The sequence below is a fragment of the Trachypithecus francoisi genome, unplaced genomic scaffold (assembly GCF_009764315.1).
Source record: "Trachypithecus francoisi isolate TF-2019V2 unplaced genomic scaffold, Tfra_2.0 Lachesis_group5, whole genome shotgun sequence".
Taxonomy (NCBI): domain Eukaryota; kingdom Metazoa; phylum Chordata; class Mammalia; order Primates; family Cercopithecidae; genus Trachypithecus; species Trachypithecus francoisi.
The window spans coordinates 99,559,967-99,702,070 of record NW_022681470.1 but is presented as its reverse complement, the minus strand read 5'-3'; the positions used below and the strand labels follow the sequence as shown (position 1 = coordinate 99,702,070).

At 44.9% G+C, this 142,104-nt stretch overlaps 1 protein-coding gene, 5 long non-coding RNA genes and 10 other non-coding genes across 24 annotated transcripts; 11 read left to right on the top strand and 5 right to left on the bottom strand.

Moving 5' to 3' along the window:
• Positions 1–3,318: 3,318 nt before the first annotated feature.
• On the top strand, positions 3,319–4,151 carry LOC117075529. The gene is made up of 2 exons (XR_004434026.1): positions 3,319–3,442; positions 4,015–4,151. It is a non-coding gene; the product is annotated as an uncharacterized LOC117075529 (long non-coding RNA).
• A 431-nt stretch (positions 4,152–4,582) lies between these two features.
• LOC117075534 lies at positions 4,583–5,936 on the bottom strand. The gene is made up of 3 exons (XR_004434036.1): positions 5,873–5,936; positions 5,496–5,609; positions 4,583–4,797 (listed from the first exon to the last, which is right to left on the bottom strand). It is a non-coding gene; the product is annotated as an uncharacterized LOC117075534 (long non-coding RNA).
• Positions 4,855–5,018, top strand: LOC117076888. The gene has a single exon (XR_004434518.1). It is a non-coding gene; the product is annotated as a U1 spliceosomal RNA (small nuclear RNA).
• A 10,565-nt stretch (positions 5,937–16,501) lies between the features above and the next one.
• TRNAQ-CUG lies at positions 16,502–16,573 on the bottom strand. The gene has a single exon. It is a non-coding gene; the product is annotated as a tRNA-Gln (tRNA).
• A 23,955-nt stretch (positions 16,574–40,528) lies between these two features.
• Positions 40,529–40,600, top strand: TRNAE-UUC. Its single transcript has one exon. It is a non-coding gene; the product is annotated as a tRNA-Glu (tRNA).
• Positions 40,601–46,406: 5,806 nt separating this feature from the next.
• On the top strand, positions 46,407–46,478 carry TRNAH-GUG. The gene has a single exon. It is a non-coding gene; the product is annotated as a tRNA-His (tRNA).
• A 13,360-nt stretch (positions 46,479–59,838) lies between these two features.
• On the bottom strand, positions 59,839–61,249 carry LOC117075527. 2 transcript variants are annotated; one of them, XR_004434023.1, is made up of 2 exons: positions 60,858–61,249; positions 59,839–60,081 (listed from the first exon to the last, which is right to left on the bottom strand). It is a non-coding gene; the product is annotated as an uncharacterized LOC117075527 (long non-coding RNA). The 2 variants fall into 2 exon arrangements; XR_004434024.1 differs by having other exon boundaries at positions 59,839–60,078; positions 60,858–61,096.
• TRNAN-GUU lies at positions 60,987–61,060 on the top strand. Its single transcript has one exon. It is a non-coding gene; the product is annotated as a tRNA-Asn (tRNA).
• Positions 61,250–65,733: 4,484 nt separating the features above from the next.
• Positions 65,734–80,934, bottom strand: LOC117075531. Of its 5 annotated transcripts, none has more exons than XR_004434032.1 (4): positions 80,753–80,934; positions 67,842–67,955; positions 67,028–67,148; positions 65,734–66,923 (listed from the first exon to the last, which is right to left on the bottom strand). It is a non-coding gene; the product is annotated as an uncharacterized LOC117075531 (long non-coding RNA). The 5 variants fall into 5 exon arrangements; XR_004434031.1 differs by lacking the exon at positions 80,753–80,934 and adding an exon at positions 69,498–69,578; XR_004434028.1 differs by lacking the exon at positions 80,753–80,934 and adding an exon at positions 68,375–68,474.
• LOC117076887 lies at positions 67,205–67,368 on the top strand. The gene has a single exon (XR_004434517.1). It is a non-coding gene; the product is annotated as a U1 spliceosomal RNA (small nuclear RNA).
• On the top strand, positions 68,758–81,231 carry LOC117075477. 3 transcript variants are annotated; one of them, XM_033197901.1, is made up of 4 exons: positions 68,758–68,891; positions 71,323–71,431; positions 74,549–74,593; positions 77,849–78,237. In XM_033197901.1, exons 1-4 carry the CDS (start codon positions 68,834–68,836, stop codon positions 77,859–77,861), a joined length of 225 nt encoding a protein of 74 aa, XP_033053792.1. In that variant the 5' UTR covers positions 68,758–68,833; the 3' UTR covers positions 77,862–78,237. The 3 variants fall into 3 exon arrangements, 2 of the variants coding, with proteins under 2 accessions (XP_033053792.1, XP_033053791.1); XM_033197900.1 differs by lacking the exons at positions 74,549–74,593; positions 77,849–78,237 and adding an exon at positions 80,536–81,231; XR_004434014.1 differs by lacking the exons at positions 68,758–68,891; positions 74,549–74,593; positions 77,849–78,237 and adding an exon at positions 80,536–81,231 and having other exon boundaries at positions 69,093–71,431.
• An 11,552-nt stretch (positions 81,232–92,783) lies between these two features.
• LOC117076891 lies at positions 92,784–92,949 on the top strand. Its single transcript, XR_004434522.1, has one exon. It is a non-coding gene; the product is annotated as a U1 spliceosomal RNA (small nuclear RNA).
• Positions 92,950–99,969: 7,020 nt separating this feature from the next.
• On the bottom strand, positions 99,970–100,041 carry TRNAQ-CUG. Its single transcript has one exon. It is a non-coding gene; the product is annotated as a tRNA-Gln (tRNA).
• A 22,288-nt stretch (positions 100,042–122,329) lies between these two features.
• TRNAE-UUC lies at positions 122,330–122,401 on the top strand. Its single transcript has one exon. It is a non-coding gene; the product is annotated as a tRNA-Glu (tRNA).
• Positions 122,402–126,217: 3,816 nt separating this feature from the next.
• On the top strand, positions 126,218–136,324 carry LOC117075532. Of its 2 annotated transcripts, XR_004434034.1 has the most exons (3): positions 126,218–126,468; positions 132,339–133,351; positions 133,442–136,324. It is a non-coding gene; the product is annotated as an uncharacterized LOC117075532 (long non-coding RNA). The 2 variants fall into 2 exon arrangements; XR_004434033.1 differs by having other exon boundaries at positions 132,339–136,324.
• Positions 128,001–128,072, top strand: TRNAH-GUG. Its single transcript has one exon. It is a non-coding gene; the product is annotated as a tRNA-His (tRNA).
• Positions 136,325–142,104: the final 5,780 nt, after the last annotated feature.

Below are 142,104 nucleotides of genomic sequence, written 5' to 3'. Positions count from 1 at the left end.
AAGTCTTTCCAAAGAGTTGGTTTGTTAACCCTTAGGGAAAAAAATCCTAATTCTTACCAGATGGTGCCGTGCAGTTCCAGGCTCTTGGTGTCCCAAACGAAGAACTGTACATGACACACACAAAGCAGCAAAGCAAAGCAAAAGTTTATTAAGTAAGCACAGTAACACTCTCAGAGTGGGGAGTGTGGGCTGACCTCTGGGAGATGAGATCAATATTAGTTTGATGTACTTTGGGTCTTTTTATGTGTGATTTTTTTTTCTTCTCTTCACAAGGATGCCTAATCTTTAGCCATTGTTTGCCTTTAGATTGATAGGTGGATTGCTTAGTTACTTTGGCTCTTGTGTGCTTGTACGTTGCCTCCATCCCATAATTTTAAGTACATGCATGTTATGCAGTCCATAAGTACATGCATGTTATGCAGTCCATATGCCTGAGTTTTAATGAGCTGATTATCATAAAGAGTCATGTTAAGGATACCTTTTTCTCGAATGCACATGTCTATCTCTGAGGAGCTGCCCCTTTACTGGTTTGGATCTTGCCAGCAATGGGGGTCCTTGCTTGCTTTTTTTGTTTGTTTGTTTGTTTTCTTTTGTTTTGTTTTGTTTTTATTTTAGACAGAGTCGCCTCTGTTGCCCAGTCTGGAGTGTAGTGGCGCAATCTCAGCTCACTGCAACCTCTGCCTCCCAGGTTCTAGCGATGCTCCTGTCTCAGCCTCCTGAGTAGCCTGGGTACAGGAGTGCACCACCACGCCCAGCTAACTTTTTGTATTTTTAGTGGAGACGGCCTTTCACCTTGTTGGCCAGGCTGATTTCAAACTCTTGACCTCAGGTGATCTACCTGCCTTGGCCTCCCAAAATTTTGGGATTACAGGCGTGAGCCACTGCGCCTGGCTTTGCTTGCATTTTTTAATCTTAATTTTGTTTTGGCTGCTCACCTTCTGCCTTTTATCTTGCTTCTTGCTCTCCTGCCCCATCACCTTTCTTCTGTTTCTGCCTTTACTCATTCTGCCTTTTATCCAACTTCCAATTCCCTCTGCTGCTCTCCTGCCTCATAATGGCAGTTAGTGAGGGAGGGGTTTTAAGTGGGCATGTCCGACCACCTATCCTGTCACAGCCAAAAACAGCTTTCAAGGTTTCTCTGCAGTCCTGTCAGCCAAGAGGAGGTTGGTTCGGTTGGTTGTAGGGCCTATGGCTTATTTTTACTTCTCAATCCTGACAAGGGAGGGCTGGATTAATGCAGATTCTCTCCAGGTGAAAATTTCCCCTACAAAAGACAGTTTTGCAGAGTTACTTCTGTTTGCTGGCTCTCTGACAGCCATCTTAAAATATGCCAAAGAAATATATTCTGGGGTAAAATATTTTGATTTTCTCCATCTATCTACAGCTTCACCATGCTGACAGCCTCCAGTCCAAGCATACCTGAAGCCTTTCTTTTTAAAAAGCTTTCCCACCCTTCTGACTGCCTTCAAGTCTCTGCTAAAACGCAAGTAACAGTGGCTGACTCCCTGCTATAGCAAGCTCAGAATAAATAGCCTTTGCTTTTTTCATTTGATTGGTCTTTATTTGCAGAAACTTCCATGTAGAGTTGACAAGGACTCCATCTTTGACCAAACCTTAGTAGATTCCTCTGAGCCCTTTTCTCTATTAGTTCTTGGCCTGCCAAGTCCAGTTTTAGGAAAGAGTACTGCTGAGTCTAGTTTAGCAAGAGTCCTCCCAACCACCTTTGATAGCTAATCAAGTTCCTCTTAGTAATTTTCCATCCACTAACTTTCTTATCTTGCCAATTGGCTATAATCTTCAACTCTTCCTGTTGTATTTGAGGTTGAGCTCAGTTCTCTGCTGGTCTTTCTTGCCTACTGTAGTACATACAATAAAATCTGTCTGATGTTTTTAACAAGTGTCCAGTGTAGTCCCTCAGAAACTGCCTTTGCAAAATTATGACAATAAGAGAAAGCTGACACGGCTGACTCCATCTTGGTTCTAGCCTCACAGACTAGCTGTCTTTGCTCATTCCTGTGCAATTTCTCCCAAGCTATCTTTGGGAAAAATTGCGTTTATGGTTTAAATCAGGGGTCTGCAACCCCCGGGGCCACAAGACAGGTACTGGTCATGACCTGTTAGGAACTCAGCCGAAGAGCAGGAAGTGAGCTGCAGGCTTTGAAGCATTACCCCCTGAGCTCCGCCTCTTGTCAGATCAGCATGGGCATTAGATTCTCATGGGAGCTTGGACCCTATTGGGAACTGCGCATGTGAGGGATTCCAGATTGCACACTCCTTATGAGACTGTAACTAATGCCTGATGACCTGAGGTGCCAACAGTTTCATCGGGAAACCATCCACCATCCCCTTCCATGAAAAAATTGTCTTCCATGAAACCAGTCCCTGGTGCCAAAAAGGTTGGGGACAGCCAAAAAGGTTGGTTTAAATGAGAACCTTCCCCAAAACTAAATTACCCCTGTAAAACTAATGAAAGGCCACCAAGTTAGAAGGATGAAAGGGGCCTGAATTCTACTAAGATGTATGCCTTGTTAAATAATTACCAGCCATTATTCCAGAGGTCACAAGATTTGCAGCTTCCCCAATTACTGCTGTGAAGAACATTACTACTGTAGAACCTAAGATTGGTCTCTTGAGATATCTTTTCAGACATTTGCATTTCTGACTACTGGATAGCACCATTTGGCTCGAAAATCAACCAGTCCCTTAGCCCCCACCCAGAAGCTGACTCAATGCGGGAGGGCCATTTTCCACACCCCTGTGATTTCATCCCTAACAATCTGCACCGCCCAAGCCCTAGCCCCATCCCCACCAAACTATCTTTGAAAAACCCCTTACCTCCAAGCCTTCAGTGAGATCGATTTGAGTAATAACTCTGTCTCCCACATGTCGTGGCTGGCCTGTGTCAGTGAAACTCTTTACTGCAATGCCATGGTCTCCGTGAATTGATTTTGTGTGTACAGTGGTCAGGAAGAACCCGTCAGGCAGTTACATCTGCAGGATGGTGCCAGTTCTTTCCACAAAGTCTGGTCAGATACCCAGAAAGTATTTCTCCACTGCTACCTGGACAATGTGTCTCCCTGTCAGTATCCAGGGAATGGGGCCTGGATCAAGTATTTTTTATTCAGCAGTTACTATACTGTCACCTAATCCCTCATTTTCAATATTTTTCCATGCCTTCCAGTGGCCTAACTGGCTGCCATGCTACAGAATCTTTACTTTATGGTCTCCAAGGAGAACTCTCCACTCGATGTTTTATGATTTGAGCAATGGAATAGAATGTGATACTGGTGGGCTGGGGAAGGTCCCCGGACACTGGTGGGATCTTGACTGCAGCCGTGGTGTCCAGGCTCTTGACACCATCTCAAGAATGAAGTCAAGGATGAGTCAGCAAACAGTGAAAGAAGAGATTTATTGCAAAGCATAAAGTACACACTCAAGAAGGGTGAGTTCGGGCATACCCGAGAGAGAACAATGGGTTCTGGGGTTTCGTGTTGATGGATTACTTTAACCAAGGAGTGGAATATTCATGACAATTCCTGGGTAAAGGTGGAGATGTCTCGGAACTGTGGTGACATCCATTTTTACATCAAACATTGGTCTCAGAACTGTCATGGCACTGGTGGGTGTGTGATTTAGTATGTTAATGAGCATATAGTGAGGGCCTAGGTAAAACCTACGTCAAATCCAGCACCAAATTGGGTCCAGTCAGTCTTACTTAGCTTGGTCCACACTGGTTTTTCAGCATCTTATGAGCCCATAGCCTTAAGTCAGATAAATCTGCTGCCTAGAATTTGTTATCCTGTGATCACCCTGTATTATTCCTGTCTCAAATCTACTTGGAAATATTCAAATGGTCTTTGACTTGGGCATTCCAACTTTGCTTACTTCACAGTGTTTCTTGCGTTGTAATCCAATATAAGAAAAGATGATCCAGACATTTGTTAACCATGTAAAATAAGATGTATCCCAGGTATTTCTGTCAAATTTGGATTATTTTAGTTTTTGTCTTTGCAGAATATAAAATACTAACATGAAGTAAGCACTAAGGTCTGGAGATGGCTGTACAAGAGATGACAAAGTCCAACACCACGTTTGAGAGTGTCCAATCATCTCTTCTGGGGCAGCATATTTTTCTACAATACTGACTTTGGGGAAAAAAAAATACAAAAAACCCTACAAGATTCATGAAACTGGACAACTGTCTTTATAACATTACCAGTGATAAAATCAGTAAGGAAGGCTGGTTTGCAGTCATCTGAGCAGTCTCTTTACTTTCATAAATATGGTTTCTCTCTGATATTAAACTGCTTCCAATTTCAAGCCGAATGCTACATCCCAAGGATAAGGATGTGAAGAGAACCGGTTTCTTTTGTAATCCGAAACATTCTAGTCTGCGAATTAAAAGCCATTATTTGAAGAAGTGTTCCCACGCTCCATCTGGTCGCCGAAAGATTGCTACTCAACACAGGCTAACGACCAGCTTCTTTGGGAGAAAACAAATGCGGTGGCGGGAGGGAAAAAGGAAAGGCAGACGTCACTTCCTTTTGCTGGCTCCGCAGCGGGTTGTTAGACTCAATGGCAGAAAGGCAGGGACTGGGAAAGGCACTGTCGGTGACATCACGGATAGGGCGACTTCTATGTAGATGAGGCAGCGCAGGGGCTGCTGCTTCCCTACCTGCTGCTTCCCACGAAGGAGTTCCCGTGCCGTGGGAGCGGGTTCAGGACCGCTGGTCGGGCCTGAGAGTCCCAGCTGTGTGCCAGGGCTAGAAGGGCTCGGGAGTGCGCGGGGCAAGTGATCTTGTGTGTAAAGGGTGAGACATATGAGGCTGTGGCTGGGCGGAGGTGCAGGAACTCATACTTACCTGGCAGGGGAGATACCATGATCACGAAGGTGGTTTTCCCAGGGCGAGGCTTATCCATTGCACTCCGGATGTGCTGACCCCTGCGATTTCCCCAAATGTGGGAAACTCGACTGCATAATTTGTGGTAGTGGGGGACTGCGTTCGCGCTCTCCCCTGAATTTTTGTGTTTAAAAGAACAGATTGTGTACTAAGGTTTGTGTCTTGTGTGGCGTGTAAATGTTTTTCTTACCGTGGAAGGCTGAAAAATGGTAAAGTAACATGCCAATTCTCTGCCAGAGAAAAAAAAAAGAAGCGTCAGCCCTTGTAACATAAGGTAACTACTGTGAAGGTCGCACAGCTCTTCCCTTTCCATGCGGGGCTGCCTTCTGCAGAGATTGGTCCATAGTGTCTTGGGTTCTCACGATCTGTAAAAATCTTCGTGTTTTTCCCTAGCCCCCAGTCACCTTTTATACAGCTTCTGCTTCTAACTGCAGCCGCCACAGTAGTTTGTAGGATTTCTGTGCTAGGGGGGAATGCGTTCTCACTTCATAGAGCCAGGTACAAACTACGCAGACGGGCGCTGTTCTTTGGGAAGAAAGCAAGACCTTTGGGGCTCTTAGTGTCCCCGCTGGGTTGTATACATAACACACTTACTTTGTGTAGGGGAACTGCTCTCCCAGCGCCGAGGTCCCTAGTGCATAGTCATTGAGGCCCGCAGGTCAGAACCGCAGTCTCACATGTCTTGGCCGAAATGCCCTGCGATCCTCCCTGAAATGTAAGGCAGGAAGTTTTATGAGGAGCCGGGTCCAGTCTCCCTACTATTTCCTGCTGTTTCCATGTCTAGTCTTTCTTCAGACTTTATTCAAGCGACAGCTTCTCGTTTGATGTCTCGCTTCCGCATCCTACATCCATTGCCAGGCAGCTTTCTAGATAGCACCCCCACCCATCCTTCCTGCCCCCAGGCAGCCCTTTCCTATTTCTGGCGCCAGCGTCCTCCCCCGTCCCTCTTTCTTCAGGCCTTCGCTGTTCACCTTCACGGACAGAAAATACTTAGCTCTCTCTCAACCTGAGGTTTACACCTGACACGCGTCAGTACCCTGGCAAATTCCTTAATACCCCTTCTCAAACGGCACTGTAAATTCATCTCTTTTTAACTCCCAGAAGTATCTAATTGGTTTTGTCCCTGCACTACGTGAATACTAGTATCCACTACAGAAGAAAACCCCAGGCCTAGCAACGGCGGTTCTGGGCATTGTGCAGCCTCTCCTAGGGTATGTTTGCTGACCTCACCTACTTCTGATCAACTGAGGTCAGGAGTTCCAGACCAGACTGACCAACATGGCTAAAGTCCGTCTCTACTAAAAAAACAAGCAAACAAACAAAAAGCCGGCCGTGGTGGTGTGTGTGAACCCGGGTGGCGGAGGTTGCAATGAGCTGAGATCGCGCCATTACACCCCAGCCTGGGCGACAGAGCGAGACTCTGTCTCAAAAAAAAAAAAAACTAGTCCATCTGAGACATATTATTGGAGATAGTAGAATCCTTCATCCAACAGGCACTTGGTGCAGATCTGAACCCACTGAGCTATTGGCTCATGTTCCCTATGTTCTATTAAGTATCATGAGCAGAAATTGAACTCTTTGGCTTTTACCCACTAAGTATGGCTATAGGACAGGTCTCTCTCTGTCTCTCTCATTTGTGCATCTTTTTTTTTTTTTTTTGGCCATCAGTGTGGGTTTTTGGTTTTGATGTTATGAAGTGAATTTCTGGGGACAATCTCTGTTGCGTCGTGTTGACAAGGATCCAGTCCCTGTTTGGACAGCTAATCTGCTCTGTGAGTCTCTTTTATTGTCTATTTATTGTCCTGAGAATAATGGTATCTCCTGATATTTGAGACTGCAGCAATGGTAAGTTGTTCATATCTTGTCTTTCGAATGTTTGGTAAAAATTTTATGGGCCCAGTAATTGGCAATATCTGCAAGAGTGGCATCTCTATTACAGGAGTGATCTTACTACTCAATGTCCCCCCTCCCACCAAACTTCGTTCCATGGAGCTCTTGGCTTTAACAAATTTACTGTATCTAAAAGACATCTTAGTCCAGGAAGAAAACTAAATCTGTAGCATGTAAGGAGCAGTTTTCTTTGATTGGTATATTCAGGTTTCTAACCAGCTGAAAAATCCAAATACATGTCCTTTAAGGATTAAGTTTGAACCACATTACAGAAAGGAGAGAAAAGATTTATATGATCACATATAAGCAATAGAATCAGCAATTTGAGCACTTTTCACAATGATACAAATCAAATTTAATAATCTCCAGAACATTAAGGAAGTTCATCCCTTAATGAAAATGAATGAAAAGAAGTTATTCACCCACTGTTATATGCGCTGGAAAGAGAATGTCCTGCCCAACTCAAAAGGGTATCACAATATTACTCAGATTTTCAGCAATGAAGGTCCTCCAAGGATCTAATGATGTTAATATTTTCAGTTTATTTCCTTCACTGATAAACATTGTTAATAGATATCATTGCCTCTGTTTTCACCTTAAGTGATGTTACTTAGCGCAATTTGTTTCTTTAGAATGCCCCCTAGTTTGGTGGAAGGAATTTTCCTTCTTTATAAATATAGGATATTTTCTCATGAAACAAATTGTCATATTCTTTCAGTGAAGTGAATAGACAAATTAGGTCTCTAAAATTTTAAAGGAGTCTCTGCCCCAATTATCTTAGGAACAATAATAATCACTTATATAAAATTAAAATAAGAAAATTAAGCCAGGTATGGTGACTCATATCTGCAATCCCAGTACTTTAGGAGGCTGAGGAGGGAGGATCAGTTGAGGTTAGGAGTTGGAGACCAGCCTGGGCAACCTAGTGAAACCCCTGTCTCTACAAATTTTTAAGTATTAGCTAATTTTTAAAAGTTGGCCAGGCATGATAATACATGACTGTAATCTCAGCTACTAGGGAGACTGAGGCAGGCTGCAGTGAACTATGATTGCCCCACTGCCCTCCAGCCTGGGTGACAGAGTAAGACTCCCAACTCAAAAAAAAAAAAAAAAAGAAAAAGAAAAAGAAAGAAAATTAAGAACTTGTTGAAAACTGTTTTACTACAATGCTAGGCTGCATGTCTTGTGCCTGTGCCTGTACTCCCAGAAACTCAACAGGCTGAGGTGGAAGGATTGCTTTAGGCCAGAAGTTGGAGACCAGCCTGGGCAACAGGGCAAGACCTCATCTCTAAAAAAATACAAGGCAAGCTGAGTCAGGAGGATTGCCTGAGCACAGAAGTTCCAAGTTGGTCTCCTATGATTGCCCTGCTGCATTCTGGCATGGATAACAGAGGAAGACACTGTGCCTTATTTTTTATTTTATTTTGTTTTTTTACTACTTATGCTTATTTATTTATTTATTTATTTTTTTTTTGAGGCGGAGTCTCGCTCTGTCGCCTGGACTGGAGTGCAGTGGCCGGATCTCAGCTCACTGCAAGCTCCGCCTCCTGGGTTTAGGCCATTCTCCTGCCTCAGCCTCCCCAGTAGCTGGGACTACAGGCGCCCGCCACCTCGCCCGGCTAGTTTTTGTATTTTTAGTAGAGACGGGGTTTCACCGTGTTAGCCAGGATGGTCTCGATCTCCTGACCTCGTGATCCGCCCGTCTCAGCCTCCTAAAGTGCTGGGATTACAGGCTTGAGCCACCGCGCCCAGCTATTTATTTATTTTTGAGACAGAGTCTTGCTCTGTGGCCCAGGCTGGAGTGCAGTGGTGAGATCTCAGATCACTGCAAGCTCTGCCTCCCATGTTGAAGCTATTTCCCTGCCTCAGGCTCCAGAGTAACTGGGATTACAGGCGCACGCCACCACACCCAGCTAATTTTTATAGTTTTAGTAGAGATGAGGTTTCACCATGTTTGCTAGGCTGGTCTCAAACTCCTGACCTCAATTTATGCACCTGTCTCGGCATCCCAAAGTGCTGGGATTACAGGTGTGAGCCCCCTCGCCCAGCCTACTTATACTTGAAATATGAGGTTTCATTAGGGAAAAATTTTCTTGTTGAATTTCTTTTTTTTTTTTTTTTTTTTTTGAGACGGAGTCTGGCTCTGCCGCCCAGGCTGGAGTGCAGTGGCCGGATCTCAGCTCACTGCAAGCTCCGCCTCCCGGGTTCACGCCATTCTCCTGCCTCAGCCTCCCGAGTAGCTGGGACTACAGGCGCCCGCCACCTCGCCCGGCTAATTTTTTTTGTATTTTTTAGTAGAGACGGGGTTTCACCGTGTTAGCCAGGATGGTCTCGATCTCCTGACCTCGTGATCCGCCCATCTCGGCCTCCCAAAGTGCTGGGATTACAGGCTTGAGCCACCGCGCCCGGCCTTCTTGTTGAATTTCTAACATGAAAAAATTATAGATTTAGCTGCAGATTAAATTAATGGTCTTGATAGTTTGATACAATAAAATAAATGAAATGAAGTTGATAGCAGAGAGGAATCTTTGATGCTTTTGAACAATTTAAATAACACAAATATTTAACATATAAAGACATGAAAAAGTTCATTATGTTATTTTTTAAATTTATTTTATTTTATTTTATTTTTTGAGTTGGAGTCTTACTCTGTCACCTAGGTTGAAGTGCAGTGGTGCAATCTCAGCTCACTGCAACCTCCGCCTCCTAGGTTCAAGCTATTCCCCTGCCTCACCCTCCTGAGTAGCTGGGACTACAGGCGCACACCACCACACCCGGCTAATTTTTGTATTTTAGTAGAGAGGGAGGTTTCACCTGGTTGGCCAGGATGGTCTCGATCAGCTGACCTTGTGATCCGCCCACCTCGGCCTCCCAAAGTCCTGGATTACAGGTGTGAGCCACCACGCCCAGCCACCTGCTCTAGCTTTTAAAGTGTTCATGCATTATCGATCACTAGATAAATGGGAGACTATATCTTCCCAGAGTCCTAAGCCACTAAGGTTGTGTCTCTGTGGAATAATCAGTTGTCGCATCTGAAAGGCCTAGCTAACTTTTGTATTTTTTGTAGAGAAGGCGTTTCATTATGTTGCCCAGGCTGGTCCCCAGATTCCTGGGCTCAGACACCTCTGAGGTCTCCCAAAGTGCTAGGATTGCAGGCATGAGCCACTGCACGGTGACTTATATAATGCTTCTAATTTCAGCACGTTAGCAAACTTATCTTCTGTGGGAAAGGTACCAAATCATATTCTAATTTATTTCTCAACTCTAATAATGTCCCTTTCTTCATTTACTTGCCAACACAACAAATTTTCTCCCCCACCACCCTTTTTGTTTTGAGACTATGTGTTACCCTGTTACCCAGGATGGAGTGCAGTGGTGTGATCTCAGCTCACTGCAAACTCACTGCCTGCCCCTGCCACCCTGGCTCTAGTGATCCTCCAGAATAGCTGGAACTACTGGAACTACAGATGTGCACCATCAAATCCAACTTTTTTTTTTTCTTTTTTTAGAGAGAGGGTCTTGCAATGTTGCCCAGGTTGGCCCCAGGAGCTCCAACTTCTGGGCTTAGGAGATTCACCTGCCTCAGACTCCCAAAGTGCTGGGATTCCAGGTGTGAATCACCGCACCTGGCCTAACAAACTTTCTATACCTGTGCCCATAATATTCTTTTCTTTTCTTTTCTTTCCTTTTTTTTTTTTGAGACACAGTCTTGCTCTGTCACCCGGGCTGGAGTGCAGTGGAGTGATCTCAGCTTACAAGCCTGCACCACCACACCTGGCTAATTTTTGTATTTTTAGTAGAGACAAGGTTTCATCATGTTGGCCAGGCTGGTCTCAAACTGCTGACCAGCCTCCCAACACGCTGGTATTACAGTCATGAGCCACCCTGCCCACCCTGGGCAACATAGTGAGACCTCATCTCTAAAAAAAATATATATATATAAATATATATAATATATAATCAAATATATACATATTTTATTATACATAATATATAATTATATATATTTATGTTCATATAATTATAATAAAAATATGTATATATTTGATTATATATAAAATATAATAAAAAAGAAACAATTACAGATGTTGGAGGACCTTAAAAATATCTCAGCCAGGTACAGTGGTTCAGGCTGGTAATCCGAGCACTTTGGGAGACTGAGGCATGTCTTGAACCTGGAGGTGGGGGTTGCAGTGAGCCAAGCTCATGCCACTACACTCTGGTCTGGGTGACAGAGTGAGTGATGCCACGCTAAAAATAAAATAAAATAAAAAAAATAAAAAATTAAAAACAACAACAACGAAAAGAAAAAGAAAAAGGCCGGGTGCAGTGGCTCAAACCTGTAATCCCAGCACTTTGGGAGGGCTAGGCGGATGGATAACGAGGTCAAGAGATCAAGACCATCCTGGCCAGCATAGTGAAAGCCCATCTCTACTAAAAATACAAAAATTAGCTGGGTGCGGTGGTGCGCACCTGTAGTCCCAGCTACTTGGGAGGTTGAGGCAGGAGAATTGCTTGAACCTGGGAGGCGGAGGTTGCAGTAAGCCGAGATCATGCCACTGCACTTCAGCCTGGGCGACAGAGCAAGACTCCATCTCAAAACAAAACAAAACAAAACAAAACAAAAACAGAAACAAAAAAACACTGCAAACCATAATGTCTTCTACTTAGTTTCATGTAGGTTTAGCTTTAGAAGATTCCTTTAGAAAAGTGTCTCTCGAAATGTGATTGAGAGTTCAGGAATTCCTTCATTTGTGTTTCTGTCTCTTTGTCTTCAGTTAAATTCATGCACTATTAAATGGAATATTTGTAAAATAAAAGTACAGTCTAAGCTCAATTTTATAAAAGCATATATATATATGTGGAGATATATATATATATATACAATATATAACTCCCATATATATATAGCTTTCTTTATTGTTCTAGTTTTTCTTTTGTGGGTGCGTGGGGCAGGGGGACAGTCTAGCTAAAATATACATTCTTCTCTCTGTAGATATACCAGAAGAACATGACTCAATCAGTGTTGCCCTAATGTTAACAAAAATTATTTTGAACTTAAGGTGATCAGAAATTTTACGTATCTGCACTTTTTCTGTATTGGTGGTATGGTCTATGCTAAGCATGTATAATTTTGTTTTAAAAAAGTGAGAGTAACTTTAAAATTGTTTGGAAGAAAAATATGTACCTATGTAAACAGTACTTAATTCCAGTTGATGGGAATATGGATGACTGGTTATCTTTTTCTTTCTGTATCTTTTATATTTTTAAATGGAAAAACTCAATGACCTGGAAGTGAAAGAACAGATTAGCTATGGAAAGGGTGTGGGGCAGGTGAGAGGAAAATGTAGAGGGAAGGACAAACCCAGTTCTGGCAGGACCGTGTTTAAGTTGAAGGTTTCTGGGGAGCAGTTGTTGGGATAAAAAGGAAATGGGGAGGCTGGAAAATCACGAAAATATTTAGGACAGTGTATTGCCTGTCTCATCATTCCTCCTCCTTTTGTGTTTCTTCAAAAGAAATACACAGACTTACATATCTTTTCAAGCTTGCTTACCATTTGTGTTTCTCTTTTATTAGTGTAACTGCCCTGTAGGTTTATCTTGCTGGTTGCCCAGAAAAGCCAGTGGAGCTGAGAACAGCAGGCTTTCTACAATAGAGAAAGAATTTAATAAATGCAGAGGCAGCTGAGGGACCAGGACAAGGGTTTATTATTACTGAAATCTGCCTCCCCCCAAATTCAGAGACTAGGGTTTTCTTGTTGTTGTTGTTTTGTTTTTTGGATAGTTTGGCAGGCAGGGGGGTAGGGAATGGGCAAAGCTGATTGGTTCGTTTGGGGGATGAAATCACAGTGTTAGAGCTTGTTTACTGCACTGAGTCAGTCCCTGGGTGAGGGTCACAGGACAAGATGAGCCAGTTTACTGGTCTGGGTGTGCCAGCTAGTCCATCATAAGGCAGGGTCTGAAAAATATCTTGAACACCCTGTCAAATCTTAGGTTTGATACTAATAATGTTATATAAAGGCACAGTTGGGGAGCTTAGGAATCATGAGGCTTCTGGCTGTGTGGCTCCTGAGCCATAATTTCCAATTTCGTGCGTGATTTGTTAGCTTTCCTAAGGAGGTCTGATCCCCAAGAAAGGAAGGGATTTGTCTCAGGAAGGGGTAGTCATCTCTGTTTCAGACTTAGACTTGGAATTAAACTCCTCTCATAGTTAGCCTGGCCTATGCCCCAGAATGGACAAGGGCAGCTCAGAGGTTAGAAGCAAGATGCAGTCAGTCAGGTCAGATTTCTTTCACAGTCATAGGTTTCCTATGCCAGGTTTTTCTCACTGTCATAATTTTTGCAAGGGTGATTTCGTTAGGAGCAGTATAAACGCAGTGGTTCTGAGAATGTCTTCTGGAGCCAGGCTGCCTTCACTTCAAATTCCTGCTTTCAAATCCTCCTTTGCTGGCTGAGTGACTCTGGGCAGGTCACTTAATGTCTTTGTGCATCTCAGTTTTCTCATATGGAAGATGAAGGTGATGGTGTGACCTCTGCCTGAGGTAAGGACTAAATGAGTAAACATATGCACATCATCAACTGTGTGTGACATGTGGCACTTTGTGATTCAGGCACAGTTGATGATGTGCATATGTTACTCATGTGCATGTTAGCTCTTGTATTTTGCTTGCAACACTGCGCAAAGAGCAGATGTGATGAAAACCGGTTGCACGGAAGTTATAGCCGTGATACTTTGCTGTGGCCTTGCACCCTCCCAGGGAGCCTGCAGTAATCCTCTCACCAGCAGTAACCTCCTGGGCTGGGAGATCCCAGGAAGGCCCCTCAATCTCCAGCAGGTTTGACCCTCAAGGAGCTTCAGGGAAGGAGCTAGAGAAGTATTTCTATCTGGGAGGAACTGGGAGCTTATTAGCTCATCTGTTCAGCTTATACACAGGGGAATAATGATTCAATTTCTTGCTTCAAATCTGCCCTAATAAAATGTTTATAGTTTTATAATGAAATACATTTGTACATGTAAGGGAGGAAATAGGACTTTTCCTCACCCAGCCTACGTTCACTGCTGAGACCCTTACAGCAAAACATAGACCAACAAGAGAAGAGCATGTGTATTTATTGAATGTAAGATTTACATGACCGGAGCGCCTTCCAAAGAAAATGAAAGCCCATGGAAACAGCTAAACCTCAGGTTTTTTGTTTTGTTTTGTTTTGTCTTGTTTTTGTTTTTTTAACAGTAGTTTTATTGAAGAATGGATAGTCACGGAGAAGTATGATAAGACAATAAAAGTATGATCTAACAGTAACAAACTGGGGAAAACGTAGCCGGGCCTCTGTGTTCAGGCTCTTCTCTGTGTCCCTGTGTCTTCACACTCCAGGATGCACCTTTCCTTTGGGTACAGAGAGGGCACCTCTCACATAAGGGTCTTATAATTGACTTCAGGAAGAAGGGCAGGGGGAGGTGACAGTGACCTTCCTGCTTCTGTTGTTTACTCAAATTTCTTTTTTTTTTTTTTTTTTTTTTGAGGCGGAGTCTCGCTCTGTCGCCCGGACTGGAGTGCAGTGGCCGGATCTCAGCTCACTGCAAGCTCCGCCTCCCGGGTTCACGCCATTCTCCTGCCTCAGCCTCCCGAGTAGCTGGGACTACAGGCGCCCGCCACTTCGCCCGGCTAGTTTTTGTATTTTTAGTAGAGATGGGGTTTCACCGTGTTAGCCAGTATGGTCTCGATCTCCTGACCTCGTGATCCGCCCGTCTCGGCCTCCCAAAGTGCTGGGATTACAGGCTTGAGCCACCGCGCCCGGCCTCAAATTTCTTTAGCATAAAATATTCAATACCCTAAGATGTTATATTTTGGAGTAGCATGTCCTGAACCCCATCATGCTCATGCAACAAAACCCAGTCATTGAAGAGCAATGACTACAAAATATTTAAATTCAAAATACAAATGATGGCCAAGAGGGGTGGCTCATGGCTGTAATCCCAGCAGGGAGGTGCAGGGAGGCCCAGGCAGGTGGATCACTTGAGTTCTGTAGATCCAGACCTGCCTGGCCAAAATGGCGAAACCCGTCTCTACTAAAAATACAAAAATTAGCCCAGCACGTGGTGCACACCTGTTGTCCAGCTACTTTCAGGGGGTGGGGAATGCGTGGGCTGAGGGTCAACTGAAACAATATTTACAAACGATTTTTTTTTTTCCTGTAAGGCTAGTCAAGTGAAACAGTGGAAGTGGAGAAGGAACAAAGAAACCTGTAACTGGTTGTGATCACTTCTTTGTAAACAGGAATGAATTTTTTATGCACTATACTGTGTTATCACATTTCCCTATGCTGCAAAGCTAGTGGTGAACAGCAGAGTCCTGGTCCCTTCCTACACTTATCTCTAGGGATAACAAATTTTAATGCATGCAGCCTACCTCTGCATAACTGTGGTTACTCTTTGACTGTCCAATTTTCCATCCCAGGCCCTGCAGTCCAGCCTGCAAGATGAAACAGAATTTGTGTTTCATTACCTGCCAGTCCACTAAAAGGAGCCAAGAAGGCGTCCTCTCACCCCCCACTCCCGGCTCGTCCTCCAAACTGAGCCCCTCAAAGACTGCGGTGTTTTTCAGTCCTTCGTAATCCCTCTCAGCCCCAAAATATGAAAATGAGAGCGATGGTCCTGAGCGCCTGGAGCGACATCTTAGTTCCCAAGAGCCATCAGGAACCTCATCCCAAGTGCTCTGAAGAGCAGGAGAGAACATTTTTAACTCTGGTAGCTCCTAAGGCATCTTCTTCTTGGGGCAGGGTTCTGACGGGACGAGGGGGAGCCCCACCGTCAGAGACTCGCCCCTCAGAGCTGCTCAGGCTCCTCTTCCCCGTGGTCCCGCGGGAGCTCGGCCGGGGCGGCGGAGGATCAGAACCCGCGCTCCCTGGCTGTGTGCTTGAAGAGGCCGCCGTGCGAATTTCTCTTTCTGGCTGAGATCTTGGGACGAAAGAATTAAATTTCCAGGAGTCAGGTTCCAAAGCTTAGTGAAACAGCGACTTTTAGGGCCCGCAATAGAGACGTAGGAGCTAGAAATTCGTCATAAAAATCTGAATATGAAGAACAGAATAAATTAACATTCAGAATCAGATGGACCATGTGAATAAAGCAGTGCTACTCCCAAGTTAGGTCTGCAACCATCGATCTTAAGCTGAGACACAATCTCCAATGACTGAGCTAACCCCATCAAAATTTCTCACGCCACCGTTTACTTACCAAAATGACAATGGGTGCCATTAGGAGATTTCCCGGGTGAAAGGAATCTCTGGGTCTAGGATTGAGAGGCGGCAGCCTTTTTGGTGGAGGAGACCTCTCACCCCGAGGCCCAGGATCGCCCTGAGAAGGGGTGAGGACTTGCTGGGTCGCTGGATCCCTGGCGGGGCGGTCCGGGCCTCCGATTGCTGGGTGCCAGGAGGTTGGCCCTGGAGGGGGACCCTGCAGGCTCAGTGACCGCGACCGGATGATTCGGCGATTTCCCTGTAGTCCGGGCCAATGTGAGAACCCGGTTTCTGGGACCCCAAACACCGAAGAGGGAGACGAAGAAAGGACAAAGAGTGCGGGGTACATCGCGAGGCTCGGACAGGGGGAGCAGAAGGGACACGGAGGTCCTCCAGCACAGAGCTTCTGAACGTCAGCGGAATCCCCATCCCATTTAGGGAATAAAACACGGCATTACCGTCCTAATTAAACAGAAAGGTTCCACCGAGACTCGAACTCGGATCGCTGGATTCAGAGTCCAGAGTGCTTACCATTACACCATGGAACCTCACAGTGCAAATTTGCTAGAGGTATCTGCATTCCTAATAAGTAGTAATAGTTCCCACCCACCCATGTCACTCCACTTGAGGAAGGTGGAGCAGCAGGAAGGCGCCGTCCTTCTTGCTTTCTCTCCGCTCTCTCCTTTGATCGACTTCTATTATTTCATTTGCACCCCGGAAAATGAGGCAAAAATCTGCTGTGGGTTTAGGGCCAGAGAAGAGCCCCTGAAGCCTTGTTCATAGAGTTTCCTGTGCTGAGGTGAAATTTCTTCCTCTTTCTTTCTTTCTCTCTCTCTCTCTTTCTTTCTCTCTCTCTTCTTTTCCTTCTTTGCTTCCTTCTCTCTCCCTTCCTCCCTTCTTTTCCTTCCTTCCCTGCCTTCCTCCCTTCTTTCTTTCTTTCTTTTTTTTCTTTCTTTCTTTCTCTTTCTCTTTTTTCTTTCTTTCTCTTTTCTTTCTTTTCTTTCTTTCTCTCTCTCTCTTCTTTTCCCCTTCCCTCCTTCCTTCCTTCCTTCCTTCCTCCTTCCTTCCTTCCTTCCTTCTTCTTCCTTCCTTCCTTTCTTGTTACTCAGGCTGGAGTGCAGTGCAGTGGCAGTGGGCCATCTCCCCTCACTGCAACCTCTGTCTGCCGGGTTCAAGTGATTGTAATCACCAGTAGCTGCGATTACAAGCGTAGGCCACCATGCCTGGTTAAAGGTTGTATATTTAGTAGAGATGAGGTTTTGCCATGTTGGCCAGGCTAGTCTTGAATTCTTGACCTCAAGTGATTTGACCACCTTGGCCTCCCAAAGTGCTGGGATTACCGGTGTGAGCCACCACACCCAGACTGGAGATGAAATTTCTGTTACTTTCTTTTTGCTTTCCCTCTTTTCTGTTTGCCCAAGGAGGCCAGATGATTGTCAAAACAGGACATGGGACTTCCTGGGTGCCTTGCCCCCTTCCTCCCTGTAGTATGTAACAGAAGATAGCAACCAAATGAGATTGGGAAGCAGGGAATCCTTCACTGTCTTGTTCATATACTTCTATGTTTGTTTGGTTGGTTGGTTTTAATAAAATTTTCTCACCAGAAATGGAAATTTTTTGGATTAAAAAAAAATGCAGTCAGCCACGTTTTACATTTCTATAAAACACTCAAACCAGGCCATACTCACCTGCTATGACTCAAAATCAACCATATACTGTCAAGGTCAGGGGGCAGGGCCCTGACATTTAAGCACAGTGTGTTTTCTCAGAATTGGCCAAGTTGATGCCATTCCAATTTCTCAAAATCTCATGACCCATTAATTGTGGTCTTTAAAAGTGTACATGTCTTGTTACTGAAAGGCCAGGTGTTTGGTCTAGGCCCTGCTGCTCAGCTCACAGAAAGCCAGTCATTCAGACGTTGAGTATTGCCAAGGAAGAAGGCTTTAATTGGGTGCTGCAGCTGAGGAGATGGGAGATCAGTCTCAAATCAATCTTCCTGATCAACTAAAGTGAGGCGTTTATGTATCAGGGAAGAAACATAACTGTGTGTGGGAAAAGAGGAACTAGGGAGGGGTGAGGAAGCACTCATGATGAGTGAGAGAGAGGGCTGACATCTTATTGTCTGGAGGCTGTGATCTGCTGAGTTTCAGGTCTGTGATGCTTTTTGAGAGGCCTGAGGGTCCTTTCCTGAGGAAGGAACTCAGGTAAAACAAATGTAAGTTTCAAGCTTTAAGACCAGAAGGGTCCATTTCTACGTCTATCCAAAAACACTGTCTGTGGGACTATTGCATCAATTTGAGTCCCTACTTTCTATTTCTCATTTCCTCAATCATGGGGAATCTGGTCATTCATCTTTCTGGCTGCGTCATGTAGAGAAGGGGCATCCTGAGCAGCTTCACACCATGGGTGACCGCATGGCCATCCAGGAATCAAACGTTCACCCAGGAAGGGAAGCAAATACTGTAGTTTCTCCTGAAACAGCATCTTCCTTTCTCCAGTTCCCCACTTCCACTAAAGACAAAACACAGCAGGACCAACCTACCTGCAAAAGAAGCTTCAGTCCCATATACTTGGCCTGATTACCCAAGTGCAGCAAGAATCATTGTTCATATAGGCTCTCCTAAATGGGCTTTGCTGGAACATTTCACAACGCCATTTCAGGCAAAGCCCTGGGAAAATTACCAATTCCTCCACCTGTGTCAGGTTATAAAAGAAAACAGAATCTTATTGAATTATGCAAACAAACACATTGTCATGAGTTAAGAATATTCAGTTTACAAATTCTGGAGAAATTCCGCAGAGAAAAATATGCCTCAAATTCTGTTTAGAAGACTATTCTACTTAATTGTTGCAAGCTATAAATAGCTCAAAAGAAAAAAACTTCTCCAGACTCTGAAGAATAAACAATGTTTCAAACAAACAAACAACAAACAAAGGCCATAAAAACTTATTTCAGTCCTCCATTAGTTTAATCCATGCAATCATCTCCTGCTCTGCTTCATACTGGGCTAGCAATCTCTATGAACACACCAGCCTTTCTATTAGTGCCCCGGAAATTTTCTCTTTAGTTCAATGGCACGATCTCCAAAGTTATCTGAAACCTGCATCCAAGAGTCCTTTTCATGGACTTCTCCAAAAAACCAAGGCCTGGACTGTAACTGATTATAAGTCACTTTTTGAGAAGAAACAAAGCAAACAACAATTGTGGATGACGAAAGCCTTAAGACAGCCATAGTTATAGACAGACTTGACAAGGGAATTCGGTTGCTTCTGTGGCACACAATTTAACATAATAATCATAATTATTACTGACAGCATATCAGGACTCTAGGAATCTCATACAATCCTGGAACACACAATAACACATCTGTGTCAACAGAACCCAAAGGAAGTGAAACACCACTTCAGATTTGACAATGCTTCTTGCATAATTCTAGCATAACAAATAAGCCTAAGAAGCCTAACATACCTATCTCGGACTTCAAGAACCTAATGTCCAAAAAGTTAATTTGAGGTCCAAAAGGCTTAATATGGAAATTTTACTCTTAGAAAGTTTGCCAAATATCCAAGTTTCGAGAGACTTGATGTCACAAAATAGGATCACAGGTCACCTTAAAATAGTCAATCGTTTAGCCAAAAGGTAAGCAAAAATATTTTACCTATTATTAATATCACACAAACATTTTGATCAAAAGAAAAAACTAAATTTTACCTTTGTGTGGTGTATTACAATGTTAAAGATAATTTTAATAAAACCTTATACACAAATTTAATTATAATCAGTTTAACCATAAGGAAAGAGTTTCAAAAATCTTTCATGACCTTTTATACTTTTCTTTGAAAAAGCAGATGAATGCTCTAGAAAACCCTGTTATTCCAATACATGGGCCCAGTTGCTGGCCTTGCATCAGTGTGCTTCTCAGCGTAATGTCTAATTTACAGAAAATCTCTGATTTGAGAGGCCAGAGTGGGTGGGTCACTTGAATTTAGGAGTTTGAGACTAGCCTGGGCAATATGGTGAAACACTGTGTCTACCAAAAATGTAAAAAGGAATTAAAAAAAAAGGAAGAAAGTAAAAAGCAAGGAAGGAAGGAAAGAAAGAAAGAAAAGAGAAAAGAAAAGAGAATGAAAAGAAAGTCTCTGAACTAAACTTATCCCTCAAACTCTGGCCTTACAATTCTCATGTGCCCACCTCTTCTGTCTAGAGGAAGAGGGGGCATGAGGTGGAAAAGGGGGCAGGTGGGATTGTTGGGCCTAGAGGGATTAAATGGTTTCAACTTCTGGTTCCGTTTCTCATGAAAGCAGTTCATTTTGATTGTCATCTTCCCCAGGGTGTGAAGATGAGGCATTGATTGGTGTCAATATCCAAGATTTAGCAAGAGTAGGTGTCTTTTTCAGACCCAGGAGTCAAAGCCCTGTAAGCTAATAGCACAAGGATTAGTTAATAGGACATTTGTACTGCAGAAAGTTCTATTTCTCTCTAACATGTCACCAATAAAAACACTGTGATTTGGTGTCCAGTAGTACTGCCTGCAGCGCTTCAAACCATTGTATTAAAGTGGTTAGGATACTCTTTGCATGTAACTAGTTTCCAGCATTCTAATGACAGAACTGCGTTTGAAAGCATCAAAAATGTGACAGAACCTATGCCAAACTTTTCAAAGTAAGACAATTAAATTTTCTCTCCATCATTTAACAAAACATTAAGTGCAAATATCACTTTTGGAAATTCAGTATGAGGATAAATAATCTTTTATTTAAATACTATACAACAAAACAAGACAAAGTGAGAATAAACACACAGTCATTTCTTTTCTGCTATTTTATGTATTTTTTTATTTTGAGACAGAATCTCCCTCTGTCACCCAGGTTGGGGTACAGTCGCAGGATCTCAACTGACTGCAACTTCACCTTCGAGTCCCATTTTCAAGGGCCGCGCCCGGCTCCCACTTCTTTTCTTTCTTCCCGTTTTGACTGGTCTTGTAATGTTAGGCCCAGGCATCAATATACATACAATTAAAAAAGGCAATATCAGTGCAAAAGACACAATATCGGCCGGGCGCGGTAGCTCACACCTGTAATCCCAGCACTTTGGGAGGCCGAGACAGGCGGATCACGAGGTCAGGAGATGGAGACCATCCTGGCTAACATGGTGAAATCCCATCTCTACTAAAAATACAAAAAAAAAAATTAGCCGGGCGTGGTGGCGGCTGCCAGTAGTCCCAGCTACACGGGAGGCTGAGGCAGCAGAATGCTGTGAACCCGGCGGGGCAGAGCTTGCAGTAAGCCGAGCCAAGATCGCGCCACTGCACTCCAGCCTGGGCGACAGAGCAAGACTCTGTCTCAAAAAAAAAAAAAAAAAAAAAAAAAGGCACAGTATCTATACAATGAAATCAGATGGTGTCTATTGTTAAAGTTACTTTAACTTCACATAATGTAGCCCAATAAGGTGAATGCCGCCCACCTACCAAAGGTGTTAGTCAGCTCAGGCTGCCATAGAAAGATACCAAAGATTGGTTGATTTAACTACAGACTTTTATTTTCTCAATATTCTGGAGGCCAAAAGTCCAAGATCGATGGGCTAGCAGAGTTGGTTTCTGAGGAGGCCTCTCTTCCTGGCTTGCAGAAGGCCACTTTCTTGCTTTGTGCTCCCATAGCCTTTCCTCTGTGCCTATGTGGAGAAAAAGATTCTTTGACGCCCTTCCTCTTCTTATATGGACACCATTCTGACCTATATGGACACCTTTCTGACCAGATTAGGGCCCCACTTTATGGCCTAATTAACCTTAATTACCTCCATATCTCTAAATACAGTCAAGTTGGGGGTTAAGCTTTCAACATATGAATTTAGGGGAAAACAATTCATTTTATAAAACCAAGCAATAGCGAAAATCCTATGATTCTTTTTTTTTTTTTTTTTGACCGAGTTTAGTTCTCGTTGCCCAGGCTGGAGTGCAGTGGCATGATCTAGGCTCACCACAACCTCCGCCTCCCGGATTCAAGCAACACTCCTGCCTCAGCCTCCTAAGAAGCTGGGATTACAGGTGTGTGCCACCACGCCTGTCTAATTTTTTATTTTCAGTAGAGACGGGGTTTCTCCATGTTGGTCAGGCTGGTCTTGAACTCTGACCTCAAGTGATCTGCCCACCTCAGCCTCCCAAAGTGCTGGGATGAGCCACTATGCCCAGCATGAGCCACTATGCCCAGCGATCCTACAATTCTTTACTTATTAAATCCTGTGACATTTATCTGGTGGTGGGGTCAGGAAGAAGTTGTTAATAAGGCTGCTATTATTGCTAATTCTATGATTAGGAAAGCACACTTGAGCTGAAGTGCCTGGCTTATGGGAAAGAATGCAGGTCAAACAGGTAAGAAATAAAAATAGGGGGAAATGGTAGCAAACAGAGGCAGTACTCTTATATGAATCATGTAGCCAGGAAGGATTAAAATTGTGCAATTTCATGGAAATCCTACTGTCTTTTTTCAGGACAATGGCTTTACAAGGTTTATTAACTGGGGGGAAAGGATGGTGTGGATTAAGGACCACACCTGATTGCTCATCTTAATGTGAATTCTTGACTAAACAGCTATAGGGTGTGAAGGAAAGATCAGCAGTCAAAGAAAACTCAAAGATTTTTGGACAGAGCATATGGAAGGATGCAGTTTTCATCCACAGAAGTGAGAAAATAGCATGTGTGGCAGGTTGTAGGAGGAAAAACAGAGATCAGTTCAGGACCCCAAAACCTTGCTTGAAAGAGTTTTCCATTCGCCCTGTCCCCATTTCTACATCCCCTTGAGATTTTTGTGAGGCTGAATGCAGAGTTGCTTGGCTACTTCTCCCTCTGGGCACCAGTCCTCTCATCCTCCCGGCAGCATCTTCCATGGCCCTGGCTCTGATGACCATCTCCCAACAAGATATCATCCTGCAAAGGTGATCTGAGCCATAGCTAGGGCAAGGCCATCCACTCTTTGACTTGTGTAGCTTTGGTGGGCCCCAGGAGTACTTCACTGCTTCTCAGAGTAGTAGGTCTTTTGTATGGAACTCTTATGAGGAAAACAGGAAATAAACAGCCTGAGGGGTGGAAAGGGAAGGCTGTACCAGGGATCCTAGGAAAGCTGAGCCTGGACTCTCAATGCAGAGAACATTCACCACCCGAGAAGTTCTACTCAGTTGCTATTGTTAGTTTAGAATCTCATCAATGAAAATGGTATAGAAATTTGTTTTCTTCCTGGTTATATGTGCACCTACATAATATCCTTAATTTTGCCTCTTGGCTCACAAGCCTACAATACTTCCTATCTCCCTGGCCCTTTACAGAAAAAGTTTGCTGAACTCTACAGAAAACAATGCCCCATGCTTTACAGCAAAAGACACCCAGGAGTCTCTTTTACTATTTTTCATTTGTTGGACATTTTTCCTGGTCACCATAAGTTTCCTTTCTGGACTTGTAATGACTAGTCTCTGGTTGGTTGTCATTTGCAATGACACAATATATACTGGGACCTCAAAGCAGAAAAAACGTAGAAGAAAACCTAGGAAATATCATTCTCAACATCAGCCATGGCAAAGAATTTATGGCCAAGTCCACAAAAACAACTGTAGCAAAAACAAAAATTCACAACTAGAACCTAATTCAAGAAAGAGCTTCTGCACAGCAAAAGAAACCATCAACAGAGTCAAGAGACCAGCTACAGAATGGGAGAAAATATTCACAAACTGTGAATCTGACAAAGGTCTAAGGTCCAAAATCTATAAGAAATTTAAAAAAAATCAATAAGAAAAAAAAATTCCATTAAAAAGTGGGCAGGGGGAGGGGGGAGGGATTGCATTGGGAGTTATACCTGATATAAATGATGAATTGATGGGTGCTGACGAGTTGATGGGTGCAGCACACCAACATGGCACAAGTATACATATGTAACAAACCTGCACGTTATGCACATGTACCCTAGAACTTAAAGTATAATAAAAAAAAAATTAAGAAAAAAAAAAGTGGGCAAAGAGACATGAACAGACACTTCTTAAAAGATGACATAGAAGCAGCCAGCAAACACAGGAATAAATGCTCATCATCACTAATAATCAGAGAAATGCAAATCCAAGCTACAATGAGATACCATCTCACATAATTCAGAACGGTCATTATTAAAAAGTCAAAAACCAACAGATGCTGATAAGGCTGTGGAGAGAAAGCTTATAAACCCTTGGAGTGAGTGTAAATTAGTTCAGTCACTGTGGAAAGCAGTTTGGAGATTTCTCAAAGAACCTACAATAAAGCTGCTATTCAACCAGTAATCTCATTACCGGGTGTATACACAAAGGAATGTAAATCTTTAAAAGAAAAAAACACATGCACTGTTATGATTATCATCAGGCTATTCACAATAGCGAAGACATGGAATTAAACGAGGTGCCCGTCACTGGTGGATTAAATAAAGAAAATGTGGTACATACACAACTTGGAATACTACACACCCATAAAAAAGAATGAAATCATGTCTTTTGCAATAACATGGATAGAGGAGGAGGCCATAATCTGGAGGAAACTAATGCAGAATCAGAAAATGAAATACTGAATGTTCTCACTTAGGAGCGGGACCTAGATATTGAACTCACAAGGACATAAACATGAGAACCGTAGACACTGTGGACTACCATGAGGTAGGGAGGGAGGGAGAGTGGGTTGAAAAACTGGCTATTGGGTACTATGCAAACTACCTGGGTCCAATATACCCATGTAACAATCCTACACATGTACACTTGGTACATAAAATAAAACTGAAATTTAACAAGAACAAAATTCTATTACACTAAAAAAAATTACTGCACAGAAAGTAAAATAATAATGAATTTAAGAAAATTAAATATTACAAATAAAGATCTAAAATCAATAATCCAAACTTACACTTTAGGAAACGCAAAGAAAACAAGAGCAAATCAAGTCCAAAGTGAGTAGAAGACAAGAAACAATAAACACTGGAGCAGAAATCAAGGAAATCGAAAACCAGAAATCAATAGAGAAAAGTCAACAAAACCTGAAGAGTGTTCTTTGAAAGGACCAATATCAATAAAATTGATAAACCTTTAGCTGGTGAACCAAGAAACAATGAGAAAAGATACACATTACTAATATGAAAAAGAAAACAATGACCCTCACTACTGATCGCGTGGACATTAAAAGGATAGTAGAGGACCATTATGCACAATTCTCTGCTCACAAATTTGATAACTTCGATGAATTGGACCAAGTCCTTGAAAGATAAAGTTGACCAAAACTCATACAAGGAGAAATCGATAACCTAAATAGGTCTCTATCTATTAATGAAATTGAAGCAACAATTAACAACTTTCCAGAACAAAGCACTAGGTCTAGATGGTTTCACTACCAAACATTTAAGGAAGACACTGTACCAATTCTCTTTAGAAAATAGAAGCCGAGGGAACACCTCTTAACTCCGGTCTAGGAGGCAAGCTTCACCCTAGTAGCAAAACCAGACAAATGGTTTTGAACCAGGATGTTGAACTCGTCTGGACTGATGACCAGCTCCTGAAACTCAACCCTGGAAGAACTGTAGAAGCGAGAAGAAAACATGGCTTACGGGAACTGTAAAAAACGGTAAACCTCCTGTAGAGACCAAGGCAGTATTGAACTGGTGTGTGTGGAAAGTTGATGTTCACCGATAGCAGAGAGAGAACAAGAGGGAGGAAAGTATTTTCGGTTCTGCTCTTGCGTCTCTTTCCATGGCTCTGGGCCAACTGCGCTTCTTACCCCTTCGCGAAAGAGATTTGTCAGCGGCTCTTAATCCACCAATGCAGCAGCTGTGATGTGACATCGGGACCCATACAAGCTTCGCTGAGGAAAAGAGTAGATGAAAACAGGGTGAAACTGGATAATTGCGGGACTTTCCTCTTCAGAGTGTCCTCCCCAGGCCTCCAGAGCTAACGACTGCCATGGCCTCCCCACCACGCTGCTTCAAGAGAAGCATTAAAAAGAAACTCTTGGACAGAAGATTTGCCTGGTGGAGTGTAAAACAAACAGGGGTGATAGAAATGAGTTTTGGGGACGTGCTGCTCTCCACTCGGGGCCCATCCTTCATTTTGCCGAGACCACCAAAGACTGGGCCTTCCTTGACAGGAAGGTCCGAGACCCCTCTCTGCAGCTCCCCTCATCTGCACGTGGGTTCCTCCCCACACGCCTCCCCTTTCCCTGGGTTCCAGTTCCCCATCACTGTGTGTGTCCGCCCAACCCCACTGCTTCTCTCCTTTCGGGAATGCCATTTCTTGAGCCGCACTCCCTCGCAAGATGTGCTCCAATGGTCTATCCAAGGTCCAGGCAGAGAATCAGTGACCAGCTGACTCATTGTACTGCGGGGATTCAGCAGCAGAGACGATAAAAGTAGTGCCGGTTTTAGAGCCAAATACGTAGAAACGCAGAGACCAACCAGACCCACAGGCTGCTTCAAGGAGAGTCTCTGCAAATCTCTGCTTAAATTCCGCTCTGGGGCCAGGCTCACGCCTGTAATCCCAACACTTTGGGAGGCCAAGGCTGGCGGATCATGTGAGGTCAGTTGTTCAAGATCAGCCTAGCCAACATGGTGAAACCCCGTCTCTATTGAAAATACAAAAATTAGCAGGAAATGGTGGCACGTGCCTCTAATCCCAGCTACTTGGGAGGCTGAGGCCTAAGAATCGCTTCAGCTGGGAAGGTGGAGGTGGCAGTGAGCCAGAATTGTGCAACTGCACTCCAATCTGGGCGACAGACTGAGACTCTGTCTCAAACAGACAAACAAAAATAAATAAATAAAAGAAAAATAAATTCCGCTGCATAAAGAACCCGAGGAGGACTACACAGCACTTCCGCTCCCTCCGCCCCCCCCCCCCCCCGCCCCCACCCCGCCCCGGTCCACCTCTGCCTCCTTTTTTTCCTTTATTAGCGCGGCACAGTAAGCAAATGTAAAAACCACAGTGCACAAAGACAGGACACTGCATTTGCCAGAAATGGAATCCAGGTCTCCCGTGTGGGAGGCGAGAATTCTACCACTGAACTGCCAATGCCTCCTGACCCCGAGCTCTGCAGCCTTGGAAACAGTTAAGACACAGACTTGTGGACAGGAGTCAAGATTTTCGCTGTTCTCTTTGGAAGATGTGACTAACAAAAAAGACACCCAGAGCAAAGGCTTGCAGTGGAGATTTGCATCAGGCAACACCACAAAGTTATGGCTTCACATTAAAAGAGCTGACTTGAAAAAGCCTTATTCTGAGTAGGCTCTGTGCAACTGGGTAACAAGCCTCTGTAGGAAAACATCAGAAATTCATCCAGCTTCTTATCTCTGGTCCTGTATCCAGTGTGAACCCGTGGAAAGTTCTTGCCTCGCTTGTTGATGTCTTCTCTTTGCCTTCCTGTTGCTTGGTGCCTCCCAAACCCTTTCCTCCCAACCTTGACAGGAACATCAGTACTTTCCCCAAAAAGGCCTTCAGGACCCAGGAGTTTGAAAAGCTGAACTCTTGGGACTGTGCCTGGGATACTCCAGGAGACCAGGGTGATAATTGAACTTCCCTTCTCCTACACCTCTTTCGAGTTCTTGGAAAACGCCAGGGACCAGATCTTGCTTTTAACTTCTTATGCCTTACAGAGACCTAAACAAGAGGGAAGAAATGGACATTTCATGCCAAGATTTCTTCCCTTCACCTCTCCCTGGTCGGCCACCCAAGGACGCCAATTTAGGGAAAAACAGCTCCATTTGACTCTAGGTAGATGCTAGGGTATTACTCCTCTAGCTAGCATAAAGTGTTTTTTTGCTGTTTACTTTTGTTGGATATTCATGTTTTCACTCTCATTCTTTTGTTTATAATGAGTGTGGTACAGATTTGCACCACTCTTTTTGCTGTTGTTATTGTTTTCTTGACTTTAAAAATTTTTTTATTTCCATCTTTTACTCAGTTCAGGGGTACATGGGCAGGATGTGCAGGTTTGTCTCAGGTAAACCTGTGCTATGGTGGTTTGCTGCACAGATCATCCTATCACCCAGGTACTAAGCCCAGCATCCATTAGCTGCTCTTCCTGATGCTCTCCCTCCTCCCAACCCCTACCCTCCAACAGGCTCCCGTGTGTGTTGTCCTTGCCCCTCAACCCCACGTATCCATGTGTTCTCATATTCAGCTCCCACTTATAAGTGAGAACACACGGTGTTTGGTTTTCTGTTTCTGCGTTAGCTTGCTAAAGATAATGTGCACTGCTCTTGACCTGGTGTGGTGGTTCACATCTGTAATCTCAGCACTTTGGGAGGTCGAGGTGGGTGGGTCACGAGGTCAGGAGTTCGAGACCAGCCTGGCCAATATGAAACCCTGTATCTACTAAAAATAAAAAAATTAGCTGGGCACGGTGGCACGCAACTTATAGTCCCAGCTACTCGGGAGGTTGAGGCAGAAGAATCCCTTGAACCTGGGAGATAGAGGTTGCAGTGAGCCGAGATTGAGCCACTGCACTCCAGCCTGGCGACAGACCAAGACTCCATCTCAAAATAATAACAATAATAATAATAATAATGTGCACTGCTTTGAATATTTAATCCTTTTCTGCCATTAAAACATTAGAGCCAGGCTGGGCGTGGTGGCTCAAGCCTGTAATCCCAGCACTTTGGGAGGCCTAGACGGGCGGATCACGAGGTCAGGAGATCGAGACCATCCTGGCTAACACGGTGAAACCCCGTCTCTACTAAAAAATACAAAAATCTAGCCGGGCGAGGTGGTGGGTGCCTGTAGTCCCAGCTACTCGGGAAGCTGAGGCAGGAGAATGGCGTAAACCCGGGAGGCGGAGCTTGCAGTGAGCTGAGATCCGGCCACTGCACTCCAGCCCCGGCGACAGAGTGAGACTCTGTCTCAAAAAAAAAAAAAAAAAAATTAGAGCCGGCATTTCCTTTTCTATCCAATATGAGATACTTAAATGCATTATCATGAGCAGTAATTAGTGTTATGTTGGAGATGATGGGCATAGTTAGTCTCATTCCCACCACCTCATTGTATGATTTCTGTGTTTTTGCTTTGTTTATAAAATCTCTTCCTGCCTTTCTTAACTAGACTGTTCTGTTTGGGTAAGTTTTTTGTTTTCCTGTAGTGTTTTTGAAATTCCATATCCCGGATTAGTCAATATATTCTGTTACATCTCAGGTGCACAGGAAGAAGGTAATCATGCACCTTAGCTCAGGGCACATTATGGTGGCTGCTCTCAGCAAGGCCCTTACTGTCTTTCCTTCTTTTCTCTGTTCATCCCACTCCCATTCCCCTGTCCACTTCCAGACACACGTTCTGAGAAGTTTAGTATATGCTCTTTTATCCTGCACTGTCTCTGCATATTTTAATAAAGGGATATCTTTGGAGAATATACATTTTTCTTTGGGGGTTAGGGATGTTAAAACAACTTTAAAGTGAGATTTGGTTTCTGAAAACCCATTCCATCCTCTTTACTCCATTCTGTGTACTATCTTCTCAACTTTTCTATTCTAATACAAAAGTTTGTGTATAGGCCAGGTGCGATGGCTCACGCCTGTAATCCCAGCACTTTGGTAGGCTGAGGCGGGCAGATCATGAGGTCAGGAATTCGAGACCGGCCTGGCCAACATGGTGAAACCCCGTCTCTACAAAAAATACAAAAATTAGCCAGGCATGGTGGCGCACTCCCAAGTACTCAGGAGGCTGAGGCAGGAGAGTTGCTTGAACCCAGGAGGTGGAGGTTGTAGTGAGTGGAGATCCTGCAATTGCACTCCAGCTTGGGTGACAAAGTGAGACTCTGTCTCAAGAAAAGAAAAGAAAAAAAAAGAAAAAGAAAAAGAAAAGAGAGAGAGGGAAAGAATACAATAGTGCCACCATTCTAAAATACTGTCAGATAGTTTCTAATACAGTTAAAAAGACACCTACTTCATGACCCAGCCACTCCATTACTAGGTTTATACTCAACAGAAATGAAGGTACAGGTCCATAAAAAGGCCCATAGTAGAATATTTGTAAACACCTTATTCACAATAGCCAAAACTAGAAATATCCCAGTTGTCTATCAACTGTAGTATATTTACATGTTGGAATAACACTCATCAATAACACCAAAGAGCTGACATACATGCCATAAAATGGAAGCATCTCATACCATTGTTGCATTAAAACAAACAAACAAACAAAAAACAGGTAAAATCAGTATGGTCCTTTATGTGATTTCTACAAGAAGCAAAAGGAAATCACGGAGACAGAAGTCAGAATGGTGGTTGCCTAAATGGGGATTGGGTGAGGATTGACTGGAAGGGACTCTAACGACTTCTTGGTCTGTTGAAAATGTCCCATAACTTGACTTAGGTGATGGTTTCTTTTGTCAAAATGCACTGGGCTGCACACTTAAGATTGATGCACTTTGGTCTCTGCGCATTATACTTCAGTCATTTACTGATAGCAAAAAATAAATAAATAAATAAATTTAAAATTGGGGTTGGAGAACGTCATGAACTTTAGATTTTATTGCATTCTTTAGGTTTTACTTAAAATACCCAGTTGGAGTGCAAACTCTCGTCTTGTCTTGTCCATTTCTGATTTGGCCTGAAAAAGGTCCCACGGATTTTTGAAATATCTGAGCCAGAAAAATGGGGGCGGCCACATGATGTCAACAGTAGAAGATTCCAATAAGGCTGACTGCGAGGGGGCACCTCTCCTTTTGGGTGTTGTACTTGCTTAGAGAGGGGGCAAAACTCTTTCAAGATAACCGGACCCTTAGGTGTGCAGGGTAGGAGTTCCTTCTATTCGCGACACTATAGAGAGTTCCAAAGTCACAGAAAAGTTGTGACCTCTCTAGCCGCAGGTCAAGGCGCAGCCTAGGCTCAGGTTGGAGGCAAAAGGGAAAGAAGAGCGCTATACCCTAGAATGGACGTTGCCATGACTCAGATCGGAGCCCAGGCTGCTGCGGCCACAGCGTAGAGCACTAACCACAATATGATCACCGCGAGCCACAGGAGCTGCTTCCGTTTTGGAGACCTAAGGGTCCGCGTAGATTTCGTTCTTTCTTGGTGTCTCTCCGTTTTTCCTCCCTTTCTTCCCCATTCTGCTACAATAAAAAAACACTTCTCATCTCTCTCTCGTGCAGTCCTTACCGCTGCACAAAGCTACTGCGAAGTTTCGTCTCCCTGGTCCAGGCCTCTACCGACTTCCTTTCCCTCCTCCTCGCCATTCCCTGTTGGATTCACCCCTTGCCCGGCTCCGGCCTCCTGCCCCAGACACGCACCCGAAAACAACTCAGCTCAGCCCCCGCAGCTCACTGGCTCAGAGTGGCAAGAGAGGCCACGGGAGGCATCGCCCCTTGCACGCCCCCACAGAATGCGGAGAAACCAATCGGAATAAATGCTTTTTAGAAAGAACCTACTTCCCCTTCGTGACGAGCTTCGGCAACATGTTGAAATCTTGTCTCTGCAAAAAATACAAAAATTAGCCCGGCGTGGTGGCGCGCGCCTGTCGTCTCAGCTACTTCGGGGCTCAGGCAAGAAGATCACTTGGCTCCAGGAGGTCGAGGCTGCAGTGAGCCTTGTTTGCACCACGGCACTCCAGCCCTGTTTGCACCACGGCACTCCAGCCTGGGCGACCAAGTGAGACCCTGTCACAAACAAACAAACAAACAAACAAACAAAAAACTTCCCCATAGAAAAATAGTTAATGATTTACATTCTCAGGACTCTTCAAAGGACTAAAAGCTAAAGGCGACGATGGATTCATTCGACAAGTCCTAGTCGTGCGCCCTGGTGAGTGGCAGGCCCTGCTCCCCGCGAGGGGACCACGAGAGACTCTCACCACCATCCCTGCCCTGGTGGAGCCTCCTGCGGACACAGGATCCGAAGACGGCAGCGGAAGCTCCGCAGCGGCCCCGAAAGTGACTGGGCAGTGTGGGCACAGGCTCCCTTACTGGGTGAAGGGGGCGCAAAGGACAGAAAGAGCCATCCTGGGAACCCACCGGGCTTTCAGCTTCCCTTGGGCCCCCAGGCAGCTCGGGCCTAGGGCGTTTCCGGGGGCTTCTGAAGCAGGGGAGTGGCAGGGCGGAGGAAGCCCGTTAGGCTGTCCTTCTGGCTCCAGAATCTCCCAACCCGCGGGTGTGCAACGTGATCAGCGCGACTCACAGTTCTAATCTCTCCGGTTTTCCGTCCTGCCGGGCAGGCCCTCAGGACAGAAGGGATGGGGAGAGTTTGGTGAGTGTGCCCTGCATATAGCGCCCAGTAGAATCAGTAGTAGCGGTCTCTGTGGCGCAATCAGCGCGTTTGGCTGTTAACAGAAAGGCTGATGATCTGAGCCCAACCAGGGGACTCCTGGCTTTGTTGTTGTTGTTACTGTTGATATATAATCAACTCCAGCCTAATCCGGAGAAGCACATGTCCTCTTCCCCACCTTCTTAGGTCTGAGGCTTGGCAAGGGCCATGGTGCCTTGTACCTGTCAAACTCAGGAATCCCGGAGACTTCAGACAGGAACTCACTTCTAGTGTGAGAAAAATGTTTTTTGCTCTAATGGAAGGCTTCAGGGGGTAAAATGCCTCGAGTTTTTCATGTTTAATAGAAGGAGATCTATTACAGTAGTATCCTATCCCCAGGATGTGCCTGGGTTTACTGATTGCTCTATCAATAATGTGACCAATGGCATCAGTCATCCTCATGGTGATCCTCGCCATTGTTCGTGAAAATGCATTTCTTCTATTATTTGTGCATGATTTAACCCTTTTCAAGATGTTATTGAAATGAGGTGGGTTTCATGACTTTAGGATTACAAATGATGCTGCAGTCTCCACTGTTCTTGTACAAATATCTTTGGTCACTCGGGCAGATATTTCTATAGTGTAGAGAACAGGATGTGCCAGTTTTACATTACAGCATTTATTTAATGCTTCTAATTTGAGTACATTCTGCAAATTTATCTTCCATAGGAGCAGTAGCAAATCATATTCCAATGTGTTTCCCAATTCTATCAATGTCCCTTTTGTCATTTACTTGCCGGCACAACAAACTTTCTACACCTTGATGTATGATATTCCATTGAGGGGAGGGGCGTCCTCCTGGCTTACTTCAGGGGGTGCACAACCGAAGGACATGGTGGACATTACACACAGATATTCTGTGGCATAGGATGAGCTGCTAAACTTCTAGGATGTTTTAAAGTCCTCCAACATCTGTAATTGCTTCCTGTGACCAAGTAACGTGGGTCTGGAGAAGATGGGCCACAGTGACCTCTTTGACAGCTTTCTATCAAGTCGCTTATCCAAGGGGAGCAAAATCACAAGTTCCCAGATGATTTTTTTCTTCTCCCCTTTCCTCTTTTCTTCATAAATCTTGGTTTTGCTTTTATTTGACCAAACGAATCTAATGCCTGTTCTCCCTCCTATTCGATGGTAAATTAACATGCAAATCGCTATCCCCTTATTTTTCTTTGATAGATTTCTGAAGCGGTTATGTCCATAAAAATTAGCCCATTTGAGATCCATCATTGGAGCCAACAGAACCCTGCACCCAACAGGCACCTTGTGCAGAACTGGACCCTTAGGGCTATTGGCTCATGTTCCTTTAGTTCTTCTATCAAATATCATGAGTAGAAACTGAGGTCTTTGGCTTTTACCCACTATTATGGCTATAGTACATTTTCTCTCATCTCTCTCTTTTTTGTATCATGATTTTTTGCCATCAGTGGCACCAGTGTGGGTTTCTGGTTTTGATGTTGTCGAGTGAACTTCTGGGATCGTTTTATGACTATGTAACAGTTGGTATTAAATTCTTCTATTGGTGAAGATTTGTGTTGTTCCCAGTTTTTCCTTAGTACAAATATGAGGTTAATAAGAACGTTTTTGGTAGAAGCCTTGTTGGATGTATCGTTCATTTAATGGGGGTAATCAATAAAAGTAAGTGTGCTTCCTTTTCAGGTAGGCTTAACACAGTGAGAAACTGCCATTTATTAGAAAAGCTGTTGTGCTAAATTGTAATCCAACTAACATCACACAACAATATCATACACACTCTGTATGAGGAAGTGGGAGAGGCAATATCTGTGCCTCTCTTTGCAGGTGCTGTGTCGCTAAAATCAATTGCTTGCATTTATTTTGTCAAAGATAAAGTCAGACATTAGTCAAAGCTGTGAAAACAGATTTTATTCTGTAACTACTGACCAAAACTCATGCGATGGGCTGAGCTCCATTGCATTTGGGCAGAGGTGATGGCATTCTAATCGGAGTGAGGCAGGGGATAGGGCAGGGGTCAGGGCACAAGTGAAACATTACAAAATATTGGTCATTGTAAGCTTCTGCCTCATCCCGACAGCTGTATCTGCCAGTTGGCAATATTAGACATTAGAATTCTAACCTCCCACAGAGACCGGGGGACAGAGATTCAGTCCTTCCTGAGGATGACACCTCAAAGGAATGGCTTTCAAATCCTGCAGAAAGACACACTGGAGTCCCTAGGAGATACACACATTTCTCAAAGGGATGGAGGAAGGATTCCCTTCTTAGTAAGTGCTATAAGAAATAACCTACCATCTTCAGCAGGTATTGGCCAGAATTAAAGTAAGTTCCCCTGGCAGCCTTGAGCTTTTCTAGGTAGGCATTGTCATGGGAGCCTAGGGTCATCCACGGGACATGGTCTTATGCTATTAGAAGCCATGATAGAGTCTGATCATCTCTTAGCACAGAGGTTTAAACTGAGTCTTTGTTTGCTGAGTTTGGTGGTTCTCACTTTTCATCCCTCCATTCCATGGCCAGGATTTTACTGGACTCTGATAGATGGACAAGGCCACGGGCCATTTTCAGTGACGTTCAAGCAGCCCAGGCATATCTATTGAGATCTGAATGAAAATAAAGAAAACCATGAGATTGAGAGTGGGCCCCACAATAGGTATGCGTTACCAATATTCAGGAGACAAACAAAAATATTTCTAGGGTTTGTCAAGACGAAAAGTGACTTATGCAGCCAGGATGAAATTCAAACCTACATTAGCAAAGTATACAGCTTATTGACATTATGTATAAGGAAGTCATGGCAAAATGACAATCCACAAGTGGCAATGGTAGGTACGGGTAGGGAGAGACTCCGTAGGTCAAAATTATCCTTACGTTAAATGAAACTCCTACGTGTTGCTACAGTAAGGGAATGGAAGCCAATGTTATGCTGGAATATATTAATTGTCATGGGATAAACAAGCAGAACATGATGCTACATTTGTTAGTCACTTCTATTGAGAGTATTTGTGAAAGTTAATTTTTGTGTCAATTTGACTGGGCCAGGGAGTGCCCGGATATTTAGTTAGACATGATTTCTCACTGTGTCTCTGAGGGTGTTTCTGGAGGAGATTGACATTTGAATCAGTAAACTGAGTGAAGCAGATTGCCCTCCTGAGTGTGAGTGGGCCTCATCCAACCCATAGATGGCTTGACTAGGATGAAGGGTTAAGAAAGAAGTTTTTCAGCTCCACTGTCTTTGAGCTGGGACGTCAGTCTTCTGCCTTAAGCCTTGGACTTGGTCTTGAACTATGTTTGACTCTCCTAGGTCTAGAGCTTACTCAAAGTAGAACTTGGGCTTCTCTGCTTCTCTCTCTCTCTTTCTGTGTGTGTGTGTGTGTGTGTGTGCATGTGTGTGTGTGTATCCTACTCATTTTCTTTCTCTGGAGAACTAAGACTAATATAGTATTATAGGCCAGTTCCCAGTTTTTGTCTTTATTCTTTTGAAAGGTGTAAAATAAATAAATAAATAAAATAAAACCCTGGAGGGTCCTCAAAGAAGAACAGTAAGGATTACTAGAAGTTTTAAATTTTTAGGAAAAGTGCTAAGAACAGCTTTTGTTAAAACTGTCTTCAGGAAAATTAAGGGTATTGGGAAAAATATTTTTGCCTTAATGTTTTTAAGCAAAGGCATGATTAGTCAAGGAGAAATATACTTAGGTTTTTTAAGTTAATTTTTATGTTTTAATAATTCACATACAATCTTAGGAACTCAGAGAGAAAAAGAGAGGTCCTTGTACCCTTTACTCAGTTTCCTCGAATGGTAATGTCTTGGTGATATTTCCAAAATGGTAATATTTGCAAATATAGCAGATGTATTGCAAATGCCACAGTACCAGGAGGTTGACATTGATACAAGTAAGGTACAGAACATTTCCATCAACACCAGGATTCATCATGTTGCCTTTTTATAACCACGACCCTGTCTCTTCAGCGCTGTTCCTTCTTCCCTCCTTAACCCCTGGCAACTTGCAATCTATTCCCCATTCGTATAATTTATTCCTTTCAAGAATTTTGCATAAATGGAATCCTACATGTCACCTTTGGGGTTACCTTTTGTCCACTCAACAGAATTCTGTGGAGATTCATCCAGGTTATTGTGGGTGTCAATAGTTTGTTGTTTTTAAAAAAAATATTGCGGACTATTCAATGCTATGGGTATATACCAGTTTGTTCAGCCATTCTCCTCATGAAACTCGTCTATACATTTTTCCCCCAGTTTTGGCTATTAAAAACAAGGCTGCTATAAACTTTAACTACATGGATTTTGTGTGAACATAAGTTTCCATTTCTCTGTGATAAACGCAGGGAATGCAATTCCTAGGTGGTATGGTAGTTGTACATATAGTTTTAAAAGTAAAAACTATACAGACATTCTCCAGAGTGGGCTGTAACCTTTTACATTTCCATCAGCAATGTATGAGTGATCCAGCTTTCTCTGAATCCTTGACAGAACTTGATTTGGTTACGCTTTTCTTTTGGTCATTCTGATAGGTATGGAGCAATTTCTCATTGTGATTTTAATTAGTATATCACTAGTTGCTACGAATGTGCTGATTTCAACATATGAATTTGGGGGGGCTAGGCACAATGCATCCCATAACAATGTGTATTCTGGTGTGGTTGGGTGTTCTAAAATTGTCAATTTAAGCCCCGCTGGTTGATCATGCTCTTGGGTTCTTCTATATTCTTGTTGATTTTCTGTCTGGTTGTTGTGTAAATTGTTAAGAAAGGGGGATGTTGAAGCATACAGCTATATTTGTGGATTTGTCTAGTTCTCTGTTCAGTATTTTCAGTTGTTGCATAGACATTTATGACTTTTGTCAGGGGAGGAGTTGGTGGATTGGTTGTTTCCTCCTTATATAATGTTCCTCTCTGTCTCTGATTAGTGTCTTTGTTCTGAAATATACAATATCTGGCATTAATATAGCCAGCCTTGCTTTCCTTTGTCTAAGGTTTGCATGATAAATCTTTTTCCATCCTTTTGATTTCAAGTTTCCTGTATCATCATATTTGAAGGTAGTCTCTATGTAGCCAGGATGTAGTTGGGTCATGTCCATTAACCTACTCTGCCAATCTGTGTCTTCTAATTGGTGTACTTAGGCTATTGATATTTAATATGATGATTGATATGGTAGGGCTTAAGTCTGCCATTATATTTTTTTCTTTTCTGTTTGTTCTCTCTGGTGTCATTTTCTGGATATGCTTTCTTTTTCTTAGCTTCCTGTGGTGACTTGAACATCTTTGAGAATGGTATTTTACCTTATCCATAGTGTTTTTGAGTATATCTGTTTGCATAGCCCTCTTACCACACAGTATACTGGTGTCATTGTTGTACCAGTTTGAGTGAATGACAGACGAGTTACCTCCCTTTCAGGTCTCTTTACCCTCCCAGTTTATTGTTGTTTCAAACATTTTCTTTACGGAGAGTTAGAACCACATTGAATGATGCCATGATTTTTTTCTGAAGCTGTCAATCATAGTTTAGAAAACTCAAGGAAGAAGGACGGCCTATATTGCTTACTTTTTTTTTTTTTAATTTTCTTTCTGATGTCCCAGTGTTCCTTCTTTAATCATTTCCTTTCTGTCTAGAGAACTCCCTTTAGCCTTTCTTTTAAGGTAGAACTGCTGGTCAGAGATTCCCTTAGCTTTTCTTAATCAGAAACTGTTTTGATCTTCCCCTTAATCCCTGAAAGATGTTTCTGCTGGACAGAGGAGTCTGAGCTGACAATTGTTTTCTTTCACGGCTTGAAAAGCACTGGGCAACTTCTTTCTGCCTCCGTGGTTTCTGATGAGAAATCCATCATCACCAGAATTGTTTTTCCTTTCTAGGTAAGGTGTCACCTTTCTCTATTGCTTTCAAGATATTTTCTTTGTCTTTCATTTCCTACATTTTATTTTTTCACATGTCTTGCCATAGACCTCTTTCAGTTTTTTATCCCATTTCAGGTTCTCACAGCTTCTTGAACCTGTAGGTTAATGTCTCTTGCCAACTCTGGGAAGCTTTCAGCCATTTACTTCTTTATGCTTTCAGCCTTGTCCTCTTCCTCTTCCCCTTCCAGACATAGATAACAACATGAAAGTGAGACCATTCAAGGTAGTTTCACAGGTCCCTGAGGTTCAGTTCACTTTCTCACCCAGTCTATTTTTCCCTTGTTAAAATTGTGTAATTTCTAATTTTTCATCTGCAGTGGATGGATTTCTTTGCTCTGCACCATCCATTCTGCTGTTGAGCCTATGTGCCGGACTTTTTATTTTGGTGGTTGTATTTTCCAATTCTAAAACTTCCATTTGTTCCTCCTTTAAATCTTGTATTTATTTGCTAAGACTTTCTTTTTGTCCATTTGTTTCAAATGTGCTCATAACTACAAAATCATTTTCATCAGGCTTGCTTGCTTTAAAATCTTTGTCAGACAATCCCAACACCTCTCTCATCTTATTGCCAGTGTGTATTTGCTGTCTATTTTCATTCAGAATAAAATTTTCCTGGTTCTTGGTGTAATGAATGATTTTCAACTGAAACTTGGACTTTTGGGTATTATGTTATCAGACTCTCGATTTTATTGAAACCTTCTGTTTTAACTACCTTTTTCTGAGTCTGCTTCTGCAGGGGAAGGGGAGTGGCGCCATCTCATTGTAGCCAGGTGTGTGTAGAAATCCAGGTTTCTCCCCTGACCTACCTCTGTTGACACCCTGAGTGGAGGGCTGGCGAGGAAAGAGCACGAGGATGAGGCCCCTTGGCTTGGATGAAGGGCAGGTAGCGAGGGTCCTATGGCTCCTGGGAGGACCAGAAAAGAAGGGTCGATACCCTGTGAAAGAATGAGCCCTGATGACCGGCGCCAGGGATAAGGCCCCAAGGCGGAGTCCACAGCCCTGGAGGGGTGGCGTCCACACTCCTGCGCGCCCGGGACTCCGACGCTCAAAACCCGCCAGCTGCTGCAGCTTCCAGGAGAAGCAGTCGGGCGAATCCCGCACACCGGCGCTTAGTTTTGGAACTGGATACCCCGCGGAAAGAATCCGAATCCCGTAGCCCGGTTATAGGTCTCCAGGGTCTTCATTTCGGGAGCAGGCGGGGAACCCTCAGCCCGGGCCTATAGCAACCTGCAGTCTTCTTGCCTGAGGGATCCCAGGTGCTTCCCGGGGGCCTTTTGCCACCACTTTCCTGGGGCAGCGGGAATGTCGAGATGCAGTCGAATTTCATCCGTCATAGACAGCATTACGCAGTTGCCCAAGGCGGCGCGTAAGATTTTCGTGGATGTGTCCTCAAGGGGCGGTGCTCGGGTCGTTTAGCTAGAGTGGGGTCAGCAGGTTTGCCTCACACACGAAAGGTGGCTTTCATAATGACCTTTTCCTTTTCTTTTTTGTTTCAAGGGAGGGGAGTGGACCTGAGGGGTGGGATGGGGGAACCTAGCTGCATCTTTGATCCGAAGAAGCACGGGAGGAGTTCCATTACTACCTGAAACCCCGCTGAGCACTAGGAACCAGGCCTGGTTTGCCCGCCGTGAGTTGGATCGGAGATGAGGGCGCCAGAGGAGGTGGACTTCATGTTAGCTTTAGATCCAGAAATGTCCAGTCTTCTCATCTATCGCCGAAATCTTCTTTCTGAACGTTTCAAGCTGACAGCTACAATGTCTCTGAAACCAAGGAGGCCTTTCCTGTGAAGCCCACTTGGCTTCCTCGCACCCCGACCTCAGTTGCGGAACCGGTTGAATTGCGTGGCGGAACAAAAGAAAACGAACCTAAATCTGCACCTGGAGCTCGAGCCAAAGACCCCTCAATTCAGTTTCATGCTCTACGAATTGAGCTAGTTGGGGGCGAAAGGGGACCCCTACACATGTCTTTATCGGTAGAGCCCCTTGAGCCAGTTCAGAGATTAGGAACCAGAAGGACTCGGCTCATAACCCGCTGAGAGCCAAGTCTGCACTCTGGTGGCAAGGAAACTGAGGCTCAGAAAGAGAGCAAGTGTTTGGCTCTGCCTCACACTGTGCTACAGCTAGGCTAGAATGGAACACCGCTCAGTTTCCTTGTGGCCTGGCCTCAATACAGCCCAAAGCAGCGGCCAGGCTGTCAGAGGTGAGAGGTGTTGAGCAGCTGCTTGGAGCCCTGCAGTCCTGCAGCCCGCTTGGGTCACAGAGAGCGACTTTCAGTTGGGCTCTCCTCCTCTTAAAAAGTTAGTATTTACCTCCTCTTTTTTTCTTCATACAAGGAGATTGGTCTTTTTGTCGGTTTCCCTGGTGGTCTAGTGGCTAGGATTCGGCGCTTTCACCGCCGCGGCCCGGGTTCGATTCCCGGTCAGGGAATGTGTTTTGCAACATCCCCAAATGGTATGTGAAGATTTGATAGAGAAACACACAGATGATGATTAAAATGTAGAAATATGTTCCCAGCAGCAATATTTGTAATAATAAATGTTCGTCAGTTTGGATTTGTTATAGGTTGTGATCCCTCCATACCCTAAAAGGATATGCAATTATTTCAAAGATGGATGTAGATAATGATAATAGCTGCGATGAGACCACTGGTGATGATGATAGTGATAATGACTAATGCTCTTGGAGTGTTTACTATGCATCAGGGCGTGGGCTCAATGTTTTATTCCGTGTCTTATTTAAACTTGGAACAACCCATTTTGAAACGCATTCCTATTGGGCCCATTTTACAATGCAGAAATGGAGGCACAGAAAACCTGAGTGACTTCAGAGTCACACCGCCACGGAATGAGGCTATCTGCTCGCGTCTACGGCTTCATGGAGAGAAGAGTCCAAGGTTCTCTTGTTCTTCTGCTAGGGATTGTCATCTTCTCAGAGATGTGTAGCCTGAAGAATCAGCGAAGGCAGGTGCGGCGAGGAGGGAGGGAGAGAAAGGAGGTGTGTATTGGGCTTGGGATAGGTAGATTCTGGAGCTCCAGAACTGAGCTTTTGCCTAAAATGCACCTTTTATAAACAGCATTTATTTTTCTAACAAACCCTTAAGCCTTCAGGCAGGATTTTCATCATCTAACTTGAAGCGGATGGGCAACAAAGACCCCATATATCTGGACGTGGAAGAATGAAGGTCAGAAAAGAATAGTTACCAGGTTAACTACGCCTCTGTGTGGAACAGGACGAGTAGTCTTTCGTTTTTTTGCCGATGACTGCCCTGATTGCTCCACAAAGAGGCATGTGGTGCCTGGAAATTTGAGGACATCTGCCTCAGACACCTGTCTATTATTAAATGCCCCCATCCCCAGGGTGTGCATCCTCACTTCTTTGTGCCATTGCACAGGTTCTAGATGCCTGAGGGCGTGATGACACGGAGGCCAGAAGTCGTGTGGTTGGGCATGTTTCCGAGTTGACACCAGGCCGTGTGAGTTGGGGCAAGATGCAGGAATGCCAGATCCACGACATTCTCCCCGGCCCACACCGCCTCTTGCACTTCCCCTATCAGAAGCGGCCCCACTGCACGTGACCACCATAGCCTCCTGGTCTGAAGTCACCCACTTCCCTATCCTTTGCTATGCTTTATTTGTCGTGCTCACCGCTTGCATTCCCTGTGCCCGAATGGGGAAATGCTTGTGGGGAGGACACCAGCCGGTGTGTTCCCACTGCCCGGTCCCTTCTTGATGCCTCCAGATGTGGGCTCGGTGGGGCAGGACTTGCTCACCATGCAGCTACTCACCTAGAGCAAGGCTTCACACCTCATGAGCACCCAATGCTCGGTGAATGAAGGTGTTCCAATGCAGGCTTCTGAGAGACATCAAGAATTCTACTGGACTTCCCACTTTTAGTCCTTTGAATAATTCGGGTAATGGAAAGATAGAAAAAGCTTTTCAAACCTGGGTGTTCTTTGTAAGGTTTATTCCAAGTCTAGAGGGCACCTTCTGGAATGAGCTCCCCTCTCTGTAAGGGGGCACCCCTTCAGCCTGTGGGACTCTGTAGGTAGAGAGGAAGGTAAACCCTGAACATTGAAGAGAAGGAGAAGAAAGTGGGTAATACTAGGGGCAGCCTGGAGTATGACAGACAGACAGACAGACACAGATGGAGAGGTTGGAAAGGCTGGGCTGGGTCGAGGAGGTGTCAGGAAGCAAAAGGACCTGTATGTCCAAGAGCCAGATTTAGGGTGTAAAAGTCAGGGTTCAGTTTTGCTGAAGAGAGTCAACAAAAGAACCAAGGCAAAGGGAGCCAATAACTCCAAGAATCCAGGTCTGCATAAGAAGCATGGTCAGGTGCAGGATCCTATGGCTCCAGAGATTTGTCTCCAGTGAGATGAGTTTTACAGAAAAACAAAACAAACACCATCAAGGAAGGAATAACACAGAGGTAGTTATTAGCATGCTAATTCACCCTTGTCTAGGAGGGAGAACAGTCCGTAGATCGTTTGCATTCAACAAAAGCAGAATGCAATTCATAAAGAAAAATGTCTAGAAGGAGCCATTCTTTCCTCTCCTGTTTGATTAGCCTCTTGACAGGAAGCAGTTTAGAGTCCCTCCATCCAGTTTTCTCTGGACTCAGTTAGGTAGATCACCAGAGAAAACAATTACAATTATTGGAAGACTTTCTAAACATCTTGGAGGTTTAGCTGTGGAACATGTGCCAGAGAGTATCTCTGGGCAGTCAGTGTCCACCATGTCTTTCTGCTGTGCCTCCTGCTTAGGTAAGTTAGGCAGGACACCACCCCCTCACTGGTACATCAGACTGATATATGGAAACCTTGCTGTGCTGGCAAGAGCATGAAGGAAAAGGCTCTGTCACTGAGTTGGAAAAATACATTGGAAGATAAATTGGCACACCCCCCGTTGAAGTCAAACTAAGAACACATAAAGAGATGCCTTCGGCTCCTGGCAATGTTGGAGTAACAGATGCCCGATTTACTCTCCTACCTGAAATCTGCCCACTGCTCCTCTCTGCAAACAAACAGGTGCCTGTAATCCCAGCAGTTTGGGAGGCCGAGGTGGGCTGATCCCTTGAGTGCAGGAGTTTCAGACCAGATTGGGCAACATGACGAAACCTCATCTCTACCAAAAAAATTCAAACAATTATCCAGGCATGGTGGTGTGTGCCTGTAGTCCCAGCTACTCAGGAGGTTGCAGTGGGAGGATCGTTGGAGCGTGGGAGGCAGAGGTTGCAGTGAGCCAAGATTACACCACTGAAGTCCAGCTTGGGCTACAGAGTGAGACCCTGTCTCATGGAAGGAAGGAAGGAAGGAAGGAAGGAAGGAAGGAAGGAAGGAAGGAAGGAAGGAAGGAAGGAAGGAGCTGGTGTGGTGGCTCATAACTGTAATCCCATCACTTTGGGAGTTTGAGTCCAGTAGATCACAAAGTCAGGAGATGAAGATGATCCTGGCTAACATGGTGATACCCCCATCTCTACTCAAAATACAAAATACAAAAAATTAGCCGGGCGTCGTGGCACATGGCTGTAGTCCCAGCTACTTGGGAGGCTGAAGCAGGAGGACTACTTGAACACGGGAAGCAGAGGTTGCAGTGAGCCAATATCACACCAAAACCACAGTATCAGAGATGATAAATTTGCTGGATGGGATTAACAACAGATTAGACATTGCGGAAGAAATGATCAGGGCACATGGAACCATGAATAATTGAAAATATGCAAAATGAAACTCACAGACAAAAGAGATTTTTTTTTAATGAAATGATTATCAGTGAACTGTAGAGCAGACTTTAGAGGTCTAAATTATGAGTAATGGGAGTCCCTGAGAAGGAGCAGGGAGGAAAGGAAACATTTATTTTCTTTCTTTGTTATTTTTATTAGGAATGGGGTCTCAGTACATTGACCAGGCTGGTCTTGAATTTCAGGCCTCACTCAATACTTCCTGACTTGGCCTCCAGAAGGTGTGAGCCACTGTGCCCGGCCAATGTCTGAAGAAACAATAGCTGAAAACTTCTCAATCACAACAAAAATTACAAATCCAGTGACCCAAGGAGCTGAGGAAACCAAAGCACAAGAAACATGAAGAAAACCACTCCTAGACACATCAAAATAACATTGCTCAAATCAGGCCAGAAGAAAAAGACATTGTACACACACAGGAACAAAGATGAGGATTGCATCAGCTTCCTTTCTGCTCTTGCCGGCCTCTACCAGGAGCAGCAATGCACTTGAGCAGAGAAGCAACATCTTTAAGGTACTGAGGGCAGGGGAAGTTAGCCTAGAATACTATGCCAGAAAAAATAAATTCCCAAAACTGGAAGTGAAATAAGGACATTTAGAGATGTACAAAAGCTGACCAAATTCACTACTAGCTGACCCACACTACAAGAAACGTCAAAGGAGTCCTCCAGGCAGAAGGAATCCAATACCAGATGAAAATCCAGATCTACACGAGGAAATGAAGAACACCAGAAATGGGTAACTATCCTAGGTATTTTTTTTTATTTTGTAAATTTCTTTTGTAAAAAATTGACCATTTAGACAAAAGCACTAACAATGGGCTGTGGGGTTTATAACATGCATAAAAGCAAAGTGCATGTCAGCAACAGCGTCAAGGCCAGAAGGCGAGGTTTAATATCACTTGAAGGTTGACTGTGATCAGTTAAAAAGGTTTGCTCTAAGCCCTAAGGCAATTACTAAAATAACAAAAGAAAGAGTTATAGCTAATAAGCCAACAGAGGAGAGAGAATGAAATTATATAAAAACCGTGTGAACACTATGATAGAGCAATTGCTCTTCCTATAGTAATTGCACCTCTATCTATAGAAATACACTAGTGGCTGAAAATGCCCGTACAAGAATGACTAGAGCATTATATGTAATAGTAAAATCACAGAACCAATTTAACCTCAAAAGCGTATGGAAAGGGCTAAATGGATGATAGTTTAAAAGAGAGAGAGAGAGAGCGAGAGAGCGGGCGCCAGGGGCGGTGGTTCACGCCTGTAATCCCAGCACTTTGGGAGGCTGAGGCGGGCGGATCACGAGGTCAGGAGATAGAGACCACCCTGGCCAACATGGTGAATCCCTGTCTCTACTAAAAATACAAAACTTAGCTGGGCGTGGTGTCGCGTGCCTATAAGACCAGCTACTCCGGAGGCTGAGGCAGGAGAATTGCTTGAAGTAGAGAGTCGGAGGTTGCAGTGAGCCGAGATCGCGCCACTGCGCTCCAGCCTGGCAACGGAGCGAGACTCCGTCGAGAGAGAGAGAGAAGAGAGCAAGCGAGAGAGAGAGAGATCCCAGAATCCTAGCGAACCTTGATTTATGTCCTCATGTACGCGAGACACGGAGGAGAGGAGGGTAAAGTTGGTCTCGCTCTGCCTTTCCATGAGAGCATGTGCTGGACAGAAGAAAGTTGCCAGCGGTTTAAGCATTTTTAAAATGCAAGAAACGTTCCATAGAACGGGCTCGAACCACCCACCTCCAGACTTGGAAGCAAGCACACTAACCGACTGCGACACAGGAACAGTAGACTGGCGCTCTGGTATCACCACGCAGAGCAAGCGCCCATCCAACGTTAGGTGGAGCCATCGCCTTTTGTAGTACAATTGTGCAGGCTTCAAAGCCTAGCAAAACCGGAGAGGCGCATCTTGCCGGCTACGGTTGAAACCCGTGCATTGGGTGATTCTGAAGCTGGAAGGGCAGCGGAATGGCCTTCGCCCCGTCCTGCCCCTCGCAGGCGTCAGACCCAGCATCCCAGCAAACTCCCGGCTCGGCGACTCCCTGGGCCTGAGCAGCGTGGGTCCCAAGGGAAGCAAGCAGAACGCCCCCTGGGCTCTAGTGATGGCTCTTCCCGTTCTTGGCTCCGCCTTCACCTAAATCTGTACGCTGCTTGCGCTCCCCTCTCTCACCTTGGCTTCCGTCGGTGGGGCGGGAGAGACGAAGGGTGGAAAGTAGAAATACGAAGAGGCGGGAGAGAAGCAGAGGAGGTGCGGACGAGGACAGAGAACCTCCCGAGAGAGGCTGGTGCAGGGAGGCCCAGGCTGGAGTGGAGGAGATGAGAATTGTTCTCATCACGTATGAGGACTGGGAGGAAGGGAGGGAAAAGCAGAGCCGGCAAGAAAGAAAGAAAAGCGCGAGCCCCTGTGGCTGTCTGGGAAGAAATCCGCCTAATAATCGAAATCTATTGACATCAAAATTACTGGAGCAAGATCAGACATCGCCGCTTGGCCTGTAGCTCGCCGTGATCGTATAGTGGTTAGTACTCTGCGTTGTGGCCGCAGCAACCTCGGTTCGAATCCGAGTCACGGCAGCGTCCTTTGTCCAGGCCGTTGGCTGTACCGTTTTGCTCCCCGCAACCAGGTGCGTCAGGGGAAGGAAAAGAGACCTCACAGCTCACTAACCTGGCGAGGAATCCAAGGGAAGCCCTGGGCGTGCTCTGTCCTGTTTCTGAGACTCACACAGCAAATAACCCAGTCAGTCCTGTTGGTGGCTTACACGGAGGCAATGGTGTGCTCAGAACCGTTTTTCCGGTCACTAGGGGCAGGTCAGGGGAAGGAAAAGAGACCTCACAGCTCACCAACCTGGGGAGGAGTCCAAGGGAAACCCTGGACATGCACCCTCCTGTCTCTGAGCCTCACAGAGCAAATAAACCAGTCAGCCGTGTTGGTCGTGGCTTACACGAAGGCAATGGTGTGATCAGAACCTGTTTTCCAGTCACTGGGGCTGTTACACATGAAACGACAACAAGCTTTTAATGACTTTAAACTCGAAACTCTTTGTTGTGGCCTACAGTGGCTTGTCTCCGAGCCTGTGGCCAAGTTTGTATGCCAACAGGAAAGTGTGGGGAAAGACAATCTTGTGCCAGGAGTCTTTCCACCTCCACTCTGCCAAGGTGGTGGGTCACCTGAGGTCAGGAGTTCGAGACCAGCCTGGCCAATGTGGTGAAACCCTGCCTCTCTGAAAAATATGAAAATTAGCTGAGTGTGGAGACACATGCCTGTAATCTCTGCTACTCAGGAGGCTGAGGCACCAGAATCACTTGAACCCAGGAGGCGAAGGTTGCAGTGAGCTGAAATCTCACCACTGCATTTCAGCCTGGGCAACAGAGCGAGACTTTGTCCCAAAAAATAGAATAAAACAAAATAAAAAAGCTGGGGGAAAATATGAAATGATGAGGAGTTACATAGAAGACCTTAAAAAAGACATAAATTAAATTTACATGAAAAATACAGTCTGAGATTAAAATACAGTTGATAGGATTAACAGCAGATTAGATGCTGCTAAAGAAAGATTAATCAATTCCAAGACATGGGAATAGAAAGAAACAAAGAGAGAAAAAAAGATACAACAAAAATGAACAGACCATTAGTCAGCTGTGGTAAATTTCAAAGCAGCTAATACAAATATAACTGGAGTCTTTGAAGGAGAGACTAGAGAAAGAATAGAATATACATTATGTATATTTGATATATGTATGCTAAATATAATGTATATGCCATATATAAGATGTATATATGGCAGTATTCAAATTTGATGAGAACTATAAACATGCAGATGCAAGAAAATAAATAAAGTAAAACAATATGTAAAAGATAAAACTATACAAGGTCTTATCTTAAACTGCTTCAAACCAGTGATAAATAGAAAATCTCAAAAGCAGCCAGAGGAAAAACGACACATTATGTACAGAAGAAGAAAAATAAGAATTATGGCAGACTTCTTGTTGGAAACAAAGTAAGCCAGAAGACAGTAGAATATCACTTTTCAAACACTTTTTAAAAACAAAAACTGTCAACTAGAATCCTACAGCCAGTGAAAATATCTTCCAGAAATGAAGGTGAGTTCTTATGCTCATCAAGATGAAGTAATCCACTATACTCTATCCCTCTTACTGATTGAAACTAAGAACTCTCAGGCCAGGCACAGTGGCTCACATCTGTAATCCCAGCACTTTGGGAGGCTAAAGCAGGTGGATCACTTGAGCAGTTCACGACCAGCCTGGGCAGATAATAAATTCATTGCAATAATAAATTCATTGTTTATTATTGCAAATGCATAGAAAACATCAAGGAATACATATTTCCCCAAGTTCTATCGTTGTCTTAAGGACTGTCATGAAGTCATTCTCTTCTTAATGAAAAATTTAACACTTTTTGATAGTCTTGACATTCTTCTTTGGTTCTCCAGTTTTCCACATCATTTATATTATAAGAAAAAAAATTCTGAATATTCTGCTCAGTGTGTGAATAATTGATCTATATGGATTTAGAGGCCAGGTGCAGTGGTTCACACCTGTAATCCCACCACTTCGGGAGACCAAGGTGGTTGGATCCCTTGAGCTCAGGAGTTTGAGACCAACCTGGGCAGCAGGGCGAAACCCTGCCTCTACAAAAAAATTTTAAAAATTAGCCGCGCATAGGGACGGGCATGGTGGCTCATGCCTGTAATCCCAGCACTTTGGGAGGCCGACGCGGGCGGATTATGAGGTCAGGAGATTGAGACCATCCTGCCTGACACGGTGCAACCTCGTCTTTACTAAAAATCCAAAAAAGTAGCCGAGTGTGGTGGTGGGTGCCTGTAGTCCCAGCTACTTGGGAGGCTGAGGCAGGAGAACGGCGTGAACCCGGGAGGCAGAGCTTGCAGTGAGCAGAGATAGTGCTACTGAACTCCATCCTGGGCAACAGAGTGAGACTCCGCCTCAAAAAAAAAAAAAAGCTAGGCATAGTGCTGCATGTCTGTAGTCCCAGCTATTCAGGAGACTGATGTGGGAGGATCGCTTGGGTCCAGGTGTTTTTTGCTGCAGTGAACCAAGATCATGCCACTGCGCTCCATTCTGGATGACAAAGTGAGACCCTGTCTCAAAAAATAAAAGCAAAATAAATAATAAGAGGGTTTTGGTCAATGTCTTAGTATACTTCTTGCTGCAAACCAATGTTATATTGGTATCTTTTCCCCCACTGGGGAAGCATTTTTTTGTTGTTTTTGTTTTTGATTTTAATGGACAGGGTCTAGCTCTGCTGCTCAACCTGGAGTGCAATGGCGTGATCACAGCTCACTGCAACCTCAAACTCCCAGGCTCAAGGGATCCTCCTGCCTCAGCCTCCTGAATAACTGGGACTACAGGCACATATCACCACCCTCAGCTATTTTGTGTGTGTGTGTGTGTGTGTGTGTGTGTGTGTGTGTATGGGGTCTCACTATGTTGCCCAGGCTGGTCTCCAACTCCTGGGCCCAAGTTATTCTCACACCTTGGCCTCCCAAAGTATTGGAATTATGGGCATAAGCCACCACACCTGGCCCATGTTGGCTTTTCACTTAACTTAAGGACAAGTTTGATATTCATAACTCTAACCCCACTCTCCTCTTCTGTGTGTGGGTTGCTTTGTGTTATAATCTCGATATACATATTTTGTGCTTGACACTTATGATTTTCATTCTAACTTCACAAGCTTCCTTTCCAATTTATCACAATCACTGAAATAATTTATGTGCATCTCTTTAAATACATGTAGTGGCCACCTAATTTGGAATGACTTATAAACTGTAACTATATGTTTGAAGCAGTTTTTATGGAACACTAATGGTTTGCATTGAGCCAAAGTCATTGGCCTGAGGATATATTCTCAGACAGATCATGGTAAAAATCAAGGTCATGAGTCTGTGGTGGTTGGTGGTGATCAACAGCATTCCTGTGCAATGGGGTTTAGTGGGACAGAAACTAAGGTTTTAAAGACAGGCATAGACAGAAGAGAAGTGATCCCTGATGTACCTCTTCACTTCCTATGTGTCAATTCCTCCCTGGTTTTGTGAGACTGACATAGGGAGACTCTTATGGAATGAATATCTGTCCTTTCCCTTCAGCTGCCTGACTTTCCTGGGCTCCTGGCCTACACATGTGTAACCATGGTCACCTCCATATTCATGACAAACAGAAGGAAGCAGGACCGACAAACTGCATACCCTACATGCAAACCTGAAACTATAGTGTGTGATAGTATTAATTTATAAGATATATCAGAAGCTATATGATTTCAGTCCTTTTAAATTTATTAAGATTTATGTTAAAGGCTAGCATATGGTCTATTCATTAGAACATCCCACGTGTACTTGAGAGGAAGTGTATTCTGTTTTTGTTGAGTGGAGTATTCTATAGATGTCTGGTAGGTTATGTTGTTTAAATCTTTTATTTACTGATCTTCTGTGTAGTTGCTCTATCCATTATTGAAAGTTGTGGTATTAAAGTTTCCATCTACTATTGTTAAATTGTCTATTTCTCCCTTCAATTCTGTCAGTTTTTGCTTCCTTTGTTTTGAGGCTCTGTTAGATGCATGTGTATTTATAATTGTACTCTCTTCCTGATGGATTAACCCTTTTATCATTACAAAATATTCCTCATTGTCTTTGGTAACTTTTTTGGCTTAAAATCTCTTGTTTATTTTGTCTGGTATTAGGATAGTTGTTACTGAAACACCAGAAGTTTGATTTAAGTCTTGCTGCTCACTACAGAGAAAGCCAATCACTGAGCCAACTAGTATTGCCAGGGAAGAAGGCTTTCATCAGATACTGCAACTTAGGAGATGGGAGGTCAGTCTCAAATCCATCTTCCTGATCAATGAAAATTCAGGGTTTAGATAGCAGGGAAGAAACAGAACTACACGTAGGAAAACAGGAATTACGGAGAGGTAAAAAGAGGAATTCGTTAACAGGAAGCATGTGGTCACTTAGGCAATTATGATGGAATAAGGGGTCTGACATCTCATTGTCCAGATGTGTACTCTGGTAAATTTCAGTTCTTTGATACTATCTGGAAGGCCTGATGGTTGGTTTCCTGAGAAATAACTCAGATAACACAAATGTAACTTTCTCAAATTTCAAGACTGAAAGGGTCAATTTCTATGTTTATTCAAAAGAAACCGTAAACATCAGTTCGATGGGACAATTGGGTTGGTTTAAAACTCATTTCAGCTTTCTTATGGTTGCTAACTACATAATTATGTTACATTGGCAAAGGGATTTTGCAGATACAACTAAATTAACCTTAAAATGGGGAGATTATAAATGTTGACTAATGTAATAACATGGGCTTTTAAGTCTGGGTCTAGAGGTCAGAGGTCAGTGAACTAGGAAGTCAGAGAGATCCAAAACATGTTAGTGATTCAATGAAGAAGAAACCCTTCATTGCTGGCTTTGGAGATGGTGAGAGTCACAAATAAAGTCCTCAGTCCAACAACTTAATAATTAGTGCTACCTGCAAATATGAGCTAAGAATATTTTTAAATGCATTTACAATATGTGGTGAACAGATTCACATTGTCTCTGCCTACTCTTCTCTTTCGCGTTGTCCCTGCATGCTACTATGTCTAGATGGGGGGACACAAACACCAGGCCTTTGTGCAGCCTTCTCTCCTCTCCTGGAATGCTATGGCTCTCTAGAGCCAGATAGCACCGCTGAAGGTGGCTGAGTACAGGCAGCTGATGGTGTTGGAAGCCATAGGTCCTTGATTAATCCAGGCTCTAACCTTCACCCATCTCAAACTCCTAAAAGTTCTCCTTATAGCTTTCTATCAGATTTATACAGATTATTACCCACAAACCTTGCTCTTCCTTGGACCTCTAGGCCAGGGCTTCTAATATCTTCATCACTTTTGAGATATCTAGTAACTCTTCTTTCTGGAGTTTCAGTTACTTCATCCCCACTGCCAAGTGAAAAGTTACCAGATGACCAGCCCAAAGCCTCATATGCAAATCAGGGCTAAACAGTAGCTGGATGATATTTTGTCTAGATCAGCCACGGGTGTTGTCAAATGTGACAAGAATATTATTTCTAAAAGTTCCACACTACAGAAACACACTAGAACTTACTTCCCAAGTTAAAAGACAAGCTGGAGGAGTGGTTGTTACATCACAGGCCAAGCATTAATCTTTCCAGGATTACAACTTGGCTCCCAAAGTTGCCAAGCTATTGCTTAGACAAATTATTTTATCTCTGTTATAACAAAATTATTGCCAGGTCCCTACAATTTGCACCTAGTTGCTATACCTCTATGAAGACTATAATTACCTATGAGTAAGAGTCCAAAATAAGCTTTCTAAATCAATTCAGACCTGTCTCACATAATTTTTGGTTTACAATTGATAACTATGAAGGAATTCTGAGTGGAAGTGCCCTGACCTTTGACAAATCTCCTATCGGTGCTTGGAACCAGCTTGAGCTATCTTTATTGCTCAAACCAATAGGACAATTTGCTGAGGCCTCAGAGATCCACCCCTTCCAGAGAATCCCTGATTTCCCAAAATATGGTTGATATCCAAGGTGCTTTTTGTTGTTGTTGTTGTTTGGGTTTTTCTGTTTTTGTTTTTTTGTTTTGTTGTTTTGCCATACAACTCATTTTCTGGAGTTTTACTTGCTTCCAACAATGAAGACAAGTTGTTCTGCTTCCGTGATGATGGACAGCAGGCAGTTACTTTCTGGAGTTTCAGTTCACTTCTAACAGGGAAGGAGAGTTTCATTTTTTTCCTGCTTCTAGGATGGTGCAGAGCAGTCTTCAACCTGGGCCCCATTCCTAGGTAAGTAACGGAATCTGTTTTGTCTTGGGAATTCTCTTAAATGACTAAAGTTAAGATTACCAAGCAACTGGTCATAATTTCTTCTTACCATTACAGTGCTCAGCAATCATATAAATTGTGTGATCATTACTTTTCTTAACTGTTTTTTTTTATTTGTTTGTTTCTGGTTTTTTGTTGTTTACTTTTTTCCCCATTGGGTTTGACCAGTTCTATCTGACTTGATCAAATCCAAAGGAAACTTCCAAATTATGGGGAAAAGGCCTCTGAATTTGATAAATCCCTAGAGAAAATAAATAAATAAACAAATAAATAAACAAACTTAAAAAGAGGGAGAGCGGGTGGGGAGGGGGAAAGCAGCCATCAAGAAAATAAGTTTTGACTACCTGAGGGGCTTTATTTATCTAACAAGGCCACCTTTGCTGGCCAAACAAACTAAAAGAGCAATGGTTGTCACCTCATACCCCAGGCTACAGTTCAGTAGCTAAGGTTCTGCCCCCTTTTTCACCATGACAACCTGGGTTTGGTTCCTAAATCAATTTCTCTCCTGTTTGATATTTGTGTTACTTTTGAACATTTTTTTCCAGGGAGCTTTCTTAGCAGGATCTTTGTTGGCTTCCTCCCCAACTGTTACAGAACAGCTTGACTGAATTCAAAATCTAGAAGGTCAGAGGGTATCCTAGGAAGATGGTGGAATGAGAAGCACCTGGAATCTAGACAACAACTGCACTGGCAGGATCTGTCTGATGTAAATATTTCAGAACTCTGGAGCCTACTGAAGGCTTGCAACTTCCAGAGGAAGGCCCAGATGATAAACTGTAGGTAATTTCAGCCAATTTCAGCCCTTAGCACAATAGCAGCTACCCAACACTACCCCCAAGGCAGTCAGCTTGTGTTCCTACGGTAAGCTGCACACATCTTTCAGGATCAGAATTGGCAAAAAGGATGCTGTCTCCAAATATTGGGGGTCTGGGCTGGGTGCAATGGCTCATGCCTGTAATCCTAGCCCTTTTGGAGACCGAGGTGGGTGGATTACCTGAGGTCACGAGTTGAAGACCAGCCTGGTGATAAAACTCTGTCTCTACTAAAATTAGCCAGGTATGGTAGAAGGCACCTGTAACCCCAGTTACTCAGGAGGCTGGGGCACAAGAATCACTTGACCTAGGAGGCGAAGTCTGTAGTGAGCTGAGATCATGCCATTGCACTCCAGCCTGGGTGACAGAGCAAGACTTCATCTCAAAACATACACACGCACACACACACACACACACACACACACGCACATATTGGATCTCTGTTCTCTAATGGCTGATTGCAGCACAGGACAAAGCATCTGGCAGCTACTGTTGTACCTCCCCCCAGTGTAGCAAACTCCTTACCCTAAGCTGAAGCAACTTCCAGAAACTTTAAAGGGATGGTACCCTTTTTTCACCCTCCCTCAATGTTTCTCTTTTTCCCCTTTTTGCAGCCAGACGTTAAAGGATAAAATAATCAAGAATAGCTGCATATACAGGTAAAATTAGGGAATGACCACACATCCAGGGAAAGGTTCAGGCTCAGAAAACATCTGTGAAGACCATAATTTTTTTACCTCAGGCTAATCCTTGATATAGAGACAACCTACAATAATAAAAAAACAAAACAATAACAAAATATAGCAAACCCTGAGGAAGAAGAATCTAAGTTCTAGATTAATCACACTAGTAGATTTGAATGTCCAGTTTTCAACAACAACAACAATAAAAATAAATAAAAGTAAAAAAAAAAAAGAAACTCTTACTGAAAAATACCTCATAGTCAAGTTCAGCTTAGGCCATGGGGAAAAATGAAGAGAAAAATAATAAATAATTAAAGAGAAAAAATAAAAATTCAAAAAGAAACCTGCTGGAACTTCTACTTGACAGACTTTAAAACAGCTGTCTTAAAAGTGCCCAAAGAGCTAAAGGAAGATGTAGCAGAAGACAAGAAAATGATGCATGAATAAAAGGAAAATATAAATAAAGGACAGAAAATCAAAAAAGAAAGAAAAAAGAAGTACTGGATCTGAAAAGTAAAATAAGTGAAAAAAAAATTAACTAGAGGGATTCAAAGTCACATTTGAAGAAAGTTGAGCAGGCAGAAGAAACGGTGAACCCAAAGATAAGGCAACGGAAATCATCCAGTTTGAGGAACAGAAATAAAGAAACAACTGAGGAAAAGTGAACAGAGCCTAAGTGACCATCAAGTGGACCAACATATGCATTGTGGAATTTCTTCGTTGTTGTTGTTGTTGTTGGGGGCTCATGGGATGGGGTTTTGCTCTTGCTGCCCAGACTGGAATGCAATGGTGTGATCTCGGCTCACCGCAACCTCTGCCTCCTGGGTTCAATTGATTCTCCCGCTTCCGCCTCCCAAGAAGTTGGGATTGCAGGCATGTACCACCATGCCCGGCTAATTTTGTATTTTTAGTAGAGACATAGTTTCTCCATGTTGGTCAGGCTGGTCTCAAACTCCTGAACTCAGGTGATGCTCCTGCCTTGGCCTCCCAAAGTGCTGGGATTACAGGCATGAGTCACCAGGCCCGGTCTTGCATTGTGGACTTTCTAAAGAGGGAGAGAAGGGCAAGAGAGCATATTTGAAGAAATAATGGCTGAAAACTTCCCAAATTTGATGAAAGACATGAATACAAACACAGTAGCCTAACAAACCCCAAGTAAGAAAAACTTAAAGAGACCTACACCAAAACACATTATAATCAAACTTTCAAAAGTCAAAAACAGAGAATCTTTAAATCGGTAAGACAAAAGCAACTGGTCACATGCAAGAAATCTTTAATAAGATTATCAACAGATTTTTCATCAGAAACTTTGGAAGCTGGAAGGACAGGAAATCAAAAGCTGCCAACGGCCAGGAGCGGTGGCTCACATCCATAATCCTAACACTTTGGGAAGCCGAGGCGAGAGGATCATTTGAGGTCAGGAGGTCAAGACCAACCTGGACAACATGGCAAAACCCTGTTTCTACTAAAAATACAAAAATTAGCCAGGCATGGTGGTGGGTGACTGTAATCCCAGCTACTTGAGAGACTGAAGTGGGAGAATCACTTGAACCTGGGAGGCGCAGGTTGCAGTGAGCTGAGATCGGGCCAGTGCACTCCAGCCTGGGTGATAGAGTGAGACGCCATCTTAATAAACAAACAAACAAACAAACAAACAAAGTTGCCCGTGAAAGGGAAGAGGATCAATAAGTGGGTATTCCAAGAAGTCAAAAGCCACACAAATATCAAGCCAAAATAAACTGGTTCCCTGACTGCAAATTGAACCCAGGCTATGGCAGCAAAAGCACAGAACTTTAAGTACTGAACGGCAAGGTAGAGCAGACTTTAGTGTGAATCCTGGAAGGGATCCAGAGCAAGCAGTTTGAGCTTATGAAGAATTTTACTTTGTTTTGGATCAAATTTTGCTCTTTAATTTATTTAGTCAAGAGAATTTTTCCCCTACACAACACAGATAATATTGTCAAGAGAATTTTTAAGGGTAGCTATGACACTAGTATGTGCCTTTCTTTAAATTTGATCCTCCTATCAACTGTTTAAAATAAGAGATCTCCAAATTTTTTAAAATTCAGGTGTCTAATTTAAGGGATCCATCTTCACTCCACTGGCAACTAGAATTTCCAATGGTATAATTATTCCAATAGCAATTCAACCAAATAGCCTCTTTGTGGAAAGCCCAGGATGTCATTTTCCAGGTTAACTTCCTGGGAAGGTCATAGAAGAGGCAATCCCAAAGATTCCCCTCCGAGAAGAAAGTTCAATGCAAGGAGTAGGCCACAGATGGTTAAGGATGATATTTGCCTCCAGATATCATCTGGACACATTTATGGGGGCTTCCAGTCACAGACGTGTGAGTCTGTGATACCATGTAGGCCCTCTTGGGATTGAGCTTTCCTAGGACTAATCAGGCAACAAGAGTTGAGACGTCAAAAGCCTTGAAGGGATGGGACTTCTTAAGGCAAACCCCAAGAGGTTGACATAGTCAGAACAAAAAGTGTGCTCGGGTTCCCAGTCATTTTCAGACAGGCTACCTAGTATGACCTGAAAATTACCACCTCTTACCAGATAGGTGAAACCAAGAAAAAGTGCTCCCACTTGGTCACATGTCAAGCTCTCGTAGGAGATAAAATAAGATGAGAAGGAACCTCAACCACTACTCCCTTTTATGACAGAATAACACAAAAAGACAAAGGAACAGACAATTTCTGGGAAGAAAGGGATTAAACAATATGAATTGGTACCACAACATACCAAAAAGCACACTAGAGTCACTACACTCAAGACTAGTCACACAAATTCTTTTCTCCCATTAATCAAGATTTTGGAGAGGGAAAAGAAACTGATTTTTACTATTCACTTGATCAGATTCCACACAGAGAAGGAGGCCAGGAACCTGGCTGTTAAAAAATTCTTACCCTTACAACAACTGATCTGATCCTGGGTTCTTCACTGCAGCTTCCAGAAGAGCAGAGCTTTGCTATCCTGCTTATAGCTCCAAAACTGTAGGGGCCAATGGAAACCCTCCCTCTTAACCCTCTGAAGTTTCACTCAAAAATCAAGTCACAAAAGGCAGATTAGTAGGTGAAGAGGCATAAAACGTACTGACATGTACATGGGGAGAGCCACAGAGTGATTACCCTACCCTACCTACAATGGGATGCAGATGCTTATATACCATCTCGAGGTAACAGAATGAATGAGGGCTCAAAGCATGGCCAAAACCAGGCACCATCAGAGTCAGATGTATATCCATTTATTGTGGGCAAGACAGGTTGTGGGAGGGAGAGAAGAGGAGGCTTGGCTAGCAAAGTTGGTCTTAATATGTAAATGAAATCTTACAGGTAGCAGCTCTCAGAGAGAATAAATCCTAAAAGTTTCTTTCAGACCTTTACAGGTGTCAGACTCTCAGTTAATCTTTCCTAGATCTGGGCAAGGAAAGACTTGGCTGCATCAATGCAGATTCTCTACAGATGCAAATCTCCACAACAAAAGACAACTTTGCAGAGCTACTTCTGCAGCTGGCTTTCTAAACAGACATCTCAAAATATGTCAAAGAAATGTATTTTGGGGAAAAATATTTTTAATTCCTTGACGCCTACATCCTGATGCACCTGCCGTTTCAACGCAACATTGTTGGTGGCAACTCCATTCTTTCCTACACTCAAGCCAAAAAAACAGACTCTCCTTGAGGCTAGTCTTTTTCTAACAGCATACACACAATTTGTCAGAAAAATTATGTTTCCTATTTGGGTTAATTACAGACTTTGATCTGCCCAATCTTTCTCTTTCTTGGTCTCTGAATTTTGGCGAAGGAGTCTCCTGATACAGGCGGGATGGATTCTAATGAGGAGGAGGCTCAAAACCGTCAGACTTATTTAAGAGTCTTAATCTCGGGGTCTGGGTTTGGGCCGCCCTTGAACCTTTTCCTTGGGTTCCTACTCGTCAAAATCAGCCTGGCCAGGCCTGTCTTCAAGGCCCAGGGGCAGGGCCAGGTCCTCCCGTTGCTTCTTGAAGCTTCTCCCGCACCCTCCCCTTTCCTGTGACCTGCAGAGAAGCTTCAGGGGCATTTATTCAATTTGCTAGGAGCCCATGAGGCGCAGGTGCGTGTGACTCTGGTTCCCACCACACCCGCCGCCCTCTTTTGTCCTCTCGCTGTCTGAGGCAGGCAGCAAAGTTCCGGGTGAACTTGGGCGCCAAAGACACCCCGCCAGAGAGGGACCGGTAGGGAAGGGCACCCTACTCCTTCGCAGGAGGGATCCAAAAAAGGTCTTGAAGAAACAGAACGGGAGAGTTGGAAGTAGATCAAAGGGAAAAAAAGAAATCCTAGGAGACTTCCTATCTGAAGGCACCACGAAGAGAAAGTCCGCCTCCTCTGGGCTGGATCCTCACCTCACTGGTGAACCGAGTTCCAGTCTCCGTTGGAGACCAAGTCAGTTGACTTTGGCTTGACTCCTAGTGAAGAAGCCACGCTTTGTCCTCCCTTGTTTAGTTTTTGATCCTGAAGGACTTGATTGTCTCTCTCGGGCTTTCCATGGATTCCAGGGATGCAACTGAGAAGTTTGTATTTAATGCACTTACTTGAAGTAAGAATAGTTTAAAGTATTTTTGCAAAGAAAAATATTTCCTTTTGCACTGAAGACATTCAGATGCGAGGAAAATCACTCGGCTGGGGAAAGCAAATGCTGTCCAGAATGTCTCACAAACACAAATTACACGTCAGCAGGTAGGTTTGACCCTCAGGTTGGGCACATTTTAAGTGCACTGTTGGTGGAACTTAAGATGAATCTAGGACATTCATGATTAATATTTTTAGGTTTTTAGTAAAATTTAATATTTTAATTTTAAATACACATTCTGAAAATTATATAACCAGCACGAGAAACTGGCTTTATGCCTTTTTTACAAACACAGGAAAGATGATACTATAATAACAATGCTTCATAAATGGCAACATTTTTTAAGTACCTAGAGAAAACAAGTTAACCTAGAATTCTATGCAAAAATAAAATTTCAAAACTGTGAGTGAAATAAGGATACTGAAAAACTTACAAAAGCTAAAGGAATTCACCAACCCATGCTACAAGAAATCTTAAGAGTCTTCCAAGCAGAAGCAAAAGGATACCAGATAAAAATGTGGGCCTATATGAAGGAACAAATCTTGGAAATGGCATTTAGAAAGTATGTACTATACGTTTTCTTATAATTTAAATATTTAAAAAATTTGACATAATAAAAGTAATAATAATCACAAAGCTTATAATAAATAAAGTAAAATTACGTAACACTAGGATAAAGGCCAGAAAGGGAGGTATGATGACACTTGAAAGCAGACTGTGATAAATTAAAGATGTATCCCAGAAACCCTAATGCAGCCACTGAAATAAGAAAAGCGTTATCGCTAATAAAGCAACAAAGGAAAGAAAATGGAATGAAATAAAAGCTATGTAAACACTATGCTGGAACAACTGCTCTCCAGGCCTCCACCCTATAGAAATATACCAGTGGGCAATGAGAAGTGTACAAGAATGATGCCTGCAGCATTATTTGCAATCATAAAATAACAGAACCAAAGTAATTTTAAAGAGATATGAAAAGGGTTTTATTTATTTATTTAACAGACAATTGAACAAACAAACAATGGAAGCAAGTCCTTTGCAAAAAGAACAGAGGGTCATGATGATGCTACTCCTCCAAGGATTTCAGGGTTCCCAGATGCCTAGGTTTCTGTCTAGTTCTGGAAGATGTCATTCTTTGGGAGCAACAGGTCCTCGAGTTTGGGGGCTCTTTCAGGTTCTCTCTCCATTTCCCCATTCTGCTACAATAAATAAACAAACAAAAACAATTCTCACTTCCAGAAGATCCCGCCTGTGCCTCTGCACGAGCCTTTCAGGAGGTCTGGATGTCTGGTCCGCCGCTCCCTGGCTTCTTTCCCAGCTTTTGCTTTTTCCTTCCCCCGCTCCCGCCCTACGGTCACACGACCCGACCGACCACCGCCCAGCTGAGTCTCCGCGGCTCCACCGCGCAGAAGGTGCACCGGAGGCCCTGCCAGTTGTCCGCCCACGGGGGTGCCGAGAAATCAACGCTTTGTAAACAGAACTTCCCCATGGAAAAAAACCTCTTGATTTCCACTCTTAGGGCTCTTCAAAGGACTAAAAGCTAAAGGCGACGATGGATTCATTCGACAAGTCCTAGTCGGGCGGCCTGGGGAGTGCCAGACCCTGCTTCCTGGGAGGGGACCCACGAGCGACCCTCGCCACCATCCCTGGCCTGGTGGAGCCCACTTGCGGAACACAGGATCGGAAGATGGCAGCGGAAGCTCCGTAGCGGCCCCGAAAGCGACTGGGCGGGGTGGGCACAGGCTCCCTCACTGGGTGAAGGCGGCACAAAGAACGGGAAGAACAATCCCGGGAGCCCACCGGGTGTTCAGCTTCCCTTGGGACCCCAGGCGGCTGGGGCTGGGTCGCCGACCGGGGAGTTTCTGGGGGGCTTCTGAAGCAGGAGAGGGGCAGGGCATGCGAAGGCCATTCGGCTCTCCGTCTGGCTCCAAAATCTCCTAACGCTCAGGTGTCCAACGTGACCAGCGCGACTCACCGCTCTAATCTCTCTGGTTTTCCAAGGCCTTGCTCAGTCGTCCTGCCGGGCGGGCCCTGAGAATAAAAGGACTGAGGAAGTTTAGTGAGTGCGCCCTTCATATATCGCGTAGTAGAATCAGCAGTCCTTGTCTCTGTGGCGCAATCGGTTAGCGCGTTCGGCTGTTAACCGAAAGGTTGGTGGTTCGAGCCCACCCAGGGACGCTGATTGCAACTTTTAAAGCATGCACGCATTGTCAATCACTACATAAATGGGGAAGATTTTATCCTGAAACGGTGTGCTAGGAACCCACTTCTGGCGTGATAAAATTCTAATTCAGTGCGTTATACGCTTAAACGAGTGATTTACATGCCTCCAGTTTTTCATATTTTAGTAATAAGAGTCCAGTAGTATCTCCAGGATGTGCCTGGATTTACTGATTGCTCTATCAATAATGTGACCAGTGGAATCAGCCATCATCATAGTGATCCTCTCCATCATTTTTGAAAACAGTATTTTCCCCCAGTTTGTGCATGATTTATTTAACCCTTTTCAAAACGTTTTTGTTAACCAGGTGTGGTGGCATGCACCTGTAATCCCAGCTACTCGGGAGGCTGAGGCAGGAGAATCATTTGAACTTGGGAGGTGGAGGCTGCAGTGAGCTGGGATGGTTACACTCCAGCCTGGGCAACAGAGTGTGACTCCATCTCAAAAATAAATAAATAAATACATAAATGTTTTTGGGATGCGGTTGGTTTCATGGTTTTAGGATTACAAAGAATGCTGCAGTCAACATTCTTGTACACATATCTTTGGTCATTGTGGAAATGTCTACACCACAGATATTTCTATAGTGTAGAGAACTGGATGCACCATTGCTACATTATAGTGTTTATATAATGCTTCTAATTTGAGTACATTCTGCAAATGTATCTTTCACGGGAGCAGTACCTAATAATATTCCAATATGAATATTTATAAGAGGAAAAATGTGCAGATGTGCAATTGAGCTTTGTGCCTCTCCATGGGGCCCATGTTCATAAAATGGTGGCATTAGCTATCTGAGAGTGGAGTTTGTTGCCCTCTGACGTCAAAAGCTGAAGCAGAGGACATGAAAACCCTCTCTGCACATCCTCTGCAGTCTGGCCAGAATCATTTCCTAGGTGGGTGGTCTCTTATCAGGAGGGAATGCTGCTTGCTTGCTTTGTCAAAACCACAAAAGGGAGGGAAAGTATCAGGCTGCTGGTTGATAACAGTAGTGAAGCAAGTCTTTCCAAAGAGTTGGTTTGTTAATGCTTAGGAAAAAAATCCTAATTCTTACCAAATGGTGCCGTGCAGTTCCAGGCTCTTGGTGTCCCAAACAAAGAACTGTACATGACACACACAAAGCAGCAAAGCAAAGCAAAAGTTTATTAAGCACAGTAACGCTCTCAGAGTGGAGAGAGTGGGCTGACCTCTGGGAGATGAGATCAGTATTAGTTTGGTGTACTTTGGGTCTGTTTCTGCGTGGTTTTTTTCCTTCTCTTCACGAGGATGCATAATCTTTAGCCAGTGTTTGCCTTTAGACTGATAGGTGGGTTGCTTAGTTACTTTGGTCCTTGTGTGCTTGCACATTGCCTCCATCTCATAATTTTAAGTAAATGCATGATATGCAGTCCATATGCCTGAGTTTTAATGAGCTGATTATCATATAGCGTTATGTTAAGGATACTTTTTTTCTCAAATGCACATGTCTATCTCTGAGGAGCTGCCCCTTTACTGGTTTGGATCTTGACAGCAATGGGGTCCTTGTTTGCTTTTTTTTTTTTTGAGAGAGAGAGGCTCTCTCTGTTGCCCAGTCTGGAGTGTAGTGGCACAATCTCAGCTCCTGCAACCTCCCCCTCCCGGGTTCAAGCGATGCTCCTGTCTCAGCCTCCTGAGTAGCCTGGAGTACAGGAGTGCACCACCACGCCCAGCTAATTTTTTGTATTTTTAGTAGAGACAGGGTTTCAACAAGTTGGCCAGACTGATCTCAAACTCTTGACCTCAGGTGATCTGCCTGCCTTGGCCTCCCAAAATACTGGGATTACAGGTGTGAGACACCGCACGCGGCCTTGCTTGCATTTTTTTAATCTTACTTTTTGTTTTGGCTGCTCAACTTCTGCCTTTTTTCTTGCTTCTTGCTCTTCTGCCCCATCACCTTTCTTCTGTTTGTGCCTTTACTCATTGTGTCTTTTATCGAACTTCCAATTCCCTCTGCTGTTCTCCTGCCTCATAATGGCAGTTAGTGAGGGAAGGATTTTAAGGGGGCATGTCCGACCTCCTATTCTGTCACAGCCAGAAACAGCTTTCAAGGTTTCTCTGCGGTCCTGTCAGCCAAGAGGGGGTCGGTTCAGTTGGTTGTACGGCCTAGGGCTTGTTTTTATTTCTCAGTCCTGACAAGGGAAGGCTGGATTAATGCGGATTCTCTGCAGGTGTAAATTTCCCCTACAAAAGACAGTTTTGCAGAGTTACTTCTGTTTGCTGGCTCTCTGAGAGCCATCTTAAAATATGCCAAAGAAATATATTCTGGGGTAAAATATTTTGATTTTCTCCATCTATCTACAGCTTCATCATGCTGACAGCGTCCAGTCCAAGCATACCTGAAGCCTTTCTTTTTAAAAAGCTTTCCCACCCTTCTGACTACCTTCAAGTCTCTGCCAACAAACAAGTAACAGTGGCTGATCCCCTGCTACAGGAAGCTCAGAATAAATAGCTTTTGCTTTTTTTCCCATTTGATTGGTCTTCGTTTATTTGCAGAAGCTTCAATGTAGAGTTGACAAGGACTCCATCTTTGACCAAACCTTAGTAGTTTCCTCTGAGCCCTTTTCTCTATTAGTTCTTTGCTTGCCAAGTCCAGTTTTAGGAAAGAGTACTGTTGAGTCTAGTTTAGCAAGAGTCCTCCCAACCACCTTTGATAGCTAATCAAGTTCCTCTTAGTAATTTTCCATCCACTGACTTTCTTACCTTGCCAATTGGCTATAATCTTCAACTCTTCCTGCTGTATTTGAGGTTGAGCTCAGTTCTCTGTTGGTCTCTCTTGCCTACTGTAGTACATACAATAAAATCTGTCTGATGCTTTTAACAAGTGTCCAGTGTAGTCCCTCAGAAACTACCTTTGCAAAATTGTGACAATAAGAGAAAGCTGACACGGCTGACTCCATCTTGGTTCTAGCCTCACAGACTAGCTGTCTTTGCTCATTCCTGTGCAATTTCTCCCAAGCTCTCTTTGGGAAAAATTGTGTTTATAGTTTAAATCAGGGATCCCCAACCCCCAGGGTCACAAGACAGGTACTGGTCCATGGCCTGTTAGGAACCCAACCGGGCTGGGCGCGGTGGCTCAAGCCTGTAATCCCCAGCACTTTGGGAGGCCGAGACGGGCGGATCACAAGGTCAGGAGATCGAGACCATCCTGGCGAACACAGTGAAACCCCGTCTCTACTAAAAATACAAAAAACTAGCCGGGCGAGGTGGCGGGCGCCTCTAGTCCCAGCTACTCGGGAGGCTGAGGCAGGAGAATGGCGGGAACCCGGGAGGCGGAGCTTGCAGTGAGCTGAGATCCGGCCACTGCACTCCAACCTGGGCGACAGAGCAAGACTCTGCCTCAAAAAAAAAAAAAAAAAAAAAAGGAACCCAACCGAACAGCAGGAGGTGAGCTGCAGGCTTTGGAGCATTACCGCCTGAGCTCTGCCTCCTGTCAGATCAGCATCTGCATTAGATTCTCATCAGAGCTCGGACCCTACTGGGAACTGCGCATGTGAGGGATCCAGATTGCGCACTCCTTATGAGACTGTAACTAATGCCTGATGAACTGAGATGGAACAGTTTCATCCAGAAACCATCCCCTTTTATGGAAAAATTGTCTTCCATGATACCAGTCCCTGGTGCCAAAAATGTTGGGGACAGCCAAAAAGGTTTGTTTAAATGATAACCTTCCCCAAAACTAAATTACCCCTGTAAAACTAATGAAAGGCTACCAAGTTAGAAGGATGAAAGGGGCCTGAATTCTACTAAGATGTATGCCTTGTTAAATAATTATCAGCCATTATTCCAGAGGTTGCAAGATTTGCAGCTTCCCCAATTACTGCTGTGAAGAACATCACTATTGTAGAACCTAAGATTGGCCTCTTGAGATATCTTTTCAGGCTTTTGCATTTCTGACTACTGCATGGCACCATTTGGCCCGAAAATCAACCAGTCCCTTTGCCCCCACCCAGAAGTTGACTCAGTGCAGGAGGGCCATTTTCCACACCCCTGTGATTTCATCCCCAACAATCAGCACTGCCCAAACCCTAGCCCCCTCCCCACCAAAGTATCTTTGAAAAACCCCTTACCTCCAAGCCTTCAGTGAGATTGATTTGAGTAAGAACTCTGTGTCCCACATATTGTGACTGACCTGTGTCAATGAAACTCTTTACTGCAATGCCATGGTCTCCACGAATTGATTTTGTGTGTACAGTGGTCACGAAGAACCCATCAGTCAGTTACATCTGCAGGATGGTGCCAGTTCTTTCCACAAAGTCTGGTCAGATACCCAGAAAGCATTTCTCCACTATTATGTGGACCGTGTGTCTCTCTGTCGCTATCCAGGGAATGGCGCCTGGCTTTAGTATTTAGTATTCAGCAGTTACTATACTGTCACCTAATCCCTCGTTTTCAATATTTTTCCATGACTTCCAGTGGCCTGACTGGCCACCATGCCACAGAATCTTTATGAATCTTTATGGTCTCCAAGGAGAACTCCCCACTTGATATTTTGTGATTTGAGCAGTAGAATAGAATGTGATACTGGTGGGCTGGGGGAGGTCCCCAGACACTGGTGGGATCTCGACCCCAGCCGTGGTGTCCAGGCTCTTGATACCATCTCAAGAACGAAGTCAAGGATGAGTCAGCAAACACTGAAAGAAGAGATTTATTGCAAAGCAAAAAGTACACACTCAAAAAAGGGGAGTTCATGCATACCCGAGAGAGAACAATGGGTTTTGGGGTTTCATCTTGATGGGTTACTTTAACGGTGGAGTGGAATATTAATGAAAATTCCTGGGTAAAGGTGGAGATGTCTTGGAACTGTGGTGACATCCATTTTTACATCAAACATTGGTCTCAGAACTGTCATGGCACTGGTGTGTGTGTGATTTAGTATGTTAATGAGCATATAGTGAGGGCCTAGGTAAAACCTACATCAAATCCAGCACCAAATTGGGTCCAGTCAGTCTTACCCAGCTTGGTCCACACTGGTTTTTCAGCATCTTATGGGCCCATAGCCTTAAGTCAGGTAAATCTGCTGCCTAGTATTTGTTATCCTGTGACCACTCTGTATTATTCCTGTCTCAAATCTACTTGGAAATATTCAGATGGTCTTTGACTTGGGCATTCCAACTTTGCTTACTTCACAGTGTTTCTTGCGCTGTAATCCAATATAAGAAAAGATGATCCAGACATTTGTTAACCATCTCAAATAAGATGTATCCCAGGTATTTGTGTCAAATTTGGATTATTTTAGTTTTTGTCTTTGCAGAATGTAAAATACTAACATGAAGTAAGCACTAAGGTCTGGAGATGGCTGTGCAAGAGATGACAAAGTCCAACACCACGTTTGAGAGTGTCCAATCATCTCTTCTGGGGCAGCATGTTTTTCTACAATACTGAATTTGGAAAAAAAAAAAAAAACTACAAGATTCATGAAACTGGACAAGTGTCTTTATAACATTACCAGTGATAAAATCAGTAAGGAAGGCTGGTTTGCAGTCATCTGAGCAGTCTCTTTACTTTCATAAATATGGTTTCTCTCTGATATTAAACTGCTTCCAATTTCAAGCCGAATGCTACATCCCAAGGATATGGATGTGAAAAGAACCGGTTTCTTTTGTAATCCTAAACGTTCTAGTCTACGAATTAAAAGCCATTATTTGAAGAAGTGTTCCCACGCTCCATCTGGCCGCCGAAAGCTTGCTACTCAACACAGGCTAATGACCAGCTTCTTTGGCAGAGAACAGATGCGGGGGCGCCAGGGAAAAAGGAAAAGCAGACGTCACTTCCTTTTGCTGGCTCCGGCAGCGGGTTGGTAGACTGAGTAGCGGAAAGGCAGGGACTGGGAAAGACACTGTCGGTGACATCACGGATAGGGCGACTTCTATGTAGATGAGGCAGCGCAGGGGCTGCTGCTTCCCTACCTGCTGCTTCCCACGAAGGAGTTCCCGTGCCGTGGGAGCGGGTTCAGGACCGCTGGTCGGGCCTGAGAGTCCAGCTGTGTGCCAGGGCTAGAAGGGCTCGGGAGTGCGCGGGGCAAGTGACCTTGTGTGTAAAGGTGAGACATATGAGGCTGTGGCGGGGCGGAGGTGCAGGAACTCATACTTACCTGGCAGGGGAGATACCATGATCACGAAGGTGGTTTTCCCAGGGCGAGGCTTATCCATTGCACTCCGGATGTGCTGACCCCTGCGATTTCCCCAAATGTGGGAAACTCGACTGCATAATTTGTGGTAGTGGGGGACTGCGTTCGCGCTCTCCCCTGAATTTTTGTGTTTAAAAGAACAGATTGTGTACTAAGGTTGTGTCTTGTGTGGCGTGTAAATGTTTTTCTTACCGTGGAAGGCTGAAAAATGGTAAGTAACATGCCATTCTCTGCCAGAGAAAAAAAAGAAGCGTCAGCCCTTGTAACATAAGGTAACTACTGTGAAGGTCGCACAGCTCTTCCCTTTCCATGCGGGGCTGCCTTCTGCAGAGATTGGTCCATAGTGTTTTGGGTTCTCACGGTCTGTAAAAATTTTCGTGTTTTTCCCTAGCCCCCAGTCACCTTTTATACAGCTTCTGCTTCTAACTTCAGCCGCCACAGTAGTTTGTAGGATTTCTGTGCTAGCGGGGAATGCGTTCTCACTTCATAGAGCCAGGTACAAACTACGCAGACGGGCGCTGTTCTTTGGGAAGAAAGCAAGACCTTTGGGGCTTTTAGTGTCCCCGCTTGGGTTGTATACATAACACACTTACTTTGTGTAGGGGAACTGCTTTCCCAGCGCCCAGGTCCCTAGTGCATATTCATTGAGGCCCGCGGGTCAGAACCGCAGTCTCACATGTCTTGGCCGAAATGCCCTGCGATCCTCCCTGAAATGTAAGGCAGGAAGTTTTATGAGGAGCCGGGTCCAGTCTCCCTACTATTTCCTGCTGTTTCCATGTCTAGTCTTTCTTCAGACTTTATTCAAGCGACAGCTTCTTGTTTGATGTCTCGCTTCCGCATCCTACATCCATTGCCAGGCAGCTTTCTAGATAGCACTCCCACCCATCCTTCCCGCCCCCAGGCAGCCCTTTCCTATTTCTGGCGCCAGCGTCCTCCCCCGTCCCTCTTTCTTCAGGCCTTCGCTGTTCACCTTCACGGACAGAAAATACTTAGCTCTCTCAACCTGAGGTTTACACCTGACACGCGTCAGTACTGTCTGGGTGGAGGGGAAAAGGAGAAGATGGAGGAAGGTGAACAGAAAAGACACAGCCCTTACTACTTCCGGGTTCTTCATCATCCAACTTACCCGCGCGCGGGAAAATGTAGCCCGCGCCCGGGAAAAAAGCAGACCACCTGAGCAGGCGCCACGTGAAGTCAATTTGAGGAAACGGAAACTTACTACGGAGACTCCCCTGGCACGCCCTTATCCCACCCACTGCCCTCCCATTTCCAAGCCCAGGACATAAAAGCCGCCGCCGGCAGGCGCCAGCGCGAACTTCCTTGGCCCTATTGCTTGTGGATCAAGGAACCTCGCCGGAGACCGCCGGCGGGACTTCCCTGGACCCACTTAGAGGACCGGTGAACTTCGCCCAAGAGCCCTGACCAGTTGGTCAATAAAGTTCTTTCTTTCCTACCACTTGCCTCCAGCGCCTAACTCTTTCCTGACTAAAAGAGATTAAATAAATCAGGTGGTGCCCAAACCCGTGAGGAGACCCCTCCTCAGGGTCCCCCAAGGTCCGAGGAGCCTCCTCCTCCCACCCCGCGGATGGACCAGGACCCAAATAACTGCTTTCTACCAATCCATTCCTCCAGAATCTCCTGGGGTAAGTGCCCTTTGTCTTTCTTTCCCACTCCTTGGCCAAGAAGTCCTGCGCAGGCCCGAGGCCACCCTTAAGGTCACCAGGTGACCCATAGGAAGTCTTCTGAGACAGAGACCTCTGCTCAGAAGTCTCTCCATCCACTTACGGCTCCACAAGCCGCAGGTCTCTAGTGATTCCAAAGGACGCTTTGGAGTCAGCCAGAGCCCCGTTTCCATTAGCCAAAGAAAGGCAATGGGTAATCCCCAGTCCAAAATTCCACGAGACACCCCTTTAGGGTGTTTATTAGGCAACCTAAAAACCCTACAATTAGAGCAGGATCTAAAGCGAAAGCGACTAATTTTCCTCTCCACTGTGGCGTGGCCGCAATATAAACTAGACAATCAGTCCCAATGGCCACCTGAAGGCACCCTAGATCGTAATATTTTAATCGACCTCGGCAATTTTTGCCAGCGCCTAGGCAAGTGGTGCGAAATAAATTATATACAAGGATTTTGGGATTTACGCTCTCGACCAGATTTATGTAGCCAATGCTCCTTGGCCCAAGTCATGTTGGCCAGGGCTGGGGTCCCCGTGGGGTCGGACAAAGAGGAGTCATCCTTCCTGTCCTACCTGTCCGAGGATCTCCGAAACTCCCATTTCAGACCTCCAGCAGCCGCCTCCCCTCCCCTTCTACCCTACACTCTGCCCCCTTCCAATTCCGCCTCTACCTTGGCTCCACTTGCCTCCCCTTCCCCCGCCCCCTCAGCACCTCCCTCTTGCCACCTTGATTCACCCATATCCTCTCACACCCGTTCCAAAGATTGTTCAGACCCTGCTCTTACCCCCACTCCTACCCCTCAACCCCCTACAGTTCTGGCCCCCCTACGCGAGGTGGCCGGTGCAGAAGGTATAGTCAGGGTCCATGTCCCTTTCTCACTAGCAGATCTTTCCACGATTGAAAAACGCTTAGGAGACTTCTCTGCCAACCCTACCGTTTATACCAAAGAATTCAGGTACCTGTGCCAGGTCTATGATCTAACCTGGCACGACCTCCATGTCATTCTTATCTCTACTCTAAACCCTGAGGAGCGAGAGCGCATCCTAGCGGCAGCCAGGCAGCATGCAGATCAGTTACACTTAACGGATGCTGCTGTTCCAGTAGGAGAACAAGCAGTCCCATCTATTGACCCAGAATGGGACTACCAAGTAGGCCAGCCGGGTCGCCAAAGGCGAGACATCATGACCCAATGCCTCCTGGCAGGTATGCAGGCGGCCTCAAACGAAATAGTTAATTTTAATAAATTAAAAGAAATTATGCAAGGTCCAGATGAAAATCCGGCCACATTCTTAAATAGGCTAACAGAGGCTTTAACCCAGTATACCCGATTAGACCCAGCCTCTCCAGCCGGGGCCACTATCAAAGTTTTTAAGGTGGCTGGTGCAGAAGGTATAGTCAGGGTCCATGTCCCTTTCTCACTAGCAGATCTTTCCACGATTGAAAAACGCTTAGGAGACTTCTCTGCCAACCCTACCGTTTATACCAAAGAATTCAGGTACCTGTGCCAGGTCTACGATCTAACTGGCACGACCTCCATGTCATTCTTATCTCTACTCTAAACCCTGAGGAGCGAGAGCGCATCCTAGCAGCAGCCAGGCAGCATGCAGATCAGTTACACTTAACAGATGCTGCTGTTCCAGTAGGGGAACAAGCAGTCCCATCTATTGACCCAGAATGGGACTACCAAGTAGGCCAGCCGGGTCGCCAAAGGCGAGACATCATGACCCAATGCCTCCTGGCAGGTATGCAGGCGGCCTCAAACGAAATAGTTAATTTTAATAAATTAAAAGAAATTATGCAAGGTCCAGATGAAAATCCGGCCACATTCTTAAATAGGCTAACAGAGGCTTTAACCCAGTATACCCGATTAGACCCAGCCTCCCCAGCCGGGGCCATTATCTTGGCATCTTATTTTATTTCACAATCGGTCCCAGATATCAGGAAAAAACTCCAAAAAGCCGAAGATGGTCCTCAGACCCCCATCCAAGATTTAGTCAAGCTAGCTTTTAAAGTTTTTAATTCGCGAGAAGAGACAGCTGAGGCCCAGAGACAAAATAGGGCCAAACAGAAGGCAGCCCTCAATGCCCAAGCACTAGTGGCAGCCCTGCAACCTTATCTCCATCCAGGCCAGGAGGTAAGCCTACTAAGGCAGCAAAGGGGGCCTGTTATAAGTGCGGCAACCCAGGCCATTGGGCTGACAAATGCCCACAGGCCCAACCTACAGGTCCAACAAAACCGTGTTTTAAGTGTGGCAAACGCGGACATTGGGCAAGTCATTGTCCCAATCCTCGCCCGCCATCCACACCCTGCCCGGCTTGCCAAGAAGAAGGGCATTGGAAGTCAGATTGCCCCACCCTGAAAACGGGCATAGCGTCTCAACGTGATGTCCCTTCTCAGGACCCTGGGAGCTCCTTCCAGCTCTTACACCTAGACGACGACTGAAGGCGCCTGGACTCGGGGACCCCCATCACCCTCGCCGAGCCTCGGGTAACTCTTCAGGTAGCGGGTAAGCCAGTTTCTTTTCTTGTGGATATGGAGGCTACCTACTCTGTTTTGCCATCATTTAGTGGACCTAGTCACCCATCTCACATTTCAGTTATAGGAGTTGGAGGCACTCTGTCTAGTCTCCTCTTAGAACACCACCTCTTAATTGCTGCCTGGCCAATAACTATTTTGCACACTCGTTCCTCATCATCCCCTCATGCCCCACTCCTCTACTAGGCCGAGATATCCTAAGTCAACTGAAAGCCTGTATCTCCCTTCCTACTAGCTCCCCCCACCCCGCCTGCCATCTACTTCTAGTATTAACTAACTCAAATGACTCCAACAACCCTACTAACCCTTTCCCTAATTTCCCCATTCCTATAGACCCCAAAGTGTGGGACACCTCCACTCCTGTCGTGGCGGACCATCATTCACCAATACTCATAAAACTTAAAAACCCATCTCAGTTTCCAACCCGCCCACAGTTCTCTCTCTCTCCACAACACTTATGAGGACTAAAACCAATCATTACTAGGTTACTCAGCCAACACATCCTCATCCCCACTCATTCCCCCTGTAACACCCCAATCCTACCTGTAAAGAAGGCAGATGGGACTTTTCGGTTAGTGCAAGATCTTCGTCTTATCAATGAGGCTGTTTGCCCCACGCATCCAGTAGTTCCCAATCCCTATACCCTTCTGTCTCTTATCCCATCTAACACAACACACTTTACTGTGCTAGATCTAAAAGATGCATTTTTCTCTATTCCCTTGACACCCAGATTGTCAGTTTCTCTTTGCCTTTACATGGGAATACCCAGACACCCATGCCTCCACCCAATTGACATGGACAGTGCTTCCCCAAGGGTTCCGAGATAGCCCCCATTTCTTTGGGCAAGCCCTTGCAAAAGACTTGGCCTCCTGTCCTCTTACAAATAGTAAAATTCTCCAATATGTAGATGACCTTTTACTCTGTAGTCCCATGAGACAGCACTCTCTTTTGGACCCTGCAATCCTCCTTAATCATCTAGGATCCAAAGGTTACCGAGTATCCAAATACAAAGCTCAACTCTCACAACAATGTGTCATATATTTAGGCATTAAAATCACTCCCACAACGCGCTCGCTCACTACAGACCATTTTAACTCTAATACAAAATCTTTCTCCTCCCCAAGATGCTAAAGAAATCCAATCCTTCCTAGGCCTAGTAGGGTTTTTCAGACACTGGATTCCTAATTTTGGAATCTTGGCTAAACCTCTATATGCAGCTGTCAAGGAGACTCCCCAAGGACCTTTGTCTAACCCAAAGTTAATCTATAAACATTTCACTCACCTAAAAAACTGCCTTCTCTCACATCCTACTCTCTCAATCCCAGACTTCCAACGCCCCTTCCAGCTTTTCACAGATGAAAGACAAAAAGTTGCTATTGGCCTTTTAGCCCAACCTGTAGGCACCACATACCGTCCTGTGGCATATCTATCCAAACAATTAGATCCCACTGTACAAGGGTGGCAGCCCTGCCTTCGGGCCCTAGCAGCAGCAGCCTGTCTAACCCAGGAAGCAAAGAAACTCATCAGAGGCTGCAGCCTGACAGTCTTCTCTACCCACCACCTTCAAGACCTTATTGCCCATAAAAGTATCAGCCACCTAACCCCGTCCAGGCTCCAACTTTTCCACCTCTTGTTCATAGAAGACTCTACCATTGTCCTAGGAGTCTGCTCCTCTCTAAACCCAGCAACCTTACTCCCCAACCCTCTCAAACAACACCATACTGAACACTCCTGTCCAGAACTTTTAGAGGCCCAACCACCTAGTCACGTGCATTTACATGACCAACCCTTGGAGAGCCCACAGTTAACCCTATTTGTGGATGGCAGTTCCTTTATAAATTCTCAAGGAAACAGGCAGGCAGGATACGCGGTAGTTATATCATCCACTGTCCTAGAAGCTAAGCCTTTACCACAATGAACAACATCACAGCAGGCGGAGCTTATCACACTAACTAGGGCTCTCCTCCTATCTAGAGGAAAAACAATAAACATATACACAGATTCTAAGTATGCCTTCTTAATTGCACACACCCATTCTGTCATCTGGAAAGAAAGAGGGTTCCTAACTACCTGTGGTACCCCCATAATCAACAAAAAGCAAATACTTAAACTGCTAGACGCTTTATCAGCACCTTCCAAAGTAGTCATCATACACTGTAAAGGTCATCAGACTCCATCTAACCCGGTGGCAGCTGGCAACAATTTTGCTGACACCACTGCCAAATCGGCTGCCGGATTCTCCACCCCTACACTTCCTTCTGTTTGTTTTCTTTCTCCCCAGTATAACCCTAATTACACCCAGGAAGAAAAAACCAAACTATTACAAGACTCAACAGCCAGACTAGCCACAGACAATTGGATTTACATCAATAATAAATTAGTTATTTCTAAAACACAACTCCACACCATCTTAAGAGACATACATAATTCCTTACACATAGGACCCAGAGCTCTATATAACCTTCTAAGCCCCCTTATCCACTGCCCTACACTCATGAAACACCTAATTATAATCAACCAACAGTGCTCCACATGCCTCAAGTCAAATCCTCAAGGCGCATTACGCAACTCCCACCCAAGTCACCAACTCAGAGGACACCAACCAGGCGAAGATTGGCAAATTGATTTTACCCACATGCCAAAACATAAAAAATTCAAATATCTCTTAACCCTCGTTGATACCTTTTCAGGATAGATAAAGGCCTATCCTACCACAGGAGAAACTTTCTTTCTTTTTTTTTTTTTTTTTTTGAGACGGAGTCTTGCTGTGTCGCCCAGGCTGGAGTGCAGTGGCACGATCTCGGCTCACTGCAAGCTCCACCTCCCGGGTTCCTGCCATTCTCCCGCCTCAGCCTCCGAGTAGCTGGGACTACAGGTGCCCGCCACCGCACCCGGCTAGTTTTTTTTTGTATTTTTAGTAGAGACGGGGTTTCACCATGTTAGCCAGGAGGGTCTCGATCTCCTGACCTCGTGATCCGCCCGCCTCAGCCTCCCAAAGTGCTGGGATTACAGGCTTGAGCCACCGCTCCCGGCCAGGAGAAACTTTCAATATAGTTGCCTCCATACTCACTGAGCACATTATTCCTAGGTTTGGCCTCCCAGTCACCTCCAGTCTGACAATGGCCCAGCCTTCATCTCTGTCCGGAGCCATGAGGCCCGGAATTAGCCGACCTCTGTTGCTTGATCTCCGCAAAGCGGAGACAGGACGGCACATTCCCGGGTTCTTTATTTACAAACCCTTCCCGCGCGCCTAAGTTTTTCCCGCGCCCGCCAAAACTGTTGCCGCGCGCGCCCAAAGCTTTTCCCGCGCGCGCCTAAGTTTTTCCCGGGTGCGCCTAAACTGTTCCGGCGTGCGCCAACCTTTCCCACAGGCGCGCAAACATTTTCCCGCCCAGGAAGATATGCAGCCTAGGGTGCAGGCGCGATCCCGCGCCCGGGAAAAGTACAAACCCACGGCGCATGCGCGATTGTAATTTGAGAAGACCCCGCCCCCGTCACCGCCCTGGCCCAACCTCTTCCTCTGCCAGCCAATATAAGGCATTGCACCACCACCATTAAACGAGACTTGATCAGGCTACTTGTCTTGTCTCCATTTCTTGTGTTTTCTTGTCTCCTCCATTCCCACTCCCCCTTCCAGGGCCCGTTCGACTGTCCTGCGGGTCGGGACACCTGGCGCCCGAACAGGGACCTGGACACGGGGGAAATAGTGAGGAAGAAGGCCCTAAAGTCGGCCAAAAGTGAAAGTGGAAGAAATTCCTCCGGACGTCCTGGGAGCCTGCTGCGTTGGAACCAGAGGTGAGTAATAGTGTCTGATTATGGGACAAGAATTAAGCCAGCATCAAATTTATGTAGGGCAATTAAAAGAGGCTTTAAAAACACGAGGAGTAAAGGTTAAAAGTAATGATTTGTTTAAGTTCTTTGATTTTGTAAAAGAAACCTGCCCTTGGTTTCCACAAGAGGGGACCATTGACGTAAAGAGGTGGCGTAGAGTGGGGGACTGTTTTCAAGATTATTATAGTACTTTTGGACCAGAAAAGGTCCCGGTGACAGCTTTTTCTTATTGGAATCTAATCAGAGATATAATAGATAAAAAGGAAAAAGAAAAAGATCCTGAGGTAATGGCGGTGGTTACTCAGACTGAGGAAATATTAAGAGGCAGTTCCCAAACCGACCTCGAAAAATCCATACCTAATAAAGAAATAGACCTTATATCGCTACAAAGCGATGTGGAAGAGGCTGGGGTCCCCTCTTTTACGAATATAGAAACATCAAATAAGGAAAAGGCTAAAAAATACCCAGTTTTACCTACAACTAATGAAAGCAAAAGTAAAAATAACCTTAACCCTTCAGAAGTAAACTGGGATAATTTAGAGGAAGGGGCAGCAAAATATCATAATTCTGACTGGCCACAAACTCTTACTTATCCCCCTCCCTATAATAAGGCTTCTGCCCCCACAGTTATGGCAGTAATAGACCCAAAAGAGGAGCTTAGAGAAAAGATTGCACAACTTGATACAAAGGTCCCTGTACCCGGAAATTCACTACCACCCCTTGGCCTTGCCCAAAGCCTGAGGGAAAGAGAAAGTTGATGCCCAGACCTTTGCCCTCCTCACGGCTACTCATAACCTGCTTAACAATTCCAACTCTAGTCTGGCTAATGACTGCTGGCTGTGTCTGCAATCAGGAGATCCCGTTCCTCTTGCCATACCCAGTAATAACTTAAATTATACATCCAATACCCCTTGCACCATAATTCCTCCCCTTAAAGTACAGCCTTTAGAATTTCCTAGTTCCTCTTGCATCTACTCCCCTCCCCTTAATAACACTTACGACCTTGATGTAGGATTCAATCAATTCAATAATTGTTCCACCATAGTAAATATTTCCCAATCGCTGTGTGCCCCAAACAGCTCGGTTTTTATATGTGGCAATAATAGGGCTTATACCTATTTACCTACTAACTGGACAGGACGTTGTGTCTTAGCCACACTTTTGCCAGACATAGACATTATCCCTGGAGATGAACCTGTACCTATCCCAGCTATAGATCACTTTTTAGGAAGAAACAAAAGGGCAATACAATTTATCCCCTTACTTGCAGGATTAGGCATAACTACTGCCATAGCAACTGGGGCTACAGGCCTAGGGGTTTCTGTTACTCAATACACCAAATTGTCTCGCCAATTGATCTCAGATATGCAGGCCATTTCAAGTACTATACAAGATTTACAAGATCAGGTAGATTCTCTGGCAGAAGTAGTGCTCCAAAATAGAAGAGGCCTAGATTTACTAACTGCAGAACAGGGAGGCATCTGCTTGGCTTTACAGGAGAAGTGCTGTTTCTATGCCAACAAATCCGGGATCGTCAGGGACAAAATCAGGCGTCTACAAGAAGACCTAGAAAAACAACGAAAAGAAATAACCGATAACCCGTTTTGGACTGGGTTCCATGGACTCCTTCCCTATCTTATGCCATTCCTGGGCCCCCTGCTTTGCCTATTGCTCTTACTCTCTGTAGGACCTTTGGTCTTCAATAAGCTCATGACATTCATTAAGCAACAGGTCGAAGCTCTCCAAGCGAAGCCTATACAGGTCCATTATCATCGCCTAGAACAAGAAGATCGCGGTGGCTCATACTCGCACCCATTATGACCACCTTCCCTATGCGCTGAACTGGACAGCCAATGACGGGTAAGAGAGTATCATCTCTCACTAACCTAAGACAGGAGGGCCGTCATAAGCTACTGCCTAATCCCATGACGGGTACCAGTGAGGAGATGCATTACTCCAACCTAAGACAGGCGCAGTTCCCGAGGGACAATCTTCTAGCCGTAATTATATATAAAAAAGGGGGACCTGTCCGGAGCCATGAGGCCCGAATTAGCCGACCTCTGTTGCTTGATCTCCGCAAAGCGGAGACAGGACGGCATATTCCCAGGTTCTTTATTTACAAACCCTTCCCGCGCGCGCCTAAGTTTTTCCCGCGCCCGCCAAAACTGTTGCCGCGCGCGCCCAAAGCTTTTCCCGCGCGCGCCTAAGTTTTTCCCGGGCGCACCTAAACTGTTCCCGCGCGTGCCAACCTTTCCCGCAGGCGCGCAAACATTTTCCCGCCCAGGAAGATATGCAGCCTAGGGCGCAGGCGCGATCCCGCGCCCGGGAAAAGTACAAACCCACGGCGCATGCGCGATTGTAATTTGAGAAGACCCGGCCCCGTCACCGCCCTGGCCCAACCTCTTCCTCTGCCAGCCAATATAAGGCATTGCACCACCACCATTAAACGAGACTTGATCAGGCTACTTGTCTTGTCTCCATTTCTTGTGTTTTCTTGTCTCCTCCATTCCCACTCCCCCTTCCAGGGCCCGTTCGACTGTCCTGCGGGTCTGGACACATCTCCAAGGTAGTCCAACAGGTGGCAGCCCTCCTACACATCACCTGGAAACTCCACATCCCTTATAGATCCCAGTCCTCAGGTAAAGTAGAAAAAGCCAACGGACTAATCAAACAACAACTCACCAAACTCTCAATCGAGACTCGACAGTCTTGGGTAACCCTCCTGCCTCTAGCGTTAACCCGGCTGCGGGCCGCCCCGCAAAGTCCAACAGGCCTCAGTCCATTCGAACTAGTTTATGGCCGACCCCTCACCTTACAACAGCTGCCTACCCTTTCCTCTCTGCTGGCAAATTACTTTCCATACTTAACTCTTTTGAGACAACTACTAAGATAGCATGCAGAACTAGCACACCCGCCTCCGACAGGCACTTTTTTTTTTTTTTTTTGAGACGGATTCTTGCTCTGTCACCCAGGCTGGAGTGCAGTGGCCAGATCTCAGCTCACTGCAAGCTCTGCCTCTCGGGTTTATGCCATTCTCCTGCCTCAGCCTCCCGAGTATCTGGGACTACAGGCGCCCGCCACCTCGCCCGGCTAGTTTTTGTATTTTTAGTAGAGACGGGGTTTCACTGTGTTAGCCAGGATGGTCTCGATCTCCTGACCTCATGATCCGCCCATCTCGGCCTCCCAAAGTGCTGGGATTACAGGCTTGAGCCACCGCGCCTGGCCTCCGACAGGCACTTATAATCCACACATCTTTCTCAGCACAGGTGATCAAGTATACTTAAAGAACATCTAGGCCAAAGACCTCCAGCCCAGGTGGAAAGGCCCGTATACTGTCCTCCTATTCACACACTGGGTCCACATATCACAACTAAAGAGGGCCCCCGCAGAAGGCGACAAGTGGGAATCAACTAAACTCACCCCCACCCGCCTCAAGCTCACCAGACTTCCCTAATTAACACATGCTTCCAGGCCTTTTATGACTGTCCCGATTCCTCACCATACTGTACACAAATCTGGCAGAGTTTCAACACATCACCCCAGATCTCTATTTGCCCCCAGACCCCAGCCCAACGCAGTGGTTCTCTCGCCTACTCACCTTTGTAGAACACCTCCAGTGGCAAGGCGCGTTCTACGCTTACTCAGAAGATGAAGTTTTCTTACTCATTTTTATTACTATCCTTCTACATTCCAACAGCAATTACTAACCCAACCTTTATATGGAGATTCTCCATAACTGAAACTTGGTCCTCCAACAACAAGCAACATACAGTTCTGCAAGGCACTGCAGACTGCTCACCTCAAAGCTGTCAATCTGCTCTTTCCATAAATTTCTCCCTAACTTCCGTCGCTGATAGATGGGCTCAACCATCCGTTTCCTACATGACCAGACAAAATACAATTGTAAAAACTATTGGCAGCAAACCAATCTGGGTTGCCCATACAAATATTGCAAAATACACCATTCAATGCTAGATAATACACATGACAGAAAGTTAAGCAGCAAATATCTCTTCACTTACGATGGAAGAAGTGACCCCCTTAAATATCATCTAAACATAAAAGACCCCTGGGACTCCCGATGGGCGGACGGAGTAAAAGGAGGACTTTACGGAGACGGCGTTTGGGACTCATATCCCACTGCCACCCTGTTAATAAAAAGGACACTTGTCCAGCAAAAATCCCTCCCCAAAAATATACAAGTCCTACAAAATTTAACCTCAGTCATAAAGTCACAGGAACAAAACCTACAAGAGCAGTTAAATCCCCCTAATAAAAAAGACCCATTCTCATGGTTAAAACTTGTCTGTCAAGGGCTAAACCTAACACAAACAGCTAACATAAATCTTTCCCACTGCTTCCTCTGTGCCGCTCTTGAAAGAGCCCCCTTAGTGGCTGTTCCCTTACCCACTGCTTTCAAGGCTACAACTGACTCTACCGGCACCCCCCAAAAACCGTCCCTACTCCAAGTCCCACTATACCAAAACCCAGAAAATCCAATCCTTCCTTTCTGCTACTCTGCCCCAACTCCTCCTGGTGTAATTACACCCAATCGCCCAATAGGACCCAGACAGCTCCCGTTGGAGGTTACTTTTGGTGTAATCAAACCCTCTCTAAAATTCTTAACCCTACATCCATCAGCCAATTCCTTTGCCTCCCGGTGTCTTTAGTTCCTAGCCTAACCCTATATACCAAAGGAGAAGTATTCGAACTGACTTCACAACTTACCACCTCCAACAATAAAATCCAAAAGCGGGCTATTTTTCTTCCCATGGTCATTGGGGTTTCTTTAGCATCCTCCTTCATAGCCTCTGGACTAGGGACAGGGGCGCTTGCCCACTCAGTCCAGTCCACGTGGACCCTCTCTACCCAGGTCCAGGAAGCCACAGAGGCTTCAGCCTAAAGCCTGGCCTCCTTGCAGCGCCAAATGACATCAATAGCTCAGGTGGCAGCACAAAATAGGTGGGCATTAGATCTTCTTACAGCTGAAAAAGGAGGAACATGCCTCTTCCTAGGGGAGGAGTGTTGCTACTACATAAATGAATCAGGTCTAGTTGACACCAATGTCCAAACATTAAGCAAAATCAAAAAGGAGCTCCAGAAATTTAACGCCCCCTTAACCCCCGGACCACCAGTATGGCTGCTACCTGTAGTACAGCAGATGCTTCCATTCCTAATCCCCATACTAATCCTCTGTCTTATGTTATGTCTTGCTCCTATTCTAATAAAATTTCTCCGAGCCAGGATCCAAGAAATCACCCGAGTCATCTTCAGTCAAATGCTCCTGCATCCCTACACCCAACTGCCAACCTCAGACCCCAACTACGCCCCTTAACAGCAGGAAGCAGCCAGCCAGACAACGGCGCCCCAAATTCTTATAATCAATAAGAGGTTGGACTGTCTGGGTGAAGGGGAAAAGGAGAAGATGGAGGAAGGTGAACAGAAAAGATGCAGCCCTTACTACTTCTGGGTTCTTCAGCATCCAACTTAACCGGGCGCAGGAAAATGCAGCCCGCGCAGGGGAAAAAAGCAGACCAACTGAGCAGGCGCTATGTGACCTCAATTTGAGGAAATGGAAACTTACTACGGAGTGGCCCCTGGCAAGCCGTCATCCCACCCACTGCCCTCCCATTTCCAAGCCTAGGACATAAAAGGCGCCGCTGGCAGGCGCCAGCGCGAACTTCCTCGGCATTGCTTATGGACCCAGGAACCTCGCCTGAGAGCCCTGACCCGTTGGTCAATAAAGTTCTTTCTTTCCTACCACTTGCCTCCAGCGCCTACCTGTTTCCTGACTAAAAGAAATTAAATAAATCAAGTACCCTGGCAAATTCCTTAATACCCCTTCTCAAACGGCACTGTAAATTCATCTCTTTTTAACTCCCAGAAGTATCTAATTGGTTTTGTCCCTGCACTACGTGAATACTAGTATCCACTACAGAAGAAAACCCCAGGCCAGCGATGGCGGTTCTGGGCATTGTGCCAGCCTCTCCCAGGGTATGTTTTCTGACCTCACCTACTTCTGATCAACTGGGGTCAGGAGTTTGAGACCAGACTGACCAACATGGCTAAAGTCCGTCTCTACTAAAAATACAAAAAAAAAAAAAAAAAAAAAGAAAAAAAAAGAAAAAATTAATCCATCTGAGACATATTATTGGAGACAGTAGAATCCTGCATCCAACAGGCACTTGGTGCAGATCTGAACCCATTAAGCTATTGGCTCATGTTCCCTATGTTCTATTAAGTATCATGAGCAGAAATTGAGCTCTTTAGCTTTTACCCACTAAGTATGGCTATACGGCAGGTGTCTCTCTCTCTCTCTGTTTCTCATTTTTGCGTCATTTTTTTGCCATCAGTGTGGGTTTTTGGTTTTGATGTTATGGAGTGAATTTCTGGGGACAATCTCTGTTGGGTCGTGTTGATAAGGATCCAGTCCCTGTTTGGACAGCTAATCTGCTCTGTGAGTCTTTTTTTATTGTCTATTTATTGTCCTGAGAATAATGGTATTTCCTGATATTTGAGACTGCAGCAATGATAAGTTGTTCATATCTTGTCTTTCCAATGTTTGGTAAAAATGTTATGGGCCCAATAGTAGTCAATATTGGCAAGAGTGGCATCACTGTTACAAGAGTGATCTTACTACTCAATGTCCCCCCTCCCACCCAACTTCATTCCATAGGAGTTCTTGGCTTTAACAAATTTACTATATCTAAAAGACATCTTAGTCCAGGAAGAAAACTAAATCTGTAGGATGTAAGGAGAAGTTTTCTGTGATTGGTGTATTCAGGTTTCTAACCAGCTGAAAAATGCAAATACATGTCCTTTAAAGGTTAAGTTTAAACCACACTACAGAAAGGAGAGAAAAGATTTATATGATCACATATAAGCAATGGAATCAGCAATATGAGCACTTTTCACAATGATACAAATCAAATGTAATAATCTCCAGAACATTAAGGAAGCTTAGCCCTTAATGAAAATGAATGAAAAGAAATTATTCACCCACTATTATATTCCCTGGAAAGAGAATGTCCTGCCAGACTTAAAAGGGTATCACAATATTACTCAGATTTTCAGCAATGAAGGCCCTCCAAGGATCTAATGATGTTAATATTTTCAGTTTGTTTCCTTCACTGATAAACATTGTTAACAGATACCATTGCCTCTGTTTTCACCTTAAGTGATGATACTTAGCACAATTCGTTTCTTTAGAATGCCCCTTAGTTTGGTGGAAGGAATTTTCCTTCTATATAAATACAGGATATTTTCTCATGAAACAAACTGGCCTACTCTTTCATGAAGTGAATAGACAAATTAGGTCTCTAAAATTTTAAAGGAGTCACTGCCCCAATTATCTTAGGAACAATGATAATCACTAACATATAATTAAAATATTAAGCCAGGTATGGTGGCTCAGATCTGCAATCCCAGCACTTTAGGAGGCTGAGGGGGGAGGATCAGTTGAGGTTAGGAGCTGGAGACCAGCCTGGGCAACATAGTGAAACCCCTGTCTAGGCTGGGCGCGGTGGCTCAAGCCTGTAATCCCAGCACTTTGGGAGGCTGAGACGGGCGGATCACGAGGTCAGGAGATCGAGACCATCCTGGCTAACCCGGTGAAACCTCGTCTCTACTAAAAAATACAAAAAAAAACTAGCCGGGCGAGGTGGCGGGCGCCTGTAGTCCCAGCTACTGGGGAGGCTGAGGCAGGAGAATGGCGTTAACCCGGGAGATGGAGCTTGCAGTGAGCCAAGATCCGGCCACTGCACTCCAGCCTGGGCAACAGAGCGAGACTCCATCTCAAAAAAAAAAGAAACCCCTGTCTCTACAAATTTTTAAGTATTAGCTAATATTTTAAAGTTGGCCAGGCATGAAAATGCATGACTGTAATCTCAGCTACTAGGGAGACTGAGGCAGGCTGCAGTGAACTATGATTGCACCACTGCCCTCCAGCCTGGGTGACAGAGTAAGACTCCCAACTCAAAAAAAAAGAAAGAAAGAAAAAGAAAGAAAGAAAGAAAATTAAGAATTTGTTGAAAATTGTTTTACTACAATGCTAGACTGCATGTCTTGTGCCTGTACTCCCAGAAACTCAGGCTGGGGCGGAAGCATTGCTTTACGCCAGCAGTTGGAGACCAGCCTGAGCAACAGGGCAAGACCTCGTCTCTAAAAACATACAAGGCAAGCTGAGCCAGGAGGATTGCCTGAGCCCAGAAGTTCCAAGTTGGTCAGCTATGATAGCCCTGCTGCACTCTAGCATGGATAACAGAGCAAGACACTGTGCCTTATTTTTTATTTTATTTTATTTTATTTTTACTACTTAATGCCTATTTATTTATTTACTTATTTATTTGTTTTTGAGACAGAGTCTTGCTCTGTATCCCAGGCTGGAGTGCAGTGGTGGGATCTCAGCTCACTGCAAGCTACACCTCCCAGGTTGAAGCTATTTCCCTGCCTCAGCCTCCAGAGTAGCTGGGATTATGGGCGAACGCCAACACGCCCAGCTAATTTTTATAGTTTTAGTAGAGAGGGTTTCACCATGTTTGCCAGGCTGGTCTCAAACTCCTGACCTCAAGTGATGCACCTGTCTCGGCCTCCCAAAGTGCTGGGATTACAGGTGTGAGCTGCCTCGCCCAGCCTACTTATGCTTGAAATGTGAGGTTTCATTAGGGAAAAATTTTCTTGTTGAATTTCTAACATGAAAAAATAATAGATTTAGCTGCAGATTAAATTAATGGTCTTGATAGTTTGGTACAATGAAATAAATGAAGTTGACAACTGAGAAGAATCTTTGATGCTTTTGAACAATTTAAATAATGTAAATATTTAATATATAAAGACATGAAAAAGTTCATTACGTTATTATTTATTTATTTATTTATTTGAGACACAGTCTCACTCTGTTACCTAGGCTGAAGTGCAGTGGTGCAATCTCAGCTCACTGCAACCTCTGCCTCCTGGGTTCAAGCAATTCTCCTGCCTCAGCCTGCTGAGTAGCTGGGATTACAGGCACACACCACTACACCCGGCTAATTTTTGTATTTTTAGTAGACACAGGGTTTTACACCATGTTGTCTCAAAAAAAAACTATAAAAAATTAAAATTATATGTTCAAGTAAATTAAATATATAATAATGAAAAAGGAGGCCTAGCATGACTAACTGCATTTTATCCTAACCCTTCCTACCCTGTGGTGATATCTTTCAGGCTGCTTTTTCTTATTTCTGCATATAGGCCAAGCTATCTATGGGAGGGATTTAGCTTACAGTTTAACTTTAAAGCACAGATGACAATAATTCCTTCCCCAAACTGACTCCTGAGAAGATAAAGAGGTTGTATGCACAAGTAACAGTGTTATGTTGAAGATTTATACGAGCAGTGTGATCTGACAAAGGACAAAGAATGTCCACCATCCCCTTGGGCTCCCACTGCAGCCCATAAGTCTGTTATTGTCAGACCTCTTCACCTCAGCTACCTCCTTCCTCCCTTCCCTAACGTACAAGGAGCCTGAAAATTGTATTAATTTAAGATGGTTCTTTAGTATATTAGTTCACCATCTTCAGTTTGGTGGCTCTCTGGATTAAAATCACCTTCCCTGCCCCTACACCTTGTCCCTCGACTTACTGGCTGTCATGCAGCAAGCGGTGAGTGCAGTGAGCCAAGATCACACCACTGCACTCCAGTCTGGGTGACACAGTTAGACCCTGTCTTAAAAAAAAAAAAAAAGAGAGACATTTGGTTTTAGAACCAGACAAATTAAATGGGAGACTTACTTCCAATGAGACCTAGAAATTTCTAAATTTCTAAAATTTCTGAAAGAACTGAGAAAATTGCCTCCATTGAGGAAGTAAGCTGAGGGAGGTAAACTGACATGTTTTCTGAATTGAGAAATATTGAGGAGGCTTTGTCTCTTTTGCCTCCAACTGCTCCTTCTCCTCCTGCCCCTGCACTTGCATAATCTTTCTTACCTGAGCCTTCCTGTCCTGCCTTGCTGCCTCTTCCATCACTATCACCTGAGGAAAGTCCCCAGGGCTCTGGCCCCTTCCCTGAAACTTCCGTTCTGACAGCCCCTTTCAAGGTAAAACCCAAACCCACAGGAAGAGGGGAGCCTACCATTGTGTATACCGCTTCCCCGAAATGTGAATTAAGAATATTATAAAGGACTTCCATGGTCTAAATTTAAATACATTTCACTCTTCTGTTTCTAAAGCAGGCTCCAAGATTCTACAGGGTTTGACAGAAAATTTGACTTAACTGTTGAAACCTTTGAGCCCAAATATTCTGACCTTTATCAATTAATTCACATGCTAGTGAAGAAGGCAAGGTCAGTAACTGGTTGCAAAAGGCAAATTGGAAGGATTTTCAAAAAGAGACTGAAGCAGAACATGAAAGGTTCACATTTTAGCCAAATATCTCCATGTTGCCATTCCCCAGGTCCTTCTTAAAAACATAGATTGGAGAATAATTCAGCAATGTACTAAAAAGCCAGACAAATCTGTCTTTGCTTACTTAAAATGGTTTGAGAGCCAGGTGTGGTAGCTCATGCCTGTAATCCCAGCACCTTGGGAGGCCGAGGTGGGTGGATCACTTGAGGTAAGGAGTTCAAGACAAGCCTGCCAACATGGTGAAACCCTGTCTCTACTAAAATACAAAAATTAGCCAGGTGGCTACTCAGGAGGCTGAAGCAAAAGAATCGCTTGAATCCGGGAGGAGGAGGTTGCAGTGAGCTGAGATCCTGCCACTGCAATACAGCCTTGGTGACAGAGCAAGACTCCATCTCCAAAAGAAAAAAAAAAAAGAAAAAGAAAATTAGTAAGATAGTAGAAATATAATGCACACAAGAATGATAATCATGAAGACAATTTCTATTCCAGAATAGTAAGGGAACCTATTCCATTAGGGAGCCAACTGAAAACATCAAATCCCAGTTCACACCCCAGGGTGTGGCATCACCTGCCTGTAGTCCCAGCTACTTGGGAGGATTAGTAAGGAGGTTTGTTTGAATTTGTGAGGCCAAGACAGAAGTAAACCCTGATCATGCCACCGCACTCCAGCCTGGGCGACAGTGAGACCTTGTCTCAAAAACAAACAAACAAACAAAAAACCCCACAAAACCAAACAACAACAACAACAAATTGTCACATCACTCTGAAATGACAGTGGCAAACATAACTTTGTTATTGGAAAATTAAAAGAAAAATACTCCCTCTTGCTATCAACCTGCCCTCTTGCTCTAACATGTCTGACCCATGGTTTAAAATGCCCAGAACTTGATGTACTCAAATTATAGTACACTTACCTGTTCAGCACCAGCATTTATCTTTCTCTGGAGGACATCACCATCCATGGTCCTATAAATGTCTAACAGCATGGAATGATGAAGGGCAGTGTCTTTTAGGATATTTGGACAGACACACACACACACACACACACACACACACACATCTCTCTGAAGAAATCCAGCATTGGGCGAGTTCCCTCAGACTTTTCACTAGGCACGACCACTGCTCTATTTTAGACAGAGATTCTAGGGGGCAAAACCTGAGAATTATCTGCCTGGCTATCAAGAAGATAGCTCCTTTCATTTTTGAGGGGAGAACACTTTTGCTTCAACGGACTGTTTCCTCCCAGGATTATAAATATTTCTGTAACCTCAGGAAACACTGCTGATGAAAACCAGGCATGGTGGCTCTGGCCTGTAATCCCAGTGACTCCACTGGGAGGATCACTTAAGCCCAGGAGTTCCAGGTTGCAGTGAGCTATGATGGCTCCACTGCTCTCCAGCCTGGGCCACAGAGCCAGACACTGTCTCTGAAAGAAAAAGAAAAACAAAGAAAAACATTGCTGATGAAACTGCGGCCTCTTTTGCAGCTCAACAAAAAGCTATTTATTCACTGGCTAAGGTTGTAGTAGATAATCACATCACTTTAGATGATATATTTAGCTGAGCAGGGAGATGTATGTGTGGTGGCAAATACCTTTTGTTGCATATACATAAATATTTCCTATGCCGTAGAAACTTCTCTAGAAGAAATCAGAAAAGAAGCCACTTGGCTACAATAAATCATTAAAGAAGAAATGGGATTTGATGTTTTCCCTGATGTTTTCAGTTGGCTGCCTAATGGAATAGGTTCCCCTACTGTTCCAGGATGCAGATTCTCTTTGTGATTATCATTCTTGTGTGCATTATATTTCTACTACTCAAATCAATGTTATGTATTTCTAATTGTTTTACTTCTTTTGAGAAACTGAATTCATGGTACTCTGAAGACTACAGATGATTCAACAAGTGACAGCAACTATCGGATTGGCCGAGATCGCTCCTTCTCTGTCTCTGTCTCTGTCTCTCTCTCTCTCTGTCTCTCTCCATTCTGTGATGCCACACCAATTCAGCTTTTGGGCACCGTTAAAAATTCCTCAGTAAGAGGGCTCCTTTCCTCCCCTGCCCCCAGTGTGGGACAGGACTATCTGGGAATGAGCCTTTCTGTCAAGGAGGGACACAACTTTTGATCAACAAGGCTTTCAAGAAAGACTTTTTATCTAAAGGGAGAATGAGAAGATAATTTTTTTTTTTTCTTTTTGAGATGGAGTCTCGCTCTGTTGCCCAGGCTGGAGTGCAGTGGCACAATCTCGGCTCACTGCAACCTCTGCCTCCCAGGTTCAAGTGATTCTCCTGCCTCAGCCTCCTAAGTAGCTGGAATTATTGGTGCCCACCACTACACCCGGCTAATTTTTTTGTATTTTTCGTAGAGACGGGGTTTCACCATGTTAGTCAGGCCTTGAAATCCTGACCTCAGGGGATCGAACCGCCTCAGCCTCCCAAAGTGATGGGATTACAGGCGTGAGCCACCGCGCCCAGCGAAGAGGAGAACTTTTATGAGAAGTGTGAGCCTTTTCAAATTCTCAGGCCCAGAGAGGCATTACATTGAGACAGCAACCACATTCCGCTTCCTTTTTGTACAATACTGTAGTTGAAAAACAAAAAACCAAAACGACGAGATTCATGAAATTGGACAACTTTCTTAAAACACTACTACTGGTAAAACCAGTAAGGATGGCTGGTTTCCAGTCATCTGAGCAGCCTCTCTAGTTTCATAGATATGATTTCTCCCTGATATTGAAGGGCTTCCAATTTTAAGTGGAATGCTACTTCACAAAGATAACCAGGTTTGAAAGGAACAGGTTTTCCTTGTAATCCTAAACGTTCCAGTCTGCGAACTAAAAGCCATTTTTTTGAAGACGGGCGCACAGGCTTCCAGCTGTCCTCCAGAAGGGTCCACCGCAGGACACAGGTTAAGTAGTCCCTTCTTTGGGAGAGACTAGATGCGAGGTCTCGGCGCACCTCCGCAAAGGACAAGGCGGGAGGGAAAGGAGAGACAGGCAGACGTCACTTCCCTCGCCGGCTTCAGCAGCGGGTTGGTCGGCTGAGTGGCGGAGGGTGGGGCAGAAGAGCAGAAGGAGACTGGGAAAGGCACTGTTGGTGACATCACCGATAGGGCGTTCCTATGTAGATGAGGCAGGGCAGGGTTGCTGCTTCGCCACGGAGGATTTCCCGTGCTGTAGGAGCAGTCCAGGAGCTGGCTGGACGTGAGAATCCCAGCTGTGTGTTAGGGCTACGAGGGTTCGGAGTGGTTGGGGATTGGCGGGGGTGGCTCTCGGGGCAAGTGACCATGTGTGTAAAGGGTAAGGCGTATGGGGCTGTAGCGGGCGGAGGGTGGCGTAGATTTCTTACGCGGCAGGGAAAATGTCTTGGTTACCTGCTAGTGGTTTATCTTTAAGGTGAGATTTATCCGTTGCATCCCGGATGTGCTGTTCTCTGTTATTTCTCCTAATGTGTGAAGCTCGGCTGTATAATTTGCAGTGATGAAGCAGAAGTTAAGAGGAAATAATAGGTTTACCCAGATGTGCTGTTCTCTGTTATTTCTCCTAATGTGTGAAGCTCGGCTGCATAACTTGCAGTGATGAAGCAGAAGTTAAGGGGGAAAAATAGGTTTTACCATACTTGACTGACCGCAAGGCCAGCAACAGATAGAGCCGTAGCAGATCCTTGGTAACACCATCTGAAAAGCCGGAGCCCCAAGGAATGAGTTCCAGAGACGGTCTCTACACAGTCTGCCCCTAGCAAGGATAAGAAAAAATAACAACAAATGCCTTTACTACCTTCTCTTTCCCCCTTACCACTTCTCATTACTCAAGTTGTGTAAGTTCCTGATTTTCCTTCAGTGCAGCTGCTAGGTTACCAGCTATGCTTGCGTTGCAAGACCTGTCACAGTTTAATTAACTGCCTTCTTTCCGCTTCTGTAAGCCCTCTTGCCTGCCCCGCGAATTTCGCGCCATCAGATTCCCGCGGCGCCATTCAAACTAGCCAACCCCATTGGGAAGAGTGTATTAAAGTCAAGCCCTGGCTTTGTTCCAGGCTCAAACTTTGGCTGTTAATCTGTTGGGCCTGAGTGAACTCAAAATCCTCCTGTTCCACCCGTTGACCTCTCCGGTCTCCTGATTTCCGCAACAATAGTAGGGGACTGCGTTCGCACTTTCCCCTGGTCTTTCATGGTATGAATAATAGACAACATTTTTATTCTCCTATAGTCACAGACTCGGTCTCAGTGATTCTATGGTGTGGTCAGCTGTTTTTGTGTTTGTGAGACCTTGTTTTCTTGTTTACTGTCCTGAGATAGATGTCTGTAGTCACTTGTTTCCTCAGGAGGCAAATTTCAGTCTCTGTGGGGGAGGTCTCTCAGGTTAGTTGCGGGGGTACTTGGCAGGTGGAGCTCAGGGATCTAGGCTTCCCTGCTTTGTAGACTGCTCAATGGTTCCCAGGGCCTACTGGCTTTTAACGCCACTTGAAAACCTCAGGGTTTTTCTGCTGTCCCCAGAATCGCTTCTTACACAGCCTCAAGCAATCCACCCACCTTGGCCTCCTGAAATTCTGGGATTACAGGTGTGAGCCACCGTGTCTGGTTATAATGCCGTTTCAACTGGACTTTTGGGCATTCTTAAAAATTCCTCAGTGAGGTGGCTCCTTTCCTCCCTGTCCCCTGCCTGAGATGGGACTATCTGGGAATGAACCTTTCTGGCAAAGAGGGACACCTTGACTGAGCTTTTGATCATCAATGCTTTCAAGAAGAAAGATTTTTAAAAAAAAATTTTATCTGAGGAATGTGAGCCCTTTCAAATGATCAGGCCCAGAGAGATGTTAAATCGAGACAGCAACCCCTTTCTGTTCCTTCCTTCTGAGCTATGTATTCATCTGTTGAAACTGCTTGCTATCACCTCAAGTAGCTATAAATTATCCTAATAATCCCATACCAAACACTATACCCCATACCCTATAACTTAACAACATATAGCCAATCACCAATCAATGTAATTCGTGAGAGGCACCTTTCTGTCAGCCCACTGTCTGTCCCTGCTTTTGACCTTTAAAAACAGTTTGTGACAAAGGCCAAAGGGAGCTCAGATCCAAGGTTCCTTGGGTGCGAGTCTTCCAGGCAGCTGTCTTCATGTTGGCTCAAGTAAACTCTAAATTATATTTTGTGCCTCAGCCTCTTTCTTTTAGGTCAACATGTTCAACAACAGTCGAATGAATAAATAAGTTAATGTATATTCATACAAAGTCATACACACAGAAACAACCATATGAATAAGGTGAAAACTTCATAGACATAAGACTGAGTGAAAGAAGTCAAACCTATGCCTCTGCTTCTGAAACTGCCTTTGCAAAAATTATAACTGGGACGATTTTCATGGTGAAAGAGATCTGACCTGATTCCATCTTATTTCTAACGTCCAAGTTGTCCTTGCTCATTCCTGGGTTCAGACCGAAATAACTTTAAGAGGAACTTAGTTTACGGTTTATCTGTGAAACAAAGATGATAATATCCCCTTTCCTGCCCGGGAACTAGACTGCCTTTGCAGGGCTAACAAATTAGCCATGAGATTAGAAATTATGGTTTAGGAGTCATGCAGCATCTGGCTGCAAGATTCTAAACCTCCCCAAATTGTTCCTGGAGATCACGTCATTATTGGAAAACCTAAGATCAGTGCTTGAGGTATTTTACCAACCTTGCACTCAGTGGATCAGCTGGCACCAGCTAGACTGATAACCTGGCTCATCTGGTCTTGAGGCCCCCACGCGGGAAATAACCCAGCAGAAGACAACAATTTCAGCTCCCTCTGATTTCATCTCCGACCTGACCAATTACAACTCCCAATTCACTGGCCCCATCTACCAAATTATCCTTAAAAACTGGTCCCAGAATTCTTGAGGAGACTGATTTGAGTAAAAATAAAAGTCTGGTCTCCCACACAGCCAGCTCTGTTTCAATAAATCTTTATTGCAGTTCCCCTGTGTCAAAAAATTGGCTCTGTCTAAGCAGCAGGCAAGGTGAACCTGTTGGGCAGTAACAGACCTGCCCCCAAAACCCACTACACACTGTATGACTCAGTTTATAGGAAAGTAAAGGGCAGGAAAAACTTGCCTGATAGATTTGCGGAAACGGGGTGGAAACCATTAGTAAGTCTGTGGAGTATTGTCAGAGTTTGGTGTTGTAGTCTACATATTAAAAGTAATCAGTTAAACACCTGAAATAAAATTTCCCCCAAATATGTTTGCCAAATTTGGATGACTTTGTTTCTGTCTTTGCAGAATATAAAGTGTTAACATGAGGTAAGTGCTAAGGTCTAGAGAAGGCAGTGGAAGAGATGATAAAATGACTCCAGCACCATGCCTGAGTGTCCAGTGTGGTCCGCTGGGGCAGCACATTTTTGTACATTGCTGTATTTGAAAACCCCTACAAGATTCATGAAACTGGACAACCGTCTTTATAACACTCCTAGTGATAAAACAAGTAAGGATGGCTGGTTTGCAGTCATCTGAGCAGCCCCTCTAGTTTCACAGATACGGTTTCTCTCTGATATTGAACGACTTCTAACTTCAAGCAGAATGCTACATCACAAGGATAACTGTATGTGAAAAGAACCGGTTTTCTGTGTAATCCTAAACTTTCTAGTTTGCACATTAAAAGCCATTATTTGAAGAAGACCGCGCAGGCTCCAGCTGGCCGCCAAAGTGTCCTTAGCATCACAGGCTAAGAACCTACTTCTTTGGGAGAGAGCAGGGGCGGGGAAGGGAGGGGAAGGAGATAGAGGCAGGCGTCATTTAACTCAGCCGGTTCCCGCTGGTCGGCTGAGTGGCTGAGGGTGGGGCGGAAGAGCAGACGGGGACCGGGAAAGGCGCTGTCGGTGACATCACGGATAGGGCGATTCCTATGTAGATGAGGCAGCTCACGGGCCCCTGCTTCGCCAAGAAGGATCTCTCCTGCTTTGGGAGCAAGTCCAGGACCGCCGGTTGGACGTGAGAGTCCCAGCTGTGTGTCAGGGCTAGGAGAGCTGGGAGTGGCATGGGGGGTGTGAGGGTTGGGGTGCGCGGGGCAAGTTACCGTATATGTAAAGGTTGAGGCGTATGGAGCTGTAGCAGGGCGGAGACGTAGAAACTCATATTTACCTGGCAGGGGAATATACCATGATCACAAAGGTGGTTTTCTCAGGGCGAGGCTTAATCCGTTGCACTCGGCATGTGCTGATCTCTGCGATTTTCCTAAACGTGGGAAACTCGACTGCATAATTTGTGGTAGTGGAGGACTGCGTTCGCGCTTTCCCCTGGGTTTTGTAGTCCTAAAAGCAGGTTGCGAAGAAAGGTCTACTTCTTGTTTTTATTGGCGTGTAGTTTTTGTGGTATTAAGTTATTTTTGTATCCACGTGGCAGGCAAACCGGAAGTAACATGTCACTGCTGTTCCAGCCGGCCGCACAGCTTCTTTTCTACTTGAGGCTACTTTTTGCAGAGATTGGTTCATGGTCTTCTGCGGTCTCACGCTCTGCAAAAATCTTAGTGTTTTTTCCTAGCTCCCAAGTCACCTTTTACACACAGCCTCTGCTTCTAACCGCAGTACTCACAAGAGTTTGTAGGATTTCTGTGCTAGCGGGGAGTGTGTTTTCATAACACTCTTTACTTTGTGGAGGGGAACAGATCTGCCGGCGCCCAGGTGTCCTAACTCAATTCATCCCGAGGCCCGCTGGTCAGAACCGCAGTCTCACCTGTCTTGGCAAAATGCGCTACGATCCTCCCTGAAATATAAGGCGGAAAATTTTATGCGGAGCCGTATCCGCTGTCTCCTGTCGTTTACATATCTAGTCTTTTTTCAGACCTCATTTAAGCGACAGCTTCTTGTTTGATGTCTCGCTTCCACATCCTATATCCATTGCCAGGCAACTTTCTAGATAGCACCCCGACCCATCCTTCCCACCTCTAAGCAGCCCTGTCCTATCTCTGGCGCCAGTGTCCTCCCCCGTCCCTCTTTTCTTCAGGCCCTCGCTTATCTCCTTCATGGGCAGAGAATACTTAGCTCTCTCTCAACCTGCGCTTTGCGCTTTACATGCATCAGTACCCTGGCAAATTCGGACGTTTCCTTAATACTCCTTCTCAAATGGCATTGTAAATTCATCTTTTTAACTCCCAGTCCCTGCACGACATGAGCACGAGAATTGCACTACAGAAGAAAACCGCAGGCCTAGTGAAAAAAACGCAGGCTGGCGGTTCTGGGCATTTTGCCAGCCTCTCCCAGGTTGTGTTTTCTGACCCCACCCACTTCTGATCTGTAATGTCCTGGTCAATAGAAACTACCTGGCCCAAACGGAAAAGGCAAGGAGGACCACGGCAGGAAGGCCTATGGCGTCCCCTGGTGGCTACCCTGGGGACGGCACTCGTAGATCCGCGTGTCCGGAGAAGCTTCTGCCTTCCCGACCTGGGGGCGGTGCAGAAACTCGCCGCTCCAAAGAAAACCGGCTATAACTCACAGGACACCCAGTGCGTGTTCAGGACACTGCGAGTGGAAGCCGTACGTCCTACAGACTGATCTAGTTTGAGGAAGACGAGCCATTTACTTCTAACCCCAGCACCGGACATTGCCTTGCTCAAATACAAAATATATGAACCAAGACTGAAAACAACTTTCATTATGTTACTGATGAGCAAACGGGTTCTTAGAATGTTTAAGAAATGTCCTGCCAGGCGCGGTGGCTCAAGCCTGTAATCCCAGCACTTTGGGAGGCCGAGATGGGCGGATCACGAGGTCAGGAGATCGAGACCATCCTGGCTAACACGGTGAAACCCCATCTCTACTAAAAATACAAAAACGAGCCGGGCGAGGTGGCGGGCGCCTGTAGTCCCAGCTGCTCGGGAGGCTGAGGCAGGAGAATGGCGTAAACCCGGGAGACGGAGCTAGCAGTGAGCTGAGATCTGGCCACTGCACTCCAGTCCGGGCGACAGAGCGAGACTCCGCCTCAAAAAAAAAAAAAAAAAGAAATGTCCTTTGTTTCGGGACCGTCATCACTAACGTATGCTTGGGATTCCTGATCGAGGAGTTTCTGAGCAAAAGCAGCCCACCAATCCAGTGGCTGAGAACTGCTTGGATATTGGCTTCCAGGCACATCAGAAATACCGAGGTTCTGACAAAGACGTGAGCTTCTGTCTGCCTTTGGAAAGGCCTTCTTCCAGTCCTGGCGCTGCCACTTGCCTTCTGTTTGACCTTAGGCCAGGTCCTTCAATTTGCTAGGCCTCCAGTTGGAAAGTATTACATGAAAATAATAATAATGTGCTATTAGAGTTATTGCACAGATTACAAAAGACAGTCTAATAGTACAGCTAGCATCGTGTGTGGCTTACACTAAGGGTTTGCTGATAGGAAACAATATCCCAGATAAGGTTTTACCCCCTTAATTATGAAATATAGTAAAGAAAATTGTGTGGACTTCTGCTTCAGGCCTCAACATTTTTCAAAACACGTTTGAATGAATTTTGTACTTATGAAGGTGACATCCTTCTACAAAATAAGTTAAAACTAAAGAATGACAAATGGAATTTACAGAACATATATTCACAAAAAGAACTTGTTCCTAGCAGCTTTGTTTACAATAGTCCCCAAACTGGAAACGGTTCATATGCATCAAGAGGTGAATGGATCTATTGTGATATATTCATCCAGTGGAAGATGGGACAAATCATGGAAACATGAGATAGCATGGGTGAATCTCAAAAAACTCATGCTGAGTGATGAAAAGAGTGCATTCTGTGCGGTGCCATGAAGCTGAATTTCTAGAACAGGTGAAACTAACCTGTATAGTGACAGAAACTACATCATTGATTGCTGGGGACAGGGAGTCGAGGGGACTGACTGTAAAGGGCACAGGAGGACCTTTTAGAGTAATAGACATGTCATCAAATTTGAAATGAATGCATTGTATCATATTCAACCAATGCCTTCATCAATTTGATTGTACGCCTTCATCCTAGCACTCTGGGAGATAGAGGCAGGCAGATCACCTGAAGTCAGGAGTTTGATACCAGCAGGGTCAACATGGTGAAACCTCATCTCTACTAAAAATACAAAAAAAAAAAAAAAAAAAATAGCTGGGCGTGGTTGCGGGCGCCTGTAATCCCAGCTACTCGGAAGGCTGAGGCAGGAGAATCTCTTGAACCTGGAAGGTGGAAGTTGCAGTGAGCCTAGCTCACACCACTACACTCCAGTCTGGGTGACAGAGTGAGTGATGCCACGTGAAAAAAAAAAAAAAAGATAAAAAAAAAAAGGCCAGGTGCAGTGGCTCATGCCTGTAATCCCAGCACGTTGGGAGGCCTAGGCGGACGGATCACGAGGTCAAGAGATCGAAACCATCCTGGCCAGCATAGTGAAAGCCCATCTCTACTAAAAATACAAAAATTAGCTGGGTGTGGTGGCAAGAACCTGTAGTCCCAGCTACTTGGGAGGTTGAGGCAGGAGAATCGCTTGAACCTGGGAGGCGGAAGTTGCAGTGAGCCGAGATCATGCCACTGCACTTCAGCCTGGGTGACAGAGCAAGACTCCGTCTCAAAAAATAAACAAACAAACACACAACAACAACAAAAACAAAACCACTGCAAATCATAATGCATTCTACTTAATTTCATGTGCGTTTAGCTTTAGAAGATTCCTTTAGAAAAGTGTCTCTCGAAATGTGATTGAGAGTTCAGGAATTCCTTCATTTGTGTTTCTGTCTCTTTGTCTTCAGTTAAATTCATGCACTATTAAATGGAATATTTGTAAAATGAAAATACAGTCTAAGCTCAATTTTACAAAACATATATATATATAAAATACATGTAACTCCATATATATATAGTTTTCTTTATTCTATTTTTTCTTTTGTGGGTGCGTGGGGCAGGGGGACAGTCTAGCTAAAATACACATTCTTCTCTCTGTAGATATACCAGAAGAACATGACTCAATCAGTGTTGCCCTAATGTTAACAAAAGTTATTTTGAACTTAAGGTGATCAGAAATTTTACATATCTGCACTTTTTCTATATTGGTGGTATGGTCTATGCTAAGCATGTATAATTTTGTTTAAAAAAATGAGAGTAACTTTAAAATTCTTTGGAAGACAAATATGTACCTATGCAAACAGTACTTAATTCCAGGTGATGGGAATATGAATGACTGGTTATCTTTTTCTTTCTGTATCTTTTATATTTTTAAATGGAAAAACTCAATGACTTGGAAGTGAAAGAACAGATTAGCTATGGAAGGGGTGTGGGGCAGGTGAGAGGAAAATGTAGAGGGAAGGACAAACCCAGTTCTGGCAGGACCGTGTTTAAGTTGAAGGTTTCTGAGGAGCAGTTGTTGGGATAAGAAGGATATGGGGGAGGCAGGAAAATCATGAAAATATTTAGGACAGTGTATTGCCTGTCTCATCATTCCTCCTCCTTTTGTGTTTCTTCAAAAGAAATACACAGACTTACATTTCTTTTCAAGCTTGCTTACCATTTGTGTTTCTCTTTTATTAGTGTAACTGCCCTGTAGGTTTATCTTGCTGGTTGCCCAGAAAAGCCAGTTGAGCTGAGAACAGCAGGCTTTCTACAATAGAGAAAGAATTTAATAAATGCAGAGGTAGCTGAGGGACCAGGACAGGGGTTTATTATTACTCAAATCTGCCTCCCCCCAAATTCAGAGACTAGGGTTTTTTTGTTGGTTTTGTTTCTTTGGATAGTTTGGCAAGCAGGGGGCTAGGGAATGGGCAAAGCTGATTGGTTGGGTTGGGGATGAAATCACAGTGTTAGAGCTTGTTTACTGCACTGAGTCAGTCCCTGGGTGAGGGCCACAGGACCAGATGAGCCAGTTTACTGGTCTGGGTGTGCCAGCTAGTCCATCATAAGGCAGGGTCTGAAAAATACCTCGAACACCCTGTCAAATCTTAGCTTTGATACCAATAATGTTATATAAAGGCACAGTTGGGGAGCTTAGGAATCATGTGGCTTCTGGCTGCCTGGCTCCTGAGCCATAATTTCCAATCTCATGCCTAATTTGTTAACTTTGCTAAGGTCTGATCCCCAAGATAGGAAGGGGTTTGTCTCAGGAAGGGGCAATCATCTTTGCTTCAGACTTAGACTTGGAATTAAACTCCTCTCATAGTTAGCCTGGCCTGTGCCCAGGAATGGACAAGGGCAGCTCAGAGTTTAGAAGCAAGATGCAGTCAGTCAGGTCAGATTTCTTTCACAGTCATAGTTTTCCTATGCCAGGTTTTTCTCACTGTCATAATTTTTGCAAGAGTGGTTTTGTTAGGAGCAGCATAAATGCAGTGGTTCTGAGAATGTCTTCTGGAGCCAGGCTGCCTTCACTTCAAATTCCTGCTTTCAAATCCTCCTTTGCTGGCTGAGTGACTCTGGGTTGGTCACTTGACGTCTTTGTGCGTCTCAGTTTTCTCATACGGAAGATGAAGGTGATGGTGTGACCTCGGCCTGAGGTAAGGACTAAATGAGTAAACATATGCACTCATCAACTGTGCGTGACATGTGGCACTTTGTGATTCAGGCACGGTTGATGATGTGCATATGTTACTCATGTGCATGTTAGCTCTTGTATTTTGCCTGCAACACTGCACAAAGAGCAGATGTTACGAAAACTGGTTGTACTGAAGTTATAGCAGTGATACTTTCCAGTGGCCTTGCACCCTCCCAGGGAGCCTGCAGTAATCCTCTCACCAGCAGTAACCTCCTGGGCTGGGAGGTCCCAGGAAGGCCCCTCAATCTCCAGCAGGTTTGACCCTCAAGGAGCTTCAGGGAAGGAGCTAGAGAAGTATTTCTATCTGGGAGGAGCTAGGAGTTTATTAGCTCATCTGTTCAGCTCATCCAAAGGGGAATAATGATTCAATTTCTTGCTTCAAATCTGCCCCAGTAAAATTTTTATAGTTTTACAGTGGAAGATATTTGTACATGTAAGGGAGGAAATAGGACTTTTCCTCACCCAGCCTACGTTCACTGCTGAGACCCTTACAGCAAAACATAGACCAACAAGAGAAGAGCATGTGTATTTATTGAATGTAAGATTTACATGACCGTAGCGCCTTCCAAAGAAAATGAAAGCCCATGGAAACAGCTAAACCTCAGTTATTTTGTTTGTTTTTGTTTTTTTGTTTGTTTTTGTTTGTTTTTTAACAGTAGTTTTATTGAAGAATGGATAGTCACCGAGAAGTATAAGACAACAAAAGTATGACCTAACAGTAACAAACTGGGGAAAACGTAGCCGGGCCTCTGTGTTCAGGCTCTTCTCTGTGTCCCTGTGTCTTCACACTCCAGGATGCACCTTTCCTTTTGGTACAGAGAGGGCACCTAAGCAGCAAAGAAGGGGTCCTCTCAACCCCCACTCCCTGCTCGTCCTCCAAACTGAGCCCCTCAAAGACTGCGGTGTGTTTCAGTCCTTCGTAAGCGCTCTCAGCCACAAAATATGAAAATCAGAGCTATGTTCCTGAGTGCCTGGAGTGACATCTTAGTTAGTTCCCAAGACGTACCCATCAGGAACCTCATCCCAAGTGCTCTGAAGAGCAGGAGAGAATATTTTTAACTCCGGTAGCGTCCTAAGGTGTCTTCTCCTTGGGGTAGGGTTCTGACGGGATGAGCGGGAGCCCCACCGTCAGAGACTCGCCCCTCAGAGCTGCTCAGGCTCCTCTTCCTCGTGGTCTCACGGGAGCTTGGCCGGGTCGGAGGAGGATCAGAACTCGCGCTCCCAGGCCGTGTGCTGGAAGAGGCCGCCATGCGAATTTCTCTTTCCGGCTGAAATCTTGGGACGAAAGAATGAAATTTCCCAGAGTCAGATTCCAAAGCTTAGTGAAACAGCGACTTTTAGGGCCCGCAATGGAAACGTAGGAGCTAGAAATTCGGCATAAAAATCTGAATATGAAGAACAGAGTAAATTAACATTCAGAATCAGATGGGCCTCTCACCCCGAGGCCCAGGGTCGCCCTGAGACGGGTAAGTACTTGCTGGGTCGCTGGATCCCTGGCGGGGGTGTCCGGGCCAACGGTTGCTGGGTGCCGTTAGGCTGGCCCTGGAAGGGGACCCTCCAGGATCGGTGACCCCCGACTGGATGATTCGGCGATTTCCCTGTGGTCCGGGCCACTGTGAGACCCCGGTTTCTGGGATCCCGAACGCAGAAGAGGGAGACGAAGAGAGGACAAGGCGCCGGGTACATCGCGAGGCTCAGATAGCAGGAGCAGAAGGGACACGGAGGCCCGCAGCTCAGAGATTCTGAACGTCAGCGGATTCCCCATTCCGTTTAGGGAGTAAAACACGGGGTTACGGTCCTAGTTAAACAGAAAGGTTCCACCGAGACTCGAACTCGGATCGCTGGATTCAGAGTCCAGAGTGCTCACCATTACACCATGGAACCTCACGCTGCGAAGTTGCTGGAAGCGTCTGAATTCCTAATAAGTAGCAATAGTTCCCACCCACCCATGTCAAGGCATTTATCCCACAGGCAACACTCGAGGAAGGTGGAGCAGCAGGAAGGAGCCATCCTTCTTGCTTTCTCTCTGCTCTCTCCTTTGATCGAGTTTTATCATTTCATTTGCACCTCGGAAAATGAGGCAAAAATGTGCTGTGGGTTTAGGGCCAGAGAAGAGACCCTGAAGCCTTGTTCATAGAGTTTCCTGTGCCGAGGTGAAATTTCTTCCTCTTTCTTTCTTTCTCTCTCTCTCTCTTTCTTTCTCTCTCTCTTCTTTTCCTTCTTTGCTTCCTTCTCTCTCCCTTCCTCCCTTCTTTTCCTTCCTTCCCTGCCTTCCTCCCTTCTTTCTTTCTTTCTTTTTTTCTTTCTTTCTTTCTCTTTCTCTTTTTTCTTTCTTTCTCTTTTCTTTTCTTTCTCTTTCTTTCTCTCTCTCTCTTTCTTTTCCCCTTCCCTCCTTCCTTCCTTCCTTCCTTCCTTCCTTCCTTCCTTCCTTCCTTCTTCCTTCCTTCCTTCCTTTCTTGTTACTCAGGCTGGAGTGCAGTGCAGTGGCAGTGGGCCATCTCCCCTCACTGCAACCTCTGTCTGCCGGGTTCAAGTGATTGTAATCACCAGTAGCTGCGATTACAAGCGTAGGCCACCATGCCTGGTTACATTTTGTAAATTTAGTAGAGATGAGGTTTTGCCATGTTGGCCAGGCTGGTCTTGAACTCTTGACCTCAAGTGATTTGACCACCTTGGCCTCCCAAAGTGCTGGGATTACAGGTATGAGCCACCACACCCAGACTGGAGATGAAATTTCTGTTACTTTCTTTTTGCTTTCCCTCTTTTCTGTTTGCCCAAGGAGGCCAGATGATTGTCAAAACAGGACATGGGACTTCCTGGGCGCCTTGCCCCCTTCCTCCCTGTAGTATATAACAGAAGACAGCAATCAAATGAGATTGGGAAGCAGTGAATCCTTCATTGTCTTGTTCATATACTTCTGTGTTTGTTTGTTTGGTTGGTTTTAATAAAATTTTCTCACCAGAAATGGAAATCTTTTGGATTTAAAATAAATGCACTCAGCCACGTTTTACATTTCTATAAAACACTCAAACCAGGCCATACTCACCTGCTATAACTCAAAATCAACCATATACTGTCAAGGTCAGGAGGCAGGGCCCTAACATTTAAGCACAGTGTGTTTTCTCAGAATTGGCCAAGTTAATGCCATTCCAATTTCTCAATATCTCATGACCCATTAATTGCGGTCTTTAAAAGTGTACATGTATTGTTACTGAAAGGCCAGGTGTTTGGTCTAGGCCGTGCTGCTCAGCTCACAGAAAGCCAATCATTCAGACGTTGAGTATTGCCAAGGAAGAAGGCATTAAATGGGTGCTGCAGCTGAGGAGATGGGAGATCAGTTCCAAATTAATCTCCCTGATCAACGGAACTGAGGGGTTTATTTAGCAGGGAAGAAATGTAACTGTGGGTGGGAAAAGAGGAACTAGGGAGGGCTGAGGAAGCACTCATGATGAGTGAGGGGTCTGACATCTTATTGTCTGGAGGCTGTGATCTGCTAAGTTTCAAGTCTAAGATGCTTTTTGAGAGGCCTGAGGGTCCTTTCCTGAGGAAGGAACTCAGGTAAAACAAATGTAAGTTTCAAGCTTTAAGACCAGAAGGGTCCATTTCTACGTCTATCCAAAAACACTGTCTGTGGGACTATTGCATCAATTTGAGTCCCTACTTTCTATTTCTCATTTCCTCAATCATGGGGAATCTGGTCATTCATCTTCTGGCTGCGTCATGTAGAGAAGGGGCATCCTGAGCAGCTTCACACCATGGGTGACCGCATGGCCATCCAGGAATCAAACGTTCACCCAGGAAGGGAAGCAAATACTGTAGTTTCTCCTGAAACAGCATCTTCCTTTCTCCAGTTCCCCACTTCCACTAAAGACAAAACACAGCAGGACCAACCTACCTGCAAAAGAAGCTTCAGTCCCATATACTTGGCCTGATTACCCAAAGTGCAGCAAGAATCATTGTTCATATAGGCTCTCCTAAATGGGCTTTGCTGGAACATTTCACAACGCCATTTCAGGCAAAGCCCTGGGAAAATTACCAATTCCTCCACCTGTGTCAGGTTATAAAAGAAAACAGAATCATATTGAACTTATGCAAACAAACACATTGTCATGAGTTAAGAATATTCCGTTTACAAATTCTGGAGAAATTCCGCAGAGAAAAATATGCCTCAAATTCTGTTTAGAAGACTATTGTACTCAATTGTTGCAGGCTATCAATAGCTCAAAAGAAAAAAAGTTCTCCAGACTCTGAAGAATAAACAGTGTTTCAAACAAACAAACAAACAAAGATCATAAAAACTTATTTCAGTCCTCTATTAGTTTAATCAATGCAATCATCTCCTGCTCTGCTTCATACTGGGCTAGCAATCTCTATGAATGTATCAGCCTTTCTATTAGTGTCCTGGAAATTTTCTCTTTAGTTCAATGGCACGATCTCCAAAGTTATCTGAAACCTGCCTCCAAGAGTCTTTTTCATGGACTTCCCCCAAAAAACAAGGCCTGGACTGTAACTGATTATAAGTCACTTTTTGAGAAGAATCAAAGCAAAACAACAATTGTGGATGACAAAAGCCTTAAGACAGCCATGGTCATAGAAACAGTTGACAAGGGAATTCGGTTGCTTCTGTGGCACACAATTTAACATAATAATCGTAATTATTAGTGACAGCATATCAGAACTCTAGGAATCTCATACAATCCTGGAACACACATTAACAACACATCGGTGTCAACAGAACCCAAAGGAAGTAAAACACCACTTCAGATTTGACAATGCTTCTTGCATAATTCTAGCATAACAAATAAGCCTAAGAAGCCTAATATATCTATCTTGGACTTCAAGAACCTAATATCCAAAAAGTTAATTTGAGGTCCAAAAGGCTCAATATGGAAATTTTACTCTTAGAAAGTTTGCCAAATATCCAAGTTTCGAGAGACTTGATATCACAAAATAGGATCACAGGTCACCTTAAAATAGTCAATCGTTTAGCCGAAAGGTAAGCAAAAATTTTATATCTATTATTAATATTACACAAACATTTTGACCAAAAGGGAAAACTAAATTTTACCTCTGTGTGGTATATTAAAATGTTAAAGATAATTTTAATAAAACCTTATACAGAAATTTAATTATAATCAGTTTAACCATAAGGTAAGAGTTTCAAAAATCTTTCATGACCTTTTATACTTTTCTTTGAAAAAGCAGATGAATGCTCTAGAAAACCCTGTTATTCCAATACATGGGCCCAGTTGCTGGCCTTGCATCAGTGTGCTTCTCAGCGTAATGTCTAATTTACAGAAAATCTCTGAATTTGAGAGGCCAGAGTGGGTGGGTCACTTGAATTTAGGAGTTTGAGACTAGCCTGGGCAATATGGTGAAACACTGTGTCTACCAAAAATGTAAAAAGGAATTAAAAAAAAAAGGAAGAAAGTAAAAAGCAAGGAAGGAAGGAAAGAAAGAAAAGAAAAGAGAAAAGAAAAGAGAATGAAAAGAAAGTCTCTGAACTAAACTTATCCCTCAAACTCTGGCCTTACAATTCTCATGTGCCCACCTCTTCTGTCTAGAGGAAGAGGGGGCATGAGGTGGAAAAGGGGGCAGGTGGGATTGTTGGGCCTAGAGGGATTAAATGGTTTCAACTTCTGGTTCCGTTTCTCATGAAAGCAGTTCATTTTGATTGTCATCTTCCCCAGGGTCTGAAGATGAGGCATTGATTGGTGTCAATATTCAAGATTTAGCAAGAGTAGGTGTCTTTTTCAGACCCAGGAGTCAAAGCCCTGTAAGCTAATAGCACAAGGATTAGTTAATAGGACATTTGTACTGCAGAAAGTTCTATTTCTCTCTAACATGTCACCAATAAAAACACTGTGATTTGGTGTCCAGTAGTTACTGCCTGCAGCGCTTCAAACCATTGTATTAAAGTGGTTAGGATACTCTTTGCATGTAACTAGTTTCCAGCATTCTAATGACAGAACTGCGTTTGAAAGCATCAAAAATGTGACAGAACCTATGCCAAACTTTTCAAAGTAAGACAATTAAATTTTCTCTCCATCATTTAACAAAACATTAAGTGCAAATATCACTTTTGGAAATTCAGTATGAGGATAAATAATCTTTTATTTAAATACTATACAACAAAACAAGACAAAGTGAGAATAAACACACAGTCATTTCTTTTCTGCTATTTTATGTATTTTTTTATTTTGAGACAGAATCTCCCTCTGTCACCCAGGTTGGGGTACAGTCGCAGGATCTCAACTGACTGCAACCTTCACCTTCGAGTCCCATTTTCAAGGGCCGCGCCCGGCTCCCACTTCTTTTCTTTTCTTTCTTTCTTTCTTCCCGTTTTGACTGGTCTTGTAATGTTAGGCCCAGGCATCAATATACATACAATTAAAAAAGGCAATATCAGTGCAAAAGACACAATATCGGCCGGGCGCGGTAGCTCACACCTGTAATCCCAGCACTTTGGGAGGCCGAGACAGGCGGATCACGAGGTCAGGAGATGGAGACCATCCTGGCTAACATGGTGAAATCCCATCTCTACTAAAAATACAAAAAAAAAAATTAGCCGGGCGTGGTGGCGGCTGCCAGTAGTCCCAGCTACACGGGAGGCTGAGGCAGCAGAATGCTGTGAACCCGGCGGGGCAGAGCTTGCAGTAAGCCGAGCCAAGATCGCGCCACTGCACTCCAGCCTGGGCGACAGAGCAAGACTCTGTCTCAAAAAAAAAAAAAAAAAAAAAAAAAGGCACAGTATCTATACAATGAAATCAGATGGTGTCTATTGTTAAAGTTACTTTAACTTCACATAATGTAGCCCAATAAGGTGAATGCCGCCCACCTACCAAAGGTGTTAGTCAGCTCAGGCTGCCATAGAAAGATACCAAAGATTGGTTGATTTAACTACAGACTTTTATTTTCTCAATATTCTGGAGGCCAAAAGTCCAAGATCGATGGGCTAGCAGAGTTGGTTTCTGAGGAGGCCTCTCTTCCTGGCTTGCAGAAGGCCACTTTCTTGCTTTGTGCTCCCATAGCCTTCCTCTGTGCCTATGTGGAGAAAAAGATTCTTTGACGCCCTTCCTCTTCTTATATGGACACCATTCTGACCTATATGGACACCTTTCTGACCAGATTAGGGCCCCACTTTATGGCCTAATTAACCTTAATTACCTCCATATCTCTAAATACAGTCAAGTTGGGGGTTAAGCTTTCAACATATGAATTTAGGGGAAAACAATTCATTTTATAAAACCAAGCAATAGCGAAAATCCTATGATTCTTTTTTTTTTTTTTTTTGACCGAGTTTAGTTCTCGTTGCCCAGGCTGGAGTGCAGTGGCATGATCTAGGCTCACCACAACCTCCGCCTCCCGGATTCAAGCAACACTCCTGCCTCAGCCTCCTAAGAAGCTGGGATTACAGGTGTGTGCCACCACGCCTGTCTAATTTTTTATTTTCAGTAGAGACGGGGTTTCTCCATGTTGGTCAGGCTGGTCTTGAACTCTGACCTCAAGTGATCTGCCCACCTCAGCCTCCCAAAGTGCTGGGATGAGCCACTATGCCCAGCATGAGCCACTATGCCCAGCGATCCTACAATTCTTTACTTATTAAATCCTGTGACATTTATCTGGTGGTGGGGTCAGGAAGAAGTTGTTAATAAGGCTGCTATTATTGCTAATTCTATGATTAGGAAAGCACACTTGAGCTGAAGTGCCTGGCTTATGGGAAAGAATGCAGGTCAAACAGGTAAGAAATAAAAATAGGGGGAAATGGTAGCAAACAGAGGCAGTACTCTTATATGAATCATGTAGCCAGGAAGGATTAAAATTGTGCAATTTCATGGAAATCCTACTGTCTTTTTTCAGGACAATGGCTTTACAAGGTTTATTAACTGGGGGGAAAGGATGGTGTGGATTAAGGACCACACCTGATTGCTCATCTTAATGTGAATTCTTGACTAAACAGCTATAGGGTGTGAAGGAAAGATCAGCAGTCAAAGAAAACTCAAAGATTTTTGGACAGAGCATATGGAAGGATGCAGTTTTCATCCACAGAAGTGAGAAAATAGCATGTGTGGCAGGTTGTAGGAGGAAAAACAGAGATCAGTTCAGGACCCCAAAACCTTGCTTGAAAGAGTTTTCCATTCGCCCTGTCCCCATTTCTACATCCCCTTGAGATTTTTGTGAGGCTGAATGCAGAGTTGCTTGGCTACTTCTCCCTCTGGGCACCAGTCCTCTCATCCTCCCGGCAGCATCTTCCATGGCCCTGGCTCTGATGACCATCTCCCAACAAGATATCATCCTGCAAAGGTGATCTGAGCCATAGCTAGGGCAAGGCCATCCACTCTTTGACTTGTGTAGCTTTGGTGGGCCCCAGGAGTACTTCACTGCTTCTCAGAGTAGTAGGTCTTTTGTATGGAACTCTTATGAGGAAAACAGGGAGGAAACAGCCTGAGGGGTGGAAAGGGAGGGCTGTACCAGGGATCCTAGGAAAGCTGAGCCTAGGCTCTCAATGCAAAGAACATTTACCACCTGAGAATTTCTGCTCAGTTGCTATTGTTAGTTTAGAATCTTATCAATGAAAATGGTATAGAAATTTTTCTTCCTGGTTATATGTGTGCCTACATAATATCCTTAATTTTGCCTCTTGGCTCACAAGCGTACAATACTTCCTATCTCCCTGGCCCTTTAAGGAAAAAGTTTGCTGAACTCCGCAGACAACAATGCCCCATGCTTTACAATAAAAGACACCCAGGAATCTCTTTTACTAATTTTCATTTGTTGGACATTTTTCCTGGTCACCAATAAGTTCCCTTTCTTGGCTTGTAATGCTTAGTCTCTGGCTGGTTGTCATTTGCAATGACATAATATATACTGAGACCTCAAAGCAGAAAAACCGTAGAAGAAAACCTCAGAAATATCATTCTCAACATCAGCCGTGGCAAAGAATTTATGGCCAAGTCCACAAAAGCAATTGTAGCAAAAACAAAAATTCACAAGTAGGACCTAATTCAATGAAAGAGCTTCTGCACAGCAAAAGAAACCATCAACAGAGTCAAGAGACCAGCTACAGAATGGGAGAAAATATTCACAAACTGTGAATCTGACAAAGGTCTAATGTCCAAAATCTATAAGAAATTTAAAAAAAATCAATAAGAAAAAAAAAATTCCATTAAAAAGTGGGCAGGGGGAGGGGGGAGGGATTGCATTGGAGTTATACCTGATATAAATGATGAATTGATGGGTGCTGACGAGTTGATGGGTGCAGCACACCAACATGGCACAAGTATACATATGTAACAAACCTGCACGTTATGCACATGTACCCTAGAACTTAAAGTATAATAAAAAAAAATTAAGAAAAAAAAAAGTGGGCAAAGAGACATGAACAGACACTTCTTAAAAGAAGACATACAAGCAGCCAGCAAACACAGGAATAAATGCTCATCGTCACTAAGAACCACAGAAATGCAAATCAAAGCTACAATGAGATACCACTCACATCACTCAGAATGGCCATTATTAAAAAGTCAAAAACCAACAGATGCTGATAACGCTGTGGAGAGAAAGCTTACAAACCCTTGGAGTGAGTGTAAATTAGTTCAGTCACTGTGGAAAGCAGTTTGGAGATTTCTCAAAGAACCTACAATAAAGCTGCTATTCAACCAGTAATCTCATTACCGGGTGTATACCCAAAGAAATGTAAATCTTTAAAAGAAAAAGACATATGCGGTCCTGTGATTATCACCAGGCTATTCACAATAGCGAAGACATGGAATCAAACTAGGTGCCCATCAGTGGTGGATTAAATAAAGAAAATGTGATACATACACAACACAACATGGAATACTACACACCCATAAAAAAGAATGAAATTATGTCTTTTGCAATAACATGGATAGAGGAGGAGGCCATAATCTGGAGGAAACTAATGCAGAATCAGAAAATTAAATACCGAATGTTCTCACTTAGGAGCAGGACCTAAATATTGAGTTCACAAGGACATAAACATGGGAACCTTAAACACTGTGGACTACCATGAGGTAAGGAGGGAGGGAGGGAGACTGGGTTGAAAAACTGGCTATTGGGTACTATGCAAACTACCTGGGTCCAATATACCCATGTAACAATCCTACACATGTACACTTGGTACATAAAATAAAACTGAAATTTAACAAGAACAAAATTCTATTACACTAAAAAAAATTACTGCACAGAAAGTAAAATAATAATGGATTTTCAAAAACTAAATATTACAAACAAAGATCTAAAATCAATAATCCAAACTTACACTTTAGGAAACTCAAAGAAAACAAGAGCAAATCAAGTCCAAAGTGAGTGGAAGACAAGAAACAATAAACACTAGAGCAGAAATCAAGGAAATCGAAAACCAGAAATCAATAGAGAAAAGTCAACAAAACCTAAAGAGTGTTCTTTGAAAGGACCAACATCAATAAAATTGATAAACCTTTAGCTGGTGAACCAAGAAACAATGAGAAAAGATACACATTACTAATATGAAAAAGAAAACAATGACCCTCACTACTGATCTCGTGGACATTAAAAGGATAGTAGAGGACTATTATGCACAATTCTCTGCTCACAAATTTGATAACTTCGATGAATTGGACCAAGTCCTTGAAAGATAAAGTTGACCAAAACGCATACAAGGAGAAATCGATAACCTAGATAGGTCTCTATCTATTAATGAAATTGAAGCAACAATTAATAACCCTCCAGAACAAAGCACCAGGTCTAGATGATTTCACTACCAAACATTTAAGGAAGAGACTATACGAATTCTCTTTAGAAAATAGAAGCCGAGGGAACACCTCTTAACTCCGGTCTAGGAGGCAAGCTTCACCCTAGTAGCAAAACCAGACAAATGGTTTTGAACCAGGATGTTGAACTCGTCTGGACTGATGACCAGCTCCTGAAACTCAACCCTGGAAGAACTGTAGAAGCGAGAAGAAAACATGGCTTACGGGAACTGTAAAAAATGGTAAACTTCCTGTAGAGATCAAGGCAGTATTGAACTGGTGTGTGTGGAAAGTTGATGTTCACCGATAGCAGAGAGAGAACAAGAGGGAGGAAAGTATTTTCGGTTCTGCTCTTGTGACTCTTTCCATGGCTCTGGGCCAACTGCGCTTCTTACCCCTTCGCAAAAGAGATTTGTCAGTGGCTCTTAATCCACCAATGCAGCAGCTGTGATGTGACATCGGGACCCATACAAGCTTCGCTGAGGAAAAGAGTAGATGAAAACAGGGTGAAACTGGATAATCGCGGGGCTTTCTTCTTCAGAGTGTCCTCCCCAGGCCTCCAGAGCTAACGACTGCCATGGCCTCCCCACCACTCTGCTTCAAGAGAAGCATTAAAAAGAAACCCTTGGACAGAAGATTTGCCTGGTGGAGTGTAAAACAAACAGGGGTATAGAAATGAGTTTTGGGGACGTGCTGCTCTCCACTCGGGGCCCATCCTTCATTTTGCCGAGACCACCAAAGACTGGGCCTTCCTTGACAGGAAGGTCCGAGACCCCTCTCTGCAGCTCCCCTCATCTGCACGTGGGTTCCTCCCCACAAGCCTCCCCTTTCCCTGGGTTCCAGTTCCCCATCACTGCCTGTGTCCGCCCAACCCCACAGCTTCTCTCCTTTCGGGAATGCCATTTCTTGTGCCGCACTCCATCGCAAGATGTGCTCCAATGGTCTATCCAAGGTCCAGGCAGATAATTAGTGACCAGCTGACTCTTTGTACTGCAGGGATCCGACAGCAGAGATGATAACAGTCGCGCTGGTTTTAGTGCCAAATATGTAGAAACGCAGAGACCAACTAGACTCACTTGCAGCTTCACAGAGAGTCTCTGCAAAGTCTCTGCTTAGATAAATTCCGCTCTGGGGCCAGCTCATGCCTGTAATCCCAGCACTTTGGGAGGCCGAGACTGGTGGATCATGTGAGGTCAGTAGTTCAACATCAGCCTAGCCAACATAGTGAAACCCCGTCTCTACTGAAAATACAAAAATTAGCAGGAAATGGTGGCACGTGCCTCTAATCCCAGCTACTTGGGAGGCTGAGGCCTAAGAATCGCTTCAGCTGGGAAGGTGGAGGTGGCAGGATCGTGGAACTGGATCGTGCAACTGCACTCCAATCTGGGTGACAGACTGAGACTCTGTCTCTAACAAACAAACAAAAATAAATAAATAAAAGAAAAATAAATTCTGCTACGGAAAGAACCAGAGGACTATACGGTGGTTCCCCCATCAACCCTCCCCTCCATTTTTTTTTTTTCTCTGTTAGCATGGCACAGCAAGTAACTGTAAAAACCACAGGGCACAAAGACAGGACGGTGCATTTGCCAGAAATGAAATCCAGGTCTCCCCTGTGGGAGGTGAGAATCCTACCACTGAACTGCCAATGCCTCCTGACCCCAAACTCTGCAGCCTTGGAAACAGTTAAGATACAGACTTGGGGAAAGGAGTCAAGATTTTTACCATGTTCTCTTTGGAAGATGTGACTAACAAAAGAGACACCCAGAGCAAAGGCTCACGGTGGAGATTTGCATTGGGCAACACCACAAGGTTACGGCTTCACATTAAAAGAGTTGACTTGAAAAAGCCTTATTCTGAGTAGGCTCTGTGCAACTGGGTAACAAGCCTCTGTAGGAAAACATCAGAAATTCACCCAGCTTTTTGTCTCTGGTCCTGTATCCAGTGTGAGCCTGTGGAAAGTTCTTGCCTTGCTTGTTGATGTGTTCTCTTTGCCTCCCCATTGCTTGGTGCCTCTCAAGCCTCCCAACTTTGACATAAACATCAGTACTTTCCTCAAAAAAGGCCGTCAGAACCCAGGAACTCGAGTTTGAAAAGCTGAACTCTTGGGTCTCTGCCTGGGATACTCCAGAAGACCAAGGTGACAATTGAACTTCCCTCCTCCTACACCTCTTTCGAGTTCCTGGAAAACGCCATGGATCAGATCTTGCTTTTAACTTCTTATGCCTTACAGAGACCTAAACAAGAGGGAAGAAATGGACATTTCACACCAAGATTTCTTCCCTTCACCTCTCCCTGGTCGGCCACCCAAGGAGGCCAGTTCAGGGAAAAACAGTTCCATTTGATTCTAGGTAGATGCCTAGCCAACATGGTGAAACCCTGTCTCTACAAAAATTACAAAAATTAGCCAGGCATGGTGACGCATTCCTGTAATCCCAAACACTAAGGAGGCTGAGGCAGGAGAATTGCTTGAACCCAGAAGGCAGAGGTTGTAGTGAGTGGAGATCCTGCAATTGCACTCCAGCCTGGGTGACAAAGCGAGACTCTGTCTCAAAAAAAAAAAAAAAAGAGACAGAGAGAGAGAATACAATAGTGCCACCATTCTAAAATACTGTCTGATAGTTTCTAATACAGTTAAAAATATACCTACTTCATGACCCAGCCATTACATTACTATGTTTATACTCAACAGAAATGAAGGCACAGGTCCATAAAAAGGCCCATAGTAGGGCCGGGTGCGGTGGCTCAAGCCTGTAATCCCAACACTTTGGGAGGCCGAGACGGGCGGATCACGCGGTCAGGAGATCAAGACCATCCTGGCTAACACGGTGAAACCCCGTCTCTACTTAAAAAAATACAAAAAACTACCGGGCGAGGTGGCAGGCACCTGTAGTCCCAGCTACTTGGAGGCTGAGGCAGGAGAATGGCGTGAACCCGGGAGGCGGAGCTTGCAGTGAGCGGAGATCCGGCCACTGCACTCCAGCCTGGGCGACAGAGCCAGACTCCGTCTCAAAAAAAAAAAAAAGGCCCACAGTAGAGTATTTGTAAACACCTTATTCACAATAGCCAAAATTAGAAATATCCCAATTGTCCATCAACTGTAGTATATTCGCATGTTGGAATAACACTCATCAATAACCAAAGAACTGAGATACATGCCATAAAACGGAAGTATCCCATACCATTGTTGCATTAAAAAAAAAAAAAACAGTTAAAATCAGTATGGTCCTTTATGTGATTTCTACACGAAGCACAAGTAAGTCACAGAGACAGAAGTCAGAATGGTGGTTGCCTAAATGGGGATGGGGTGAGGATTGACTGGAAAAGGACTCTAACGACTTCTTGGTCTGTTGAAGTTGTCCCATAACTTGGCCTAGGTGATGGTTTCTTTTGTCAAAATGCACTGGGCTGCACACTTAAGATTGGTGCACTTTGGCCTCCGTGGATTATACTTCAGTCATTTACTGATAGCAAAAATAAATAAATAAATAAATAAAAACAAAATTAAAAATTAGGGTTGGAGAATGTCATGAACTTTAGATTTTATTGTATTCTTTAGGTTTTACTTAAAATACCCAGTTGGAGTCCGAACTCTCGTCTTGTGGTCTTGTGTTGTCTATTTCTGATTTGGCCTGAAAAAGGTCCCATGGATTTTTGAAATATCTGAGCCAGAAAAATGGGGGCGGCCACATCATGTCAACAGTAGAAGATTCCAATAAAGCTGACTGAGAGGGGGCACCTCTCCTTTTGGGTGTTGTACTTGCTTAGAGAGGGGGCAAAACTCTTTCAAGATAACCAGACCCTTAGGTGTGCAGGGTAGGGGTTCCTTCTATTCGCGACACTACAGAGAGTTCCAAAGTCACAGAAAAGTTGTGACCTCTCTAGCCGCAGGTCAAGGCGCAGCCTAGGCTCAGGTTGGAGGCAAAAGGGAAAGAAGAGCGCTACACCCTAGAATGGACGTTGCCATGACTCGCGTTGGAGCCCAGGCTGCTACCGCCACAACGTAGAGCACTAACCACAATATGATCACCGCGAGCCACAGGAGCTGCTTCCGTTTTGGAGACCTAAGGGTCCGCGTAGATTTCGTTCTTTCTTGGTGTCTCTCCGTTTTTCCTCCCTTTCTTCCCCATTCTGCTACAATAAAAAATAAAAATAAAAAAACAAAACAAACAAACAACAAACACTTCTCATCTCTCCCCTGTGCAGTCCTTACCGCTGCACAAAGCTACTGGGAAGTTTCGTCTCCCTGGTCCAGGCCTCTACCGACTTCCTTGCCCTCCTCCTGCCACTCTCTGGTGGATTCACCCCTTGCTCGCCTCCGGCCTCCTGCCCCAGACACGCACCCAAAAACAACGCAGCTGAGCCCTGGCAGCTCACTGGCTCAGAGTGGCAAGAGAGGCCACGGGAGGCCTTACCCCTTGCGCGCCCCACAGAATGCCGAGAAACCAATCGGAATAAATGCTTTTTAAAAAGAACTTACTTCCCCTGGTGACGAGCCTCGGCAACATGTCGAAATCTTGTCTCTACAAAAAATACAAAAATTAGCCGGGCATGGTGGCGAGCCCCTGTAGTCTCAGCTACTTGGAGGCTCAGGCAAGAAGATCAATTGGCCCCGGGAGGTCGAGGCTGCAGTGAGCCTTGTTTGCACCACGGCACTCCAGCCTGGGCGACCAAGTGAGACCCTGTCGCAAACAAACAAACAAACAAAAACCTCCCCATAGAAAAATAGTTCATGATTTACATTCTCAGGACTCTTCAAAGGACTAAAAGCTAAAGGCGACCATGCATTCACTAGACAAGTCCTAGTCGTGAATCCTGGTGAGTGACAGACCCTGCTCCCCGCGAGGGGACCACGAGAGACTCTCACCACCATCCCTGCCCTGGTGGAGCCCCGCTAGGGACACAGGATCTGAAGACGGCTGCAGCGGAAGCTCGTAGCGGCCGCGAAAGTGACTGGGCAGGGTGGGCACAGGCTCCCTCACTGGGTGAAGGCGGCGCAAAGAACGGGAAGAGCCATCCTGGGAGCCCACCTGGCGTTCAGCTTCCCTTGGGCCCCCAGGCAGCTCGGGCCGGGGGCGTTTCCGGGGGCTTCTGAAATAGGGGAGGGGCGGGGGGGGGGAAGGCCATTCAGCTGTCCTTTCCGCTCCAGAATCTCGAAACCCACGGGTGTGCAACGTGATCGGCGCGACTCACCGCTCTAATCTCTTCGGTTTTCCCTCCTGCCGGGCAGGCCCTCAGGACAGAAGGGATGGGGAGAGTTTGGTGAGTGTGCCCTGCACATAGTGCCAGGTAGAATCAGTAGTAGCGGTCTCTGTGGCACAATCAATTAGCGCGTTTAGCTGTTAACAGAAAGGTTGGTGGTCTGAGCCCAACCAGGGACTCCTGGCTTTGTTGTTGTTGTTTTTGTTGATACACAATCAACTCCAGCCTAATCCAGAGACACACATGTCCTCTTCCCCACCTTCTTAGGTCTGAGGCTTGGCAAGGGCCATGGTGCCTTGTACCTGTCAAACTCAGGAATCCCAGAGACTTCAGACAGCAACTCACTTCTAGTGTGATAAAAATGTTCTTTGCTCCCATGGAAGACTTGGGGGAGTAAAATGCCTCGAGATTTTCTTGTTTAATAACAGGAGACCTATTACAGTAGTATCCTATCCCCAGGACGTGCCTGGGTTTACTGATTGCTCTATCGATAATGTGACCAGTAGAATCAGTAGAATCCGCCTCATGGTGATCCTCACCACTGTTTGTGAAAACAGCGTTTCTTCTTCTATTTGTGCATGATTTAACGCTTTTTCAAGATGTTTTTGAAATGAGGTGGGTTTCATGACTTTCATGCTGCAGTCTCCACTATTCTTGTACACATATCTTTGGTCACTTGTGCAGATATTTCTAAAGTGTAGAGAAAAGAAGCATTTATTTAACACTTCTAATTTGAGTACATTCTGCAAATTTATCTTCCATGGGAGCGGTAGCAAATCATATTCCAATGTGTTTCCCAATTCTATCAATGTCCCTTTTGTCATTACTTGCCGGTACAACAAACTTTCTACACCTTGATGTATGATATTCCACTGAGGGGAGAGGTGTCCTTCTGGCTTAACTGAGGGGGTGCACAACCGAAGGACATGGTGGACATTACACACAGATATTCTGTGGCATAGGATGAGCTGCTAAACTTCTAGGACATTTCTTTTTTTTTTTTTTTTTTCTTGAGACGGAGTCTCGCTCTGTCACCCAGACTGGAGTGCAGTGGCCGGATCTCGGCTCACTGCAAGCTCCGCCTCCCGGGTTCACGCCATTCTCCTGCCTCAGCCTCCCGAGTAGCTGGGACTACAGGCGCCCGCCGCCTCGCCCGGCTGGTTTTTTGTACTTTTTTTTTTTAGTAGAGACGGGGTTTCACCGTGTTAGCCAGGATGGTCTCGATCTCCTGACCTTGTGATCCACCCGCCTCGGCCTCCCAAAGTGCTGGGATTACAGGCTTGAGCCACCGCGCCCGGCCCTTCTAGGACATTTCAAAGTCCTCCAACGTCTGTAATTGTTTTCTCTGGTGACCAAGTTATGTAGGTCTGGAGAAGATGGGCCACAGTGACTTCTTTGACAGCTTTCTGTCAAGTCGTTTATCCAAGGGGAGCAAAATCACAAAGTTCCCAGATGATTTTTTTCTTCTCCCCTTTCCTCTTTTCTTCATAAATCTTGGTTTTGCTTTTATTTGACCAAACCAATCTAATGTCCGTTCTTCCTCCTATACAATGGTAAATGAACATGCAAATCGCTATCCCCTTATTTTTCTTTGATAGATTTCTGAAGCGGTTATGTCCATAAAAATTAGCCCATTTGAGATTCATCATTGGAGCCAACAGAACCCTGCACCCAACAGGCACCTTGTGCAGACCTGGACCCTTAGGGCTATTGGCTCATGTTCCTTTAGTTCTTCTATCAAATATCATTAGTAGAAACTGAACTCTTTGGCTTTTACCCACTATTATGGCTATAGTACATTTTCTCTCATCTCTCTCATTTTTATATCATGATTTTTTGCCATCAGTGGCACCAGTGTGGGTTCCTGGTTTTGATGTTATCGAGTGAACTTCTGGGATCATTTTATGACTATATAACAGTTGGTATTAAATTCTTCTATTGGTGAAGATTTGTGTTGTTCCCAGTTTTTCCTTAGTATAAATATGAGATTAATAAGAACATTTTTGGTAGAAGCCTTGTTGCATGCATTGTTCATTTAATGTGAGTAATCAATACAAGTAAGTGTGCTTCCTTTTCAGGTAGGCTTAACTTAGTGAGAAACTGCCAGTTATTAGGAAATCTGTTGTGCTAAATTGCAGTCCAACTAACATCACACAGCAATATCATACACACTCTGTATGAGGAAGTGATAGAGGCAATATCTGTGCCTCTCTTTGCAGGTGCTGTGTCGCTAAAATCAATTGCTTGCATTTATTTTGTCAAAGATAAAGTCAGACATTAGTCAAAGCTGTGAAAACAGATTTTATTCTGTAACTACTGACCAAAACTCATGCGATGGGCTGAGCTCCATTGCATTTGGGCAGAGGTGATGGCATTCTAATCGGAGTGAGGCAGGGGATAGGGCAGGGGTCAGGGCACAAGTGAAACATTACAAAAGATTGGTCATTGTAAGCTTCTGCCTTATCAAGACAGCTGTGTCTGCCAGCTGTCAATGTTAGACATTAGAATTCTAACCTCCCACAGAGACCAGAAGACAAAGACTCAGTCCTTCCTAAGGACTACACCTCAAAGGAATGGCTTTCAGATCCTGGGGAAAGACACACTGGAGTCTCTAGGAGATACACACATTTCGCAAAGGGATGGAAAAGGATTCCCTTCTTAGTAAGTGCTATAAGAATTAACCTACCATCATCAGCAGGTATTGGCTAGAATTAAAGTAAGTTCCCCTGGCAGCCTTGAGCTTTCTTAGGTAGGCATTGTCATGGGAGCCTAGGGTCATCCACGGGACATGGTCTTATGCTATTAGAAGCCATGATAGAGTCTGATCATCTCTTAGCACAGAGGTTTAAACTGAGTCTTTGTTTGCTGAGTTTGGTGGTTCTCACTTTTCATCCCTCCATTCCATGGCCAGGATTTTACTGGACTCTGATAGATGGACACGGCCATGGGCCATTTTCAGTGACGTTCAAGCAGCCTGTGCATTTCTATTGTGATCTGAATGAAAATAAACAAAACCATGAGATTGAGACTGGGCCCCACAATAGGTATGTGTTACCAATATTCAGGAGATAAACAAAAATATTTCTACGCTTTGTCAAAATGGAAAGTGACTTATGCAGCCAGGATGAAATTCAAACCTACATTAGCAAAGTATACAGCTTATTAATATTATGTATAAGAAAGCCATGGTAAAATGACAATCCACAAGTGGCAATTGTAGGTGTGGTAGGGAGAGAGACTCCGTAAGGTCAAAATTATCCTCACGTGAAATGAAACTCCTACGTGTTTCTACAGTAAGGGAACGGAAGCCAATGTTATGCTGGAATATATAAATTGTCATGGGATAAACAAGTAGTACATGATGCTACATTTATTAGTCACTTTTATTGAGAGTATTTGTGAAGGTTAATTTTTGTGTCAGTTTGACTGGGCCAGGGAGTGCCCGGATATTTGGTTAGACATGATTTCTCACTGTGTCTCTGAGGGTGTTTCTGGAAGAGATTGACATTTGAATCAGTAAACTGAGTGAAGCAGATTGCCCTCCCCAGTGCCCTCCTGCAAATACAACAGTACCAGGAGCTTGACATTGATACAAGCAAGGTACAGGATATTTCCATCAACACCAGGATTCATCATGTCGCTTTTTTATAGCCATGACCCTGTATCTTCAGTGCTGCTCCTCCTTTCCTCCTTAACCCCTGGCAACTACTAACTTATTCCCCATTCATATATAATTCATTCATTTCAAGAATGTTACGTAAATGGAATCCTCCATGTCCCCTTTGGGATTACCCTTTGTCCACTCAGCATAATTCTGTGGAGATTCATCCAGGTTATTGTGGGTATCAATAGTTTGTTGTTTTTTAAAAAAATTATTGAGGACTATTTGATGCTATGGATATGTAACATAGTTTAACCATTCTCCTCATGAAAGTCATCTATACATTGTTTCCCCAGTTTTTGCCTATTAAAAACAAGGCTGCTATAAACTTTAAGTATACAGATTTTGTGTGAACATAAGATTCTATTTCTCTGTGATAAACGCAGGGAATGCAATTCCTAAGTGGTATGGTAGTTGCACATATAGTTTTAAAAATAAAAACTATACAGATATTTCCCAAAGTGGCTGTAACCTTTTACATTCCCACCAGCAATGTATGAGTGATCCAGCTTTCTCTGAATCCTTGACAGAACTTGATGTGGTTACACTTTTCTTTTGGTCATTCTGATAGGTATGTAGCAATTTTTCATTGTGATTTTAATTAGTATATCACTAGTTGCTACTAATGTTCTGATTTCAACATATGAATTTGGGGGAGGGGACTGAGCACAATGCATCCCATAACAGTGTATATTCTGGTGTGGTTGCGTGTTCTAAAATTGTCAATTTAAGTCCTGCTGGTTGATCATGCTGTTGGGTTCTTCTACATTCTTGTTGATTTTCTGTCTGATTGTTGTATAAATTGTGAGAAAGGGGGATGTTGAAGCATACAGCTATATTTGTGGATTTGTCTAGTTCTCTGTTCAGTATTTTCAGTTGTTGCGTAGACATTTATGACTTTTGTCAGGGGAGGAGTTGGTGGATTGGTTGTTTCCTCATTATCTAATGTCCCTCTCTGTCTCTGATTAGTGTCTTTGTTCTGAAATATACTGTATCTGACATTAATATAGCCAGTCTTGCTTTCCTTTGTCTAAGGTTTGCATGATATATCTTTTCCCATCCTTTTGATTTCAACTTGCCTGTATCATCATATTTGAAGGTAGTCTCTTTGTTGCCAGGATATAGTTGGGTCATGTCCATTAACCTACTCTGCCAATCTGTGTCTTATAATTGGTGTACTTAGGCCGTTGATATTTAATATGATGATTGATATGTTAGGGCTTAAATCTGCCATTATATTTTTCCTTTTGTGTTTGTTCTCTCTGGTGTCATATTCTGGATATGCTTTCTTTTCCTTACCTTCCTGTGGTGACTTGAACATCTTTGAGAATGGTGTTTTGCCTTATCTATAGTGTTTTTGAGTATATCTGTTTGCATAGCCCTCTTGATTTTTACAGACATTCATATGTCTGTGCATCTATATCTGACCACACAGTATACTGGTATCATTGTTGTATCAGCTTCAGTGAATGATAGACGAGTTACCTCCCTTGTAGGTCTCTTTACCCTCCCAGTTTATAATTGTTTCAAACATTTTCTTTAAGGAGAGTTAGAACCACATCAAACAATGCTACAATTTTTTCTGAAACCGTCAATCATAGTTTAGAAAACTCAAGAGAAGGAAGGGCTATTTTGCTTACCATGTATTTTTTTAAAATTTTCTTTCTGATGTCCCAAGGTTCCTTCTTTAATCATTCCCTTTCTGTCTAGAGAAGTCCCTTTAGCCTTTCTTTTAGGGTAGAACTGCTGGTCAGAGATTCCCTTAGCTTTTCTCAGTCTGAAACTGTTTTGATCTTCCCCTTAATCCCTGAAAGATGTTTCTGCTGGAGAGAGGAGTCTGGGCTGACAACTGTTTTCTTTCACGGCTTGAAAAGCACTGGGCAACTTCTTTCTGCCTCCATGATTTCTGATGAGAAATCCATCATCACCGGAATTGGTTTTCCTTTCTAGGTAAGGTGTCACCTTTCTCTGTTGCTTTCAAGATATTTTCTTTGTCTTTCATTTCCGATATTATATTTTTTCATGTGTCTTGCCATGGACCTCTTTGGGTTTTATCCCATTTGGGGTTCTCACGGCTTCTCAAACCTGTAGGTTTACGTCTCTTGCCAACTCTGAGAAGCTTTTAGCCATTTATTTCTTTATGTTTTCAGCCTTGTCCTCTTCCTCTTCCCCTTCCAGACATAGATAACAACATGAAAGTGAGACCTTTTGAGGTAGTTTCACAGGTCCCTGAGGTTCAGTTCACTTTCTAACCCAGTCTAGTTTTTCCCTGTTAAGATTGTGTAATTTCTTTTCTTTTTCCATGTGCAGTGGATGGATTTCTTTGCTGTGCACCATCCATTCTCCTGTTCAGCCTATGTGCTGGACTTTTTATTTTGGTTGTTGTATTTTCCACTTCTAATATTTCCATTTGGTTCTCCTTTAAATCTTGTATTTAATTGCTAAGGCTTTCTATTTGTCCATTGATTTCAAATGTGCTCATAATTACTAAAGCATTTTCATCAGGCTTGCTTGCTTTAAAATCTTTGTCAGACAATCCCAACACCTCTCTCATCATATTGCCAGTGTGTATTTGCTGTCTATTTTCATTCAGTATGAGATTTTCCTGGTTCTTGGTATGATGAATGATTTTCAATTGAAACTTGGACTTTTGGGTATTATGTTATCAGACTCTCGATTTTATTGAAACCTTCTGTTTTAACTACCTTTTTCTGAGTCTGCTTCTGTAGGGGAAGGGGAGTGGCGCCATCTCATTGTAGCCAGGTGTGTGTAGAAATCCAGGTTTCTCACCTGACCTACCTGTGTTGACACCCTGAGTGGGGGGCCGGCGAGGACTGAGCGCGGGGATGAGGCCCCTTGGCTGGGTTGAATGGTTGGCAGGGCGGGTCCTACGGCTCCTGGGAGAACCAGAGAGGCCGGTACCCTGTCAAAGCCAAGAGCCCTGACGGCTGGCGTCAGGGATAAGGCCCCGAGGCGGGGTCCACAGCCCTGGAAGGGCGGCGTCCAAAACTCCTGCGCGCCCGGGACTCGGAAGATCAAAACCTGCCGGCTGCTGCAGCTTCTGGGACCCGGAGAGGGTCAGCCTGGCGAATCCCGCATACTGGCGCTTAGTTCTGGAACTGGATACCCCGCGGAAAGAATAGGGATCCCGGATCCCGGTTATGGGTCTCCAGGGTCTTCATTTCCGGAGCAGGCGGGGAACTCTCAGCCCGGGCCTATTGCGATCTGCAGTTTTCTTGCCTGAGGAATCCCAGGTGCTTCCCTTTTGCCAGCAATTTGCTGGAGGCGCGGCAATGTGGAGATGCAGTTAAATTTCATCTGTCATAGGCAGCAATATGCAGTTGCCCAAAGCGGCGCCCAAGATTTTCGTGGATGTGTCCTCAAGGGACAGTGCTCGGCTCGTTTAGCTAGAGTAGGGTCAGCAGGTTCTCCTCACACACTAAAGGTGGCTTTCATAATGACTCTTTTGTTTCTTTCTTTCTTTTCTTTCCTTTCTTTCTTTCTTTCTTTCTTTCTTTCTTTCTTTCTTTCTTTCTTTCTTTCTTTCTTCTTTCTTTCTTTCTTTCTTTCTTTCTTTTTCCTTTCTCTCTCTCTCTCTCTCTCTCTCTCTCTCTCTCTCTCTCTCTCTCTCTCCCCCCTTCCTTCTCTCTCTCTCTTCTCTCTCTCTCTCTCTCTCTTTCTTTCTTGGGGAGGGGAGGGGAAATGAGGGGTGAGATGGGGGAACTTAGCTGCATCTTTGATCAGAAGAAGCACAGGAGGTGTTCCATTACTATCTGAAACCCTGCCTAGTTTCAGGAAGCAGGCCTGGTTTGCCCGCCATGAGTTGGATCGGAGAGGAGGGCGCCGGATCAGGTGGACCTCATGTTGGCTTTAGATCCAGAAAATTCCAGTCTTCTCATCTATCACCGAAATCTTCTTTCTGAAGATTTCAAGCTGACAGCTACAATATCTCTGAAACCAAGGAGGTCTGTCCTGTGAAGCCCACTTGGCTTCTTCGCTCCCGGAGCACAGTTGCGGAACAGGTTGAATTGCGTGGCGGAACAAAACAAAACGAACCTAAATCTGCACCTGGAGCTCAAGCCAAAGACCGCTCAATTCAGAGTTTCATGCTCTGCTAATTGAGCTAGTTGGAGGCAAAAGGGGACCCCTTCACATGTCTTTATCGGTAGAGCCCCTTGAGCCAGCTCAGAGATCAGGAACCAGAAGGACTGGGCTCATCACTCACTGAGAGCCAAGTCTGCACTCTGGTGGCAAGGAAACTGAGGCTCAGAAAGAGAGCAAGTGCTTGGCTCTGCCTCACACTGTGCTACAGCTAGGCTAGAATGGAATACCGCTCAGTTTCCTTGTGGCCTGGCCTCAATACAGCCCAAGGCAGCGGCCAGGCTGGCAGAGGTGAGAGGTGTTGAGCAGCTGTGCAGTGACTGCTTGGAGCCCTGCAGTCCTGCAGCCCTGCTTGGTTCACAGACACTTTCAGTTGGGCTCTCCTCCTCTTAGAAAGTTAGTATTTACCTCCTCTTTTTTTCTTCATACAAGGAGATTGGTCTTTTTGTCGGTTTCCCTGGTGGTCTAGTGGCTAGGATTTGGCGCTTTCACCGCCGCGGCCCGGGTTCAATTCCCGGTCAGGGAACACGTTTTGCAACATCTCCAAATTGTGTGGGAAGATTTGATAGAGAAACACACAGGTGATGATTAAAATGCAGAAATATGTTCCCAGCAGCAATATTTGTAATAATAAATGTTCGTCACTTAGGAAATGTTATATGTTGCAATCCCTCCATACCCTAAAAGGATATGCAATTATTTCAAAGATGGATGTAGATAATGATAATAGCCACGATGAGGCCACCGATGATGATGATAGTAATAATGGCTAATGCTCTTGGAGTGTTTACTATGCATCAGGGCATGGGTTCAATGTTTTACTGCCGTGTCTTATTTAAACTTGGAACAACCCATTTGGAAACACATTCCTATTGGGCCCATTTTACAATGAGGAAATGGAGGCACAGAAAACCTGAGTGACTTCAGAGTCACACCGCCACGGAATGAGGCTATCTGCTCGCGTCTACGGCTTCATGGAGAGAAGAGTCCAAGGTTCTCTTGTTCTTCTGCTAGGGATTGTCATCTTCTCAGAGATGTGCAGCCTGAAGAATCAGCGAAGGCAGGTGCGGCGAGGAGGGAGGGAGAGAAAGGAGGTGTGTATTGGGCTTGGGATAGATAGGTTCTGGAGCTCCAGAACTGAGCTTTTGCCTAAAATGCACCTTTTATAAACAGCATTTACTTTTCTAACAAACCCTTAAGCCTTCAGGCAGGATTTTCATCATCTAACTTGAAGCGGATGGGCAACAAAGACCCCATATATCTGGACGTGGAAGAATGAAGGTCAGAAAAGAATAGTTACCAGGTTAACTACGCCTCTGTGTGGAACAGGACGAGTAGTCTTTCGTTTTTTTGCCGATGACTACCCTGATTGCTCCACAAAGAGGCAAGTGGTGCCTGGAAGTCTGACAACATCTGCCTCAGACACCTGTCCATTATTAAATGCCCCCATCCCCAGGTTGTGTATCCTCACTTCTTTGTGCCATTGCACAGGTTCTAGATGCCTGAGAGTGTGGTGACATGGAGGCCAGAAGTTGTGTGGTTGTCATGTTTCCGAGTTGACACCAGGCCGTGTGAGTAGGGGCAAGATGCAGGAATGCCAGATCCACGACATTCTCCCCGGCCCACACCGCCTCCTGCACTTCCCCTATGGGAAGCCGCCCCACCACACGTGACCACCATAGCCTCTTGGTCTGAAGTCACCCACTTCCCTATCCTTTGCTATGCTTAATTTTTGTCGTGCTCACCACTTGCATTCCCTGTGCCTGAATGGGGAAATGCTTGTGGGGAGGACACGAGCCGGTTGTGTTCCCACTGCCCGGTCCCTTCTTGATGCCTCCAGATGTGGGCTCGGTGGGGCAGGACTTGCTCACCATGCAGCTACTCACCTAGAGCAAGGCTTCACACCTCGTGAGCACCCAATGCTCCGTGAATGAAGGCGTTCCAATGCAGGTTTCTGAGAGACATCAAGAATTCTACTGGACTTCCCACTTTTAGTCCTTTGAATAATTCGGGTAATGGAAAGATAGAAAAAGCTTTTCAAACCTGAGTGTTCTTTGTAAGGTTTATTCCAAGTCTAAAGGGCACCTTCTGGAATGAGCTCACCTCTCTGTAAGGGGGCACCCCTTCAGCCTGTGGGACTCTGTAGGTAGAGAGGAAGGTAAACCCTGAACATTGAAGAGAAGGAGAAGAAAGTGGGTAATACTAGGGGCAGCCTGGAGTATGACAGACAGACAGACAGACACAGATGGAGAGGTTGGAAAGGCTGGGCTGGGTCGAGGAGGTGTCAGGAAGCAAAAGGACCTGTATGTCCAAGAGCCAGATTTAGGGTGTAAAAGTCAGGGTTCAGTTTTGCTGAAGAGAGTCAACAAAAGAACCAAGGCAAAGGGAGCCAATAACTCCAAGAATCCAGGTCTGCATAAGAAGCATGGTCAGGTGCAGGATCCTATGGCTCCAGAGATTTGTCTCCAGTGAGATGAGTTTTACAGAAAAACAAAACAAAACAAACACCATCAAGGAAGGAATAACACAGAGGTAGTTATTAGCATGCTAATTCACCCTTGTCTAGGAGGGAGAACAGTCCGTAGATCGTTTGCATTCAACAAAAGCAGAATGCAATTCATAAAGAAAAGAGAAGAGGAACAAATGTCTAGAAGGAGCCATTCTTTCCTCTCCTATTTGATAAGCCTCTTGACAGGAAGCAGTTCAGAGTCCCTCCAGCCAGTTTTCTCTGGATTCAGTTAGGTAGATCACCAGAGAAAACAATTACAATTATTGGAAGACTTTCTAAACATCTTGGAGGTTTAGCTGTGGAACATGTGCCAGAGAGTATCTCTGGGCAGTCAGTGTCCACCATGTCTTTCTGCTGTGCCTCCTGCTTAGGTAAGTTAGGCAGGGCACCACCCCCTCACTGGTACATCAGACTGATATATGGAAACTTTGCTGTGCTGGCAAGAGCATGAAGGAAAAGGCTCTCTCACTGAGTTAGAAAAATATATTGGAAGATAAATTGGCACACCTCCTGTTGAAGTCAAACTAAGAACACGTAAAGAGATGCCTTCGGCTCCTGGCAATGTTGGAGTAACAGATGCCCGATTTACTCTCCTACCTGAAATCTGCACACTGCTCCTCTCTGCAAACAAACAGGTGCCTGTAATCCCAGCAGTTTGGGAGGCCGAGGTGGGCTGATCCTTTCAGCTCAGGAGTTTCAGATCAGACTGGGCAACATGACGAAACCTCATCTCTACCAAGAAAAATTGAATAATTAGCCAGGCATGGTGGTGTGTGCCTGTAGTCCCAGCTACTCAGGAGGTTGCAGTGGGAGGATCGTTGGAGCGTGGGAGGCAGAGGTTGCAGTGAGCCAAGATTACACCACTGAAGTCCAGCTTGGGCTACAGAGTGAGACCCTGTCTCATGGAAGGAAGGAAGGAAGGAAGGAAGGAAGGAAGGAAGGAAGGAAGGAAGGAAGGAAGGAAGGAAGGAGCTGGTGTGGTGGCTCATAACTGTAATCCCATCACTTTGGGAGTTTGAGTCCAGTAGATCACAAAGTCAGGAGATGAAGATGATCCTGGCTAACATGGTGATACCCCCATCTCTACTCAAAATACAAAATACAAAAAATTAGCCGGGCGTCGTGGCACATGGCTGTAGTCCCAGCTACTTGGGAGGCTGAAGCAGGAGGACTACTTGAACACGGGAAGCAGAGGTTGCAGTGAGCCAATATCACACCAAAACCACAGTATCAGAGATGAGAAATTTGCTGGATGGGATTAACAGCAGATTAGATGTTGCGGAAGAAATGATCAGGGAACATGGAACCATGAATAATTGAAAATATGCAAAATGAAACTCACAGACAAAAGATTTTTTTTTAGTGAAAAGATTATCAGTGAACTGTCGGGCAGACTTAAGAGGTCTAATTTACAAGTAATGGGAGTTCCTGAGAAGGAGCAGGGAGGAAAGAAAACATTTATTTTCTTTCTTTGTTATTTTTATTAGGAATGGGGTCTCAGTACATTGCCCAGGCTGGTCTTGAATTTCAGGCCTCACTCAACACTTCCCGATTTGGCCTCCCGAAGGTGTGAGCCACTGTGCCTGGCCAATGTCTGAAGAAACAATAGCTGAAAACTTCTCAATCATAACAAAAATTATAAATCCAGTGACCCAAGGAGCTGAGGAAACCAAAGCACAAGAAACATGAAGAAAACCACTCCTAGATACATCTTAATAACATTGCTCAAATCCAACCAGAAGAAAAAGACATTGTACATACACAGGAACAAAGATGAGGATTGCATCAGCTTCCTGTCTGCTCCTGCTGGCCTCTACCAGGAGCAGCAATGCGCTTGAGCAGAGAAGCAACATCTTTAAGGTACTGAGGGCAGGGGAAGTTAGCCTAGAATACTATGCCAGAAAAAATAAATTCCCAAAACTGGAAGTGAAATAAGGACATTTAGAGATGTACAAAAGCTGACCAAATTCACTACTAGCTGACCCACACTACAAGAAACGTCAAAGGAGTCCTCCAGGCAGAAGGAATCCAATACCAGATGAAAATCCAGATCTACACGAGGAAATGAAGAACACCAGAAATGGGTAACTATCCTAGGTATTTTTTTATTTTGTAAATTTCTTTTGTAAAAATTTGACTATTTAAACAAAAGCAGTAACACTGTGTTGTTGGGCTTATAACAGGTAAAAGTAAAGTACATGTCAGCAGTAGCATCAAGGCCAGAAAGCGAGGTGTAATATCACCTGAAGGTTGACTGTGATCAGTTAAAAAGATTTGCTCTAAGCCCTAAGGCAATTACTAAAATAACAAAAGAAAGAGTTATAGCTAATAAGCCAACAGAGGAGAGAGAATGGAATTATATAAAAACCGTGTGAACACTATGATAGAGCAATTGCTCTTCCTATAGTAATTGCACCTCTATCTATATAAATACTTACACTAGTGACTGAAAATGCCTGCACAAGAATGACTAGAGCATTATATGTAATAGTAAAATCACAGAACTAATTTAACCTCGAAAGTGTATGGAAAGGGCTAAATGAATGACAGTGAGAAAGAGGGGCGGGGGAGGGAGGGAGGGAGAGAGAGAGAGAGAGAGAGAGAGAGAGAAGGAAGGGGGGAGAGAGAGAGAGAGAGAGAGAGATCCCAGAATCCTAGCGGACCTTGATTTACGTTCTCATGTCGTACTCGAGACACGGAGGAGAGGAGGGTAAAGTTGGTCTCTCTGTGTTTGAGAGGAGGGTAAAGTTGGTCTCTCTGTGTTTCCATGAGATCATGTGCTGGATAGAAGAAAGTTACCAGCGGTTTAAGCATTTTTAAAATGCAAGAAACGTTCCACAGAACAGGCTCGAACCACCCATCTCCAACTTGGAAGCAAGTGCACCACCCGACTGCGACACAGGAACAGCCGGCTGTCCCTCTGGTATCACCACGCAGAGCAAGCGCCCATCCAATGTTAGGTGGAGCCACCACCTTTTGTAGAACGATTGTGCAGGCTCCAAAGCTTCGGAAAACCGGAGAGGCGCATCTTGCCGGCTACGGTTGAAACCCGTGCATTGGGTGATTCTGAAGCTGGAAGGGCAGCGGAATGGCCTTCGCCCCGTCCTGCCCCTCGCAGGCGTCAGACCCAGCATCCCAGGAAACGTCCGGCTCGGCGACTCCCTAGGCCTGAGCGCGTCGGTCCCAAGGGAAGCAAGCAGAACGCCCCGTGGGCTCTAGTGATGGCTCTTCCCGTTCTTGCCTCCGCCTTCACCTGACTCTGTGCTGTTTGCGCTCTCCTCTCTCACCTCGGCTTCGGTCGGTGGGGCGGGTGAGAGGAAGGGTGGAAAGTAGAAATACGGAGAGGCGGGAGAAAAGCAGAGGACGTGCGGACGAGGACAGAGACCTCCCGGAGAGAGGCTGGTGCAGGGAGGCCCAGGCTGGAGTGGAAGAGATGAGAATTGTTCTCATCACGTATGAGGATTGGGAGGAAGGGAGGGAAAAGCAGAGCCGCAAGAAGGAAAGAAAAGCGCGAGCCCCCTGTGGCTGTCTGGGAAGAAATCCGCCTAATAATAGAAATCTATTGACGTCAAAGATACTAGAGCAAGCCGCAGAATTGCCACTTGGCCTGTGGCTCGCCGTGATCGTATAGTGGTTAGTACTCTGCGTTGTGGCCGCAGCAACCTCGGTTCGAATCCGAGTCACGGCATCGTCGTTTGTTCAGGTAGTCAGTTGTACCCTTTTGCTGGAAGCCCTGGACATACTCTGTCCTGTTTCTTAGACTCACGCAGCAAATAACACAGTCAGCCCTGTTGGTGGCTTACAAGCAGGCAATAATGTGCTCAGAACCGTTTTTCCGGTCACTGGGGGCAGGTCAGGGGAAGGAAAAGAGACCTCACCTCACAGCTTCATCAACCTGGGGAGGAGTCCAAGGGAAACCCTGGACATGTACCCTCGTGTCTCTGAGCCTCACAGAGCAAATAACCCAGTCAGCCTTGTTGGTGGTGGCTTACATGAAGGTAATGGTGTGATCAGAACCTGTTTTCCAGTCACTGGGGCTGTTACACATGAAACGACAACAAGCTTTTAATGACTTTAAACTCGAAACTCTTTGTTGTGTCCTACAGTGGCTTGTCTCCAAGCCTGTGGCCAAGTTTGCATGCCAGCAGGAAAGTGTGGGGAAAGACAATCTTGTGCCAGGAGTCTTTCCACCTCCACTCTGCCTGGTGGAAATGGGCCTTGGGCCTGGAGCACTTCCTTCCCAAGAGACAAGGAGTCCTCACAGCCGGTGCTGGGCTCACCTCCTTGTGTGGGAGTATCTTTCCCGGATCAGACTTAGTGTGTACCCCTTTGTTCCACTTAAACATGTGCAACTGGCACCTGGTCAGCTGTTGTATCTGCCCTCCCCCATCCCCCCAACCCCCCCCACCCCACTCCCCACCCCACCCCTGCTGAGGGGAGGGGGCAGGACCCTTTCTTCTGCTTCTCAAGAGGCTGTGTGTGCAGGCCAAATGGAGGGACCTGCTGACCATGGGGAACCAACGCCCACGACTGAAGCAGAGCCCACACCCCGCTCTGTCTCCTCTCTGTGTGAATAATGCGTTGTTCTTCCGTCAAGCGCTTAATTACATTGTATTTTCCTTGGTGACTCTGATACCAAAAGACTGTGACCAGAAGTGTTCTGACTTCTACTCCTGCTGATAAGAAACACATTCCACTTGCTGGACAAGACGAACGAAGATTCTTCTTGCGTGAGTCTTTTTGTGGACACATGTGTTCATTTCCCTTGAGGAATACCAAGTACTGGAATTGTTGGGTCATAGGGTAGATGTAATGTTTACTTTATTAGAAATGGCCAAATGGCTTCTTCCAGAATGGTTTCTCACCAGCAAGGAGAGTTCCACTGGCTGCACACCCTTGACAGCACGTGGTGTTTATTGTCTTTTAAATACACCTGTTCTGGTGGATGTAAAACGGTACCACATCGTGGCTTCAATTTGTGTTTCCTTTAATGAGTAATGCTGTTGAGCAAATTTACTAATGCCTTTCACCATTTAGCAATCCTTCTTTGCAAAGAGAGGCTATCGAAGCAATTTCCCTAATTCAATTGGGTTGGCTTTTTATTACTGATTTCTAAAAAGTACTCTCTACATTCAAGATTTGAGGGTTTTTTTTGTTTTGTTTCGTTTTGTTTTGTTTTTCAGGTAAACACAGTGCAATTATCTTCTCCCAGTCTCTGGCTTGCCTTCTCACTTTCTCATGGTGATTCTTGATGAGCAGAAGTTGATAACTTTGGTGAAATTCTACTTTGCTTTATTTTTTCCTGTTATCTCTTAAGGTAGAAATGTATTCTGCTACATTCTCTTCCAATAACATTCTGGTTTCGTTTTAATTTCTAAATCTATGACATCTCAAATTCATCTCCTGACCACAGCAAGCTTAGCGTCTGCTAATGTCCTGATCGCCAGAAAACTTCTTAATATTGTAAATACACTATTTCCTTTGCCCCATTGAATGGCTTGTATTGAAAACCAGTGACCGGTCATGGTGGCTCATGTCTGTAATCCCAGCACTGTGAAAGACTGAGGCCAGTGGATCTCTTTAGTCCAGGAGTTGGAGACTAGTCTGGGCAACATGGCAAAGCCTCATGAGTACTAAAATGCACCTGTAGTATGAGCTACTTAGGAGGCTGAGGCAGGAGGATCACTTTAGTGTGGGAAGCAGAGCTTGCAGTGAGCTGAGATCTGGCCACTGCACTCCAGCCTGGATGACAGAGTGAGATCCTTTCTCAGAAAACAAAAAGAAATTAACAAACAAATGAAAAACCTATGAACCTTATAGCTGTGGATCAGTTTCAGGTCTCCCAAATCAGTCTGTTGAAGTATTTGTGTCTCCCAATGCCGCTTGCACACTGCCTTGTTTATAACAGCTTAGAGTGAGTCTGAATGTCAGGTTGTGCAAGTCCTCTGGTTTGGTTCTTTTTCGCACAGCATAATAAGCTTTGAAATAGGTCATAACTCATGTAACCATCACATAGATCAAGATATGCTGTCACTTCATCCCTCTCATTTCAGTGTGGGATGCAAGTCTTCGCTCATCTATGCTGATTGCCCCCTTGGGGCCAAGGATCCTTGTTACCAGAAGTCAGGGACCTGAAACAGAGGGACCAGCTGGTGCTACAGCAGAGGAACATAAATTGTGAAGATTTTATCTTAATATGGACATTTATCAGTTTTCAAATAATACTTTTATAATTTCTTATGTCTGTCTTTAATCTCTTAATCCTGTTATCTTCATAAGCTGAGGATGTATGTCACCTCAGGATCACTGTGATAATTGTGTTAATTGTACAAATTGATTGTAAAATGTGTGTGGTTGAACAATATGAAATCAGTGCACCTTGAAAAACAACGAAATAATAGCGATTTTTATGAAACAAGGGAAGACAACCATAAGGTCTGACTGCTTGTGGGGTCGGGCAAAAAAAGCCATATTTCTCTTCTTGCAGAGGGCCTATAAACAGACGTGCAAGTAGGAAACTTATCACTAAATCCTTTTCCTAGCAAAGAACATTAATATTAATACCCTGGGAAAAGAATGTGTCCCTTGGGTGAGGTCTATGAATGGTCACTCTGGGAATGGCTGTCTTCTGCAGTTGAGATAAGGACTGAGATAAGCCTTGGTCTCCTGCAGAACCCTCAGGCTTACCAGGGTTGGGAAAACTCAGCCCTGGTAAATTTGTGGTCAGACCGGTTCTCTGCTTTGGAACTCGTTTTCTGTTGTTTAAGATGTTTATCAAGACAATGGCCGGGCGTGGTGGCTCAAGCCTGTAATCCCAGCACTTTGGGAGGCCAAGATGGGCGGATCACAAGGTCAGGAGATCAAGACCATCCTGGCTAACACGGTGAAACCCTGTCTCTACTAAAAAATACAAAAACTAGCCGGGCGAGGTAGCGGGCGCCTGTAGTCCCAGCTACTCCGGGAGGCTGAGGCAGGAGAATGGCGTGAACCCGGGAGGCGGAGCTTGCAGTGAGCTGAGATCTGGCCACTGCACTCCAGCCTGGGCGACAGAGCGAGACTCCGTCTCAAAAAAAAAAAAAAAAAAAGACAATACACGCACCGCTGAACATAGACCCTTATCAGTGGTTCTGCTTTTGCCCTTTGCGCTGTGATATTTGTTGGACCCTTATCAGTGGTTCTACTTTTGCCCTTTGCCCTGTTCCCTCAGAAGCATATGATCTTTGTTACACCCTTATCAGTGGTTCTGCTTTTTGCTCTTTGAAGCGTGTGATCTTTGTAGCTACTCTCCGTTCTTACACCCCCTCCCCTTTTGAAACCCCTTAATAAAAACTTGCTGATCTGAGACTCAAGTGGGCATCATGGTCCTACCAATATGTGATGTCACCCCTGGTAGACCAGCTGTAAAATTCCTCTCTTTGTACTGTCTCTCTTTATTTCTCAGCCAGCTGACACTTACAGAAAATAGAAAGAACATTTCTATTTGAAATGTTGGGGGCATGTTCTCCCAATAGATCTTCTCTTCTACCCTCCGGAGAGAATAAATCTTCAGTTGTCTACAGGGAGGATGAACATGCTAAAAGTCCGTAACACTGAGCACAGAGTCCAGATTTTAGTGGTGGGGTTGGTTGGGAGGAAGCTCACATTTTAGGCCTTTTAAAATCTTAGAAAAAGTTTTCTTTATTTCAAAGCTTTGGGTTATTTATAATTTCTTTGTTTCAAAGCTTTGGGTCATTTATAATTTCTTCTTCTTCTAGAAAGATCACAGGAGACCTAATGTTTGTGTCCCCCCAAAATGCCTTGGTTGAAACCCTAACTTTGCCCCGCCCACCCCAGGAAATGTGTTAAAATTAGGAGGAGGGGCCTTTGGGAGGTAATTAGATACACATGGTGGAGTCCTCCTGAGATTAGTGCCCCTATAAAAGGGACACTAAAGCACTCTCTCCCCCTCTTTCAGCCACCTGAAGATACAGTGGGAAGATGGCAGCCTACATACCAGAAAGAGGTTCCTCACCATAAGCCTTCCATGCTGGCACCTTCATCTTAGACTTCCAAACTCCAGAACCGTGAGAAATGTCTGTTGTGGATGAGCCACCTAGTTTATGGTACATTGTTATAGAAGTTCCAACTAAGACAGAGAAGGAGTCCCATGGAGGGTGTCTAATTTTTGATGCTAGTCATTGTGTTCTTTGAGTGGGATGTTGCAAATTAGAAAGTGAGGGAGAGCTGAACTTTCCTGCATATGAAAGAAGAGAGTGGAGGGGCAGAGATACAGAATGGGGAAGAACAAACTGGTGCCAGAAAACTGATTTCAGGGTCTGGCACTTGAATGTCTTTGGAGAAAGAGAAGACACTGACAGGTGTATCCAGAGAAGAAGACCTTCAGCGGAAACAGCAGATATTTAAAAGCCATTTGATTACATCTTTCACTTGTTTGTGTGTAGTCCCTCTTTTCCCATCTTTGTAAGTTTGGCACAGGTGAACTGGATGTGTTTGTCCAATGTGTTTTTGGAATGCACGTGTAAATAAAAATGACTGTGTTATACTTCAACTATTCATCCTGGAAACTCCTAGAGTTCCCTTAGGTTCTGACAACTGTGCATTGAAAGCACAACCGGCCCATCGTGGGGACTAATTTTCATTGCACACTTCTAGGAAGAGGGAGGAGGAAGGAGAATGTGACAGTCTCAGCAACAGTTACTATACTCTTACGAAAGTGGTTTTCCTAAGTGCTTCTCAACAGATCAGCCCTTTCTTCAAATAAGAGCAGATGGAACAACAAAAGCTCTTTAGTTGTACCATTGGAATCCACGGAAATCCTGCGTAAGAAAGCTCCAGTACCACCAACTGGAAAGACTGGGGATGCCTAGTAGCTGGTACTGGCCGTTGTCGTAGGCTTTGTCCACTTTGACAAACTGAAGATCGGGACTCGACTCTCCATTGCCAGCCACAGGAGGACCTCCAGACAAGGTTAGGTCAACTTCATGTTAACTTTAGATCCTGAAACCTCACACGATTTTTCTTCTCTTTCCTTTGATCTCTCTTCCTCTTCCTCAACAGGACAGGACTCCCGTCAGAAAGGGATCCCTTGGGGACACGAAGTGAGTAGCTGGTTTCCCCTACGTGTCCTTCCGGGCCTGGGTGTCTCGGGAGCTCAGGCTGACGGAAGACCTAATTACCAGCAAGTTGGACCAGCAGGAGCCTGGGTGGAGGTTTGGCGCCATGAGTCCAGAACAGCAGTCAAATCCTCTTCTTACCTGTGCACTGCGCACCTGCTTCCCCGGGATGCGGAAGGAAGTGGTCCCTAATGTTTCTCTGCAGGCCCAACCTAAACAGGCCTGAAGCTCTAGGAGGGGCCAGAGGATCCTCTTTGAGTGAAACCACCCTTCTGCCTGGCTGGCCCTGGTCAACACACTCAGAAGAGGCCGAATTGGCAGACAGAACGGAAGAAAAGACCTAAAGGTAGAATCTCATGATGTTCAGATGTTAAAACCTTCCAATTTTAAGGTCCGACTGTGCGGGGGAGTGAGAAGTTCTAGAGCTGGATGGACCTCTGAGCCTTTATCTGGAGAGTCCTCTGCACAAGCTCAGAGGGCAGGACTATGTGTACCAATGGTTTTCAACAGGCGGCAACTTCACCCTCACATGCCTCCCCCATCCCTGCTGGGACACTAGGCCACGACTAGGGAAAGCCGGGAGGGAGAATGTTAACCCCTGGCATCTCTCTAGTCAGCAGAGGCGAGGGATGCTGCTAAACACCTTACAATCCACCGGAGGGCCCCTCCCCAACCCCGAAGTAGCCATTCCGGGGAGGTGGAGAAACTCGCCTGTTAGATCAGTGCCTACCCACTTGGCCAATGGGAAATCACGAATTGGCGACCAGTTGGATCTTGGATATGAGGAAAAATCTCCAGCATCAGAGGAAACTCTCGGAGTTTTGCCCAGAGTATAAAGAAGGGTAGCATTGCCTTCGCCTAAGATGGGAAAATGGCAGGTGGCACTGATTGCAGGGGAAGGTCAGAGATCAGTTGAGGGCCACAGAGTCTCTCCTTGGAAGGAGTTTTCCATGCAGCCCGTCTCGGTTTCCGCATGCGTGTGAGTCCTTTATGATGTTGGGGATGCCAAGGTCTGAGTCCTTTTTGATATTCGGAGTGACCGGGTCTCATCCCAGGAGCCTCCTCGCTCCTGCCTGCTCCTGGCTACCCGGTGCGGCGCTCTGGCCCCGGCCACCCACGACTGTTTCTCCAGGCGCTGCCGCTTCGCAAAGTTACATCTCTAGGTCAGTGGTCAGGTGCAGCCTGGACGCTGCAACTCGCTCCAGGACTCGGGACTCGTGGCCTTGGCGGACCTCGCGGAGTGCTGGGTGCGTCGCCTGCTGGCTTCTCTTTTGGAGAAAGGAGGAAGGGAAAAGCCTTGTGAGAAGACTCCAGGAGCGACCAACGACGCCCACAAGTTCCAAGTCCTCCCAGCGCACAGGGAAACAATCACTAATATGGCAAGAAGTTTGAGAAAGTCCCTTCCGTGCGCCCCTGCTGGTCTAGTGGTTAGGATTCAGCTCTTCCACCACCGCACCCCCAGTGCGATTACTGGTCAGGAAATTGTTTTGCACTGACCGCCCACCCACAGGAATCTTTCTTTACTCCGCTATCAGCCAGCTTGCTCCAAGGGCCAGAGGCAGAACAGTCTCGCTGCGAGGTGCAAACCCTGGTGAAGGAGGGCAAGTCCAGCTGAACGGCCTCTCATGACACACCGCTTTTATTTATCTCCGTGTCCATCATCCGCAGAAGGGGCTTTAGAGAGCGTCTCCCTCGGGTGTACACCGCCGTGCAGGGATGCCAGCCCTCGTGGAGCTGCACCCAAGAAGCCCACCGTCTTTGCCGCCTCCGCCGTCCTGGAGGCGCCGATTGGGCTGAGCTGCAAATAATTAAGAGAGAGGCTAAGCCCAGCTGTTGCGTTTGTGCGTGCCATACATTGTCAGCTGGCACAAGCGGTCAGCTGAGCCTCCCCACCTCCGTTCACAGCTAACGTGCTTCTTAGGCCTTAGGAAGAGGCGAACGGAGGAGATGTCCGCGAGGTTGGGAGGGGGGTGAGCGGCCGGTGAGGTCCTCCAGGACCGCCAGTTTGTTGATTTAGCGGTAGAGGGGAGCGATGTTCCAACAAAGACAGCAGGTGGAGTCGACACAAATGGAAAAGTGTGGCTGGTGCCCTAAGCAGAAGGCAGGTGTAAAAATCACTATGACTTCAAAGCGATGGTACCACAGTCAAATCCCGCAATGTCTGTCACACTCTACCAAGCAACTGCGCACGCTCCCCCTTTTCCATTCAGTACTCCCAAGAAGGGTTGGGGAGAACCCCGTGTTCACTGTAAGCTCAGGAGAGAGCGGGAGCCAGGGAGGTGAAGTGCACAGACTCAGCAGAGGCCGCGGGCAGAACCGCGGGGGTGAGAGGGCGCGGTGGTTGCCGGGGGGGAGCCGCTGCTGAAAGGAGGCCTGGGTTGTCCTGTGGGTGACTGCCGGTGGAATCTTTGGCAGAGAGTGGTTTGGAAGAATGGTGACGGGCAAGCAGAGGGGAAGGTGGTGACCCCGAGCGTCCGGCTAGGGCAGAGGAGGCTGTGCTGTCTTTCCTCTCCCCTTACCTGGTGGGGGACAGACCATAGTCAGGAAGGGGGTTCTCCCTGAACAAGGCTAGTCCACCGCACTCCGGCTGCGCTGACCCCTGCGATTTCTCCACACGCCGAGTCCTAGTCTGCGGTGGTGTCCATGCTACCCGGGGCCTGGGTTCACACTCTCTTCTGACGCAGCCAGAGACCCTTCGCTGCCCTCCTAGGGATCTTGAGGGCCTTCCTTGTTGTTCTCACTGAAGCTCACGAACAGACAGATGTGAGCTCACTGTGTTTTACACCCTGAATTTGTCTATTGGCAAAAAAAAAAAAAAAAAAAAAAAGCCTGACCCAGAGCTTGGGTCTCCTTCAGGCCTGCACACAACTTCCCGACTCCTGCCTCCTAGCGCGGCTCTTGGCTTGCGAGCAGGAAGCCTCCACCCAGTGTGGAACAGCTGCAGCCCCAGGCCCCTCAGGCTGGCGGTCAGACACTTGCAGGAAAAGGGACACAAGGCATCCGTGGTGGGAAAGCATGGGAGATGTGTCTTTCCCACCGGATGAGAAGGTCTTCCTACAGTCTTTGGAGATAAGACGGATGGAGACGCCGCTTCCAGGAACAAGGCAGCTGCTCCTGAGGCCTGGCTCCGCATGGAGGCTCCTGGGTCCCGCGCACCCTCTCCCTACTGCTGTGGCCAAGAGCTGCTTCACACATCTCAGCTGGCTTCCTCTTCCGCCTCTGCCTCCTCTTCCTCCCCAGTCTTCCTTGGGACAGCAGGCCCCCAGCCCATGGGAAAGACCTAGCCTCCTCTCCAGTACTTGTAGATAGAGTCGGATGCACCTCTCTTAACCCCAGGAAGACAGAGACACTGAGGCAGGAGGGGACCCCTTCTCTTGCCAGGAGAGGGTAAGGAAGTGAGTCAAGGACATACTTTTCTTCAGCAAACAGTATAAGGGGAAATCTGGGGATGCTAAGAATTTTTAAAACCTTTGCACCGTCACCGAAGTAATGTATGATTTTCCGTTCCACAAATCAGCACTCCTACTCCTTCCTCCTTCCCCACCCCCAATCCTGATTTCTGTTTACAAAGAATGCTCAAAAACACAGAATTATGTATAACAGTTCCCAGTTTACTCAGGAAATTCTGAGATTACAAAGAGACTTCACAAATAAACAAGTGAAGAGAAGAACCTTGGTGGGTCCAACATAGTATGACCGTGGATTTATACTCAAAATATAGAAAGACAACCTCAGAATAAGGAAACTTTTAGAATTGAATAACTCAAGTTTATCTTTAGAACGCAGAGAAAAACAACTCTCCAAATGTTGATCTTCTGTTTTAAACTACTGTTGGACTGGGGAGTGGGAGAGCATGGGAATCCGCCAAAGATTTTTGGATGAGAATTAACCACCCCTTGTCCACCATAGTCACACCCCTCAGTGTTCCTCAGATTGGAATCCTTTGGAAGGAGCATCCAAGAGGTATAAAGCAAAACCAGAATAAAAGCAAAACTCACCAATTCTGTAGTTTGTTTTCTCTCATTAAAAATACAAATATCAGGCTAACACCTATTGACACACAATACCAGGAACACAGAATCCCTCCAGGAAGACCGACGGACCCACGGAAGGTGCTGATGACAAGGTGGTTGACAAGGTTAAGTAACTAGGTGTTTGGGCACACCTCTGCGTGAGACTGTCTCCACCGCGCCATTCATCTCTACATGGATACCCCTCCACAGGCTTCCCTTTTCTTTGGTTTGCATAGGAAATTCACCCAGGCCTTTGTCTCTGGTCCCAGATCTGGCGAAAATTTCTGGAAATTTCATTTCCTCACTGATGAGGTAATCTTCTTGCCAACTCCTGCCTTGGTGCTTTCCAAACCCTTTCTTCCCAACCTTGAGACAAACCAGCTTTCAAGGACCCAGGAGCTGGAGATTTAGGGATGTGTCCAGGATACTCCAGAAGATCTGTGGGATGAGCAAGCTTCTCTTCATCTACACCTCTTTTGAGTCAGGTGAAAAAGCCAAGTATCTTGCTTCTAAACTCATGTTTTTAAGGAAACTACAAAAGTGGGAGTGAGTGAAAGTTCACTCCAATATTTCTTTTCTTTTTTTTTTTTTTTTTTTTTTGAGACGGAGTCTCGCTCTGTCGCCCAGGCTGGAGTGCAGTGGCCGGATCTCAGCTCACTGCAAGCTCCGCCTCCCGGGTTTACGCCATTCTCCCGCCTCAGCCTCCCGAGTAGCTGGGACTACAGGCGCCCGCCACCTCGCCCGGCTAGTTTTTTGTATTTTTTAGTAGAGACGAGGTTTCACCATGTCCGCCAGGATGGTCTCGATCTCCTGACCTCGTGATCCGCCGGTCTCGGCCTCCCAAAGTGCTGGGATTACAGGCTTGAGCCACCGCGCCCGGCCTATTCTTTTCTTAACCACACTCTCTTTGTCAAGTGGCACAGTCATCCCAGAGACGCAGAGCTTTTCTCCTCAGATGCGTCTTTGGAGTATCTAGTAAAGTCTAAGAATCAAAATGACTGTCATCCAAACTTTTGTGCCTAACAGAGATCTACACAAGAGAGAAAGTGAAAATTTCACTCCAATATTTCTTCCCTTGGCACACAGTGGAAGGTTTAGGGCAGGCCTTTGCTTCAAGTGCCTGTTGCTTTGTTAGCTCTGTTTTCCAAGACATCTGTGTAAGCCTATTATAGAACTTTCCCACCTCCACCCTCCCTGTCCCCTCATGCCTGCCTATAGCACTAGAGATTCTCTTTTAAAAAAAGCAAAACAAAACAAACAAACAAACAAAAATGAGAGGTTATACCACATGGAGCATTGCTGGTTCAGTAATAGAATTGTCAACTCCCACACTGGAGACCAGGGTTCACCTCATAGGGTGAATGCATCTCATGTCTGAATCTCCTCTTGCTCCCTTCTTTCTTTCCTCCCTCCCAAGCTTACATATCTTTGTTACCGGCTGGTGTTGTGAAGTACCAGGTTCTTGGTGTCTGGAACAAAGAATTGGACGTGACACGCACACACATAGCAAAGCAGCAAAAGACATTGAGCACAGTAACAGTCTCAGAGAGGGGAAAATGGGATAACTTCTGCAAAATGAGATCAGCCTCAGTTTGGTGAACTTTGGGCTTTGGGTCTTTTTATATGTTTTTTTTGTTTGTTTGTTTTGTTTTGTTTTGTTTTGTTTTTCTCCTCTTCCTGGAGCTGCCTAATCTCTACCCAGCATGTGCCTTCTGATTGATAGGTGGGTTGCTTAGTTTTTTGGCCCCTGTGTGCTTCCGGGTCACCTCCATCCCATAATTTTAAGTACACCCATGACATGCAGTCCATATGCATTAGCTTTAATGAGCTGATTATCACATGGGGTCATTTTAAGGCTACTTTTTCTCTCATACCCATGCCTATCTCTGAGGAGCTGCCCCTTACTGGTTTGCTCTGGATCCTGCCAGCCATAAGCTTTTACTCACCACTCCATCTCACTTTTGTTTTCGCACCTCAACTTCTGCTTATCTTGCTTCTTGCTCACCCATCTCTTTTTTATTTTATACTTTAAGTTCTAGGGTACATGTGCACAACGTGCAGGTTTGTTACATATGTATACATGTGCCATGCTGATGTGCTGCACCCATTAACTCGTCATTTACATTAGGTATATCTCCTAATGCTATCCCTCCCCACTCCCCCCATCCCACGACAGGCCCCAGTGTGTGGTGTTCCCCTTCCTGTGTCCAAGTGTTCTCATTGTTCAATTCCCACCTATGAATGAGAACATGTGGTGTTTGGTTTTTTGTCCTTGTGATAGTTTGCTGAGAATGATGGTTTCCAGCTTCATCCATGTCCCTACAAAGGACATGAACTCATCCTTTTTTATGACTGCATAGTATTCCATGGTGTATATGTGCCACATTTTCTTAATCCAGTCTATCATTGATGGACATTTGGGTTGGTTCCAAGTCTTTGCTATTGTGAATAGTGCCACAATAGACATACGTGTGCATGTGTCTTTATGGCAGCATGATTTATAATCCTTTGGGTATATACCCAGTAATGGGATGGCTGGGTCAAATGGTATTTCTAGTTCTAGATCCTTGAGGAATTGTCACACTGTCTTTCACAATGCTTGAACTAGTTTACAGTCCCACCAACAGTGTAAAAGTGTTCCTATTTCTCCACATCCTCCCCAGCACCTGTTGTTTCCTGACTTTTTAATGATCACCATTCTAACTGCTGTGAGATGGTATCTCATTGTGGTTTTGATTTGCATTTCTCTGGTGGCCAGTCATGATGAGGATTTTTTCTTGTGTCTGTTGGCTGCATAAATGTCTTCTTTTGAGAAGTGTCTGTTTATATCCTTCGCCTACTTTTTGATGGGGTTGTTTGCTTTTTTTCTTGTAAGTTTGTTTGAGTTCTTTGTAGTTTCTGGACATTAGCCCTTTGTCAGATGAGAAGATTGCAAAAATTTTCTCCCGTTGTGTATGTAGGTTGCCTGTTCACTCTGATGGTAGTTTCTTTTGCTGTGCAGAAGTTCTTTAGTTTAATTAGATCCCATTTGTCAATTTCAGTTTTTGTTGCCATTGCTTTTGGTGTTTTAGACATGAAGTCCTTGCCCATGCCTATGTCCTGAATGGTATTGCCTAGGTTTTCTTGTAGGCTCACCCACCTCTTTATCCTGCTTCTGCTCCTACTCAGTTCACCCTTTATCCAACTTCCACTTCCCTCTGCTGTTCTCCTGCCTCACCTTGACTCCTCGTTGCTTTGCCTGTTGCACACTGAATTTACTGCAAATAAAACTGTCTCTGAGGAGGATGCTTCTGCACACTGCACCCTGCATCCTCCATCTTGTACTCCACCTGTGGAGTTCCGCAGTATGAGCAGTAGAGTAGCAGGAGCTGGAGCAGAGGTGGTGTTGGGTGAAACTCACACAGTGAAATTTCCCTTATGCAAATGTTCAAGCACTTGTGAGAGGTTAGAATTAGCTCTTTCTTTGGAATGAGCTATTTCAGTGAGATGTTAAAGTGTAAACTCTTTCACCAAATAAATTGATGTGCTCAGGGTGAATGAAAGAAAGGGGTAAATCAGGATTAGTGATGCAGTGTCAGTGCTAATGACACAAGCTTCTCTCCTCAGGCCTATTCATTTGAGATACATCTTAGGCACTTAAGCACAGCAATGCTAAGTTGGTGCCAATTATATGCATACACACATATAAATACATAAAAAGCATATAATATAAATATTACATATGTAAATATAAATAGTAGCAATAAAATCAACACCAAGCTTGTTTTTAATCGTTCACTCAAAATACATTGAACAGCTACTGTGCAGTGTTGGGACTGCTTAGAAACCTAAGACAAAATTATTGGGTGTGATAGTGTGTGCCTGTAGTCCCAGCTACTCAACATGCTTAGGCAGGAGGATGGCTTGAATTCAAGAGTCCAAGTGCAGCCTGGGCAACATACTGAGATTCAGTCTTGTCTTTTCTTTTCTTTTCTTTTTTTTTTCTGAAATGGAGTCTGACTCTGTGGCCCAGGCTGGAGTGCAATGGCACAATTTTGGCTTGCCGCAACCTCTACCTCCCAGGTTCAAGCGATTCTCTTGCCTTGACCTTCCAAGTAACTGGGATTACAGGTGCGTTCCACCACGCCTGGCTAATTTTGTATTTTTAGTAGAGATGGGTTTCACCATGTTGGTCAGGCTGGTCTCAAACTCCTGACCTCAAGTGATCCACCCACCTTGGCCTCCCGAAGTGCTGGTATTACAGGCATGAGCCATCGTACCCGGCCGAGACTCAGTCTTTAAAATAATGAAATAAAATAAAAACATAAACCTCAAACAAACTAAAAGACAAACTATGATTTCAATCATTGTGAAGCTATTGATCTAGTAGATGAGATATATATACACACACTAAAAATATCATAATTTCAGAGAAGTGCTATGGGGTCTAATGTTTAACAACTTCTGGCATTTGACTGATGGTGTTTAAAGCTCTTCCACCATTTCCCAGGGGCATAAATCGAGGCAAGTTGTTTGGTATTTACTACATTTTGGCTTCTTCATATGCAAGGGGGTTATGACAATAATACCTACTCCATGAGGACGGTATGAGGAT

Bases quoted from the DNA above. Each gene is read 5' to 3' on its own strand.
- LOC117075477 (XM_033197900.1), top strand. From the start codon at position 68,834: ATGGACCAGGACCCAAATAACTGCTTTCTACCAATCCATTCCTCCAGA. The intron at 68,892-71,322 runs GTAAGTGCCCTT...GTCCCTTCTCAG, and splicing joins TTCCTCCAGAATCTCCTGGG to GACCCTGGGAGCTCCTTCCA. The intron at 71,432-80,535 runs GTAAGCCAGTTT...TCTCCGAGCCAG, and splicing joins GGTAACTCTTCAGGTAGCGG to GATCCAAGAAATCACCCGAG.